Source organism: Coenobita brevimanus, chromosome 22 (genome assembly GCF_032717465.1).
Source record: "Coenobita brevimanus isolate Jiangsu-jjx chromosome 22, ASM3271746v2, whole genome shotgun sequence".
Classification (NCBI taxonomy): Eukaryota; Metazoa; Arthropoda; class Malacostraca; order Decapoda; family Coenobitidae; genus Coenobita; species Coenobita brevimanus.
The window spans coordinates 16,339,100-16,483,278 of NC_136975.1; the positions used below are offsets into that span (position 1 = coordinate 16,339,100).

At 40.8% G+C, this 144,179-nt stretch overlaps 1 non-coding gene across 1 annotated transcript; it reads left to right on the plus strand.

The window, feature by feature from the left end:
- The first annotated feature begins 58,341 nt into the window (after positions 1–58,341).
- LOC145392596 (5S ribosomal RNA) lies at positions 58,342–58,460 on the plus strand. Its single transcript, XR_013896027.1, has one exon. It is a non-coding gene; the product is annotated as a 5S ribosomal RNA (ribosomal RNA).
- Positions 58,461–144,179: the final 85,719 nt, after the last annotated feature.

The following is a 144,179-nucleotide window of genomic DNA, read 5'->3' on the forward strand; positions in this document are numbered from 1 at the left end:
AAAGATTTGGATATAAAAGGACGGTGGAAAGAGCACTTTGAATCTGTTCTAAATAGACCTATCCCAGCTGAAGAGGACATTTTGCCAGTCAAGAGAGATTTGCAGATAGAAGTAGGGGATATAACTTTGGAAGAGGTAGCAAAATCTATAAAGGAGTTAAAGAATTTTAAGGCCCCAGGAGAGGATATTCCCTGAAATGCTTAAGGTGGAAAATGACGAGTTGATGAATGCGCTTTTGAAACTTTATAATGTGGCTTGGGATAATGGTGGAATTCCAGAAGAGTGGAAAAATGGAGTGATTATAATTATACCAAAAAAGGAAGATTTAAGTGTGTGTGGAAATTGGAGGGGGATAACTTTGACACCTGTAGTTGCAAAAGTCTTTTCCAAAATCTTGTTGAACAGAATAGAGCCAGTAATTGATAAAATTTTAAGAGAAGAAGAAGCGGGATTTAGAAAGGGTCGAGGTTGTAATGATCAGATTTTTATTGTAAGGCATCTAATGCAACAAGCTAATGAGATGAAAATGCCACTTAGTATGTGTTTTGTGGATTTTGAAAAGGCGTTTGATAGTGTTTCGCGTGGAGCTATGTTGAAAATTATGAGATTCTATGGTATACCAGAAAAATTTGTAAACATTATTAGAAGCCTGCATGAAGGTACTTTTTGTAAGGTAATGGTGGGTGGTTCTTTGAGTGATCCATTTCAAGTTAGGTCAGGAGTGATTCAAGGAGTAGTTCTTTCGCCATTGTTGTTTGTTTTAGTTATGGATTATGTTATGAAAAAGGTTGTAAGGAGAACAGGTGCAGGAATTAACTGGAAGAAAATAAGAAGCTGATGGATTTGGACTATGCTGATGATATTGTACTGATTTGCGGAAGTATTTACGAGATGCAGAGGGTGCTCGATTGTCTGGTGGAGGAAGGAGAAAAAGTGGGATTGGTAATAATATTGTGGAAAGACTGAAATTATTAATATGAATGTCTCCGTTTTCATTCTCTAATTCATAAATTCATCATCCCCCCGTGACATAGTAGTAATAGTTGTTCCCAAGGCAGCCTGGCCAAACAGCCCCGAGTCTCACAGTTTATGAGATCGATGTATAAGAAAACAAAAAAAATTTAAATGCTTTTCACATTTTATTATTATACTTATAACATGCGTAATGGTGATATAATGGTTAGATTTTTCCTTTCGTTTTCAGAGTGGGTTTTCCCTTTCTTAACATTTCTCCTTTCCTGGTTAAGTGCGTTTAACTCGATATTAATATATCTCTGCGAGGACAAGCAAAATCATACCTTTTAGTATATACTGTGAACTGAAAACATTTAACGCTTATGTGGTGATGCCCACACTTGTCCGAGTGCTCTGAATACTGTTAACTAAAGATTCATATTTTTATTCTGTCTTCATCAATTACTTATGAATTGCAGAAGCTCTGAAACACCACCTATCTTCCTGTAAACCAGACCTCCTCTTCCTTACCGAGATTCAGTTGTCTGGGGCGACTGATAGCAAACCCTCTTCTGTATCCACTTACGTTCTCTATACTCAATTGAAAAGCAGAGGTGGCTGTTGTGTATATATACACAAGAACATGTCTTACTCCAATTTTCCTTAACTTGATCCTTCGGAATTCTCTGCTCTCTAGCTTCGACAATCCTGTCATTCTTTGACTAAGTGTATCTTTGCTGTGTGTTTATCCCCTGATTCTACAGAATATGAAATATTCGTATCTTACTTCTATAATGGGATAATCCTATAGATTTTCCCTCTCTTTAAACCGCTATCTTAGGTGATTCCTCTTCTTTCACTGATCCACCTGGTGAAAAGCCTTAATTTTTCCTGTCCTTAATGGCCTAGAGTAGGTTGTACAACACCCTACACACACCCCTGACCACCCTGGAGAGTTCCAACAAACCTGATCTTTTCCTTGCCACTAATCTTTCTGCTGACATTGTTAATATTTTATCTCTGTTGGGCTTCTCTGATTACAACCTTATCGCCTGAACCTGTCCTTCCCCTCCAGTAAGACCCATGGATCCTCACATGAAGCGGCAGCTGTGGCACTTTGGAGCTGCTGATTGGAAGGTCCTCAGTCAGTACTTCTTTGATTTTCCCAGGGATGATTATTGATTTCATGACCGAGAGCCATCTAAGTGTGCCTTGCTCACTACGGAGGGTATTCTCTCAAGAATGGAAGGATACATTACTCCCTCAAATTCTGTGACTAATGTCCAAAAAAAAAAAAATGGTTTAATCATCTTGTTCTGATGCTGTCCACAACAAGGAGAAGGCCTACAAAATAAACAAGATCCAACCCATCCCTGAATCACATCTCTTTTATGTTTCTATCCCGAATCATGTTAAGTCTGTTCTTCACTTTGCTAAAAATGATCTTATTCATACTAAATGCTATGAACTTCCTGATCTGACTCAAATTCTTCCCGCTCTTTCTGGTACCTTGCTAAAAAACTTTCTAATAACATAACTCCATAATTCTTCCCTCCTCTTATCCATTCTGTTGACTCTGTAGCTATTTCTTCTGCTGGTAAAGCTGAACTCTTTGCTGTTCCTCCATTTCCACCTTAGACGATTCCTGTGCCGTTCCTCTGTCACTTCCTCTAGCTGACTTCCTCATGGCCGACATTAAGATTTCTTCAATTAATGTATTTTCTGTAATCACTACCCTCTATACCAGCAAAACATAATGAGGTTCCTTCTGTTGTCCTCAAGAACTGTGCTTCTCTACATACACCCTGCCTAGGTAAACTCTTTCACCTTAGTCTGTCAACTTACCTTTCCTTTTTGCTGGAAGTTTGTTCTCATTCAACCTGTCCTAAAGAAGAGTGACCATTCCCAGCCTTGTAACTAGCGCCCAATTGCTTTAACATCGTTTACTTCTAATGTTTTTGAATCTGTTCTTAACAAAAATAAATTGCAGCACCTTTCCAATCAAAAACTTTCCGATCATCAATATGGGTTCTGCCAGGGATGCTCAACTGGCAATCTTCTCACCTTCCATGCAGACTCCTGGTCATCCTCGTATCGGGACTTTGGCAAAAACATTGTAATTGCACTTGACATTTCAAAGGCTCTCGACCTAGTCTGGTATAAAGCTTTAATTTTCAACACTCTCATTATTTTTATCCTTCTATTTGTGACTTCATTTTTAGCTTCTTTTCTGGTTGTTCTATAGCCGCTGTCGAAGATAACCACTATATTTCTCCTAGAGATATCAATAATGGTGTTCCCCATAGGGCTCTGTTCTATCAAACATTACTTCCTTCTAGTCATGTATGTCCTGCTAATCTGTAATGTAACCCTACCGACTCGTATGCTTGTGACTCCACCCTTCACCTTGCCATCCATTTCTCGCATCATCAGTCTTAGCAGTCACTTGAACGAGCAAGAGGTGAGGCCTTGGCACACCTAATATTTGACTTGGCAATTATCTCTGAGTGGGGTAAAAATAATCCCGTTGTTTTTAATTCATCAAAACTCCGTTATTACATCTTTCATGTCTTCAAATTGTACCACAGGAGTATCCTGTTTTTTTTTTTTTTTTTTTTAATATTCATCTCAGTCCTGCATCATCTTTGAACATTCTCGGGGTTTCATAATCGGGATTTATCTTGGAAATTATATATATATATATATATATATATATATATATATATATATATATATATATATATATATATATATATTTTATCAACTCAATCCTGCATCATCTTTGAACATTCTCGGGGTTTCATAATCGGGATTTATCTTGGGAAAATCATTTTACCTCTTGTAAAATATGCTTTGTGGTAGGTGGGGACGCTCACCATCCACTCACTCGATGTAGTGCTGCTCTCAGGTGTCTGTCCTTTCCTCTCCATCCTTCTTTCCTTCCATTCTCTTCTGTCTTTCTTTCCTTCATTCTTTCCTTGTCCTTCTGCCTACGGGTGACTTTACACTCCCCCTTCTGTCTTTCCTTCCTTCATTCTTTCCACTTCCTTCAGCCTGTGGGTGACTCTACACTGAGTGACAAGCCAAGTGGTTTCCTGTACATCAGGAAACCATTTACTATGCTGGGTGGTAACCATAAAACCAAAGTTTGGTGCCTGGTGGTTTAGTGGGTACTTATTGCGCTCCAATCGGATTGAGCCGGTGAAGGTTTTTATCCAAGGTGTGGTTGGGGTTGATTGCTCATGTAATGCCACTCAGGGATGAGTGAGGCTGGTCACTCCCATCTTAAATGTCGGGACCAACTGCCTTGCCCCGGGCTCCTACGCTCCTCATGGGGCAATGTAGGATTGGATGATGATGATGATGATGAAAGTATGCTTCCAAGAAATTAGTTGTGCTAAGCCGACTCTGTGTCTTCCTTGCCTCTGTACAGTTGTTGACTTCATACAGTGGTCTTATTCGCGCCTGAGTAAAATCAAACTCTCATGTATGGGGCTCCTCCTCACATACAGCCCTCCTCAACATGGTGGAGTCAAAGGCTTTTCGTCTCATTAAATTTCCTCCTCTTACTTTCTTCCTTCAATCTCTGTCTCTTTTCGGCACTGTTGCATTATTATCTCTTTTCTGTCGCTACTTCAGTGACTGTTTCTCCCAGTACTTCATGCATTCAACAGTTCAACTCTGGAATTGTCTTCCCCTATCTGGATTCCCTACTACCTATGACCTCCAGTCTGTCAAAAACAGTGCACAGTTTACCTAGGCATCTTAAAATGAAAAGACCTTGAATAAGGCTCTGCGTTATTTTTCTTTCTTGAGACAGCAGTCTTGCAGATTTCTGGCCTTTGGTACATTCTCCATCGCATAAAAAGAACTGGGGTGGTGCAGTAGAGAGTGTCTTACAGTAAAAAAAAAAAAATGCTTTATAGCATACATTAATGCGGTGGAGAAGGTTTCCTATATATTGCCACTTAATTAAGGTTTATTCTTCCACTATCTCCTTAATCTGAGTTGACTGATGAAACACAAAAAAATTCAGGGCAACATCCATCGAGGAAGGGAGGGTTAGAGATGTGGTGTATGTACAGAGTGGCGGGCCTGGGGAGACCTGGGCTCCACTTCCCTGTCAGACCTTTGGCCCCCCATTGTCCGCCCCTTTCGAAATTTCGGATATTGATGATGCAGTGTGTAGCTGTGCTCCCTCTCCCCCCCCCCCTTAGATATGTTACTACCCCTCCTTGGCATTTTCATTTGTGGAAACCTGGCTACGACACAAAGCCAAATTACACACTGCACTGGGCTTGTATACGCGTGTGTTTGTCCCCAGTTTCTATTAGTTTTAACAGTACTAGACTCCTGGATCAGTATTATAATTCCTTTGCTTATTGTTTATCTGTTATTATTTTGTTGTTGAACGTATTTCATTTTATTCGTTTTCAATTTAAAAAATAAAAAATTGGCTGTAATCTCCAATTACTTACAAGAAAGCATCATGTATGATGCAATCCAGTTAGAATGCAAATCATTTCGCAAATATGATTTTATTTCTGAATCCTAAAGAACATTTATGTACATAAGTTAGAGTATGAACCAAAATGGGTAATTATATAAAACCAGAGGAAACGAAATTTACAATGAGTTACTGTGATTGCTGGTATAATAGTATTGTAGCATTAGTTGTCGTTGTTCTCTAGGCAGTCTGGCCGAACAGTTAAGAAGGCCAAGGCCGAGACCGGGCTTTCCCACAGAGCTCTCAAGGAGTGCATGTTGTGTTGTTGGCATAGATGATTGTGTGCAATGCAGTCTTCCATAATGTGTTTAATAGTATGGGATGCTGTGTTGCATCCTGGACAAGCTTCAGCAACGGAGTCATCCAGCCTCTTCTGGTAGCTTAAGAGGGCTGGATGATGCCCACATCTCAGCCTGGCCAGGTGGACCCTGTCTTCACGAGGGAGATAGGATTCAGAAGGGTGGATATCGGGAGGCCGTGCATGCAACTGTCCGTTGTCTTTAAGTGACTGAATGGAGTGGCGAGTGATTTGAGTTTGGATATGCTTCTTGGAAGCTGGTCTGAGGCAGGCAAGGGGGGAGAAATGACAGTATTTGTGTATGATATCGCGTGCTGGGTGTTGTTTTCATGTTCCTTGGTGTGTGTGTGGATTTGCTGCCATGTAGTGTAGTGTATGTTGTGGGTTTGTGGATGCTGCAGCGAGAATTTGGGTGCATTTCATGTCTAGATGATCCTTGACTTTGAGGACTTTGGTTTCTTGATGTAGGTGGTCTGTGGGTGAAGTAGCTGTGCAGTCTGTGATTATTTTTAAGACCTTGTTCTGTATGGTCTGTAGAGTGTTGTAGTGTGTTTTAGTGAGGTTAAGAGCCCAAGCAGGGCTTGCATAAATCATCACTGAACGTATATATTCTTCGCATACTGTGGTTGTGATTTCTTTGTTGTGTCCAAATGTTGTATGGGCAAGTGATCTCAAGCCATTGAGTCTTGGTATTAATTTATCTTTAATGTTTGTGAAGTGTTTTTAAATGACACTGATGTACTGTATGTTACACCAAGGATTTTGGGTTTGTGTATGTGTGTGTTAAGGGAGTGTTGATTATGGTGAGGTGTGGAATGTGACTGTGCTCTGCTGTCCAGTTTGTGACAAGGGTCACTGTAGATTTGGCTGGTGGTATTTTGAGCCTGTTTGTGGTGAACCATTCGTGTAGTGTGCTGAGGTAAGGTTGGAGGATGTGTGTGGCTGTGTTTGCATTTTGGTGTGTATATGTAAGTGTTATGTCGTCTGCATAGGAAGCTATGTGTATCTGTGGTGTGTGGGGTGTGGGTATGTCATGCATGTATAGATTAAAGAGTGTAGGGGACAAAACAGATCCTTGGGGAACGCCATTTGTAAAGTTTCTAATGTTCAGAGACTGACCGACAGATGTTACATGAGCATATCTGCCTGCTAAGTAGTTTGCAAGCCATCTTTTTGTGTTATTGTGCATGTTTGTGTTGTATTTTTTTGTGAGGTTGTGGCAGGGGATCGCATCAAAAGTTTTGCTAATGTGTAGTGTCACTAGGAGTTACTGTGTGATGGACTAGCTGAATTCATGCCATCAAAAACTCCCTGTGTAAGGTCTGTAAGAAGAGTCTAGTGGCATAAAACCATGTTGTGATGGCACTAGGGGGGTGAGGTGTAACTAGTTGTAATACCAGTCGTTCAGTGACTTTGGAAGGGGTGCAGAGGAGTGTGATGGGTCGGTGTGAGGAAGTTAATGTCGGGTCTTTGTTGGGTTTGAGGATACTGATGATAATACCATGTTTCCAGATGTTGAGTATAATGTTGTGTGAGTAGCTGTAGTTTGATATGTTGGTGAATGCTTGTATGCCTTGTGGTCCCAGGTGTTTAATGTGTATGTTGTTTTTGTTGTGTGCTCCACAGGCGGATGAGTGCTTAAGGTTGCTAATGATGCGTTTTGTCTGGTTGTAAGTGAAAGATGCGAAGTCTGGGTCTGTGGGGAACTGTCTCTTATGTCGGATATGTTGGTCGTCGCGATGGTGGTTTAGATGGCTGGCATGTGAAAATTGATTGATGAGAGTTTTTGCTTGTTGTTTGTTTGAAGGTATAGTGTCTGTTGTGATGGCTGCGTGTGTTTGTGTAGTGTTGCTGCTGGAGAGTGTGATGCTGTTTAGTGTTTTGTAGAGTTTGCTGGGGTTTGTTTTGTGATCAAGTGTTTGGAGATAATTATTCCAGATTAGTGTTTGCTGTTCTGATTTTTATATTGTTTATTTGAGTGTTGAGGTCTTGTATTTGTTGTATGGTGTCTTGTGTATGGGGTGTTGGGGAGTGTCGTAGTGTGTCCCGTAGACTCATGAGGCCTTGAATTTCTGTCTGTGAAGTTGCGGTTGAGTCTCTTTCTGTTGCCTCTAGGGATGTGTCTTTTGTCTGCGTTTTGCATAATTGTATTGAGAATGTGCATAGTGGTGTTGATGTTTGTGATGAATGTACTGTTTAATGTTTGAAAGTGTTGTTCTATTCCAGTTGTGAAGGCCTCGCAGTTGGCTCTCTTATAATTAGTGTATGTGTGTCTGTGGCCAGCTGGGGTTATTCTGGTTTTGGTGATGATGATGACTGGGACGTGGTCAGAGCCAAGGGTTTTGAAGACTCTCCAGGATGTTGTGGGGGAGAGGTTTGGGGAGCAGGTGATGTCTGGGGATGATGGGAGGAAGAGGGCTTGGTATGGGATATGAGTATGTTGATGGAGATTATTGAGTATGAAAAGATTATCTGCTTGGGATTGTAGTACCAGCCCTCTGTCTGTGTCAGGGTTATCGACATGCCAGGCCGACCCCTCGGCGTTGAAATCACCACCCGGGGAAAGTCGCGGCTCGCGACTCTGAAGTTGTTATTATCGTTCCCTGGCAACCTACCATTCAACAGTGCTTCTGATTTCGTGTATAATATGAGACATATGTGATTCGTGTATATGTTCGTGTATAATAATATTCATATATAATATATTCGTGCATAATAATATGATTCGTGTATGATATGATACAAAATCGGATGCACTTTTGAATGGTAGGTTGCCAGGGTACGATAATGACAACCTCAGAGTCGTGCACCGCGACTATAGTGATGTGGTGTATTTGTGGAGAGTGATGGAAAGGTGAAAGGGTGAGAGAATGGGAATATGGTTTAGGTATATGTGCGGGTGTTAATGAGAATGAGAGGGCAAGAGAGGGAGTATGTCTGATGATAAACAAGAAGTGGAAGGAGAATATATGAGAGTATGGAAGAGTGGGTGCAAGGATTGTATGGGTGAGGATGAAAGTAGGTATACAAGCATGGGCGACTGTTTGTGTGTATGCTTCGACAGAGGATCGAGAGGCAAGAGTGAAAGATGAGTTTTGGGCGAGAGTAGAAGCATGTAGGGACAAATCTGAGAGGAGCAAGAGAGTGCTTTTGATTGGAGACATGAATGGCAAATTTGGGAATGTACGAGTGCTTGGAGTGGTTGGTCAGTGGGATGTGCCAGCTGAAGTAGATGGGAATGGTCAATGCTTTGGTGGACATCTGTGCTGGTAAGGGGTTGACAATAGCCAACACCTACTTCCGACATAAGATGATCCACCGGTATACATGGAGAGTAATGAGGAGGATGGATGGTGAACCTGTTGAATGAAAGGCAATGATAGACTACGTGTGTGTGGATGAGCGAATGAGACAAGTGTTGGATGCAAGAGTGTGGAGAGGGTGGGGGAATGGAGTCTCGGACCATCACTTAGTGATGGCCAAGGTAAAGCTGCAAAAAAATGGTTGAGGAGACAAAGGGGAAGACAGGAGGAAACAGCTCCTGTGAGAAGAGTGGAGAATTTGCAAGATAGTGAGAAAATGGCAGAGTATAAGAGCATAGTGGAAGAAAGATTGGGAAGGTATGAGCTAGAGCAGATGGAAGGGGTGGAAGACGTATGTAAGATATTTACGGAAGAGATAGGCACAGCGTGTGAGGTGGTTTGTGGAGTGAGGAGGAGATGCAAGGGTGTGCAAGGGACAGCATGGTGGAATGATGAGGTGAATCGAGCTGTGGAACAAAAGAAGAAGGCAAAAGTGAATGGTTAGCGAATAGAGGTAGGGGAGAAGATGAGAGAGAGAAGAGAGAGTATATGTGAGCAGGAGAAGGGAGATGAAGAGACTGGTGAAGGATAGAAAGAAGAAAGTGGATGAAGAGTTTGGGAGAAATCTGAGTGTGAAATGGAGGGAGAGTAAGAAATTGTTTTGGAAGGAGGTAAAGAAAGTAAGGCAGTGTGAAAAGGGAAATAGTAGGGGAGTGAAAGACAGGAATAATAGTTTGTTGGTGGAGAAGAGAGAAATTGAGGAGATGGAAGGAGCACTTTGAGGATTTGTTGAATGTAGAGAGTGAGAGCAGTGCGAGTATAAGTGGTTGGGGAATGGCTGAGAGAAGAAGAGATGAGAGGAGGGAGGAAGAGATCAGAAGGGCGGAGGTAGTGGAAGCAATGAAGAAAATCAAGTTGGGAAAGCCCCTAGGAATTGATGGAGTGTGTGGTGAAATGCTGAGGTAGGGAGTTGAGATTGTTGTGGAGTGGATATGGAAGTGGTGTAGCTTGCCTTGGGAAGAGGGAAGGGTTCCAGAGGACTGGAAATCAGGTATAATTGTTCCTTTATACAAAGGTAAAGGGGAGAGAGAAGAATCTGGTAACCATATGGATATTTGCCTTCTTAGTGTGACTGGTAAAATATATGGTAGAATACTGATTGATAGCGTTAGGCATATGACAGAGGAGCTAGCTGGAGAAGAACAAGGGGGATTTAGGAAGGGAAAAGGGTGTGTAGATCAGATTTTTGTTCTAAGATGTTTAGTGGAGAAGTATCTAGAGAAGGGAAAGAAAGTGTATGCTGCCTTCATGGACTTGGAGAAAGCTTATGAGAGAATAGATAGGCAAGGTATGTGGAAGGTATTAAGAATATACGGAGTGGATGGAAAATTGTTGAATGCTGTGAAGAGTATGTACGAAGGAGCTAGGGCTACGGTGCGAGTGGATGGTGAGCTGAGTGAGTTCTTTGATATCAATATGGGGCTGAAACAGGGTTGTGTGATGTCTCCATGGCTGTTTGATATATACATCGATGGGGTTGTAAACGAGGTGCAAGGTAGGGCGGTTGATGTGGGGGTGGCTCTAATGAATGAGGGTGAGATTTGGAAGATTCCGGTGTTGCTGTTTGCTGATGATACAGTATTGTTGGGTAAAGATGAATGGGAGTTACAAGGTTTGGTTAATGAATTTGGGACAGTGTGTAGGAGGAGGAAGCTGAAAGTTAATGTAAACAAAAGTAAAGTTATGGTGTTTGAGAGGAATGAAGTCACAGAATGTACAGTTAGGTTGGATGGTGAGGATATGGAGCATGTGAGTGCATTCAAGTACTTGGGTAGTGTGATGAGTAAGGATGGAACTTTGGGGGATGAAGTGCGTGAAAGGGTACAGCAGGGTAGGAAGGTTGTTGGTTCACTGAAAGCAGTGATGAGAAATAGGGAGGTGAATATGGAAGTTACGAAGTCACTGCATGATGGTATTGTGATCCCTACCCTGATGTATGGAAGCGAGGCGTGGACCTTGCAGGAGGGGAACAAGTCAAGAGTGAGAGCAGTGTAAATGAGTTACTTGAGAGGAGCATGTGGAGTGACATGGAGGGACAGGTTGACGAATGAAGAAGTGAAGGAACGTTGTGGGGTGGATGTGGATGTGGCTGAGAACATTAGGAGAAATACACTGAGGTGGTTTGGACGTGTGGAGAGAATGGAGAACGAAAGACTGACTAAGAGGGTGTATGTAGGTGAAGTGGAGGGAGGAGTAGACCGAGGATGAGGTGGAGGGATGGAGTTGAGAGGTATATGAGGGGGGGGGGAGTTGGGGGGAGGGTAGTCAAATGGTGGGTGACAGAGCGACTTGGAGGCGTTTTGTCTGCGGCCACCCTTTGCGGGATTAGGGCGACGGGCTATAGATAGATAGATAGATAGATCGTGTGGTACTGTGGGGGACGATTGGGGGGGAATGTATGTATTGACGATTGTTGTGTCATTTGTTACCAGTGCGTATTTTAATTGATTGTATTTCTGTTGTGGTGTCATTTGGGGGCAGAAGTGACCTTGTTTGTGCACTGGTATCTGAAAAGTTGATGGATTTGTGTACCAATATGATGTGTCCACCACCACTGCTGTCGGCCCGGTCTTGTTGAATGGTGGTGAAATTATGAAATGTAGATGCTTTTTGTGTTCTGTGCAGTTTTGTTTCTTGTAAGATGACAATGTGTATATTTTGTTGTTTGATGAATTGTGTGAGTTCTTGTTTTTTGGTATTTATGCCATCTATGTTTAATTGAAGGATGTTTATGTTGTGTGTGCGATGTGTGTTGGGTGCTGCAGGACGAGGGGGAGGTGGGGCTGGGGGTGGAGGGGAAGGGGTAGGAGAAGGTTGTGATGGAGGTAAGGGTTGAGGTGAATTAGATTTGGGTGGAATGGGATGGGTTGGGGGATTGGATGGCGTGTGAAGGATCGGTGGGTTAGGCAGAGGAGGTGTGTAGGAAGTAGGAGTTGGGTTGGTGGGGGGTTAGTGGGTGAGGGGAAGGAGCATAAAGAGCAGGTCCAGGTGTTCGTGTAATGTTTTCTGGATGCAAGCGTTGTGCAGGTGTAATGGGTCCAGTTCCTGCAGGAACTGCAATGAACTGAACCGTTTGTCTGTCGGCTCGAAGTGATATGTTTTGAGCATGTTTGACATGTGTATATGTTGGTGGGTCCTGGATTGCTCTCAATGTCCCCGGCTAGAAGAAGTCGTAGAGAAATGACAGCTGGGGAGTCATTTCTTGGTGAAGAAAAAACGGTGTTAATGTGTGTGTTGTGTTGAGAGATGTGGTACTTACCCACGCGACTGAAGCCAATCTCAGGTTCTCGGGCCCCTTGAGGAGCCAGGGTGGTTTGTGGTGGTAGTAGTAGTAGTAGTTGTTCCCTAGGCAGTCTGGCCGAACAGCCCCGAGCCCCTTAGGAAGGCCATGGCCGAGACCGGGCTTTCCCACAGAGCTCTCAAAGAGTGTATCTTGTGTTGTTGGCGTAGGTGATTGTGTGCAATGCAGTCTTCCATAATGTGCTTAATAGTATGGGGTGCTGTGTTGCATCCTGGACAAGCATCAGCAACGGAGTCATCCAGCCTCTTCTGGTAGCTTAACCCCTTAACCGTGGGGCATCACTTTCGTGACGCTTGGGAGCAAGTGATCATTCCGTGAGGCGTCGCTTTTGTGATTCTGTGTTATTTTGAATTCACCCGGGCTTCCAAGTGGGGGCTTGTATCATCTATCAGTACTGCCAATGTCCAACACTAGTCAGCACTCCTAATCTCATCTGTACTCCCATCCATTGTTGACAATTTAGCCATTTCTCCCTGTTCTTGACTCCCCTCCCTACCCCCCCTCCATTACCCTATCCTCTCGCCTGCCCGGCCGTGCTACGCTAAGTAAATCTTCCCTAGAATTTTTCACTGATTTCATCCATTGAAATAAGCCCTATGTCCTATTCTTATACCAAATAATATATACAAGAAAGAAATAAGGTAAGTGAGAGTGCCATACACCTGGAATTGGGGCTAATTATCACCTGACAACACCTCACGTGCACTCGTTCGCTAATTTGCGCTGTTTTTTTCCCCTTGAAATATGCCGTATAATCTATTTTCGTAATAAATATACATGTAAGGAGGGAAGGGAGAAGCCTAAGTGATATTTACATTCACCTGGAACTACCTAATTTATAATGTATTGTCTAGATTTCCTGCCAATCATTTCAGTGCTAGACAAAGCTGTTTCAAGATCTAACATTGGTAGCTCTAAATATATATCTCCTAAGTAGGCCTCTAATCTATTTTCGTAATAAATATACATGTAAGGAGGGAAGGGAGAAGCCTAAGTGATATTTACATTCACCTGGAACTACCAAATTTATAATGTATTGTCTAGATTTCCTGCCAATCATATCAGTGCTAGACTTAGCTGTTTCAAGAACTATTATTGGTAACTCTGAATAACCCCTAAGCAGGCCTCCACGCTGGCCCTCCGTTATCAGTTTACTCTCATCTTCCTAAGCGAGGGTACGTATGTTTCTTCTTGCTGACTTCAAGGCCTTTTTTCACCCCCATGCAAATGGCCCTGTGACCTTTACCCCCTACTAAACCTCGTGTGGAAAGAGGTAAAGGGCTGACAATTGATAAAAGAGTGACTATGATCTTTCTATTGAGTAAAACAGTGCAAGTGGAATTGTAAATAATGTGTAAATAATGTGTAAACAGCAAGTGAAAGTAATGAATGTAAATATACGTGAACAATGGAAAATAGTTTTATAAGTTATTTCAAGTGACAGTGCACAACACAGTGTAAATAAAATAGAAATGTAAATAACGTAAATAAAATAGAGAACGTAAATAGAAATGTAAATGAGTAGTATTATAAGAATACGAGTATATACCGTAGGAGTAATGAAAGTGAAAGTTTCACTCTAGCATGTCTGAATGCTATGAGTTATGAGAGTGAAGATGAAAGTGACATTCACTCTCAATGCCAGTATACAGGACGAGAGAGTGAATGCTACGTATTTTACTGAAAGAAATTGAATCCCTACAGTGACAATAAACTAATACTACTGAAGGAAACTTATGGATAAAGACTGTAGATATATATAAGTGTTATATAGTAATAGAAATAAAAAGTGTGAGGGGTTTTATGAATAATAAATGACAGAGTACCAAGAGCGAACTAGTGCCAGTGCGACGATCAGACGCGCTCGTAATTTCCATTGCTTTCACAGTGTTTTTTTTTTTAGTATGGATCCCAAACTACTTGAAAATTGTAGAATAGTGTTTATAGTGTTTGTATCTGGCTGTGGTAATCATATTATGGGTTGTCGGGAAGTGTAAAGTGGAGACTTCGTTACCCTACTTCAGAGGTCTCCACAAGTCCTACGGTAACGACGAAGGCTCAACAATCATTCCAGGAGAAAGCTGAAGGTATGTGCCATAAGCATATGTAATTTTATTATTCTAGGACTAATAACTGATTTTTGGCAAATATTTTTTGAGAGTCTGTCGGAGCCCAAATAACCCCACGGGACACGCAAGTCATTGGTAAACAAGCCCGCGGTGTAGGGGTTAAGAGGGCTGGATGGTGCCCACATCTCAGGCTGGCCAGGTGGACCCTGTCCTCACGAGGAAGATAGGATTCAGAAGGGTGGAAGTCAGGAGGCCGTGGATGCAGCTGTGTGTTGTTTTTAAGTGACTGAATGGAGCGGCGAGTGATCTGAGTGTGGATATGCTTTTGGAAGCTGGTCTGAGGTGGGCGAGGGGGGAGAGATGACAGTATTTGTGTATGGTATCATGTGCTGGGTGTTGTTTTGATGTTCCTTGGTGTGGGTGGATGTGCTGCTATGTACTGTAGTGGATGTTGTGGGTTTGTGGAGGCTGTAGCAAGAAACTGGGTGCCTCTCATGTCTAGGTGATCCTTGACCTTGAGGACTTTGGTTTCTTGATTCAGGTGGTCTGTGGGTGTAGTAGCTATGCAGCCTGTGATTATTTTTAGGGCCTTGTTCTGTATGGTCTGTAGAGTGTTGTAGTGTGTTTTGGTGAGGTTAGAAGCCTAGGCAGGGCTTGCATAATTCATCACTGAACGTATGTATTGTTTGTATACTGTTGTGGTGGTTTCTTTGTTGTGTCCGAATGTTGTATGGGCAAGTGACCTCAAAGCATTGGGTCTTGGTGTTATTTTATTTTTAATGTTTGTGATGTGTTGTTTAAATGACATTGATGTATTGTATGTTACACCAAGGATTTTGTGTGTGTGTGTGTGTGTGTGTGTGTGTGTGTGTGTGTGTGTGTGTGTGGTAGGGGAGTGTTGTTTATGGTGAGGTGTGGGATGTGACTGTGTTCTGCTGTCCAGTTTGTGAGAAGAGTCACTGTAGATTTGGCTGGGGCTATTTTGAGCCTGTTTGTGGTGAACCATTCGTGTAGTGTGTTGAGGTAAAGTTGAATGATGTGTGCAGCTGTGCTTGCGGTTTGGTGCATACATGTAAGTGTTATATCATCTGCATAGGAAGCTATGTGTATCTGTGGTGTGTGGGGTGTGGGTACGTCGTGCATGTATAGGTTAAAGAGTGTAGGGGACAAAACAGATCCTTGGGGGATGCCATTCGTGAAGTTTCTGATGTTAGAAGACTGACCGGCAAATGTTACGTGTGCACATCTGCCTACTAAGTAGTTTTGCCAGCCATCTTTTTGTGTTATTGTGCATGTTTGTGTTGAGTATTTTGTTTGTGAGGTTGTGGCAGGGAATGGCATCAAAAGCTTTGCTAATGTCTAGTGTGACTAGGAGTGTTCTGTGTGGTGGCCTAGCTGAATTCATGCCATCGAAAACTCTCTGTGTAAAGTCTGTAAGAAGGGTGTTTGTGGAGTGTAGAGGCCTAAAGCCATGTTGTGACTGTGCTAGGGGAATGTGAGGTGTGACTAGTTGTAGGCCAGTCGTTCAATGACTTTAGAGGGGGTGCAGAGGAGTGTGATGGGGCGATGTGAGGAGGGTAACATGGGGTCTTTGTTGGGTTTAGGGATAGTGATGATATTGCCATGCTTCCAGATGTTGGGTATTATGTTGTGTGAGTAGCTGTAGTTTCATATGTTGGTGAGTGCTTGTATGCCTTGTGGTCCTAGGTGTTTAAGGGGAATGTTGCTCATATTGTCTGGTCCACAGGCAGATGAGTGCTTGAGGTTGTTAATGATGTGCTTCGTCTGGTTGTAAGTGAAAGGTGCTAAGTCTGGGTCTGTGAGGAACTCTCTTACGTTGGATGATACGTCGGTCTTTGGGATGGGGGTTTAGATTGCTGACTTGTGAAAAGTGATTGATGAGAGTGTTTGCTTGTTGTTTGTTTGAGGGTATGGTGTCTGTTGTGATGGCAGCGTGTGATTGTGTGGTGTTGCTGTTGGAAAGTGTGATGCTGTTTAGTGTTTTGTAGAGTTTGCTGATGTTTGTGTTGTGGTCAAGTGTTTGGAGGTAATTTTTCCAGTTTAGTGTTTGCTGTTCTGATATTTTATTGTTTATCTGAGTGTTGAGTTCTTGTATTTGTTGTATGGTGTCTTGTGTATGGGGTGTTGGGGAGTGTCGCAGTGTGTCACGTTGTCTGATGAGGCCTTGAATTTCTGGTGTGAAGTTGTGGTTGTGTCTCTTTCTGTTGCCTCTAGGGGTGTGTCTTTTGTCTGCGTTTTGTATGATTGTATTGAAAGTGTGCACAGTGGTGTTGATGTTTGTGATGGATGTACTGTTTAGTGTTTCGAAATGTTGTTCTGTTTCAGTTACAAAGGCCTCCCAGTTGCCTCTCTTATAGTTAGTGTATGTGTGTTTGTGGCCAGCTGGGGTGATTCTGGTTTTGGTAGTGATGTTGATTGGGAGGTGATCAGAACCTAAGGTTTTGACCACTCTCTATGATGTAGTGGGGGCGAGGTTTGGGGAGCAGAAGGTGATGTCTGGAGATGATGGGAGGAAGAGGGCTTGGTGTGGGATATGTGTATGTTGGTCTAGACTGTTTAGTATGAAGAGATGATCCGTCTGGGATTGTAGTACCAGCCCTCTGTCTGTGTCAGGGTTGTTGACATGCCAGGCCGACGACTTGGCGTTGAAATCACCACCCAGGATGATGTTTGGTATGTTAGTGATGTGGTGTATCTGTGGAGAGTAATTGTGTGGTAATGTGGGGGACGATTGGGGGTCAATGTATGTGTTAGCGATTGTTATGTGTGATTTGTTACCAGTGCGTATTTTAATTGATTGTATTTAAGTTGTGATGTCATATGGGGGGAGAAGTGACTTTGTGTGTGCACTGGTATCTGCAAAGTTGATGGATCTGTGTACCATGGTGATGAATCCACCGCCACCGCCGTCGGCCTGGTCTTGTTGAATGGTGGTGAAGTTATGAAATGTCAGTGTTTTCTGTGCTCTGTGTAGTTTTGTTTCTTGTAAGATGGCAATGTGTATATTCTGTTGTTTGATGAATTGTGTGAGTTCATGTATTTTGTGTTTATGCCATCTATGTTTAAGTGAAGGATATTTATGTTGTGTGTGCGATGTGTGTTGGCTGCTGCAGGACGGGGGGAGGTGGTGTGGGTGAAGGGGAAGGGGTAGGAGGAGGTTGTGATGGAGGTAAGTGTAGAGGTGGATTAGGATGGGTTGGAATGGGAGAAGTTGGGGGACTGGATGGTGTGGGAAGGGTCGGTGGGTTTGGCTGTGGAGGTTTGAAGGAAGTAGGAGTAGGATTGGAATGAGGGTTGATGAGTGGGGGGAAGGAGCATAAGGAGCAGGTCCAGGTGTCTGTGTAATGTTTTCTGGATGCAAGTGTCGTGCAGGTGTAATGGGTCCAGTTCTTGCAGGAATTTAACTGAACTGAACCTTTTGTCTGTCGGCTCGACGTGATAGGTTTTGAGCATGTTAGACATATGTATTTGTTGGTGGGTCCTGGATTGCTCTCAATGTCCCCGGCTAGAAGAAGTCGTCGAGAAATGACAGCCGGGGAGTCATTTCTCTGTGTAGAAAAAACGGTGTTGTCGTGTGTGTTGTGTTGGGAGATGTGGTACTTGCCCGGGCGACCGAAGCCACTCCCAGGTACTCGAGCCCCGTGAGGTGCCGGGGGGGTTTGCGGTGGTTTGGCCCCCATGCTGTCCTCTTCTGCTTCGACAGCCTCCTGGGGGTAGACCCACTGCGAAAACGCCACCGCTCCAGGTCTTAATAGTTTTGTGATATGAGGTGGTTTGTGGTGTGGTGGTGTGACTTTTATCTGGTGGTGTGACGGTGGTGTGGCATGGTAAGTGGTGCTGTGTTAGCAGTGTTGTAGTGTATTGGAGGTGTGGTATAATATTACTTTCCAGTATTTACATGTTGATAATAATGACTTTGTATCAAATGACTGATTCTCATCATACACAAATTTTTAACTAACGTAAATCATGCCGGCATTCACGGAATTGATTAGCAATGATACGGTATGAAAGAGAAGAGAAATGAGTAAAAAAATGCCCTATAATGTTTTCCAGGATCAGATTTCTTACTCTCTCTCTCTCTCTCTCTCGCTGTGTGTGTGTGTGTGTGTGTGTGTGTGTGTGTGTGTGTGTGTGTGTGTGTGTGTGTGTGTGTGTTTGTGTTTGTGTTAACTTACCTGTTATTATACCACTACCGGATTTCAAGTAATTTGGTTTGGATTTCCAGCTTTACCAGTTTTTTTTTTTTTTCAGCTCCTTACTCCATTTTTTTTTTTTTTTTCTGATTTTCAGTTACTTATAATTTATTTCCTTTTATAGCTGCAAAATTAGAATAACTCCGTTTTCCATTTTCTTCATATTGTCAAAGGCAAAATATTTCAGTATTTCTTGTAGATTTTCTTTCATAACTCTAAAATTGGCGTCAAGTTTCCTTCATCCAAGTTTCTTTTGAGTCAAAAAGTTGACTCGGATCTGCAAAGTTGCTCTGCTTTTAAATCCACGAGTCCAGAAATACTTTTTTAAAAATTCATTATTTTCTTCATATCTCCATAACTGATATTCAGGCAGCACTGGGATTTAGGAGTTTTGGGGGCTAGTTTTTCCTCTATTTTACTGTGAATTAAAATATCTTACAAGCCTTGATCAAGGACAATAGGACAATCTGTAGGGGTACTGTAAGTATCGTAAATTGTGAATACACTGCTGCAAATGTCAACTCCGTACTGTAACACAAGAGCTCCGAGAAAAGATCTTTACGGATCAGAGGCAAGAAACGAATGATTCAGAAAAAAATATTTGTGGTGAAATTATTTACGTGTTTTTTTTTTAATTAAAACACAAAAAAATCAAAGATGTCTTGTAATTAATAACATGCATGACCAAATATTTAAATTCCAACTCCTAGTATAGAACTTCTTATTACCCATGCGGTCTACCCGATAGCAACACCCAGAAATTGGAACTCGATATACAGTCATAGGAAAGGTAATCATTTGCAGCAATTTAGTAATCATCCGGTCAAAACATTCTTTAATGTGTTTTTACACCACAATTTCTTTAACCTTCAAGGCCACGCTGTGATTTTCTGGAGTATTAACGCAGTTTCGGACATTCATGCCCCATGGTTATGTTGGCCCAGCCTAAGTTACGGTAGCATAGTTAGAAGATGACATCACAATAACTCAGGCACAAAAAGCAAAATAACTCTATTTGGGCCAGTGACAATTTGGGTTAGAATAAACGTGCCGTAAGCTACTACTTTATTCTCGTTGTAGACCGCAGGAAATCGGCAACTTCGACTGGCCATTCCCAGAAATCTTTTGTTGATGCTCTGTTAAAGGACAGCCTGTGCTGTAATAATGTGGTGCATAAGGTGAGTAAGTGTGGTGTGGTGTGGAGACTGCATTGCAGTGTTGGCAAGGTGGATTGTTTGTGTATGTTGTGTTGGTATTGTAGCAGAGATGGGTGGTGGCCGCATCAATATCTGACTAGGTGTAGGCTACTCTAGTTGCAGCGCGTCTGAAAGTATCATTATCGTGCCCTGGCAACCTCCCCGTCAACTATGCGTCCGATTCCGTGTGTAATATGGTATGTATGTGATTTGTGTATACTATGTTCATGTATAAAAATTATCGTATTTAATATATTCCTGTCTAATAATATGATTCATGTATAATATGATACAAAATCGGGCGTACTGTTGACTGGGAGGCTGCAGGCTACGATAATGACACCTTCAGACACGCGCGGTGCGACTGTTGCGTCTTTCTGGTAAGGGGACGTTTCTCAGCGATGTCTGTCTGGTAGTGGTTCTTGAAGGATGTCGTTTGGCTGGAGATTTTCAATGGCAGTTGTCGCTATGTGTTTATTTATGTGTCTGTGAATTGTAGTGTTGAGTGGAGGAGGAGGTATAATGTTGAGAAAATTCGATGTAGAATTAAGCATCTGTTCCTTACTGTGTGGACGAGGGTGACTGATTGTGAAACTGCAAGTGTGGAGTGAATCTTGACCTAAAACAATGTGTGCCTCTCATATTCATATTATCATTGACTGGATGTAGTTTTGTTTCTTCGTGTAAGTTATTTATATTTGTGGTTTTGATGCATACCATTTTTGTTTTTCAGGCTTGGTTTATGTTTTTTAAAGTTTATAAACGTTGTGCTGATTAAAATTAAAGGGTTACGGCTTATCTATGACTAGCATAGTTAATGGTTGATCTAATGAACTGATTACCTGTCCCCGCCCCGGAGGGGCTCGGGGACAAGTATTGTTTTCACTCGGTTTGTCTCTGTTTGTTTGTGTGAAAACAATTTTACACAAAAAATACCGTTGCGATTTTGACTAAAATTACAGGCATGATGGGCTACATCCTTCTGATCACCTGCTTAAATTCTGGGCCAAATTGGTCCATGGCCCAGGCTGTCGCCCCCCCCCCCCCCGAAAAAAAAAAGGACGGACAAAAATCGTTTTCTCGGCATAACTCCTCTCAAATTTGTCATATCGACATGAAACCAAAACCTGAAGGTGCATCTTTCAAATCTCCATCCTATAATATGACTAATTACATAAGGGGGGTCACCCCCCCAGTTAGCCGTAGGGGTTCAATGTCAGATGGGTCGTGCCCAGGGGCGTACCTAGAGATTTGGGGGCTCGGGGGGCTAGGATCTTTGCGAGGTCCCCCCCCGTCCTGGAGGGGGGGGCCCCGCAAAGAACCTAGCCCCCCAATTCTCAAAACTTATCTATTATCTCAGCCTGGATTGTCGGGATGATAAATATATATTTTAATTATTAATAAAAAAGCTGATAAATTTTTAAGGCTTTTTGGGAGGGGGGCCCGCGGGGCAGTTTCAAACAGCCCCCCCCTGTCCCCCCCCTCAGGTACGCCACTGGTGACTCGTGCCTAAAACTTCACCCAATTAACTCCAAATTTGATACGTGACATCTTTGAATAGACATCCTGTTGTGTTTATACGTCAGCACTAAAATGACTGTCGGGCATGGGTTCGCTGTGGCTTGCACCGGTTCTTGTTGAAAATAATTTTTCAGAGATTCATTCTGTTGTCCAAAAGTAGTCCTTGTGAGTGGCTTCAAGGCATCGAGTTTACAAAATGCTTTTGTACTGATATTACTTTTGTACTTGGACGAGGTCATGTGTACTCGTATACTCAATGTCCTAGAATTTGGGGGTGTTCCTCCAGTGACAGTTGGTAATTTAAGAGGGAAACTTGTGGGTTTCTTTGCGATTCATGTCTGTCTGGATGACTAAAGTAACGATTCATTTGGTTGGTGATGTAACCATTTTGATTTCTCTTGGCCAATATTCTAGTTTGTTTAAGTTTTAAATAAAAAGGTCAGTATGAGTGTGTAATAGAGTGGATGAGGAATTTGAAAGGAATTCGAGTGTAAAGTGGAGGGAGTGTAAGAAAATGTCCTGGGAGGAGGTAAATAGAGTTAGATTGGGCAATAAAAAGTTAATAAGGAAATGGAAAAAAAAAGTAGATTGAAGGTGGACAAGGGAGAAATAGTGGGAAGATGGAGAGAACACTTTAAGCAACTGTTAACCAAAGAATGAAAGTAATGCGAATATTAGTGGCTAGGGAATGGCTGGGAGAATGAGGGAGATGAGAAGAAAGGAAGAGATCAGTAGGATGGAAACAGTGGTAGCGACGAAGAAAGTCGATTTGGGGAAAGCCCCAGGAATTGATGGAGTGTGTGGTGAAATGCTGAAGCATGTGGGAGAGGTAGTAGTTGGACTGACATGAGAGATGTGCAGATTGGCTTGTGAGGAAGGTAGAGTTCCTGACGATTGGAAGTCAGGTATAATTATTTCCTAAATAATGCAAAAGGGGAAAAAGAAACGTGTGGTAATCATAGGGGCATTCATCTTCTGAGTACAATAAAAAGTATGTGGTGGGATACCTATTGACAGAATTAAGGAAATAACAGAGGAATTGGTTGGAGAAGAAAAAGGAGGTTTAGGAAGGAATGAGGTTACGAAGATCAGATATTTATCCCCAGGTCTTTAATGGAAATGTTTCAAGAGAAGGGAAAGAAGTTGTATGCAGCCTTCATGGATTTGGAGAAAACACAGGACAGAGTGGATATACAAGGAGTGTGGAAAATAGGAAGAATATGTGTAGTAAATGGGAAGCTGTTGAATGCCGTGAGGGATTTGTATGAGGGTGCTATGGCTGCAGTGCGTGTGGATGGTGAACTGAGTGAATTTCTCTGTTTGAATGTTGGATTGAAACAGGGATGTGCCATGTCTCAGTAGTTGTTCAGTCATATGGATGGGGTTATAAGAGAGATAAAAGGTAGGCAGCGAATGTTGGACCGGCCGTAATGAGAGAGGGCAGGGTTTGGAAACTTCCAGTTCTGTTTTTTTGCAGATGATACTGTATTATATGAAGACGAAGGGGAACTGCAAGACTTGGTGAATGAGTATGGGAGAGTGCTTAATAAACGGAATGAAAAGGTGAATGTAGGGAAAAGTAAAGTTATGGTCTCCGAGAGAAATAAAGTAAGTGAATGCACAGTGAGATTGGATGATGAAGAAATGGGAAATGTGAGTGCATTTAAGTACTTGAGTAGTGTGATGCATAAGGCTGGAAGTTTAGAGGATGAAGCGCTTGAAGGGGTGAAACAGGAAAGAGAGGTTGCTTGTTATTTGAAAGTAGTGATAAGAAATATCGAAGTGAACATGGAAGTAATAACGTCGGTGAATGATAGCATTATGAGACCAACTCTAACGTATGGAAGCGAGCTTGGAGCTAGTTCTAAGGACACAAGTCAAGAGTGGAAGTAGTGGAAATGAGTTATTTTAGAGGAGAATGTGGAGTTACATGGAGAGACACGCTGACAAATAAGGAAGTGAAGAAGAGTTGTAGTGTGGATGTGGATGTGATGGAAAGCGTTAGTCGAAATATGCTGAGGTGGTTTGGGCATGGGGAGAGAATGGAGGGTAAGAGACTAGCTAGAAGAGTGTATGTGAGGGAGATGGAGAGGGGGAGAGGGAAGGGGAGGCCGAGGATGAGGTGGAGGGATGGAGTGGAGAGGAATAATATGAGAGAGAAGGGTGTGAGCTGTGGGGAAAGCAGCGAAATGCCAGGGGACAGGGCGACATGGAGGCGACTTTTTTGTGGCCACCCTTTACTGGAATATGGTGTCTGGCAATAAACAGCTCGACAGATACATTAAGTTTAAGTGGAAGCAAGGCTGCTTCTTACTGAGCCTGAAGATATCACTAAGTCGTCGGCATAAAGCAGAATTGTTATTGAAGCGGGAGGGGCCAGAAGGTCCTGAAGGAAATAATTTAACAGTAAGGAGAAAAGACTGAACCCCGCTGGACACCGTTGGATAGTATCCTGAATTTTTGAATTTTGGTTTTGGTGGAATACATGGGCTTGTATACATGAGATGAAATTGGCCAATCATAATTTTTTCCTGTTTTACTGTGTGTGCCCAGAATTGTCTTAATTAGGATGTGTTTTGGCATTGTGCCATAAGCTTTTATTATGTTTATATTTGCGATGGTGCTTCTTAATGGCTGTTGTTTCTTTCTGAGGCCATCAGAGATAAGATGAGAAAATGTGGAGATTTTTGGTCGTGGTCGAGTGTTTAAGTCAAAAACAATTTTGGGGTGGGAATGATAATTTTTTCCATTATTTTGTATGGTATACAGGGTAGAGATATCCATATAATGTGGGATTGTTGTGTGGGTTTATTGCATTCAGTATTTATCTTTTTTATGCAAGTAAAAAGAACCAAAGGCCACGAGCCTGCATAATTGTTCCCTCTAAGGAAAAACGGATACAAGATAATAGGGAACCATATTAAAGATCGGTTCATTTCGAGATGCATGGACACGCTGCATTTGAAAGACTAGAGATAATAGGCAGTAGGAAATGCAGACAGACTGGGATAGTTCCAGAGCTGAACTGTTGCGTACATGAAGGACTAGGAGCAACGGTTAACTCTTGCATTACAGAGTTGGACAGAAAATGGATAAGAGTTTGTTGCTAGATGGGTGCTACACGCCCGTCGTAGTGGCCAATGAATGCAAGCAGGCAGTTCATTGGAGCAGTGACCATTGAAGTAGCGATAGAAAAGAGATAAAGATTCAATAGTGTGGCGAAGAGACACAGACTTAAAGAAGCCAGTAAGAGGAGGAGAGTGAATGAGACGAAAAGTCTTTGACTCCACCATGTTGAGAAGAGCTGTATGTGGGAAGCCTCCCCACAAATGAGACTTCACCGGGGTTAATAAAACCCGTGTATAAAGTCAACAACTGTGCAGGGATAAAGACAGTTGATTTCACAGGAGAGGTAATACCTGTATGTTCTTTCCAAGATAAATCCCGATAGAACGAAACCCCAAGTATGTATAAGGATGATGCAGGATTGAGCTAGATACTGTGAATATTAGAGGGTACTCCGATGGAATATTTTGTCGGGTTGACAGATGTAAGAAATGAGTCTTTGATGCATTAAAAACAAGATTACTTTTATCCGACTGAGAGATACGAGCTAAGACAGACATTAGGTGTACCATAGCCTCATCCCTTGATTGTTGAAGTAACTGAGATGGACGTTGCAGGAAGCGGATGGAAAGGTGAAGGGTAGAGTCATCAGTGAATGAGTGGATAGGGATAGATATACAGCTTAGGTAACTGATGAATAAAAGGAGGAGAGTTGGTGATAGGACAGAGCCTTGAGGAACACCACTATTGATAGCTCTAGGTGAAGAATGGTGGCCGCCTGCAACAGCAGCTTTTGAACGACCAGAATGGAAGCTAGAGATGAAGGCACAAATAGAAGGATAGAAACCGAAGGAGGGCAGTTTGGAAATTAAAGATTTATGCCAGACTCGATCGAAAGTTTTTGAGATGCCAAGTGCAACGGTAAAGCTTTCACCAAAGTCCCGAAAGGAGGAGGACCAGGAGTCGGAAAGGTTGGTCAGAAGTTCGCCAGTGGAGCGTCCCTGGTGGAACCCATACTGACGATCAGAAAGAAGGTTGTATAAGGAAAGATGCGTTAAAATCTTTTTGTTACGAATAGACTCGAAAACTTTTGAAACATAAGATATTAAAGAAACTTGGCAATAGGTTGAGGGATGGCAATGGGCACCCTTTTTGGGACAAGCTGAATGAGAGCAATCTTCCAGCAAGAAGGAAAGGTGCAAGTTGATCGTCAAAGGCAAAAGAGTTAACTCAGGCAGGGTGTAAGCACAAAAGCACAGTTCTTGAGGGCAACAGGAACGACTCCATCAGGCCAATATGCCTTAATAGTAATGGGGCCAGTAATGGCAAAAGATACATCAATTGAAGAAAATTTAATGTTAACCATGAGGAAGGTAGAGGGGGGAAGTGATGGAAGATAAACACCGGAATCGCCTAAAGTGGAAATGGAGGAGAAAGTCTGAGCGAAGAGTTTTGATTAATCAGAAACAATAGCTACAGAGCCATAATAGGGGAAAAGAGGAGGGAAGGATGGTGAGGTAAAGTTGTTAGAAAGGTTTTTGACAATGTGCCAGAACGAGTGAGAAGATTTCGAGTTGGAGAGTTCAGAGCATTTAATACGGATGATATTCTTTTTTTTGCAAGACCAAACTTAGGCTCAGCATGATTCCAGGCAGAAACATAAAAGAGATGAGATGCAGGAGTGGGTTGCTCTGGTACATTTTCCAGGCCTTCTTGTTGTGGACAGTGTTAGAACAAGCATGCTTAAACCAATTTTTTTTTTTTTTTTTTTTTTTTTTGGTTCATAGGATATGAGAAAGCAATTTATGCTTCCATGCCCAAGAGAAAACCCTCCAGAGGGATGTCTGTTGAGCAAGGAAGAGTGGCTGTGCATGACAGAAATCAATGGTAGCAATTATCATTCCGGGGAAAATCAAAGCACTGCCCTGAGGGGATATTCTCCCGCATTTGGTCTGATCAGTTAGTCAGGTCAGGTGCGGGTAAGGGGATGGGTCTATTATGATGTGGCAGGGGTAAACCAGCTCTGTGGTCAGGCCCTGCTGCGGATGTCACTGATTGCACTGCGTAGTTGACCCTTGTGCGGTGTGGTGCGGTGTGAATCTGCCCCTTCTCCCCTTTTGGGCTAAGATGCGAATGAATGTGTTTGAATGGATGAGTAAATGGGGAGTGTGTCGTCCTCTCTCGGCTACCTCCCTTTCTTTGGGGGATGCAGCCTAGGTATATAGAGTAGAATAGAATAGCTTCTCTTGTTGTGAGGTAAATGGAGAAGTTGTTTTCTGAGGTTTTCTGTGATGGCTCTCTTTTAAGCATCTGTGTTTTTGTGGCTTAATAATGTACAGTAGCTAAATGGTATTTTATTAGGATTTCTCCATGTTTATTTTTGCTGTGAATGGGTCCATCAATGTTTACTAAGACTTCGTGAGTTGGTGAGGGGGTGGTCTTGAATGTGTGGATAATTCTTAATGTTTTCCAAAATTTGTTGATGTTCGTTATATAGTTGAGGAAGTCAACAAAGTTTTTTCTAGTTTTCTTGCTTTTCATTAATGGTGTTGTTTACGTTCTACATTGTTTCACGTTCTGTATAGGTGAGGTGAATCTTTTTTTCTAACTTGTTTCTGTTCTTGAGAAGGTGTATAATTGGTGGGAAAAAGTAGGGTTAAAATTTTTGGTGTTGCGACTACTGATAAGAAAAGTGCTGGCTATTGTATTGATCCTGTTAAAAGGGGTAATTGCTTTGTCATTGTTATCGGAAGAATCAGTGGTAAATCTTTCCCAGGCTTGCTCATTGTCTTGAGTAAACTGTCACAAACTTGTTTCGTGTAATTGGTGAAGGTTTTCCTCTCTTTCTCAGGACTGGCTTTTAAAGTGAGTGACTATTATGGGGAGATGGGTTGATGAAAGATCAAGAACTATTCTTCAAGACATTTTAATGGCTAGTACAAGGGTAAATATGGTAAAACCTCATTGCATAAGTGTGGGGGTTGTGTGTGTGTGTGTGTGTGTGTGTGTGTGTGTGTGTGTGTGTGTGTGTTTTTTATGTTCAAATTTTCTTGTGGTTCTGGAGCAATGGCTTCTTGGTTGAGTTGAGTGTGTTTGTTCAGTCATGAGGGATCTTTTCCAATGAAATCTCCTGCAATTATTTCAGGAGGGATTTCGTAAATTGAACTGAGGTACGGGGTGTATTCTGAAGGGCTTGATATGGGGGTGGTGTGTACATACTGACGATGTTGTGTGTATCACTGTACACTGATATAATTACCTCGCCCAGATTGAGTCCGCGAGGTACTGTTTTTTGGCAGAGTTTGTTTGTTTGTTTGTTAGCAACATTACGGAAAAATGGCTGAAAGAAATTCCATGAAACTAACCGACTAGAGCTGGTTACCCCACGAGTTTGAATAAGTCACGAAATTCTTGGTCATCTGGACGACAAATAGATTGTTTGAGATACTGTACATCATGTGTTAAGACATTCTTGATGGTCTTCGACAACAGGATTGTGGAAATACATGTGGATTGACATTCCTAGTGAGAAGCTGTGTATGTCCCCAGCAGACACTACATACTGCATATTGTGATATGAGATATATTCTAGTGCATAATTATGTGGGCACAGGACTCACATTGTAGGTATAAGCTACTGGAGATAATTAAGTGACCTTGAAAGGTCAGAATCAAGGTCACGGATTCTCAGAGGGTTATAACTCGAAAACGGTTTAAGTTAGATATATTTAATGTAGAGACATACAGGAACTTGTAATATGGGCTTTCATTTGGCACCTTGAGTGACCCTGGAAGGTCAAATTCAAGGTCAAGGATATTCAAAGGGCTATACTCAAAAGTGATTGTAGATAGATATTTACTATTATCAACATATTGGAAGTCCCATATGGGTTTTTAATTGGCACCTTGACCATTAACCGTAAATTGACCGTAAGTGATCTTGAAAGGTCAAACTCAAGGTCATGCATATTCAGGGGGCTATAGCTCGGTACTCGTTGAAGATAGATATTTACTACTACCAAGATATGGGAAGTCTCATATGAGCTTTCGTTTGGCAGCATGATCTTTGACCCTGAGTGACCTTGAGAGGTCAAAGGCAAGATCACGGATTTTCAGAAGGTGTAACTTGAAAACATTTGCGCCATTACCATAGACTTTTATTGTGCACTGATACTAAATGGCAGAACTATTCAGTACTTAATAGCAATAAAATAACTGCTGTCGGGCGAGGTTTGTTGTACCTGGCACCACTTGTTTGTATTGATGTTATTTCTGTGGTGTATGAGGGTGTTGAGGCCAACCCTCTCCCTGTTTTTGGTTCTGTCTTGCCTACCTGTAGTTTCGTTTGTGAAATGTGGAGTGTTCAACCTGTTTGTAAGAGTAATGTTGTGTGTGTGTGTGTGTGTGTGTGTGTGTGTGTGTAGAAAACGTTCAGTAGTTTTGTTGCCTATATATTGATGCCATTAACGATTAATTGTTAGGGATTTATCGAGTTTCTTATCAGTGATCATGTGCGATCTATTATTTTGTGAGTTCTGTGTGTTGGGTGTGAATATGCTGCGCAGCCACACTCGAGATGCCATTATATGCACGTAATTTTCTTGTTTCATTTGTGGCATATATTTGTCTGTGGCCCAAAGTTGAGTTCAGTGTCTCTGGGTAGGATAAGAGGGACTGGCAGGAAGGAGTATCTGCAGACCCTCTACAAGAAAACAACTAAAACATATATCTCAGGGAGTGTGGCTTTGTGCCGAATTGCAGACCACTATCCTCTCTTTTGGAGAAGGGAAAGGGTAGGAGTGAGAACCGTTTGCAGGTCCAGCTGAAGTTTTCACCTGAGATGGGATGTCTCCTCTTCTGGTCAAGCCATTCATCCAGACCCATCGACATACCCGGCACTCTATCCAGCATAATATAGATGAAAAAGTATGTACTAGCAGCCTGTAGATATCAGTAGTGCCATTCCTGGAACAGGCACCTCTCAGAGTACGACTTCCCAGTGCCACCCCGTTATGGATTAATTAGAGAGTTTCTTACTGACCAGTCTTCTATGACAGTTTCTTCTTCAATCATCACTTTCAAAAACACAAGCTGGTAGGCGATGATGGCCAGCTCTAAGTGGACCAAGCTTTGTCTGCGACAGGAAGTAAGTTTCGGTATGAAAAGTCACTCCTGTATGGTGATACTGAAGGAAAACATCCTACTGTTGGATCCTTAGCATTTTGTGCAGGCGTCATCATGCAAAGCACACTTCCAGTTCCCATTAACGTCTATAAGCATGCAGAGTTTCACTCGATTCCATCCACCCAGTGTGGAGCTAGGGGACTTGAAATCTGCGGAACCCACCCGAGTTAATTATAGGTGGCTCTGCCAGTGACCAAAAGTGAATTTCGACACTAGAAGACATTTCTATATGGAGGTAAGCCAGTGCAACATACCACCCAGGAATCATGGCCCTGGCTTAATAATCTTCGGAACCTTAGCATTTTGCGCAAACAAGGTAGTAATTTTAGCAATTTTCGTGTTTTCTGCTCTTGATAACCTTTGACCTCTGACCTTGCAGATATAGGTCATGGATGTACGAAGCACACTTGTAGTACTCATGAACGTCTACAAGCATGCAAAGTTTCATTTTATCCCTGCAGGGCAATCCTAAGCAATGAACCGATGTTCCCTTACAGTAGACAGCACCATGTCACTGGGAGGTGCATGGAAGTGCATATCCTTAATAAACAAATGAAAGAGAAAAAGGATTATAATGATTACTGTATATGTTGCATCTGTAGCTCTTATATTAATATATTTAACCCGCCCCGTACCGACCAATTTATTACAAAACCCACCACAAAACTGGAAAAATTTTCGATTATTATTTTTTTTTTTTTTGCTCAAACCTCCACTTTTGGTGAGAAACAACGGAAAATCACCAAAAAGGTGCTTTCCTATGCTTACAAGTGGTCGGGACAGGTAAGCCTCCGTGTACTTGGGGCTCATACTCTGTGGAGACGTGGTGCAGCTGCCGTGTTTTCTGTGGTGGGGCAACTATTCAAAACCACCCAGGATATATAAATATATATTAATTTGGTCAAAATTTACATGTGCTACAAGAATATATTGATTTTCAAACAAAAATATAGGCGATATAATAGGTTCATTATCGGAACACCTGAAAATCGCTGATTTTTTGCACAATTGACTGCCTCAGACTGTTGTTTCAACTTACATTCTATTTCTCAACTTACATTATACTTTTGTACAATCATTATACCATTTTCAACTTTCTATAATAGTTATCACGTGCTGACAGGCCGTACTATTATAGTGAGCGTAATATTATTGCATATTGACTCTTTACTATTATAGTGAGCGTGATATTCTCTCAAGCGCACAGTATTACATTTTTATTTTCAACTTCGAGTATGGTTTCCACAAAGATTATACCAATTTTCAACTTCTGTAACTGTTATACTGACAGGCCTTACTATTATAGTGAGTGTAATGTTATCGCATATTTACATGCCGAGCGTGATATTCTCGCAAGCACATAGTATTACAATACTTCCATTATACTTTTCCACAAAGATTAGTACCATTTTTCAACCTTCTATATTTCTTATCATATATATATATATATATATATATATATATATATATATATATATATATATATATATATATATATATATATATATATATACATGACTTAGCATTATAGTGAGTGTAATATTTTTGCAAGCACACAGTATCACATATTGACTGGTCTTATTAGAGTGTACGTACATACACACATTATCAAGGTCTGGAGGAGAGGGTGGTGGGGGTGCTTGGGGAGGTGGAGAGCAGTGCCCTTCCTCACTCGTGCTCCTTTTTCCTTTCCTGCTTCCTTTCCTCCTCTCCTTCCCTTTCGTCCCTTTCCTCACATCACGGGGCTGTGGGGAGGGAGCATGGGAGCTCCTTGCCTGCCGCCACCACTTTCATTTTCCACACCAGTCACTCCCGCCCCTACACTACCTTCTTCCCCAGACAAAACAACATGCTCATATCTTACAGACTTCCTCGCCCCTTCTGTTCCACACGGTGCGATCCGTTCCGACCCCAACTACATGGGAACACCACGTCCACCTGCTCCATCCTTCCTCGTCCTCGTCCGCGTCCTCGTCCGACTTTTCATGTACAGGATGGAGAGAGGTGTGTGCACGTCCTTGTGGTCTAGCCTGGCCTTCCCCTGCATGATGATATGCAACATACAGCCGCTTCATTGGTGACGGTATCTTCTCGTCACTACTGCTCATCTCCTTGTCAGGTAGCATGTAGTCTTTGTCGAGGACATCGTCGTCAGTTGGCGAATCATTGTCGCCACTGAAGGCCTTGGCTGGGTAGACATCCAGGTTGGCTTGGATTTCCTCAACAGAGAGACCTCGGTGTGCCATGTCTGTCCTGGGTCACTGCTAACAGGTGAGTGGCCAAGTCACACGTGAGCGTGGGTCACACGGGGTCAGGGAGTGTCCTCATCTGGCAGCAGGTAGAGGAGGGTGTCACGTGTCTACATACCAAAAATTATGCACAAAATATGAAAAATGTGCAAACGGAGGATATTGAAATTGCGAAACATACACCGTACGTTGTGGGGACTCACCCTGAAAAAAAGTTGCAACGTGCATCATATGTTGTGGGTACAGGGCTGGTTAACTGTGTTCCGTGTTAATTGTTTATATTATAATGCTTTCTCGATGTGATGTGATTCTCCAGCAACCACTTCTTAGTCAAACTCAGATTTTTAAAAACACAGGTTAAAAAGAGAAAGGAACACAAATTAAATATTTTAAAAAATCATACATCACACTACAGGTGTCCTTGATTGATCAAAAATCTGTCACAGTTACATATGAACTGGTGTGGATTGAAGTTCGTGGGGAAATTTATCTGGGGAAGAGTGAGCTGAAGCGGAGGTATTGATCAATTTACTATCGGTCCCACAACGATTTTTTCATCCAATCTGGGTACTTCCAATGGTTTTTGGTGTGATTCGTTCGATTTTGACCTTCATTTCTATCGGAAATCAACAGTTTCTGAGATGTAACCCATTTTCTGTTAACACAGAAACTACTGATTTTTGACAAATGTAAGCCAAAATCATCAATAATCACACCAAAATCCATTCGAGACACGCATGTTGGATGTCATTTCCATACTGAAGCCCTGGAAAGAGGGCAGGGTTTGGAGTAAAATAATCCTAACCTAAGCTAACCTAACCTAGCCTAGCCAACCTAATCTAACCTAACCAACCTAACCTAACCTAACTAACCCACCCAACCTGACCTGGCCTAACCTAACCTAACCTAACCAACCTAACCTAACCTAACCCCCCCCCCACCAACAAGGCCTAACTCTGGAGATGGTGGATCAGACTCCAATGCCGGCACACCCAGAGATGCTTTTCTTGTCGCAGCTGAAGTCGTACGGGACAGTGAGGACACTCCACCTGACTTGGAAGGACGCCGTGCCGATGCAGAACACCAACTGAAGCCTCAGGTTCTTGGTAAAAAGCCTTGAAAATCTCCCAATGCTTCAGCAGACGCCCCCTACGCGGGAGAGACATGGCGAGACTGACTTTTGAATCTGGTGGAGTGCAGGAAACTTTGCTCATTGGTTGATGAAGAGGGAGGGATAGCTGTGATTGGCTATCATAAGTCACGTGGTTCCAACGCTGTCAAGTCGGTGTTAAACATCATCAAATGCATATAAAACAGTTTAAAATGGATATAAAAAACTTGCAACAATGTAAGAGGGACTGCTGATGCTGATGCTGGTGGTAAGCATGGCTGCATGATGGCATGGCCCAGGCTCTTGCTGTACTGAAAGAAAAAATCAGTAATCTTATAAACTGTTCATTTCCGAGAGCAATGACACATCCTGGTGAGTACAGCAACATGAGGTGCATAGGCTGATAGAAAGAATAAGTTCGAGTTTTCTGTGGGACCGATACTATAGTTTGATCGAGGTAATTTGTGTGGTCAGAGAACGCGGGTCTCCAGGGTGGGCACCAGGCAGAGTTGTTACTGGCTTCCACACCATATGTAGGAAGAGGTTTGGGAGGTAACTCCCTTACCCTGTAATACTGGGAAAATTATATTTACTATATTTCACTTATAAAGAAACTTTCTGTACTGTGGTAAGGACGTAACCTGTGAAAGCAAAATAACAGCCTCTAAATTTAATGCTAAAATGGCATGTGAGCGTAGTAGTAACTGAGGTAACAACACAAAGTTTCCATTATAAGTTTTGCATTTTCTGACAAAATATATCAATTATTAGCGTGACTGATTACTATGATATCAATTACAAGGTACTGAAGTAACATAATTATGCTGAGTTGTCCCATGAAGGAAAAATGTAGCACTTTACCTCACGAAAAGTACTGACTTATTTTATTTTTCTAACACCTATTATGAGTTATGTACTTACAGTGTAAGTTTCTGTCTCTTTAACTAGTTATCTCTGGTTATGTGGATATAGCAACCCAAAATAATTTTACAGTGAGCATCACTTTCACTCACTATGCCAAATGTGTAGTATACTCCAACGTCACTCACCTTTGTCTTTATACTCACTATTAAGCTAATAATATATTTTCTTGCAAACTTAACAGGGTATTTACACATATGAACATTATTTCCCAAAGCGTTCAGAGGTGTGTTACGCTCGGACGCTGTCTCAGGAAATCACTTTCACCTTCGCAATATCTTTCATCAATGTATCCGTATTCGATATTATGCATTTTATTTATTTTTTTGTTTTAGAGTACAGAGGGCGCTCATCATCTTCTCACCCAGCGTAGGGCTACTCCTAGGTGACTGTGTTGACTGACAAGCCAAATGTTTTCCAGTAAGCCAGGAAATCAAAATAATAAGCTGGGTGATAACCATACAACAAATCCATACTTGTTTCTTACATGTCAACAAGTGGGTTGGTGCGGATTAGTGCCCTCCATCATAAAACGACTCGCTAAAAGGACAAATAAAATGCCTCGCATGTGGACGGACCTACAAGGGACACGATGAGGATGGCAATAAGAATTGTGAGGTGTGCAAAATGTTAAGGTGAAAGAGAGATTGGTCAGGAAGTACCAGTGCATATGTGTGGATTGACTGGGACCAAATGGGTAGGTGAGAGTGTGGGAGTATGGACTTGGTGTATGTATCTGAGTAGGTGAGAATGAGTGGACAAAGGAGGGTGTATGCATTACTGCATGCAAGAGATGGAGAGAAAAGATAAAAGAGTATGGATCAGTTGGTACACGGATTGTGTGGGTAAGATTGGAAGTAGGAATACAAGCGACTGTGCGTGACAAAACATCATGTAAGCTGAGAAGCAAAGTGAAAGATGAGTTCTGGACAAATGTGGAAGCATGCATGGAAAAATTTGAGATGAATGAAGGTGTGTTTTTGATTGGAGATATGATTGGAAAAGTAGGGAAGGCAAAGATGGATGGGGGAGTTAGTGAGGGGGATGTGCCTGCAGAAGTGGATGGGAATGGTAGTGCTCTGGTGGACATTTGTGTGGGGAGGGGACTGATGATAGCCAATACTCTTTTTACGTACAAAATGATCCACAGGCATACATAGCAAGTGACGAGAGTGTGGGTGGTGAGCTGGATGAGTAGAAAGTAATGGCTGATTATGTGTGTGTGGATTAGAGAATAAGATATGTGCTGACTGTGACTACATACGGAGGTATGCACTCACAGGCAGCTAAGACGGTCATAAAGAGAAACAAACACACACAAAAAAGGTATAATATGCACTGCAGCAACCTATGACACTTTTTTCATTTATACTCTTGGCTGAATGTATCATATAATAGACGAGTTTTGGGTCAAAATTTTCTTTAAAGCAATATACTTGTATAGATAAAAAATATGCGGAATATTACTGTCAACTCTCGGCCCCCCCCCCCAAAAAAAAAAAGATGTGCAGACACATGAAAAAATAATAAAGTAGCTGAAAAATCATGTGACTCTGAAACGGCCTCTGATTGGCACTACTCACACTGAGGCAGCATAGTCTACTTTATTTATGTTTAGCCGCATATATTGCTTATTTCTGACCTCCAAGAATGCCCAGTGACAAGAGGAATAATTGCTATTGTTTTGTTCCGATATGAAAGTGCAAAGACAAAAGTATACCAGGGAACTTATCCCTGTGTACCAGCCAATAACAATAAACGAAAGCAGTGGTGGCTGGCTGCTCGTCGGAAGTTCCCAGTGCTGGAATGCACTCTTTACTGTTGTGAAAATATTATTTTCTTCACCATATAGGTTCATATACACCTAATTATCTGAAATTTGGTTTACAAAAAAAAAAAAAAAACTGTGCTTAAATTAACTATCAATAAAAAATTAGGATTCAGAGCAAAAACGCGCTAAGGTTAGCGAGTATTTTATTTTAGATCACCAATTTGCCTTGACAGACTTCTGTTTTGCACAAATACTGATTAAAAGTGCAAATAAATTCATTTGTATGTTAAATTAATATTTATACGAAATAGAAGTCTGCCAAGGCAAGTTATTAACCTAAGGTAGAAACACTTCCGCTAATTTTAGCGCATTTTTGCTGTTAATCCGGATTTTTAAAAGTTAAATTAAAAAAAATTACCTGATTCAGGTAATTAGATGTGTATGAACCTATATGGGGATAATATCTGACACCAATTAAAAGTGCCAATCGGTAAATGACCGCCGATAAGGGATTTTGTCGCACTCCCCTGGAGGTACAGTCAGAGAAAGTTCCTCATTACCCACTGTTCGGAGCATTGGTGGTCAACGAATAGTCACAGAGCAAGCAGCCAAACCCCACTTGTCTGGAAACTGTGAGTGGGAGGGAGGGTGGCTGGCCGTGGGAGGGTTTGGAGAGTTGCTCACGTCGCAGTATCAATATCCAATGATAATGCGTTTGACGTATTCTTAAGGTGCAAAAGCAATGCAGATAACTAGGTGTCCATGATCCAAGAATGATCATCAGCAACGGCACGTATCACTCAGGGGGCGAATAGTCGGTCTACAACAAGCTGGGCACTTCATACGAGTGACTGCCCACGAGGTAGGGGTTACGAATCCCATAGTGAGGAAGTGGACCAGGAGTTGGGACAAGATTCGCAACCTCCACGACTTGGGTGTGTGTTGATGAATAGTAGCTGTTTGATATAATTGAGATATCATATATATATATATATATATATATATATATATATATATATATATATATATATATATATATATATAATATAGTGGCTTTGTTCTCGAGTTAAGAAAAATAATAAATATGTCGTTACAAATATCTCCTGGGGAAACGTCTCATGTTAAAGTGGAGAGGGAATGAAATCATTCAAACCTCTGTCCGAACCCAGGAAACTTCTGCAACATTCCTGACAACGCTAACTCTGCAGACATCTACGTATTCCTCCCCCCCCCCCCATAAAAAGCTAGGATCATATTGTCATCTATTCCAACTAAATTAACTCAAACACACACTCCAAACCATACATTGCAGACTTCCACGCGATTCCCAATCTATCACCAAACCCTCCTCTGCCCCCAATCCCCACGCCTTCCCCTCCATCACACTCACAGTTACCAGACACATGAGGACTGGCTGCCGCTTCACATTCACCCGTCTCACACCAGTGCTTCGGGAAATGGGTTCCCTCACACCCCTACACCTTCCATCACATCCCCAAACCTTCCCTCACACCCCACACCTTACATCACACCGCACCTTCCCTCACACCCCCATATCCTCCCTCACACCCCCACACCTTCCCTCACACATTTCAGTCCCTTCCCTCACACCCCCACACCTTCCTTCACACCCTCATATCTTCCCTCACACCCCCACACCTTCCTTCACACCCTCATATCCTCCCTCACACCCCCACACCGTCATATCCTCCCTCACACCCCCACACCTTCATATCCTCCCTTACACCCCTACACCTTCATATCCTCCCTTACACCCCCACACCTTCATATCCTCCCTTACACCCCCACACCTTCATATCATCCCTCACACCCCCACACCTTCATATCCTCCCTCACACCCCCACACCTTCATATCATCCATCACACCTCCATACCTTCATATCCTCCCTCACACCCCCACACCTTCATATCATCCATCACACCTCCATACCTTCATATCCTCTCTCACACCCCCACACCTTCATATCCTCCCTCACACCCCCACACCTTCATATCCTCCCTCACACCCCCACACCTTCATATCCTCCCTCACACCCCCACACCTTCATATCCTCCCTCACACCCCCACACCTTCATATCCTCCCTCACACCCCCACACCTTCCCTCATACATTTCAGTCCCTTCTCTCACTTCTCTGGACTGAAAATGTGTCATGATCTGATGAATGGAGCAAACATCCACTCACCACCATGGTCAGGAGTCAACTGACCTAGGGTTTACTGCCAGTCGACGTCACTACTATGTTCTGCCCCCTGCGCCAACTTGGAGCCGTTTTAGAAGGAAGTGATCCGACTTGGTATTAGTAGACTTAGCACTGAAAACTTTCCACCTCATGTAGCACGAGCACCGTTCGGCAGTGGTGTAGCTGTAAGCTACTTTTAGTCAATTTCATCGTAATTTACCTACCTAACAGGTACTACCCATTACACCAAGAGAAGTATTCCTTCACAGCAAACCTGAAGGAGATAGTGTGGATCTACGGTGGCCATGTCAGTAAATATCGTAACTATTATCGCTGTTACTGGTAGTCTTCTGTGGTACATTGGAGCGTCGTCTGTAGTATGAAAATTGAAGTCATCGCCGATTTGGAGGCTGCTTCCCTCCAGCCGGAAAGAATTAAAGTTATCACGTCTTGATCAGTGCAACTGAAAATTTAAATGTTATATATACCGTAAGCTTCTAAGTACATGGCAGAGTGCACTTGCCATGTTTATCCAGAACCGGCAACACGTCTATTCGTAGAGCTAGGCAGGGAAAAAAAAAATCTGTATACATATTTTTATGAATTGATACACATGTATTCATAGAAGGAGCAGGGAACCAGAGAGAGCAAACAAAGAACAGTGTTTCAATTGCAATACAATGGTGGTGGAGAAGAGTGCTGGTGTTTCAATATGGCGGCCGGAAGTCATACGATCGTTGCGGAGATAGCCTCTCCATAATAGCTCAGTGATGTAATCGCGCCATCATAGTAAAATTTCTAGCGAGACTTGATTTGGGGTTTATGTGGCATATTGTAATTCCTGGTTCTCTCTCTCTCTCTCTCTCTCTCTCAGCTACCAAATCCACAGTGTATAACAGAAGAAAGACCTATTAAAGTTCCGTTGCTCCCTCTAGTGTAAACTTTTACCAGAACTTCGGGTACGTTACCAGTTGAATGGAAAAACAGTAAAATACTCTGAATTATCTCCATGACTGACGACTGTTTTGCGTTTACTTTATTAATCTGGTGTAATTTTAAGTAATTGATCAATTTATTGCTGATATTGATGTCACACGTGTCATGTAGGAAATTATTACCATGTACAGGAGTAAACCATTGGAACAGAGGTGTTTGTGAAACGCCTAAACGAACGCGTAACCGTTGTAAATGCTTCCGAGAAAAATATTATCAAGTCTTATATTAAAACGATAATTGGGAGCTTGAGAGTGCAACATCCGTGCCCTACATTACTTTTTCTTTAACGTTTCCAACTCTGGGCGAAGACCGGCAAAGGCTTCAGGGCCTATTCCAGGGCCCAGTAGTCTTCCTACAGACCTCCACATGTCACTTCTTCGGCGCTAACATCCACCGTCCATATTGAATACATGCTAGTGCTGTCTCATACAGGACTGGTGTATTGGTATTAGCGGGGGTATTTTTACGACATGTCGGCGGGTCATCTGGTAGTTCAGGAAAGTCTGCTTTTTATAAAATTCAAATCCTTAAACTGTTCCCTGCCTCAGCCGGGATTCGAACCTGGGTCCATCAGGACTGCAGGCCGCTTCTCTACCGATGTGACAGTCATATTTTTATCCATTGCTCAGAAAAATGGTAAATAAACCCATTGTATACCCCTCAACCCTTCCACTATGTTTGTTAAATATCATATCAAAACTTGCTGAGATATTTTATTCACAGGCAGACAGATTCACGACGAGAAAATCATTACAATGACCGGTTTATTGCTTGCGCATGTGAAATAAACCAGTAAAAAAAGAAGTTAATCTTTCCTCCATCCATTTTCGCCCTTTTGCCCCATCAGGGACGTAGGTACCAGGGCCTAAGCAACTCACTTCCGACATACAAGGCGAGACGACTAGCCTCACTCACTTTGTCATTATGTGAGCAATAAACCTCAACCATTCCTGGGATATAAACTCTTACAGGCTCATGCGGCTGGAGAGCTTTAGCCCACTAAACCTCAAGGCGTAATATGGTAGCCTAGTATGATTCCCGCCCAGCATATCAAGTGGTTTCCTGGTGAACAAGAAATCGCTTGGCTTGTTACTCAGTGTGGCGCCACTTGAAGGCAACACTTCATCCAGAGAGTGGATGATGGGCTTTCCACCTCAGATGTATTAACAAGTAAATCAATTAATTTTTAAAAAATCGAATACTGAAACATTCTTCACGAAGAGAATCCATGCAAATTTGCATCTCAACAGAATGCAAACAGTGATATTTAGGTTAGCGTGTTTTTCATACTGAGTGATATTTAATCGACACTCACAAGGAGGTGTGTCATTAGCGCGGCCAATAACTGGTGCTTCCTAAGAAAGTAAATGTTAGATGGTCACGTAACCTTTTGGGCCAAGCTTTTTTTTTTAATGGCTGACTACAAATTAGTTAACGCAAAATACTTTTAGATTACTATAGCCCAGTATTGCCTTGATGGAGTCATCAGTCAAACAGTTCTTGCGATATGGACATAGAAAAATCTGAGGATATTGTCCATGTTGCCTGGACATTTTTTTTTTTCACACTGAGATTCGTGTACATTACATATAGAGAATGCGCTACTATATTCATTGCTGTCATTTGTATATCTGAAACCCATCCCTGGTTGACAAAATTCAGACTCCACGTCCCTTTTTACAGCTTGCCGGTCTCTTTTCAGTGGTTTTGAAATATACATGACAGCTGGCTGCGAATAAATGGGTGCCGAAAACTCATTAGTTTCGAAAGTGATATGGGCAACACACCAGAAATATTCCTATATCTGCATCTGTACGATGACGAAACTTTGGCAGTGAGAGGACTTGTACAACTTTGAATGTAAAGAAATGAGGATGGAAATATAGTATGCTCAACGTTTCCTTGAATGACTCAACTGCAAATGGTACCGCTGAAAATGCGTAGCTGAGAAATCGGCTGGGAATGGATGACATTAGTAATGTGATGTGTAGGGAAAGTTTGAAGTGATTTGGAAATGTGGACAGAATGAAAGACAGTAATTTGGTCAAAAGATCTGTCAGTCTGAATATGGAGGGAAGAGCACAAAGATGTAGACTTAAGAGGACTTGTGATCAGGTTCTACAAAAAGATCTCACGGATAAAGTGTTGAAAAAGATGCTGCCAAAGATGGCGCAACGTGGAGAGCCGCCATTAAGCGAACAAGGCTGACGTGATGATATGATCGTATAACTTAGTGCCATCGACGAAAGTAGGCGGGTCATCTACTCTTAAATGTACCGACTAGCCTCGGGTCCCAACACCTCGTAGCCAGTAGTGTGTGTGTGTGTGTGTGTGTGTGTGTGTGTTATTTTGTTCAGTACTGCAGTTCTTTCAGCGAGTCGGGTATTTTTTTTTTTTGCTAGCGACTGTTATTGATGAAACATGGTCGGCTTTTATTTCGTGATATTTAAGCGTCATATAGTAGTGCCAAACGAGTCTTTGTCGTATCTTTTCATTATCATTTTGTTTCTCGTCATACACTTTAACTTCTCTTGTATGCTATTTATATCGTTTTAAAGATATACATAACCTGCATAAATAATATGCAGTTTGATACTGAAGTGTTATGTTCAAAGTTAATCGCTTAGGAGAAGGTGTTATGAATGCTCTAGAGCCTCTTCAAATACGACTTTGTGTCTGATATTATAGCAAATACATCTTCTGGTTGCATTGGTTAATTGTGAGAGAGTAATTAATGTAGGTTATGCTGTTATTCTCAGCCTATGTGTTGTAAGCTCACGGTCCAAGATTATATGATACTCGTGAACCTGCAAGGCGTTCAGAACTGGATGACACAGGACTTCAATAAAAGAGGGTGACCTTACTGCAGACTAACATGTGAGGACGGTACCGTATTCAAAGTGGAATGAGAAATTTCGCAGCACCTCTTCCTTAGCGATTTATTCTGCACATAAAACTGTAATCCCTTCAGTCAAGTGACGTATTTTTCACTTTATTCTTGCTACCTTTGGATGATCTCGCTCGGTGCAGGACAGACTTTTTAAATTGGATGGGTTACATATTATATAACCCATCCAGTTCATAAAGTGAATGGGTTAGCATGAACCCATTCGCTGTTATGCTTTCGTAAGTTGAGTATAATCCGTCTAGTACAACGCGTTGCTCAAGACTGGTGTATATCCTTAACCACTGTGGTAATGGTCAAGTGCAGTCAGACAAGAGGGTTGATTTGGATAGGAATCAAGGAGACGTTCCGAACTCGACACCTCTGCTCCTTAAATTTCATGTAACTACGATTTTGTATGGAGATTGTGAGAATGGGCCAGTTACATCAGATACAAGGGTCATATTGTAAAACCCGCGCTTCCGTCAGCTTTGTAGCTGCACATGGCACGGTCTTACAGTCTGTTGTGACATTCATGCTGTGTAGAGAAAATGCAGAAGGAGAAGATTGGCTAGTAGTGAATGTGGGTGAATGGAGGGAGGGAAGGGAAGGGGGAGATCGATGATGAGATGGAGGATTGCAGTATAGGAGTATAGAAATGAGGGTGGCGTGAGCTGGAGGAAGGACAGTGTAACATGGAGGCAGTTTGAGGCCACCCCATCAGGGATGACGGCAACTGGCTATAGATGGATAACTAGATTTTTTTTTTTTCTAATAACAGAACAAAGGAGGGAAAAACTAAATGAATAAAAAAAATAATCCATGCATTAGATTACTGGTGTCCTCCATTCAGAAAAAATCTGTAACAGTTGGACTCAAGCAGCCGTAAGTTGAAGTCTGGGGGGAAACAATTCTGGGGAAGCGAGTTCCGAAGAGATGATGTTCGGGGAATAAAAGATTTCTGATAGGAGGAAGTTCTGCAATAAGGCAGTGTGACATTCCCGTCATGAGCGCTACCAGATGCCCGTGTAAAACAGAGGAAGGCATGAAAATGGCATAATGGATGCAAATTCGTCTGAGCAGTTGCTATAAAAGTATCTGTAAATTAATGCAAGGGAGGCAACATGCCTTCTTACCTCTAGGGGAGGTAGTTATTTGTAATAGCAGGATTGTTCGTTCTGAATTTTGTCTATTTATCTACCTATTGCCAGACGCCTCAATCCCGTAAGTGGTAGCCACAAACAAATCACCTTCAGGTCACCCTGTCCAATGCCACTTCACTGTCCCACTCTCATTTCACACACCCCACTCTCATATACCTCTCCACTCCAACCCTCCAGCTCATCCTTGTCCTCCCCCTCCCTCTCCCCCCTTCCACCCCACTCTCATCCACTCTCCTCGTTAGTCTTTCGCTCTCCATCTTTTCCACATGGCCAAACCACCTCAAGGTATTTCTGATAACGCTTTCTATCACATCCACATCCATACCACGGCGATACTTCACTTCCACATTTGTCAGTCTGTCCCTCCATGTATCTCTACAAGCACCTCTCAGATAATTCATTTACACTACTCTCAATCTTGACTTGTGTTCTTCCAACAATGTCTAAGCTTCACTTCCATACGTTAGAATTGGTATCACAATAGCCTACTGTCATGCAGTGACTTTTTACCTTCCATTCTCTCTTCCCTGTTCCTTTTCACTGCTTTCAAAGAACCAGCAACCTTTCCTTCCTGATATACCCTTTCAAGCATTTCACGCTTTTAACTTCCATCCTTACTCATCACACTACCCAAATACTTAAACGCTCTCACATATTCCATTTCCTCCTCATCCAGTTTCACTGTGCGTTCAGTGACTTCATTTCTCTCAAAGACCATAACTTTACTCTTCCCTACATTCATCTATAGTCTCCGTTTCTTACACACACTCCCAAACTCATCCACCAAGCCTTGCAACTCCCCTTTGTCTTCACTTAACAATACTGTATCATCTGCAAACAACAGTCCAGGGAGTTTCCAAACACTGTCCTCTCTTATTAGGGTCGCTCCAACATCCACTGCCCTTCTTGTATCTCTTTCATAACCCCATTCATGTACAGATTGAACAACCATGGGGATATGGCACATCTCTGTTTCAGTCCAACAATAAGATAGAAATATTCACTCAGTTTACTGTCCACATGCACTGCAGCCTTAGCACCCTCACACTTACTTTTCACAGCATTCAGCAACTCCCCATTTACTCCATATATCCTTAATACTTTAGATATTCTTTGTCTATCCACCCTGTCATATGCTTTCTCCAAATCCCTGAACGCCTCATACAACTTTCCCTTCTCTAAAACTTTTTCCACTAAAGACCTAAGAATGAATGTCTAATCTACACAACGTCTGCCCTTCCCAAAACCTCCCTGTTCTTCTCCAACTAATTTCTCTGTTACATCCATAACTCAGTCACTAAATATTCTACCATATAATTTTCCTGTTACACTAAGAAGACAAATGACACTATGATTACCACACACTTCTTTTTCCCCTTTCCCTTTGTACAGGGGAATAATTAAACCTGAATACCAATCTTCCGGGACTCTACCTTGCTCCCAGGCAAATCTGCACATTTTCCATATCCATTCTACTAAAATCGCTCCTCCATTCTTCAGCATTTCACCACACACTCCATCATTTCCTGGGGCATTTCCCATTTTGACTTTCTTCATTGCTTCCACTACTTCCATCTTATTGATTCCTTCTCCTCATCTCACCTCCCTCCTCCTCCCAGGCATTCCCCAGCCATTTATACTCGCCTTATTTTCATTCTCTATGTTCAACAATTCCTTATAATGTTCTCTCCGTCTGCTCACTATTTCTCCCTTCTCCAATAGCAGTGTACCATTTATATCTTTCATTCCCAGACATAATTCTTTATCACCCTGTCTAACTCTCTTCACCTCTTTCGACAACATTTTCTTACATTCCCTCCATTTTACACTCCAATTCCTTCCAAATTCCTCATCTACTCTCGTCCTACTCTCCCCTACAAGTCTTTTCACCTCTCTTTTCGTCTCTACATATAACCCTCTCTTCTGTCTCACAACATTCTCCACGCCCCTGTTTCTCATCCACTCACCATATGCTTTCTTCTTTTGCGCCACACTCTGTCTCACCTCTTCGTTCCACCATGGTTTTCCTTGCACTCCCTTTCATCTTTTCTTCACCCCACACACCACCTCACTTGCTGCATAGATTTCTGGGAATATCTTGCACATACCTTCCACGTCCCCCTTCTGCTCCAAATCATATTTACCCAATCGCTCCTCCACTTCTGTCATACACTCTGCCATTTATTCCATCCTCTTGCAAACTTTTTACCCTCGTTGTATGGACTACTTCCTCCTGTCCTTCCCTTCTCCTCCTTTATTTCATTTCAACCTTGACTTTCGCCACCAATAAGTGGTGGTCAGAAGTACACTCCCCTAAAATCTGTATGCTCTTACATCCAGTAACACCTCATTCTGTCATCCACACACCCATAATCAATCACTCCCTTCTGTTCATTCAGTTCACCACCCTCCATTCTTATTACTCGCCACATATACCAGTAGATCATTTTGTGTCTAAGGAGTGTATTGGCTATCACCAATCATCCCCCTGCTACACTAGAGCACTGCCATTCTCATTCACTTCTGCATGCACACCCCACTCACCAACTACTCCATTCACCTTCACATTCCTTAATTTTCCATTCATATCTCCACCCAAAAACACTTTCTCATTCCTTTCAAACTTTCTTTGCACGCTTCCACATTTGTCCAGAACTCTTCTTTCACTATACATGCACGATCTTGCGTGGGCGCGCGCGCGCACATGCACGCACGCACACACACACACACACACACACACACACACACACACACACACACACACACACACACACACACACACACACACACACACACACATTCTTTGTCCAACTTTCAATATTACCCACACAATCCTTGAGCCAACAGATCCATACTCTCTTATAGTCTCCATTACATTTCTTGCACACAACTATACAAACTCCTTCTTTTGCCCTCTCATTTTCACCTACTCCTGCGCATATACCCCATCCATACTCCAATTCTCTCAGTCTCACCTCCCCATATTCTCTCAGATATTCCACATTCATCCACTTTTGCATCCTCAAGCACCCAGACAGTTTCACTCTCTTTCACCCTACCATGCTCACCCCATACTTTCCATATCGCAATCCATACCATCTCCTTTGTTCGGACCTTTTTTGTCACCTGTTGGTCAGTCATGGTCCGGGGCAACTTGTTCGTATTTTTAGTTCGTTGTTTTCCGGGGAGGTGCACTAACCCTCCCCCAACCCATTTGCTGTCACGTACGGAACACGTGTTGGTTAGGTATATGGTTACCACCCAGCACTGTAAATAGTTTCCTAGTTTACAGGAAATCATTTGGCTTGCCAGTCAGTGTAGAGCTACTCTAAAATAGAGAACCGCTACATTAAGTCAGTGCATGCTGCAACCTCTCCACATCTATTCCACAAGGGTGGGCAGTACTCCAGCTGAGAGCACACATGACTCTACTGTACAGCTAACTGCTAGTCAGTGAAGGAGCTACAAACTCTGTACAAGAATCCAAGTTTCTTTGAGGCGGTTCCAGCAAGAGGTCTGACATAAGAGGTCCAGCAGAGGGCATTGTTAAGTGAAACACCCAGAATATTTCAATACTTTTGGAGATAGGAAAATTAGTAACACTGAAGGTAATACATGAGTCTGGCAATAGGTGTCTACTAGTAAATAGTGTATATTTTGCTTTACTGGCATTCAGTGAGACAAGGTTATTTGTCCTAGATAAGACTTGATTTATGGAGATGGCTGTACTGAGTTATCAGTTAGAGAGATTAAATTTTGTGAATGGCTATTTAAGTGTGAATGAACTATGAAGTGTTGATTTATCTGCATATGAATGGATGGAATTGTGGGTGAAAAATAAGAGATCATTAAAATGAATTAGGAATTGGGTTTGAGCCAGAACTAATCCTTGTAGCATGCCAGTATTGAGTGGAAATTGGAATATACATCATCTTCTTTTACTCTTCTTTTTCTGTTGCTGAGATATGAGGAGATCAGGGGAACAAAAGACATCAGCCCATAGCAAGGGATTTGGGAAAGCAGGGAACGGTGCCACACTCTGTCAAGAGCTTTAGAAATGTCAAGGGCTACTGCATGAGTTTCTCCATATTGGTCAATTGATTAATGGATGGTGTGAGTCAGGAGATTAAGCATATCAGTGGTGGATCTTTCGTGGCGAAATCCATACTGCCTATCACTAATTAATTTGTTGGATTCATGTCGTTTAACAATGTAATTATTCATTACAGTTTCAAATACTTTACCAAGAGAAGACGTGATAACTACTGGCCTGTAATCAGATGGGTTAGAATAACATCTTTTCTTCATATTTGGGTGGATAATGGCTTCTTTCCAAGAATCAGGGAATGAGGAAGTACGTATGCATAGTCTGAATTATTTAGCAAGTTCTGGGGAGCACTTTTTCAAGAAAGCTGGAGGAGTTCCACCTGGGTCTGAGGCTTTATTGGTTGGTAAATTGCCTAGGATGGTCTTTACGTATCTGGTCTGAATTTTAAGTGGAGTAGCTTCGGGAGAGTCAAGTTTTAGTACTGGAATGTTCTGGCTGACTTCCTCTAACATAGAATTTCTGGCAAATTTACTGGCAAAGATATTCACTTTACCACGCGGGTCATTTGTAATGTTATCGTCTGAAGATTCTAGAGGGGGTATGGATGATGACTTGTTAAAGTTATTATTGAAAGAATTGAAAGTAGTCCAGATTATTCTGTTGTCATTATGATTAGTTAGTACTCCCATACCCCGTGATTCAACGCATTGATAACTGGCACTTCACTAGGCCAAACACTAAATACAGGGGAACATGCCTATAATCCGAAAAGTTTGAATGTCCGTTGCATGGCTAGTTCAACACCCTGCTGCTGCCACTCTGGGTGCTCCCTAGGTTTGAAACACGCACGTCCAAACCAGCAGGCTGCTGCCAGGCGTATCTCCCTCCCAATCCCTCCACATCCCCCTGCCATTTCCCTCCCCTCCGCACGCTGGCGGCATTACCTTCTTTGCTTGTTCACTCTCATTGAACCTGTCAGTGAACGCAGTAGCTCTCTGCACCTCCTGACACTCTACCTTCCTGCATCACCACATGCTGCACTGCCACCATCACCACTATACCTAAGCATCCAGCTTCAGCTTCCACCTCTGACCAGCTTGCCACCAAGAGGCCTCACAAGACAACCACACTGGCAGTGAAGCTGGATGTGATTTGGTGCCATGAGGCAGGAGCTGGCCCCTCCAAGATCAAGAAAGCCCTTGGTCTTCCCCACTCCATCATATGCACCATCATCAAGGGGAAGGCCAAGCACCTGGCTGCGGGGACATCGATCATCAACCTCAAGTTGCTCAAAGTCATCAGGACAAGAGACCCCCGGATTGAGAAGATGGAGTCCCTACTTTCTGCCTGGATCAAGGACAAGTGTTAGAAGAGGCAGCCCATCAGCCAGGACATCTGCCAGGAAAAGGCCAGGGACCTTTGGGGGTCTATGGGGGCCAAACATGGGCCCTCATCATCTGGGAGTGACTTCAAGGCCAGCTGGGGCAGGTTTGGCCGTTTCCTGAAGAGGGCCTGTCTAACAACGTGCAGCTGAAATGAGAATCTGCAAGTGCAGATGCTGATGCAGCAGCGGCGTTCCCCGAGTTGTTAACCCACCGCGTGCCAGTGCCGTTTTAAAACGGTCTGACAAAATGCTTTGGCCAGTGCCAGTGCCATTATAAAACAGTCTAAAATAAAAAACTTCACTGTGACTGCATTTTTCAAGGTTCGTGGGTAAAAATTGGCAGGCATGTAAGGTAACTGTTCCTCTACCATCCCCCAGGCTGTCAAGGCCATACACTCACTCGCTCCTCTCCTCACGCTCGCTCTGTCTCACTCTGCCTGTGTGCCTCACCCAGTGGTGTACATAGTGAAGGCATTTTGTAAAAATATTTTCATGTAAGTGTAAGTTGTAAATATTTTCTTGTAAGTGTAAGGACTATATAGTGAAGTCAAGTTGTATATGCCTCCTTGTAAGAGCCAGGACTGTACGTAATGAAGTCAGGTTGTATCTATCTTCAAGTAAGTGTAAGATAATACATTCACAGTGAGAAAGACACGCAAATTGTGATAGATGCTGAAGTAATAAGTGATCAGAAAAGTGCACTGAACATTGCTATGCCTTCCCAGCATAAATACCTGAGTATACCTTACATAGAAAACGGCATTCTTTCACGTTTGTGGTGAACGTGAGAGAGCGGCTATACCTGTACACAAGTATGCAGGACTCAATAACACTGATTTCCGAGCCTCGATGAGCATTTTAATGGTGAAATTCGTTGTTTCTACATCAAAATCTATCATTTTTAGCCAAAAAAAAAAAAAAAAGTCAAACAATGGCTGGCTCTGGGGTGACCCAGAGGGCTAAAAATAACCGGCACACGGTGGAGAAACTCGTCGAGGAAGGTTGCTATACCTCGAGGCAGGTCTTGAACATCTATGTGACAGGTCTTTGTTGGAAGAAAATGCTTTCCAGTTGAGTGGTTTCATGGTTATTTCTATGATTATAATGTAAGGTAGAAAGTTGTGAATGTGGACTCAGTAGCCATGCGCACGGTGATATTCATAGTGATTGCCCCGGAAGGTGATTTATTTATCTATAATATATAGTCCCTGTAGAATAAAAAGCATAGTACTAATGGCATACAACTAAGAATATGGAAAAAATAACTTCCAACATGTGGGACACAGCAAAGTCAACAGGGAAATATTCCAGTGATGACTCATGTTTCAGTGTCATTCAGTATCATAATATTTATGCACCTAAATAGTATCACTTTTGAAAAGTGTTAGGTTTAATTTACTGCTATTTTCCTATATGTAAACATTGGACGTAAAAAACTTCCAGGTTAGTGTTTTCATGTTTTGTTCTGTGTGCATTCGACCGAAAAAGTGGTGAATGCTGATTCGATAGCCATTGAAAATATATGCACGTGGTGAATTCCATTGTGATTTGGCCTGAAGGCGATATACTGAACCATAATTAATCGTCCACCTAGAACAAAATGCATGTTAGTCATAGCATAAAGTGAACTGTAAAAGCGTGCATCCGAGCGAAGAAATGATGAATGCTGACTCGATAGCTGGTCAAAATATATGCAAGTGATGAATGGGGGACTTATGGAAATCGTCTGCCTCCAGATGCCTTTCACTGTTAACAACTTGTCCATCCGGATTATGTGTTCAATTACCGTGATTTTTCTCTGTTGATGATAGAACCTGTGTGGCAAAATACCGTCATACACTATTGAAGTATTGAAAATGCTTCATAACAAAAATATAGCAGAGGAGAATACATTGTTCTCGTTGTTTTATTTCCCTGAAAGCGAAGCCCGAATTTCTTTTCATATTTAAAGTTGCTACAAAGGTGAATTAAATCATGTTTCCTGAAATGTTCTATTTATGCTGTACGTTTAGCCAAGCACTTTCTTATTGTTTTATGTCAGTCTCTTTTTTGGCGGGAATTTAATGTATGATGTATCAAATTATTCTGCATCAGCCATTCGAGCTAGAGAGAAAGTCCCTGTTCTAAGATTTGAAAGTGGTGGTAGGGCCTTTTCCTAGGGGAATAAGTAATGATCAAATTTTGGAAAGGGGACTCTCTGAGCTCGGATGGCTGATGTAAAATAATTTCAAACATAATCATTAAATTCCTGCAAAAAGAGAGACTGACACAAACAAAACAAGTGCTTGGCTAAAACTTCAGTATATATCGAACATTTCAGTAGGCAAGAATTCACTCAGCTTTGTAGCAACTTCGTTAAAACGACGAAAAAAAATACATAAGTGCCAAGGTTTCAGAATTTGGGCTTCGTTTTCGGGGAAATAAAACAACGAGAACAATGTATTCTCCTCTGCTCTATTTTCGATACGAAGCACTGTCAATACTTTAATAGTGTATTATGGTATTTTGCCACACAGTTTCTCACAATAAGAGAGGAAAATCACGGTAATTTAGCACGTTCTCGCAGCGGACAAACTGTTGACGGTTGTGGCCTCTAGCTGTAGGCTGCTTCACAGGTCTCCCATTCGGTTGTGATTTGGCCTGAAGGTGATATACTGAACCATGATGAATCGTACACGTGGAACAGAATACATGTTAGTCAAAGCATAAAGCGAATAAGAGTGTGCGTTCGAGCGGGAAAAGGGTGAAAGTTGCATATGAGTATATATTCACATGGTGAATTCCTTTATGATTTGAAAGGTCATATACTGTACTATAATGAATCGTCCGTGTGGAATAAAATGCATGCTAGTCATGGCATACAACGAACAAAATGGAAAAGGCATCCTTCTTTGGCTAAACATAGCAAAGTCAACAGAGAAATATTCCAGAGACAGCATATGTCTCTGTGTTATTCAGCATCAAAATATTTAAGGACCTAAACTGTACTGCTTTTGTGTTAGATTTAATTTATTTTTCTGTTGCTTTGCGATGTGTAAGCATTCGATATGAAAATCTTTCAAAGTCAGTCCTTTTATGTTTTGTTGTGTGTGTGTTCGAGCGGAAAGATGGTGAATATTGACTTGATAGCCTGTGAAAATATATGGACGTGGTGAATTCCGTAGTGATTTGCCCCGAAAGTGATATATTTTACCATGTATAACCATAATAAATCGCCCACGCAGAATAACATGCATGCCAGTCGTAGCATAAAGCGATTAAAATGGGCAAAATTGCCTCCTTTGGCTGAACATAGAGGAAATTGTGTAATATTTTGTCCATTTAGCACCTACTGTATATTTTTTTTAATTGTGTTAAGGAAACATGGTCAGAATAAACTGGAAAGATTGCTGCAGTTTTCCTAATAATTTCGTTATAGGTTGACAAATGTACTTCCCTTACCTGTTTATTTACAGGTTGGGTGAATGCCCATTCCTTACCTGTTTGGTTTTTCTTTATTAATTATTTCATCTTGTTTTCAAAGTTTACAATGCAAAGGATGGTAAAGAAAATCAAAAGTAACTGGTTTCAAGGAGTTTTTGACAATCTGTTTTATTTCTTTCGCAAGGACCTACGTGTCTCGTGAGGAGAAGGCTTCTCTGGGGTTTAAGGGTCTCAGAATAGGCTCACGTTGGCATTACGAAGTAACGCAGAGGGTGACTTGAAACTTAAACCCTTGTCAGTTTATTCTTCCGACAACCTGAGGGCAATGAAAAACACCCGGAAATCATCACTTCCTGTGATTTGAAAGTCTAACAAACATGCCTGGGTCACCTCTTCAATTACTTATGCCTACACCTGTCGTTACTTTTCTCCTCTCGTCACCTGCAACATGGCAGCTAATTACCTGGCGAGCAAAGCTCTCCTAGTCTTGACAATGCACCAGGTCAGTCTCACGAAATGTTCGGCTGGTGTGATAATATTAATGTATTTTTACCACCCAGCACCACATCACTGTTGCAGCCTTGAGATCAGGGGCTTATTGCCACCTTCAAGGCTCATTACACCAGACGAGTCCCGATAGACCTGTTGACTGTCACGGAAGGGGAGAACATGGACGTCAGGGGATATCGGAAGGCATTTTCTATAAGGAAATGCCTTGAGAATATTGCTGCTGCCCGCGCACAAATATCTCCCAGGACCGTCAATGCTGTTTAGCAGAAACTCTGGCTTGAGGTAGTGCACAATTTTTAGGGATTTCCAGTGCCTTACTGGTCCACACTTTGTTGTGAAATTGCCAAACTTGGCAACGAGGCTAAATTAGTCGAGGATGAGGAACAGATGAGGGAAGATGAAGTCATGGAGCTCCTAACTACAGTATCGTGACAATGAAATGACCACAAAGGAACTACTGGAACTTGAAGACCAGAAGAAGGAGAATGAAGATGATGAGCCCCAGTCTCCTGACACTAAACCTAGCCTAACCCTTAAAAGGCTTGAGTCTATCATGAAAAGCGTCAACGAGGCTAGTGACATCCTTTTCAAGCTTGACCCGGATGCTGAGAGAAGCTTCAGGATGCGGAATAAGCTCCTTAGCACAGTCTCTTATTATAAGGAGCTCTATTGCCAAGAGAAGTCTGTCTCGAAGCAGACGAAGATGTCAGAATTTTTCAGTCTTCATCCCTCAGCCTCATTTCCTGACACTTCTTCTGCCACACTGCAGACTCTCTTTTGTCCTAGGCAGCCTGAGTCACCACAAACACAGCCAGAGAACCCTGCCCAGCTGCAAGTGCTAGGCATTCCCTACTCCCCGCCTCACCCCATGTGAAGACCACACTTACCTGTCAAACTAGTGGTGATGACCACCCCCAGACATTCTGCCACACGCAGGTGGTAACCACAGCATAACTCACAGCCACATCCCAGGTGGTAACCACAGCATAACTCACAGCCACATCCCAGGTGGTAACCACAGCATAACTCACAGCCACACCCCAGGTGGTAACCACAGAGTGACTCACTGCCACTCCTCTAGGTGGTCCCCAGGTGATGACTGCAGTCCTTACCTTCCACCCACCAGCTGAATCTGCCGTCAGGTCCAACACCAGGTAGCAACTGAGGCAGGCCAACATTCTCAAGGAACAGCTGAGCAAGTTCCACACTCCCTGGCAATAGCATAGTAGGGAAATGTGTTTTTTTGTACATAGACTTTTGTTTGTCATCAATAAATTCCCATAACATGTTTGTAAGTGATGTTTGATGTCCCATATTTTTGTAACTCTTTGGTCTTGTAACATGTAAGTCTTGAGATTTGGTTAAATTTATTGTGTTAGTCGAAGGCAGGAGGAGTTAAAGATCAACACAGGGAGTTGATCTTGATTTATTATCTTCAAGGAAAGTCTAAGTTGAGCAGTGTATGTATTACACAGGAACGTAATTTACTAGATCTTGTCGGACCCCTCATCTTATTTCCTCTCTCCACGACCTGTCGGTTCTATGGCTAGCCCCTTTCTGATCTCTGATTCCTACATTCTCGTTTGGCAGGGCTCGTGTCACGTGAGCCACACTGTCGTGGAAGCTTCTAGAACCCTGTATGTATGTGTATGTAGTGCTTTCTTTGCCCACTAGCATACTGCTCGTTAAGTATTTGCTGAACTCATTTCCTTTTGGTCGATTCTTGCTGACACACTTCCTATCTCACACCCTGGCTGGTGCTTCTATCCATCTATCTATCTATCTATCTATGAGTAGTATTATTATAATATGGAGTCCTGACATCGCTCGGTCACGCGAGCTGGAGGTCTTCCGACAGCAATCATCATTGACATATGCTAATCTATTAATACATAACATTGATTATAATATTGTATAGACGTAATATTCATGTTAATATTGCAGTGATCCAGTAATATTACATTTTAAACAAGTTGTATATATGACTGAATGCAGTATAGTTAAATTGGTTATTGTATGTATAACAGTCATATGCATATATGCAAAAAAAAAAAAAGTTCAGAGTTAAGATTATGGTAAGAGCTATTAATGTTTTACTGGTATACTTCTGTCATGTGTCATTCATTTTTTTTTAATTAAAATTAATACTATATACAAAATATGTACACTTCATTCTGTGGAGTTTACTTGAATTCGCACTTTACCCCCACTAAATACTGACTCCAAGTTTGCAATTCTTGCATGCATTCTGTGCATTGCAAACAGCACTACTGCAAATACAATACAGAAGATTATAAAGACAGTAGGTGCTGGGCTATACACATAATATGGGATGAACATACTCAGACTCAAATCTTTCCAGGGCTTCATTGTTTCATTGATTAGTTGCATAGTTTCAAACTTAGGTGAAGTCAACTTAATACCTGTGCTCATGTTTAAGTCCATATTAGGTAGTGGGTGGAAATGTCTGTGTGTATGATTGAGGATGGCGTAGTGACTGATGGTGGAGAAAGTAGACATGGATGGTATAAGTATCACACAGTAGTCTGGTGCTGTTTATAATCCTGATGCTGAGGTATGGGATAGTGGTATATCTTGACAGGCTATGTAAACTGATGTGTTATGAGTGAAATAAAAAAACTGTGAGTGTCCGATACTTTAATGGTGTACAAGCTTATCTGGAGCAAAAGTGAAGTTGTAGTGAATATGAATGTCGTGATTTCTTATGATAGCCATTTCACAAAGTACTGTTTCAGTAGGCTGAAACGTGAAAATGTATGCAGGACAAAGATGAACAGCATGTAAGGATGTACGGCACTTTCGTTCAATCGTTGATTCACTTGCGAAAGTGACAGTGTTCCGTCTCTTGGAGACCATGACGAGTTCGGTGTCTGTGCTGATGTTGATGATCAAAGTGTTATTATCCTTAGAAGGTAAGGAGTGTATTTGGTATACTGTCAACAGGTCGTCAGTTATGAATGGTACATGAACTACTACTGATGCTGGTGTTAGTGTTGCTTCCAAATATGGATATTATTGCATAAAATCCCTACTTCGGAACAAAGGCTTCAATTTATGTTTATGTAGGCTATGCTTGACTAATTATGTGACGTAGCTTATGAACTGGAAGTAAGTCAGTTGTGATCTTGCCATTACCGGCATTCGAAATTCCTTGCATAAGTGCCATGTAACGAACTCTAGTGTTGTCTAATTGGAGCAGAATTGTGTCAATGTGTTCCATGATGATGGAGAAGTGTTCCATGGCATTTATTTTATCTACACTTTGGAGAGCTATGTTTTCCGCCTTTTTTAGATTTTTCACGATTCTCTTCATTGCTGAGTTATGTCCGGCAATGAATTTATCTTGGTATGCTAGTACCTGAGCTATTTCATTAAATTTGTTGTTTATTTCTTGAAGTTCTTCCTCTGTAGCCAATCCAAAGATGTTCCCGAGAAGTGCACCACCCAGGTCAAACAAACCGTGCTTTTGGCGAGTACGTGTTAATGTTGTCCGTGGCGCTCAATACCTCCGTTCCATGAGATGAGAGATCTTGGATCATGATGAGCATAGTTGACTTCGCCTGTTCTATCTTCCATTTTGCTAACTTCTCTATTTCATCCACTTCCTTTGTGTTATGTGCTTGTGAAACCTAGCCTCTTATCATGAAGTACAGGGTCCTCATGGGTTTGGTGATGTTTTCTAGATAAGAAGATAATTCGTATAAGTAATCCAAGCTTATTTCAGTACTCATGACATCTTTTACCATTGAAGTCATGGCCGTTGGAGCTATGAGGCATCCTTGCCGTACCATGTGTTGGGGGTCTAAGTGAGCATATCCTCTTGTTACGTAGAGGAGAATCCATAGTATAAGTTCCTTCATCGTTACCTACTGACAAAAAAAAAAAAATCTTGATTTTCTGATATGGTCGATGAAACTGATGATGTGCGTTACTCTTGACTAATGTAGAACAATAACTTGCTTGTTATTTCATTTATAGAAGGAGTTTAAATTGATATTTAACCTGTCACGTCCCGACCACTTTCGCACCTCTGAAACCCTCCAGTCCCGACCATTTTTGGATTTTTTTTTTTTTTTTTTTGGCTAAAACCTCCGCTTTTGGTGAGAAACATCGAAAATTCATAGAGAAATTGCTCACCTGAGGTTTAAAATACTCGATACATGTAGGAGTACCTTCTTACCTTGCAGGGTTTTCTATCAGGCTGGCTTCAAAAAAACGAGTTCTGTGAGAGGATAACTATTCCACACCACTTCTAAACGGTATTTATTTATTTATTTGGTACGAATTTATATGTAGTATGAGAGTAAATTGGTTTTCAAACAGTAATATAGGCATTATAGCATTGTTTCAGTCACTAACTCATCACCATTCCTGACCTTCTTTTGCCACATTACCTGATCATCATTTCTGACTGTTTCTTCCTCTAATGCTATGTAAACTTTGTCCTCCACATTGTCATCGATTGGGGAATCACTCTGGCCCTGAATGTCTTTATTGGCCAGGTCACTGGTAACAGATGAATTGCTGAGACAATGGCGTGCAGGGGGGGGGGAGGTTATGCAGTGTAAGGCAGTGTCCCTGCTTGGCATCTTGTAGAGAAATAGAGGAAGGTGTCCCGTGTATACGTGCGAAAAATCACTCGAGAAAATTGAAAATTGTGCAAATTAGGGACCTTGGAATTGCAAAACTTACCAGTATGTCGATGGGACTGACAAATGCAAAATGTTGCAACGTACCCATACGTCGACGGGACATCTTGGGTTAAAGCGTGTAAATGATGTAATGTATATTTTTTTGGAACAGTTGCACCTATGTTTGATTGTTTGGTATATGACCTTAATTTATTTTTGTAATTATTGTTGTTTTCTTGATTGTATTCATAAGTTATGTTCGGTTGCTCGGTGGTATCCGAGGCTGTATAATTATTGGATAGTTCCCTTGAAACTCGTTTTAAATGATATGTACTTGTTTCTCTTCACCACTTGACAGTGGCCTAATTAAAACATTGTTTGCTTTTATGTTAATTTCTCCGTATGGGCCCTCAAATTTCGGGGATAATTTATTGTTTCTCGTATGAATGATACCATAGACAAAATCTCCTAAGCTGATAGGCGAGAATATGTCGTAGAACATCTAATACTTTTTTGTTTTGTCTCTCTGCTAACCCATTGAATGCTGGGTGATAGGCTAAAACGTTAACCTTTTTGATATTGTATTGTTTACATATTACTTGTAAGATATCAGAATTAAAATCATCTCCATTATCGCTTATTAGTACCTTTGGGGTAGTAAAGCGACATATTACATTATCTGTTATTGCCTTTGCTACTGTCTCTGCTGTTTTATCCTTAATTGGAGCTAAAATTACATAACGGGAGAAATGATCCGTTGCTACGAATAGGTATTGGTTATTATTGCATGATAATGGCATCTTGAGTAAATCAACTGCGACAACGTCCCATGGTTGATGTGGTACAGGGTAATTACCAATAGGTGCAGGTGTGACTGGGTATCCTTTGTGTTTTACACATGATTTGCATCTGTCTATATGATTTTTTATATCTTTTCGCAAGGATTGCCAGTAATATAACAACTGGGCTTGTTTGAATGTTGTATCTTTCCCAGGATGTCCTGCATGTTGGCTATTGTGTATCGTTCGTAATGCCTGGGATATCATGTCATTAGGTACTACCAATTGTTTATTATTTCTTCGGCATTTTGGTTGTCCTGGGTTGATCCTGTATAAGTCATTATTGATTATTGTGAATTGTTCTAATGGTACATGTAGTTTGGGTAATTGTATGTCATCTCCACTTTCTAACTTGTAAATAACTTCAGACCATGTTGGATCAAGTCTTTGTGCTTTCACGATTTCATCGTGGTTTGGGATGTTTTGTTTGAGATCCAATGCCGCGACCTGAATTGTTTTCGGGTTCCTGGATAATGCATCAACTACTAGATTCATTTTGCCTTGTATGTAATGCCAACAGCCATACCACGTTGAGTACACCGCTTCCCGTCCGATCAGCGAAGTTAAGCAACGTTGGGTCTGGTTAGTACTTGGATGGGTGACCGCCTGGGAACACCAGATGCTGTTGGCATCCCTATGTGTCAAGTGGGGTTGGTGGAGGATTAGTGCCCCTCCCTGTAAAACAATTAACTCTAAGCCGTTGGCCACCCCGTTTGGGATACATGGCGTCTGGCAATGAATGAATGAATGAATGTAATGCATGTGTACACTGTAGTTTTCGACTGTACATTTCCATCTTGCTCTCCTCCCAGAGTTTAAACATACCCACTAGCGATTTATGGTCGGTGAATAAGTGTATTTCGTAACCATATACCAAATCTCGAAATTTTTGTAATGCAAAAACCACTGCAAGTGCCTATAAGTCTGTAGTGCAAAAATTTTTCTCTGCACTTTTTATTTGTCTGCTGGCAAATGCAGTTGGTTGATTCTGTCCTCTTTTATCATCTTGCATCAATACAGCCCCTAATCCTTTAACTGATGGATCTGTACAAATAATAAATGGTTTTGTGAAATCCGGATATGCCAAATATGTGCATTTGTAAGTTTATTTTTTAATTTGTTAAATTCTTGATTTTGTTCTTCTCCCCATTGGAATAGAGCATCATTTTTTTAGTTGAAATAGAGGAAAAGCTATTTGAGAGAACTGTTGTATGAATGACCTTTAGTACCCTGCTAGACCAAAATATTGTCTAACATCGTCAATTGTAGTGGGTTCAGGGAAGTCTCACACTGCCTGTATTTTGTCATCGGAGGTGTGAATACCTTCAGCATTTAATTTGTGGCCTAAGAATTTTGTTTCCCCCCTAAAATGCGGGTCGTCGCGTTTGCGATGCTCGCCAAAAAGGACATAATGGCGGATCGTCGCGTTTGCGATTCGAGTTAATTTTGAATAAACGCGGGCAAGGATATTCCAGCTGGTATTATCTATCAGTACCACCACCCTTTAGCTACTATTAGCATACTTTACCTTTGTACTATTGACCTCCATTGTTGCCAAGTATCGCGTTTTTCCCCCCTCCCCCCCCCCACGGCCCGGCCAGCCTGGCTGTGATACATGGCAGCGCTCTGACTGCTCAGAACTGTAAATCTGCGCTCTCCTCTCACAAGCAGTTTATGCTAATAGGAAACGCTTGTTTCCCCAGTTGTCACACTAGCTTTTTTTCGCACGGTTTGCCCCTGTTTAGCGTCAGTTTACCGCAGGCTTCCAAAGTGACATTATGGGGCGTTCTAGCTCTTCCGAGTCAGTGCGAGCGGCCGACAGGAACGAGAACAAAGTGATGGGCGTAAGGGAGAATAAAAAGCGCGCTGCAGTGATCTTTTGGGGAGTAATATGATTGAAAATAATGTAGTATACGTGTTTTTAGCTGTGAAAATGGAAATGTTTGTTGAGTGACGGGAAGACCGCCGCCGCGCTGCATGTCGGCCGTATGCTTCGTTGATTTCAGCCTTATTTCCAGTGCTTATTGTACAAATACGAATCCCAAACTATTTGTACATTGTAGTATAAAGTTTACTGTGACAGAATGAGGCTGTGGTAGAGGGGAAACTGGGTTGCTGGAGGTGTGAAAGTGAAGATTTTGTTACCCAACTTTGCAAGTCTCCACAAGTCCTTGGGTAGTCCAAGAAGGCTCAACACCTGTCTCTGGAGAAAGCTGAATGTAAGTACTATCTGCCATAAAAATTACTGTATAATGTTCTAGGATTAATCTCTGATTTTTGGCAAATATTTTCCTACAAATACTCAGACCGCGATCGAACCCCGCCACCCTGGGGGTGTCGGCTGTCCATTGGCCGCACATTAGAGGTTAAAGCAAAATTTGCAATTAGCCTAAATTTTAAATCAGCATCACCAAGCTTTTGTAAGAGTAGGTCTAATTTCTGGAGATGTTCTGTGATATCTTTTGTTTCAATGATATCATCATCAAGATAAACAAATATTCCTTGTCCTAAAATTCCGGACAATACGTAATTCATAAGATGCTGGAATGTGCCCGCGGCTGTCTTCAGTCCCATTGACATTCTCCCATACTGATAACGTCCTGTATTTGTGGAAAAGGCAGTGTATTTACGAGACTCCTGATGTACTGGAATTTGATAGTATCCATTGAGCAAATCTATAGTGGAAAATACATTATTTTCTGGTCCAATATTCTGTAGGATGTCACTTAGCAATGGCATGGGAAATCGGTCTGGAATTGTGTGATTGTTTAGTTTAAGGTAATCTACTACCGCACACATTTCTTCATTTCGTTTGAGCACGAAGAATAATGGGGCATTCCACGGGGAGACTGATGGCTCAATAATTCCAAGTTTTAACATTTCATCGACATACTGGTTTGCGAGTTTACGTTGAGATTGTGGGACTCGATAGGCATGTACGAAAATTGGTGGTGTATCTGGGTGCACGTTAATCTTAAGCATTCTCTATCCGTAGATTTTATCTCACTTGTCACTCCAGCTAAAACTATTACCTTCACGGGGGTGGGACATTTTTCAGTATTAACTATACAAGTCCCCTTTTTCAACACTACTTCCCCATTCATAAGATTAATTAGGAATATCTGAGTTTGCCCATCGTCGTTCATCTGACATAAGGCATTTTCTACTGACAATCCTTTTACTTTACATAATTCCTCTAAGACAAGAACAGTACTATCCTGTAATTTGCTCTTTATGGTAACTTTCATGTAGGAGTTAGGTGGTATAACTAAATCATTGGTGAGATGGGCGGGAAAAACTGATGAGACAGTACCATTACCTGGGTTTCAAGTCCTGGAGGCTGGAGGGGGTGATGTGAGTGTATCTATACACTCATCTGTTTGTGTATGTTTGTTTAAGCTTTTAATATTATCATTTCTTTTTGGTTCTGTTTTACTAAGCAGTGAGGACTCTGATGGTATTTCTTCTATGAATTCATTATCAGTCTATTTCATTCGTTTGTGGGAGTAAAGTTATTTTCTCTGTTCTCATGAATCTTAAGCCCAGTAACATATGAGCTTTAACTGCTAAGTTTTCAACGATATAAAAAAATGCAGAGATTGGTCCTGTAGTCTCTGTGAAACTGATGTTTAACCGTATCATACCTTTTACTGCAATTTGTTTGCCATCTACCGTATATAAGTCTAAATCAGATTCTTCCAGAAAATTTACTTTCTCCTTATTTCTAAAAATTCTTTATATTTCTTCTTGTGTTATTAAGTTCACTGGGAAACCTGTGTTTAAAAATAAGGAAACGTTTTGATCCTCACATACAGCTGGTATCAAGATACACTCACTTCCCAATATGCCTCCTATGTGAATTTTAGACTTGCTTTTCTTTACATTTGTTCGTTTTTTGTCGTGACTTGGCATTCCCCCGATTTGATAATGGAAACTAAATTCTTTACTGTCTGGCAGTTAATGGTCCAATGCCCTTGGCACCGATGATGGCGACATTATGGATCAAATCCTTGTGTCTTTTGTTTGTCTTCTTTTGTTTTGATGAAGCATTCATTTTTTGTGTGTCCTGGTTTTGCACAATAATAACATAGAATGGATCTATCTCCTGACTGTGATCTGCGAGATGACTTACCATATTAAGTGGTGTCTGTGGCGCGAGATCTGTTCAGACTGCACAGAAACTTATAAGACTTCTGCGTCCTGGTGTTTGAGATCATTGCCTCAATGTGTCTGGTTGTTTGCTCTGTCTGCTTTCGGGTCGCGATCGATTATGTTCTCTGTTTGGGGTAGTTGTAGCTGTTTTCACAGCTGATACTTTCTCAGGCACTCTCATTCTACCAGAATGTGATTGTGTTTCAATCACCCCCGCTTTGCCACACTTCATCTCTACCTCCTTCATTAAGTCTAATAAGCAAATTCCTGGGGTGTACGCGATCGTCATGGCGATTTTGAGTCCTATCAGGTTATTTAAACAAGGCAGCTACATAACCAAGGATGTCTACGACAAGATCTAGTGACATCTTTCCATCTCCTGTTATCCAGTTTGAGTTTTCTAAGGTAGCTAACAATGTTCTTTTAACCCCTAGGGTACGCAATTCTCCAGCCTCGACTGCCCCCCAGGACGCAAAAACAGGCCTATTTTTCGACTTTCTCAAAGGTTAAAAGTTTTATGCCCGATTTATAGAGCTTTAATTTACACACCTGAAAACGCAAACCCCACCCTGCTAGACACAACAGTTACCGATCTATGGCCCGTCAAAGTTGATAATAGTTACCTGTCATGGCCCCAGCGAGAAAGAATATACGCCACTCGCACCTGTTTTCTTCACAAAAATGCGTACAAAAATCACCAAAGTCAATTTTTTTTGGTGTGTATTGATGTTATAAACCATTGTAATGTGATTAGAAAAAAAAAAATGGTGACAAACCCCCCCCTCAATAAATATAAATACTAAAAATTATCCTCCCCTCCACTCCCCTCCCCATACCTCCAGTCCCCTCCCTCCCCTTCCCTTCCCTCTCCTCCCCTCGCCTAACTTTCCCTCCCCCCTCCCCTCCCTGCCGAGCTGTCAAATCTAGCAAGGGAAAATGGTCATGAACCCCCTAATAAAAATATGATAAATGGTATAAATTATCCTCCCCTCCCCTTCCCTTCCCACCCCTCCTTTTTCCTCCCTTCCCTTCCCTCCCCTCGCCTGATCTCCCCTCCCCCCTTTCCCTTCCCTCCTCCCCTCCCCTTCGAGCTGTCAAGTCTAGCTAGTTTTCGCTTCGTTTCTTTTCGTTTTTGAAGGCTCCAACATGTTTGCATGCATCGGCATAAAATAAAATGTCTTTTTCGAGTAGGTTGTGAAGAAAGACAACTAAAATAATGGTGGTGTGCATATCTGTATGCAAAGACATGAATAAATTACAGATAATGATTCAAGAACACGCGCCATAAAGCTTAAAAAATACGCAGTATTCGAGCCTGGGGTGGTAAAGATACTGCGTGTTAAGGGGTGAGGGTGAAGGTAGGGGGTTGGGGTGGGGGATTGGGGAAGGTAGGGGGTTGGGGTGGGGGATTGGGGGTGGTGGTGGGAGGTGGTAAGGCCAGAAGGGGGAGTATGGGGATGGAGGGATGGGAGGAGACCACCACAAGACACAAAGGAAGGGCCCCAGTGGAGTACAGGGACATGGAGGGAGAATAGGGGGGAAATACCCTCCCCCAGTCATGGGGGGATCCACATGGGAGGGGGGGGGATGCATGAGGAGGGTGTGGGAGTGGTGGTGGTAAGAGCAGTGGGAGGTAGGGTAGGGTAGCAACAAGGTAGTGAGGTAGAGGGACGTGGCGAGAGGGAGGTGGGGGTACACCCTCCAGCACCTGGATACGGGCCTGGATCCCCTCCCCTTGGTGTGTGCAACACTTAACGGCCATACAAGTCAGATCCGATCACCTTCGGGAGGGAAGGTTATGGTGTGGTTGAATTACTAGTCATCGTTTTCCCGATGAATTGTTGGAACCTTCGTGTGCGTATCGTCGGGAGACCCCCCCCCCCCCTCCCGAAGGTGACTTCCCGATGTAAAAAAGTAGTGTTATTTTTATCTGTTATGTAGACAAGACGAAATTGTTGCAATCCCATTGATTAGGAAAAATAATGATTAATCACAAAATCAACAAATAACCATCGGAAAGGAAGTATTATTGTATTAGAAAATGTTTTTGGTACCCGTGAAAATGTACGATCATTACAACAACTGCTGCACATGAATGGATTGCATATTTCGAGAGGACAACCTTCTGAGCATAATTTGAAGGTATGTTGTAACATCTGCTGAATATTTATATCATTTTTGTATAACAATACATCAGTTAACAGTACACTGTCAATATTAATACCATCGTGAAACTGACATGATGGGTAGTCGAGTGTGTTATCCCTGTCGATTTTGCCTCAGTGTATGCAACCAATATGTAATCTAAGCAGAGCTTGATCCCCCAGATAATTAGCTGTTAGTTAAGAAAATATGCTTCTCTCCAACAACAAGCTATCCTTATCTGTTGTACTTTTGTAATGTGCAGTTTTTACTGGTGCCCAAATTGGCACCAAAAAAAAGAAAAAGAAAAAGACCTGTACATTAAATGCAATATAAATTAGTATGTTATTGAGACAGGCTTGTTCTGAGGGAACCGCAACTTATACAGGAAAAGCAATACCAGTGTTGCAACGAACAGCATATATATTATGTCCAGACGTTTCGACATATTCATCTATGTCATCTTCAGTGGATCTAAAAAGATGAAAAAAAGACCTGTAAGGTATTTAAAATCCTAAAAGAACTATATGAGCATGGGCTCATCGTACCTACGTAAAAGAGAAAACGTAGTGTTAAATATATAGGGGGGACTTAACTGCACAATATATTCAGAGGGACAGCAGACAGACAATTGTTTAGGGCGGGTTTTCGTTTATAAATATGAATGGATTCTAGTATTCTTAGATTCATACTGGTACATGTGTCTATTATACAGAAATTCTTGGGATCAACAGAAGTATTACAAATATATGAATGTTCCCTTACCGCTGAGTGAGGAGGGTCGCTCACAGGGAGACCTGACCTGCTCGACTGACCTCTATGCTCGTCAACCCTTAGCTTGAAAGCTCGTATTGTGCTTCCAATATACCCTGTATGGCAACTAGGGCACTTGTATTCATAAACGACTGACGAGCGGAGGGCAGTCGGTAGTCGGTCTTTGTAATTAAAAAATGATTGAATCTTAAGATCATTCTTATGAACAAATCGGAACTTTATTTGAGGATAGAAAATAGAAAAGTTATATTTCAGTGCCCTCTTTATCTTTTCTGATACAGTACCAAGAAAAGGTAGAGAAAGATACATTTCCTCCTTACTCACTGTACATACGGGTTGCTTTGGACTGTAAATTTTGGCTAAGAATTTTCTAACACAATTATCAAAAAGAGCAGTACTGAAACCATTGTTAGCAAAAAAAATCCTCAAAAATGAAATCTCCTGATGGAATAGGTTGTAGGTGGAAGTTAGGTTATAAGCTCTATACAAAAGTGTTCTAATTGCATTCAACATAAAAATAAATGGACAGTAACTAAAAAAGCTAGTACCCAAACCCGAGAAAGTAGGCTTACGATATACAGACATAACCAGAGTGCCATTTAACCTCTGAATTAATAAATTAAGAAAAGGGAGTTTACCGTTAACTTCACATTCCATGGTAAATTTTATGTTCTTATGTTGTTTATTTAGATAGTTTAAAAAAAGTGGAGCATGGCTTTCATCTTGAAATATAAGTAGAGTGTCATCCACATATCTACGATAAAGGATGGGTTTAAAGTATACAGGACAATTATCCAGCCATTTTTTCTCCCATAAACAGAGAAAAACATTAGCCATAGTCGGACCCAGAGGCGAGCCCATAGCTACACCGTCTACCTGTTTATATACCTCGTTATTAAATATAAAATGGCAGTCCTTAACACAAACAGAAATCAGGTTTTTAAAGAATTTTTTACTCATACCCATGACTTTATCCCTATCATTAAATACTGAATTTACACGTAACTCAATAGTTTCATCCAAGGGAACATTTGTAAACAATGAGGTGACATCAAAACTACACATGTAGCAGGAGGTTGGTAGTCCGAATCCAGAGAGAAAGTTAAAGAGCTCATATGAATTTTTAACCGTATATTCATTGGTTGTTAAACCCGAAAGGATGGGAACTAAAAATTTGGCTAATTTAAAGGAGGCAGTTTTAAATGCAGTATTTTGTTAAAAGAAAAGTAAATAGAGTACATACAAATATTGTCAAGGTTCATGGAAAGAAGTTATTTCGGCTTGGGGCTAAATCTGAGCTAAAATCATGTAATCCTCAAAAAGTTATATTCAATTACTCCAATGTAGAATTACCCAGTCGTGAGTCTTTTTTGTTATCTTTCGGTTTAGAATTTTACCTACCAGTGTTTTGGCCTAACTTTTATAAGTATTTCACTGCTTTTGAGAGTATGATACAAACACTTAAAGGATGTAAGCTCACTGAAGGGCATAGCTTCAATTCAGTTATTCAATGTGTTCGCAATATAGCGTGTAAAGAATACTATGGGTTTAAAAGTTCTAAAGTACATTCACCTATTTTCACAAAGAAAGATTTTAACATTTTGAAAGACTTGGGTAAGAATGAGGGGTTGGTTGTCTGTCGTCCAGATAAAGGAAGAGGGGTTGTGCTGCTCAATAAGGTTGATTACATAACGAAAATGCACGATATTTTGAAGGACTCCACTAAATTCATTAAAGTCATTCATGCCGATTTAATAAAACTGAACATGAAAATAGAGGATAAAGTAAACAGGTTATTAAAATCTATGGTTTTAAAAGGAACTGTTTTAAAGGAATATTCACAGTCTTTAAAACCTAGTGGCTCATCACCAGCTATTCTGTATGGATTACCTAAAGTTCACAAACAATCAATACCTCTTAGACCAATCATGGCTGCATTTAAAACTGCCTCCTTTATATTAGCCAAATTTTTAGTTCCCATCCTTTCGGGTTTAACAACCAATGAATATACGGTTAAAAATTCATATGAGCTCTTTAACTTTCTCTCTGGATTCGGACTACCAACCTCCTGCTACATGTGTAGTTTTGATGTCACCTCATTGTTTACAAATGTTCCCTTGGATGAAACTATTGAGTTACGTGTAAATTCAGTATTTAATGATAGGGATAAAGTCATGGGTATGAGTAAAAAATTCTTTAAAAACCTGATTTCTGTTTGTGTTAAGGACTGCCATTTTATATTTAATAACGAGGTATATAAACAGGTAGACGGTGTAGCTATGGGCTCGCCTCTGGGTCCGACTATGGCTAATGTTTTTCTCTGTTTTTGGGAGAAAAAATGGCTGGATAATTGTCCTATATACTTTAAACCCATCCTTTATCGTAGATATGTGGATGACTACTTATATTTCAAGATGAAAGCCATGCTCCACTTTTTTTAAACTACCTAATTAAACAACATAAGAACATAAAATTTACCATGGAATGTGAAGTTAACGGTAAACTCCCTTTTCTTGATTTATTAATTCAGAGGTTAAATGGCACTCTGGTTATGTCTGTATATCGTAAGCCTACTTTCTCGGGTTTGGGTACTAGCTTTTTTAGTTACTGTCCATTTATTTTTATGTTGAATGCAATTAGAACACTTTTGTATAGAGCTTACAACCTAACTTCCACCTACAACCTATTCCATCAGGAGATTTCATTTTTGAGGATTTTTTTTGCTAACAATGGTTTCAGTACTGCTCTTTTTGATAATTGTGTTAGAAAATTCTTAGCCAAAATTTACAGTCCAAAGCAACCCGTATGTACAGTGAGTAAGGAGGAAATGTATCTTTCTCTACCTTTTCTTGGTACTGTATCAGAAAAGATAAAGAGGGCACTGAAATATAACTTTTCTATTTTCTATCCTCAAATAAAGTTCCGATTTGTTCATAAGAATGATCTTAAGATTCAATCATTTTTTAATTACAAAGACCGACTACCGACTGCCCTCCGCTCGTCAGTCGTTTATGAATACAAGTGCCCTAGTTGCCATACAGGGTATATTGGAAGCACAATACGAGCTTTCAAGCTAAGGGTTGACGAGCATAAAGGTCAGTCGAGCAGGTCAGGTCTCCCTGTGAGCGACCCTCCTCACTCAGCGGTAAGGGAACATTCATATATTTGTAATACTTCTGTTGATCCCAAGAATTTCTGTATAATAGACACATGTACCAGTATGAATCTAAGAATACTAGAATCCATTCATATTTATAAACGAAAACCCGCCCTAAACAATTGTCTGTCTGCTGTCCCTCTGAATATATTGTGCAGTTAAGTCCCCCCTATAATTTAACACTACGTTTTCTCTTTTATGTAGGTACGATGAGCCCATGCTCATATAGTTCTTTTAGGATTTTAAATACCTTACAGGTCTTTTTTTCATCTTTTTAGATCCACTGAAGATGACATAGATGAATATGTCGAAACGTCTGGACATAATTAATATGCTGTTCGTTGCAACACTGGTATTGCTTTTCCTGTATAAATCAGTATGTGTTATGGAAGCCAGTTTATATTTGCAAGTTTGTTGTAGAAAGATTTATATTTCAAAAATTGTTTGGTTTTTAAATCTGTAAAAGCCAATTTATATTTTCAGTTTTGTGGTAGAAAGATATTTTTTTTGCTCAGTAATCATTCATTCATTCATTCATTGCCAGACGCCATGTATCCCAAATAGGGTGGCCAAGGGCTTAGAGTTAATTGTTTTACAGGGAGGGGCACTAATCCTCCACCAACCCCAATTGACACGTAGGGATGCCAACAGCATCTGGTGTTCCCAGGCGGTCACCCATCCAAGTACTAACCAGACCCAACGTTGCTCAGTAATCATTGCGTAAATAAATCAGTATGTGGTGTAGAAGCCAATTTATAGTTTCAGGTTTGTGGTTGAAAGATTACCATATTATTCTACTCAAAATTAATTTTGTAAATAAATCAGTTTGTGGTATAGAAGGCAATGTATATTTTCAAGTTTGTTGTTGAAAGATTAATATTCTACTCAAAATTACTGTGGTTAATAAATCAGTATATTGTTTTGAATCCAATTTATTTCATCAAGTTTGTGGTAGACAGATTAATACTCTACTCAGAATTTCATTTGGTTAATAAGTCAGTACCGTATGTAGTTTAGAAGCCAATTTATATTTTGAAGTTTATGGTAGAATGATTAATATTCTCCTCAAAATACATTTGATTAATGGTTAGATTTTTGAAAATACAGTATTGTAATATGAATAACAACGGTAGCTGCTGGCTACATCACTGCAAATACATTTTATTAAGAAGTCATAACTATATATGCTATTATTAATATATTTAGTGTTAGGAAATTCTACAAAACTGAAGTATGTACTATAATGGTTAGGCCTAAAATTTATTCATGCACCCTTGGTTCATTCTGTAAGGTTTCTTCAGCATAGTTTAACCTGTGAACAATGGTCCATATATGTACTAATCTTTTCCTGTAAAAGAACTGTTTTAGGCAAATGAACAGTTCCCTGGGATAAGTACTGCAGCAGAAATTTTGGCATAGCTGTACGGGAGAATAGAGATGTCAGTGACAGACTTGTAGTGTCAGTCGAGCCATGCTCGGCCTTCTGTACTCATTGTTATGCTTTCCACGATGCTCTGTAGCATAGTTAATTTTGTTCAATTTATTGACCTGTACTGTAATTTAACATTTGTTTCTTATTTTCCCAATTCTGACCATAAACATACACCTATATAAGTCACAAGTAGGTTTGCCCATCATAAATACAGAAACATGCATTTGAGAACATGCATGTTGCCATAAATTTATGTGCATCATCCGTCCTCAGTATGGCTGACTACGACTATCAACAACAGTTTGATGAATTGGAGGAGATTGCGGACTGGGGTCGTCTTGAAGAGAGACGAAGGCGCAGGTTCACTAGACGAAAGGACCCTTTTCATTACTACTCCGATGAAGAGTTTGTGCAGCGATACAGACTCTCTAAAGAATGTGTAACTGACCTGTTGACAAGGATACGTCTCCAGTTGCCAACTTCAGTCAACAGAAGAGGTAAAAAAAGCATTAATAGAGCATACCATTTGATTTTTAAAAAAACAAAAAAAAAGGTACTGTTGAGCATTCAGTTACTATATTATTTTCTTGTGAAGGTTGCTTTCAAGGTGATGGCATCGTCACATGACTATCCCATGGAAGCAAAAGAGATTGATGGCTCTGGCTTTTGGTTCACTGAGATATTGCATTCACTGTTATAACGGCTGTGTACTGGGTGCATATCAGTGAATGTTCAAAATTTTTGTCATCTGCCAGTGACTCATGTGCTCTACCAATCGATTCATTCACAATAACCGTCTATGTGATTGCATCGATAAAAGGAAAAAAAAACGGTTATTATGGTTGTAGGTATTCTTGCTTGGAGTTATTTGTCATTGCAGTTTTCATGCATGCAGTTTTTCATTGTGTTCAAAAATCCCCCTACGACAATACTCATTGCAATTCATTTCCTGTATTCATTTCTACAGTGGTACCTATAGATGTTAAAAAACAGGAAGATCTAGTTATTTCAGTATAGCTTGACTGTTACTGAATGCAAATTTTTTACTAGCTATAGTATAACCCTTTCATATATTTAGCCAAATCTGGCAGGTGTACATTCTTCAAATGCAGCACTCAAAGCCATTACTATAATCCATGTTAAATGACTGACTCAACTTGTGCAGGCTTATCTCAGCAGTAAACTCCAGGGCTTGTGGCTAATTTTTGCCATATCTCCCACTTTTAAACATCTCTGTACTGGTAACTGTTTTAAAGCAATTTAACAGTAGATCAACCATAGAAAAGAAAACAGGAAAAAACACTGAGACATAACTTAGAGAGAGAGAGAGAAAGAAAAAAATGTTTAGAAAGTGCCCCCACCAGATAGGGTGAGGGATGTAACAAAAGAAATGAAGAGAAAAATTCCCCCCCGCTAGGTTTGTTGTGTTAAGCATCTCTAATGTCTATCTTATGTTGTGCCAGCTTACCTCTGAAAGGTATTGCATGACTTTTGAATGCATATCAGTAAGCAAGTTGCAGCCAAGCTCATTTTTTCAGGCTTGAGGTGTGAGTTAAATGCACCATATAATGGTCTGAAGGGACCAAGCTAATTGCATTCCACGCCCGCCGGATGGCTCTTAAACATGTTTTGATTGTACTGGGTCCACTATATTTATTCATTCTTGCATCACAAGCAGATCACACTAACAGAGTATAGCTGAAATCTGCTATTATTGCGATATCATTTATTGTATATTATTGCTACAAGAAACACCAACAATAAGTTACAGTGGTGATTCCAGTAATGTTTGAAGCAAGTTCGTTTCAACTTCATTTTCCTACTTCTTATCACTGCTGTTATTGGGCCGGTAGCCCTTCATTTCTGTTGCTGCCTCTGCACTTCATCCTATAAACTTCCTTCATTGTTCATCAGACTACTTCATATTTCTTTTTATTATAATTATTATTTTTTTTATGTGTCTGACTCTGGACAAAGGCATCAATGCCTATCCTGAAGTCCCAGTTGTCCCCCTGCATACCACCTCCACATGTCATCACTTTGGCACTAACACCCACCATCCATATTGATTTCATGCTAAGACTGTCTCATGCAGGACTGGTGTACTGATAGTAGCAGGGGTACCTTTACAACATGTCGGCGGGACATCTTGTAGATCAATGAAGTCTACTTTATGAAATTCAAAGCAGTAGGAAGACACTTATACACTCCACTTCCAAACCGTTAAGCCTCATCAGCTTATATGCACTCTTTGACTTCATTTCCCTCAACCACCAAATGACCCTTACCTACAATGTCATTTTGATTTCATGTTTTACATACATTACCAAATGAAACTGCCAAACCTTTCAGCTCTCATTCATCTTTATTTTAAATAGGCCAACAGTGTCAACAGCAAACTAGAGTACAGGAAATTTCACACACACACACACACACACACACACACACACACACACGCATACAAATGAAAAAATTTATACGCAGAAAGACATGGCACATCCATAAGGTTAAATAAAACTTTTCCCACACGGGGCTACGGATCACACCGAAACTCCAACTACTTGTGGCTCTCAGGTACATGGCAACGGGTGATTTCCAGCTCACTGTAAGTGACTGCACAGCCATGGCTCAGCTCAGTGTGTCCATATGCCTTAAGAGAGTGTCAGCAGCCATTGCCCTCCTTGCACCTGAATCTATCGAATTTCCACAACCAGCAGATGAGCAAGAAACAATGCAACAGTTCTCAGGAGTGGCAGGAATGCCTGGGGTCATTGGCTGTATTGATGGAACATATTCCAATCAAAAGTCCAGGGGGAAATAATCCAGAGCTGTATAGGTGTAGAATTTTTTTTTTTTCCGTTAATGTAATGGGTGTGTGTGATGCCAATTTAAAATTTACAAATTTAGTGGTGAATTGGGCAGGCAGTGCACATGATTCAAGGATTTTTTTCTGAAAGCAGGCTAGCTACCATACTGGAGACTGGAAATTACAGAGGGTTTCTCATAGGTGACAGTGGCTATGCTTGCCACTCTTTTCTTTTAACTCCATTTTTGGCTCCTACAACTGATAAAGAAAGACGTTACAATCCCTCCCATGCACGGACAAGAAACTTAATAGAGCTTACTTTTGGGATCTTAAAGAGAAGGTTTGCTGTATTATCAAAGCCAGTCCGTACCAAATTAGCCACCACCCAAAATATCATTCTAGCCTGTTCAGTTCTACAGTACATAATATAGCAATAAGAACCGCCTTCCTCTTGATGAGCCAGAGGACGTTGCTGTATTGCCTCTTGAACATCCTGAATTAGTAGCAGAACATAACCAGGCAGGTCAGCGACGAAGGGCAGAGATTGTTGAGCGTTTCTTATAGAAGTACGTTTTATTTATATATATATATATATATATATATATATATATATATATAGACCACAGTACCTTCGCATCCAAGACAGTAATATTGTCGCCTGAGGGTCCCGTCTGGGATGAAAAACTTCTTGGACCAACACAGGACCTTATGGAAAAAAATATTGTCACTTAAATCTTCGAAAACTGATCCTAGAAACATCAATCTAGACCTGTTTTGGCACCAAAACAAATTTCCTCACCTTGAAAGTGTGTGTTTCTGAGCTTATCGCCAGCTTAGTAGCTTAATTATCTCTAGCTTAGTATCCTGAGGTAGATGGCAGCGCTTCAAGGGGTTAGCAGACGGTTTCCTAGGCATGGTTATGTAAGAAGAGGCAATAACCTAGGAGCAAACGCTGAGTGAAACACTCGTTAAGTGTGTCCACGATGCTCTGGCGGGAGACAAAAACAAGCCCTGCTCGCTCATCACATGACCAGATGCCAATATTTTATTGGACAACATCACAACCTGGGCACAGGAACCATGTTGGACCGGGTGAGACCGTCATAGCTGTATTTTCTGATTTGGGCCGTTATGAACCGTTGGTTCCATATTGGACAAATGCAACCGTATTACAGAAATATTTTGGATTATTATTTATGGTCTCTGTCTTGGATGCGAAATGTCTGGACAAACCCGTCTTGGATGTGAGTGCATTGTGTATATACACTCAAACCTCGATTTAAGGGACTTCCATTTAAGGGATTTCGGATTTAAGAGACTCCATATTCTGCCAGAAAAATGGACAAGACCATTCAAAAATTAAATATAATGTCTACGTTATACACATTAACCCGCCCCATCCCGACCACTTTTCCACTACTGACCCCCCAATCCCGACCATTTTTGGAATTTTTTTTTTTTTTTTGGCCAAAACCTCCACTTTTGTTGAGAAACATCAAAAATTCATAGAGAAATTGCTCACCTGAGGTTTAAAATACTCGATCCAGGTACCAGTACCTCCTTACCTGACTGGGTTTTCTAACAGGCTGGCACCAAAGAAAACGAGTTCTATGGGAGGATAACTATTTCACACCACTTATAAACTTATTTATTTATTTAATTGGTATGAATTTATATGTGGTACGAGAGTATATTGGTTTTCAAGCAGTAATATATGCATTATAAGCATTGTTTCACTCAATAACTCATCACCATACCTGACCTTTTTTTGCCACATTACCTGATCATCATTTCTGACTGTTTCTTCCTCTAATGCTATGTAAAGTTTGTCCTCCACATTGTCAATGATGAGGGAATCACTCAGGCCTTGAATTTCGTACCGTGGCATGACATTGCTTTACTGGCCAGGTCACTGATAACAGGTGAATTGCTGAGACAATGGCGTGCAGGGGGGGGGGAGGAGGTCATGCTGGGTAAGGCATTGTCCCTGCCTGGCATCTTGTAAAGCAAGGTGTCACGTGTATACGTACCAAAAATCACTCGCGAAAATTGAAAATTATGCAAATTAGGGACCTTGCAATTGATTCGCGTTTATGTACGTCGACGGGATTGGCAGTGACAAAATGTGTGGACGTAAAAGAACGTCGACGGAACGCCGCGGGTTAATTTGTTTCTTTATACATTACCCATAAATTAATATTCATAATCATATAAATAAGTGAAAGCCGCTGCATTTCACAATAAGATTGTCTTTATTATGTGGTAAAACAACTGACATTTTCAAGTAAGGGACAAGTTGATTCCCCTTTTAGTCCCTTTAATCCAGCTTTCAATATAGATATAGATATATATATATATATATATATATATATATATATATAATATATATATATATATATATATGTAAAGTTATAGAGGCATAAAGGTTTTAGACCAGATAATGAAGGTAATGGAGAGAGTTCTAGAAAGAATGAATATTGATGAGATGCAGTTTAGGTTTATGACAAGCAAAGAGACTACTGATGCCATATTCATTGTTCAGCAGCTTCAGGAAATATATATTGGAAAGAAAAGGGAACTTCACTTTGTTTTTGTTGATTTGGAAAGGGCCTTTGACAGTCCCTAGAGAGGTGGCAAGGTGGACTAAGAGAAAGTTTGGGATCATGGAGTGGCTGGTTAGGGTCATTATAGGCATGTATGTGGGTGCTCAAACTCAGGTAAGGGTGAATGGTGATTTGAATGATGAGTTTTCCTTGAATGTTGATGTGCATCAGGGGTTAGTCTTGTGTGGTGTGTTGGGGAGAGCATGTGGATATTACCAGGCGTGAAAGGATTGAACTTGCTGGTGAGCCTCCTGAGTGTGTGGCAGAGATTTTTTTATTTAGGAGACATGTTATATGCTGGAGGTGGAGCTGAAGCAGCTCTGTGGCTGAGTGAGGAGTGCTTGCAAAAAGTTTAGGGAGCTGTTGCCTCTCCTGACATTGAGAGGGCTTTCCCTCCATGCTAAGGGATCTTTGTATGCGCCATGTATTAGGAATGTAATACTATATTGGGGTGAGACCTGGACAGTAAATGAGGAGGATAATTGCAGGCTCAAATGTACAGAAGTGGCAGTGATTAGGTGGATATGCAGTGCATCCTTGGGTGCAAGGCCAGGCTAGGTTTACGATGGAGGAGTTGAGAGGTAGGATGGGGCTGGAGTGTATTGGTGTTGTGACGAGGAGAGATTGAGATGGTTTGGACATGTGGAGAGGATGTGGTGTGATAATTGGGTGCAGAAAATGAGAAGTGTTAATGTTGGGTAATGAGAGGTAGGCTGAAAAAGACCTGTGACGAGGTCACTGTGTGTGACCTCAGGGTTATGGGACTCTTGTAAATTGGGGAACTACCAGAGATTGAGCAGCATTGAGAGCCGCCATTAAGTGACAAAGGCTGACACATGCAAGCATGTTAGAGCCTTCAAAAACAAAACAAAAGAAAATGAATGTGTGATTGTAATCATATTAATAAAAAATAAAAATAAAGTGCTTTTTTTTTTTTTTTTTTTCTCAACATTAACCCATCACATCTGGTGGTTGTTTTCACCACCCAAACCACCAGAAGATGTTTTTCTTAAAAATCACCTTTATTTAAATCATAATTTCTCAGCTGAAACTATAATATAATATTACAGGATATTGTAATATAATGCTATAATCGTAATAATAATAATACAATAACAGTAATACTACAAAGCACCAGATCCTTTATACATGACCCCCGGACGGCCCCGGAAAGACATATATACATATCACCCTGACGGGATGGGTAAGCCGATAGCCATGGGTTACCTCAATCCAGACACCCAATTCTCACAGTTTCATGGAAAGAAAATGACTGATTGCAAAAATAACTGTGATGTTTATTCCAGGATAAAATAATATAATAATAATGCTGATACATTTATACATAACCTAATGAACATTTGAAACCATTACTATAAAATTCAACATGTAAAAATGGAAAGTAACAGTTGAACAATGAAACAAGAGTATAAGGAAAATAAATAATTGATATACAGTGTGTATATATATATATATATATATATATATATATATATATATATATATATACACTGTACTTTTAAAAAAAATCTTCCAATCCAGAGGCACCTAATAAACAAAATAACAGTGAGGAGAAATAAAATGCTTAGTTATGCTGTTTGTATAATGTTAAGATATAATGCAGATGTACAGATATTTTATGAACAGAGGACACCAATAATCTGGTGCATGGATTAGATTTTTTTTATTCATTTGTTTTTCCTTCCTCTGTTCCTTAAAAAAAAAAAAAAAAAAAAAAAAAAATCGCCGAATGTTTTAATTAACACAATAAGCAAGTACAACTATTTGAGATTACATGAATAAAATATCAGGCGGATAAAGGCATAAATAATGGTAGGGGAAAAAATAATTTAGCAACAACTTTGGCCGTGCTAAACACCACTCCTGCACTGCAGCGCAACCATAAGATAATTTCCTTTTGCGGTACGTTTAACTGACCCAAATTGTCCTACAGTAAATGTTTATATACAAAAATGTAGCTAATGAAATATCCTAAAACTCTTTCTCAGTAACAATTACCATAAAACATATATTTCTATGAGAAAACATGAAGGAAGGTAAAAACGTCAATTTATATTTGTCGAACTTTTTCATCAACACCTTAAGCAATGCAACTATTCAAGATTACATGACTTAAAAGATCAGGCAGACAGAGGCATAAATAAAGGCAGGGGAAAAATAATTTAGCAACAGCTTTTGCCTTGCGAAACGCCGCTCCCGCACTCCATCGCGACCATAAGATAAATTTCCTTTTGCAGTCGTAAAACTGACCCAAATTGTCCTTCAGTAATTGTTTATATACCAAAATGTTGCAAATGAAACATCCTAAAACTCTTTCTCAGTAATAATTACCATGAAACATATATCTCTATAGTGGTAGGTGGTGGTGACCATCATCCACTCACTTGATTTAGTGCTGCCTACTTCTTCCTTAGCCTTTATCTTTTTTTTTTTTTTTTTTTTTTTTTTTTTTTTTTTTCTGTGCCTGCCCTCCTCTCTTTCTATTTCTACCATCTTTCCTCTCACTTCTTATTGCTTTTCTTTCCTTTACAGGTGGCTTTACATTGAGTGACAAGCCAAATGGTTTCCTGTAAGCCAAGAAACCATTTAGGCTACAAGGCTGGGTGGTAACCATATAACAAAACCATATGTGCTCCCTAAGTGTCAGCAAGTGGGTTGGTGAAGGGTTAGTGCCCCTCCCCGTAAAACAAATAACTCAAAGTCAATGGCCACCCCTTATGGGATTGTAGTATCTGGTAATAAATATATATATATATATATATATATATATAAATATACAGTAGAACCTCTCTCATTCGAACTATATGGGGGGAAGGGTTGTCCGAATTAGCAGATTGTCTGGACCATCAGGGTAATCTCCAGTTCATACCAAACTCTATCTACATATGGTATGTTTGTTAATTATTAACATATGTGGCATATGTCAACCCTACGTAACTGCAAAAGATGAAAGGATACCGGTACTAAAATAACAAAACTAATCATGTAAGATAGTTTTGTATTGCAAAATTTACAGGTAAGGCCATGACAAGAAACTAGCCTACACTTTAAATTGTAGTAAGTGACTAAGGCCCATGTAGGCAAAAAAATAAATTAATTAATTGTAATATTTGGAATAAAAATAAAACTTATGTAGGCAAAAAATACATTGTCATCTTTGGCATATTGATAACACCCATATGGGCAAGAAGCTAATGTTTGATGTACAAGTAAAGCACATTTAAGTACAAAAAATAACCTACAGTAATCACCAAACACTGCAGAATATTCTGACCCATTTTTGTGTAAGCAAACTCCTCCTTTTAACACCTTTATTCATTACAGAAGCTACACTTGCATTAAGGGGCATGGTAAGGATTAACTTTTGAAATACAGTGTAAAAATATAAATGGTTGGTGAACTAGTTGATGGAACGAATGCTAGCGTGTGTTTAAACAGGTGCCCATGTAGCGACCTAGCGTGATCCGAGACTAAACGAATGACGATCGCTTTCCGCGCTGATACTGAAAATGACTTTAGAATTACTTTCAACATATTTTTGGAGCTTATTATTTTTGAATTTTGTCCGGATTAACAGAAATCCGGATTAAAGGGGTCCGGACCAAAGAGGTTCTACTGCATATATATATATCTATCTATCTATCTATTGCCAGACGCCTCAATCCCGTTTGGGGTGGCCACAAACAAATCGCCTCCAAGTCGCCCTGTCCCCCGCCATTTCACTCCCCTGCTCCCAACTCACACCCCCCTCTCTCATATACCTCTCCACCCCATCTCTCCATCTCATCCTCGGCCTCCCCCTCCCTCTTTCCCCCTCCACCTCACACACATATATAAATATATATATATATATATATATATATATATATATATATATATATATATATACACATATATGTATGTATGAGAAAACGCAAACAGAAAATAAAACATCGTAAATTAGCGCATAATTTATATTCCTCGAACATTTTTTCAGCACCATAAGCATGTACGACTATTTCAGATTACGAGAAATAAAAAATAGTGGAGATAGAGGCAAAACTTAGGGTGTGAGGATAAAAGGTTTAAGAAATACCACAAGAGCAGAAATGAGGGGTACTCCCAGCACCCTTCCAAGGCCATGCCGGCCCACATCCTGGGTACTTGCCCGCGGTTGGATGCACCCTGCATCCTCCAGTAACAAGAGGGTTAATGGAGCATCCACTCACTGCATGGGTAGGTCCTGCATGGGCAACTGCTTACCTGCAGTACATGGGTATGCTTGTCCAGACAAACCATAGACTTAACAAATCCCTCCCTATCCCCTGATGAGGATGGTGAACTGCAGTAGGAGGGCAACTTCAGCCTACAGTCCATCAGGTACACATTCAGATGAGCCTGGGGTTGCAACTACTACAACAAAAACTACTACTATCCTGGCACTTGATCCTTGAGACAGGTTATTTGGAGAATGAGAGTTATTCTTCATAAAAATCATTCATAACTGAACAACCAAAATGTACATGTAAAAAGAAAAATATTTGGCCCAATGAAATCTAAATTCCCTAAAATCTGCAGTAAACTTACTTTTCATCAAAAGAAATATACTCAAGTGTACTTATAACATAGATATGAATTCTTTTTTGGAATGAAACCATAAATCTGAATGGAAAAAAAAAAATGCTCTTGAAATGGAAAATAAAAACAGTTACTCAAACGAATCTCTCATGGCATTATATGCAGTAGAAGCGCTTTCCAAATATGAATCCAATTTATGAAATTATTCCAGCATCCTTTCTCTGCCTGTTTCCAATAATTCCCTCTGTTTTTCTAAAATCAACATTTTTTGTTGATGTTCTAACATCTTGGCCTCATGTTCTTTCCTTTGTCATTCATGGGCCTCCTTCATTAGGGCAGTCCTCAGTTCATGATGTTGCTCCTGCCTTTCATTACAAGAAGCATATTCTTCATTCAGTCTTCTTGACCCACTGGACCGTTGGGCACTTGTCCGAGGAGCGGTGAAAGTGAAGAAAGGCAGGGAAGGTGATGCTGGGGGAACAGTAAAAGGACTATTAGAGGAAGTACAAGGAGTTACATGGGAAGTGTCTGTTAGGGCAGGTTTGGGAATACTGTATGGAGCACATAAAATGGGGGTTGTAATGGTGCTCCCAAAGTGTTCATAGGGATGACTGACAGAAGGTACAAATGAAGTGGATGGCATGGTAAAGAGGGTGGGCTGTGAGAAAGTAGAAGAACTAGAAACAGGGGTACTTGCCTGGGGGTAAAGAGTGAAGGGAGGTACAAATGAAGTGGAAGGAAAGTTTGACTGAATGTTCACAGAGCTGGAGGATGGAAGGGCAGAGGAGGAAGGCTGCTGGACATTTGCCACACCTGCAATATGAGGAATGAAATCTCACATATTGTTGTTCATCTTCCTGTGACCCAGTTTCATTTTTATAAAAGCTGCAGGACATGTGTGCAAGAGAAGGAACAAAGTAATATATCCAAAATGTTTATAGTGTGCAAGATTATGGACAATGAAATACATGATTATTGTTTACACATGGTGCTGAATAAGTTATGGTATCTTTATATCGTATGCATACAATTGATAAGCTTTATCACTGTTAGTCTGTGGTTAATAAAAAAAGGTGGGGGGGAGGGGGTTTTCTTGTGCCATGTTTTGCTTTAATTTCTATAGGCAATCTGGGTGCTGAAGAGAAATATTCAGATGTTAGCACCAACATAACCCAGCAGCAGTTATACAAACATCCTTCAACTCCACTCTAATCCCTCAAAGAATGTTGGATTAATGCAAGAGATGGGTAACTTCAGCATATATTCCACCCTGGTCACAATTCCAATGATGCCAGTCTGAAGCCTACTCAGTTAACAGTCCATCTTACCACATCCAATTATGCCTGAATTTGAAGCCTACTCATATAACATTTCAGATGAATCCTGACTTTGAAGCAAACTCATTTAACCGGATATATTTTAGGACACAACAATGTCAAACATTTATTTTCTTTCAGATGTCAGAGTAGTTCCAGCAGCATGCCAATTTGTCATTCAGTCACTTAAGTGTTTTCAGAAATAAGAGTACTTCATTCAGGTAGACTTGAGCACAGCCTATTGTTTTCAGAGGTATCTTACCTTTGTACTAAACAATAACTGCAAGTCACTGAAATAAAGGAAATGGACCATGAAATTCCAGTTGCCCACTTTATCAGCGACAGTAGTACAGTACAGTTGTTACATGCCAAAAAATTGGCATATAACTGAAACCAAGCATGAAAATGCACATTACAGTACTATGTACAGTACCAGTAAAAAACAACCATTAATTTATAACCACAGGGTGAATACTAGCTATATTCAGAAGTGGAGCGGTCTTCAGGATATGCATTCATATGAAATGATGTTACAATAATAAAGCATTAAATTTTACCAACACCCTATTACTAATGGAAATGTGAGATACTTACTGATTGTGACATTAGATATCGTATCCCCAGCCATGTCCACTGGGTGAATAACCATTGTGTCTACGACATTGTCTCCCATCGTGAGTTCTTCAGATATAAGTGATGCAGCTAATGCCATCTCCTCACTGGGCTGTGCAGGTTTGGGGGGAGGGCCACCGCCTGTAGTTTTGATTTTTTTCTTTAACTCCCTCTCTTCTTGTTTAACTCTGGAAAGAGAGTGTTACAATTTGTTCATCAATATAATTCATTTGAATAACCACAGATTAATGGCATAATAGTTAAGTTTCAAATATAATTCAGAGAAAATGATTATGCCTCAAATCAATGTAATGGACCCTCTACATAGAAAGTTAAATAAGTGAAGGTTTGGTAGAAGTACCATATAATATCCAACACGAGGCATATATTGTCTGTTCTAAACTTTCTTGCTTTGTTAAAGATGAAACGTTAACTATCTATGTTATATACTGTACAGTATAGTACTAATAATACTTTCCGTAAGAATCTGCCAATGGAAAGGAACAATTAGAATCTCTGCATACTAGTCCTCATATTTTATATTATATCAAGACTTGTTTTCAGTAACTTGAGTCCTTCAAAAATCTCTGGAAATCAGTTATTTTATGAAAGTTAGAACTTGAACTTTTGGAAAAGCACTGTACTTCAGTACAGTATGACCATAAATAAAAACTAGGTAAGTGGCTGAGTGGCAGAATTACTGATAATGACAGAGTGAGCTAGACTGACACCTTTTGTCAACTGGCCAGCAGCATCGACCATACAGGCTTTGACATGAATAAAAAATTTTGGGTTCAGTTGACTCAAAGGGTTTCATCAAGCAGAAATTTAGTAAATGGAGGTCTGTCAGAATCAGTTGACTGTATACTTTACAAGACTATCTGGGCCAGATGTTTGATGAATGCTTAAGTTCAGTTTGCACAGAACTGCCATAACCCTGACCTATTCCATTATGATTACTGTCACAGACCTAACTAAACCAAAATAATACAATGTTTTTGATATACTTGGATCAACAGTTGATTAAGCCATGTCATGAACCAGGCTAATCATACAACATAAAATAAATGGTAAATGTCCAGTTTATTGCTGCAGTCGTTTTCACCATTTTTTTCTGATTTTTGTTCATATAGAGTTAATGTATAATGAACACAGACCGTCGGAAATGAGTGTATAATTCCCAATTTGCCAAGTCTTAAAACATGGCTTCCAATACTGGGGAGGGCTATGAAGATAGGGAAAATTGTTGGGTTAAAGATGTTAATATGCATAATTAACATTAATCTAACCAACCTAACCTAGCCTAGCCTTGATTAACCTACTTGCGATGGTAATGACATATAAACAATAACAAGTATATGATGTTAGCAACCCAAGACACATAAGAATTGAGGTATTAATTGGCGGCAATAAAGTGGACCTTTACAGAATAAATTTTGTCCAACATATGGATTGAATAATGTATGATTGGATGTGTCCAACTGAACAATTCTGGGTAACACACACACACACACACACACACACACACACATATATATATATATATATATATATATGTATATATATATATATATATATATATATATATATATATATACAGGGTGTAACGCGACGTATGACAAAAACTTACACCAATGATCTACCATGTAATTTTGAGTATATTTTGTTCTATAAACATACGCTCTTTGAGACCCCAATTCAGTACCCAGCATTCGGCTGTTTTGTGTAAAAGCTTCGTCTCTTGCATGTGCCATTGGGTGAGAGCTTGGCAGGGCGACGGGAAACGAGTATTATTAGCTTACACTGCACTATTCATGAAAATCCAATATCCTATCAGTACACACGAGTTTTAAGAAGAAACTTTACGTAGTCCATTGATTCTTTAACATCGTCCATGCATTCATGTAATTCTTTTGCACAAATCGACTGTAATTAAGGATTAAATTCGAATTTTATGATTTGCAAGGGAGTTGGGAGGGAGGGAGGACAGGCTGGTGTGTTGTTGCCAGTTATGTAATATTTGGTTTGTAGGATGTTGCTACCAGCAGTATCATAACACCCATAGCTCATTCAGTGAAAAAACGTTATTCTAAAGGGAAATTAGCCTCACTTTAAGTCAGAAAGAGTATTATTTATCACAATTTTTCTGCTGCAAGTAAACGTGGCGCCCTTGGGTATATCCACCTGTGTTCGTCTCTGCAGACTGGCATTCCCATCGGAGAATCCGTAAAACAAAATACACGATATCTGCACATTCTTCATTGCTGTACGTACGTAGCATGCTGTTTCATGAACATGTGAAGCTGAACCCGGTGAACAACAGAACGCAGAGAACAGTATTTGAAGTGTGTGCCTCCCCTACAAACGTTCCCGTTCAAATAACAGTGGGTAGGTGCAGGGTTGCCAAGTCCTTATCAATCTCGCTAGTTTAGTCCTGAAAACTTGCTAGAATGTTGCTAGATAATAAACACTTCAAAACATCGCTAGACAATACAAAAAAATATTTAGAATATCACCTAAAAATGGCAAAAGTATCCAGGATGTAGCTAGATATCATGTTGACAGATGTTAGTGCTGCAAGTAGAAGACAAAAATAAGTCTAGCTGCATAGTCGTTATATTGGCAATCCTGTATCACTGTTCTCACGTCAACATCATATGAAAATAATGGTGCCGCGTTTACTTGCAGCAGAAAAATTGTAATAAATAATAATATTACTGATGATTTAAAGTGATCCTAGTCACTCAGTAATGTTCTTTCACTAAATGAGCTGTGGGTGTTATGATAATGCTGGTAGCAACATCCTACAAACCAAAGATTACATACAGTAACTGGCAACAAGACACCAGCCTGTCCTCCCTCCATCCCTACACCCTTGCAAGCCATCAAATTTGAATTTAATCCTTAATTACAGTCGATTTGTGCAAAAGAATTGCATGAATGCATGACTTGATGTTAAAGAATCAATAGACTACGTAAAGTTTCTTCTTAAAACTCGTGTGGACTGATAGGATATGGGATTTTCATGTATAGTGCAGTATAAGCTAATAATACTCGTCTCCCGTCGCCCTGCCAAGCCTCGCCCAATGGCACATGCAAGAGACGAAGCTTTTACACAAAACAGCCGAATGCTGGGTACTGAACTGGGGTCACAGAGAGCGTATGTTTATAGAACAAAATATACTCAAAATTACATGATAGATCATTGGTATAAGTTTTTATCATACGTCGCGTTACACCCTACATATATATATATATATATATATATATATATATATATATATATATATATATATATATATATATATATATATATATAAAAAGAAAAATAAGGTGTGTTGTAAAAGATGTCAAGTTTTGTGAAGCAACTTACCAACAACTATGAAAATGATTAATATGGAAAATTCTCCAGTTTCAGTTAGACAACCATTGACAATCCTTCGTAAGTATAACTATCACATATGTATTAAATTTTGCCATAATGTTAAACAGGTAACTGACCTTAATTCAATAATCATGATGTGCCCTCAATAAAAAATCCTGGTAGGCCTAGGCTACCCCTATTTCAATAACACTTCCAGCAAATACTGAGCATGGTTATAGGAACGAAAACTATCTGTGAAACAGTTCCTCACAGCAATAGCTTATTATCATGCAGATAAATTAAAGCAGCTCTTACTTGCGTTTGACATGTTCAAAGCTTCGTCGAAGCTGTTTCGACGTCCTAGGTTGCTGATCGGGATTTGAGGCGTTGAATGCTGATGTAATATCTTCCCACGCCTGCTTCTTCTTCTCAAAAACAGCAGCTCCTGTCGACCTGTCTTGGATCACTTTTTCCTTTCCCTTTATCAGATTTAATAGTTGCATTCTCTGAGCAGCTGACAGCGGAACATCTCTGTCACTTTCCATCTTGGCGTCCTGTTTCTATGGTGACGCGCACTGCCAACCGTACACATGAAGCCGTCACTGCTGTAACAACTTTCTGCTATATATAAAAACATTATTGGGATTGATAATGAAGTGACAAGATGTACTGGGAAGTATATAAAAATATAAAGGCAAAGAAAACTCCTTCCAAAACTTTTTATTTATTTTCTATCTATCTATTGCCAGACGCCTCAATCCCGTTTGGGGTGGCCACAAACAAATCGCCTCCAAGTCGCCCTGTCCCCCGCCATTTCACTGCCCTGCTCCCAACTCACACCCCCCTCTCTCATATAACTCTCCACCCCATCCCTCCATCTCATCCTCGGCCTCCCCCTCCCTCTTCCCCCCTCCACCTCACTCACATACACTCTCTTCGTCAGTCTTTCACCCTCCATCCTCTCCACATGGCCAAACCACCTCAGTGTGTTCCTCATAACGCTCCCTATCACATCCACATCAACACCACAACGTTCCTTTATATCCTCATTCGTCAGCCTATCTCTCCACGTGACTCCACAGGCTCCTCTTAAATAACCCATTTCCACTGCTCTCACTCTTGACTTGTGTCCTTCCAACAACGTCCAAGCTTCACTTCCGTACGTTAGAGTTGGTATCACAATACTGTCATGTAGTAACTTTTTCACTTCCATACTCACTTCCCTGTTTCTTATCACTGCTTTCAACGAACCAGCAACCTTTCTTCCCTGCTGTACCCTTTCAAGCACTTCACCCTCCAAACCTCCATCCTTACTCATCACACTACCCAAGTACTTAAACGTACTCACATTTTCCAATTCCTCACCATCCAACCTCGCTGTACTTTCACTGACTTCACCTCTCTCAAAGACCATCACTTTACTCTTCCCTACATTCACCTTCAGTTTCCGTTTCTTACACACTCTCCCAAACTCATCCACCAAGCCTTGCAGCTCCCCTTCGTCTTCACTCAACAACACAGTATCATCTGCAAACAACAGTACAGGGAGTTTCCAAACATTATCCTCTCTCACCAGGGCCACTCCAACATCTACTACCCTACATTGTACCTCTTTTATTACTCCATCCATGTACAGATTGAATAACCACGGAGACATGACACATCCCTGTTTCAACCCAACTTTCAAAGAGAAAAATTCACTTAGTTCGCCATCCACACGCACTGCAGCCCTCGCACCATCGTACATACTCTTCACAGCATTCAACAACTTCCCATCTACTCCATATATTCTTAACACTTTCCACAATCCTTGTCTATCCATCCTGTCATATGCTTTCTCCAAATCCATGAAAGCCGCATACAACTTCTTTCCCTTCTCTAAAAACTTTTCCACTAAAGATCTAAGAATGAATATCTGATCTACACAGCCTCTTCCCTTCCTGAAGCCTCCCTGTTCTTCTCCAACTAATTTCTCTGTTCTTTCTCTAACTCTGTCAATAAGTATCCTGCCATACACTTTTCCTATTATACTAAGAAGACAAATGCCCCTATGATTACCACACACTTCTTTTTCCCCTTTTCCTTTGTACAAGGGAATAATTATACCTGAATTCCAATACTCCGGGACTCTACCTTCCTCCCAGGCTAATCTGCACATCTTCCACATCCATTCTACTACTATCTCTCCCCCATGCTTCAGCATTTCACCACACACTCCATCAATTATTTATTTTATTAATTATTAACTTGCATAGGTTGGTACACGACAAGGGATCGTCGGGAGGGCGCGTGTTTTGATGTGCGTCGGGATGACTTGTAATACCAGTTTCACTATCCCGATCAACAATCACGATAGCGATCGCCTTCGGGTCTGATGATGATCGGGTCTGACTTGTTATACGACGGTTAGTTCTGTTTGGTTAGAAGCTATCTGCATCAACGTTGGTGTGGAGCCAGCTGCCACCAGTTTTTTGTGGATATTGCAAGAACCGTGTTGCTCGTCCTTTTAAGAAATTGCGCAAAAATCCCGATCGATGAGATTAGTACTTTAGGGGTTAATGGTGGAGACATCAGCAGTTATTTCGCTGAGCTCATGATTTGTGGTGTGTTCCCTTAAAAAGATCTACAAACTTATGTAATTCTGAGATTATACCTGGCAAAAAGTTCGTACCTCCAGAAAATTTCTTCAAATTTTCAGTTTTAAACTCATCATATGTCTTAGCTTGGAGAGGCTTATCAGACTTAACTCGCCGCATGCCAGTGCCTTTTTAAAACAGTCTGACATAATTCTGTGGCCAGTGCCAGTGCCATTTTAAAACGGTTTAAAATAACAACATTCACTGTGACCGCATTTTTCAAGATTTGTGGGTAAAAATTGGCAGGCATGTTTGGTAACTGTTCCCCTACCATCCCCCAGGCTGTCAAGACCATACACTCATTCGCTCCCCCCCGCCCTCATGCTCGCTCTGCCTCACTCTGCCTGTGTGCCTCACCCAGTGCTGTACAGAGTGAAGGCATTTTGTAAATATTTTTATGTAAGTGTAAGTTGTAAATATTTTCTTGTAAGTATAAGGATTATATAGTGAAGTCGAGTTGTAAATACCTTCTCATAAGTGCCAGGATTGTACGTAATGAAGCAAGGTTGTATCTGTCTTCAAGTAAGTGTAAGGTAATGCATTCACAGAGAGAAAGACACGCAAATTGTGATAAACGTTGAAGTAATAAGTAATCAAAATCTATCATATTAGCCAAAAAAAAAGGTCAAAAAAGGGCCAGCACTGGGGCAACCCATAGGGCTAAAAATAGCTGGCACATGGCGGGTTAAGCAAGTCTCCTGCCGGGCATCTTTCCTGATTAATCCAAAAGGAAAAAATAGCAATTTTCTCTTGTTCATCTGTTATGTGCCTTTTTATGAAGATCTGTTTGCACTGATTGATCAGTGGAATAACATCAATACGATCTTTTTTTGTGCCTGAGAATTTTGGGGAGGTTTTATCCTCATGATAAACATTAACATGAGGTGGGGATGTTTGATCTGTGGTATTGCTTGCGTTATTCTTTTTCACTGTTGCTTTGTTATTGTAACTTGGACTTGTTTATCGTTGTGTGAGGGAACAGTGGAATAGGTTTTCCATGAACGATGAACTCTGTTAAGCATATTTTCATAGGCATGCAAGTCAGAGACAAAGTTCTCACTTGCTACATCAGAGGGAGTTCCCAAGAATCATCATTATCATCTAGAAATGATGTATTTGTTTCTTTATCTTTAGTTTGCGGTGAGTTTTGTAGGGTGGGTGTGTTACCCTGATGCTCTCCTAACTGTGTATCTGCAGTGGCCGCTGTGTATCATCTGTTACTAACATGGGTGGAGGTGAAAATATTCCCGTCATATCACTCAGCTAGAAAGAACTGACATTGCTAGGGTATGGTGTTATGAAATACGTCTTTTATTTATGTCCTTACGGAATATATGAGTGAATGAGTTGTAATAAATGAAAGATAATAAGTGTATAAATGTAAATACAAAAATAAGTAAAGGAGGTGATTGTACCTAATTTAAAGCACTGAGAAGAAATGAGTAATTACAATTACACCTACTTGATACAGATGATGTCACTCGGAGAGGCATGGTGATAACAGATTTAAATCTTGGAAGATAAATGCAGAGTTGATGGAAAATCTCCCTCTTGATAATTCGAGGGCTGTGTTGATGGACTTACTCCGGAAATTCCATGGCCTGGTGATTTCAGTGTTGATTGTAGTGCTTAACAGCCGTAGTTATAGGCGAACCTCACCATAGAACGTTGAATTCCCACTCAATATTGTTGGAAAGAAATGAGTATGAGTAAGAGCTATGTGAATAAGGATGGGTAACGAGCAGTGGGTGAGAAGTGCCTGATGTCAGTCACACGTTGATTGGCGTGGCGTCGTCTCAGCAAACACACATGGTGACGTCGTCTCAGCAGATACACATGGTGACGTCTGCTTCCCACACTGGTCGCTGTGGTGAGTAAATGAGTAGCGATGAGTAACCTGAGTTAGGAAAGTGAGTAAGATGCGTAATAAATGTGGCTCTGGTATCTGCCGCATCGTCTTGACCTCTGTGAACCTGCGTCAGCGGTGGAGGTAGGGGGGTGGTAGGAGAGAGCGTTGGGGATTAAGTGCTTGTTGTTTTGTTCTTGCTTTTCGTTTACTTGTTTTGTTTTTATTCTCCTTGCTGATACTTGAAGAAGCGTGAAGAAGATTATGGAGTTGTCTTGTAAACTTGTTATTTGTAGTTAATTGTAGAGCTTGTTTACCCTCACTCGTAACTCGTCATTGCTATTGTATGCTCGATTGTGTTTCATTGATTGTAGAAATGATGGTTCGCATAGAGCCGATCTTTACTGCCACCAACTATATATATGTGACTCTTTGGTCTTGTAACATGTAAGTCTTGAGTTTTGGTTCAAGTTATTGTGCTAGTCGAAGGCAGGAGGAGTTAAAGACGAATGCAGGGAGGTGATCTTGATTTATTATCTTCAAGGAAAGTCTAAGTTGAGTAGTGTATATATTACACAGGAACGTAATTTACTAAGTCTCGTCGGACCCCTCTTCTTATTTCCTATCTCCACGACCTGTCGGTTCTATGGCAAGCCCCTTTCTAATCTCTGATTCCTATATTCTCGTTTGGCAGGGCTCGTGTCACTTGGGCTACACTGTCGTAGAAGCTTCTAGAACCCTGTATGTCTGTGTGTATGTAGTGCTTCCGGTGCCCACTGGCATACTGTTCATTAAGTATTTGTTGAACTCATTTCCTTATGGTCGATTCTCGCTGACACACTTCCTATCTCACACCCTGGCTGGTGCTTCTATCTGTCTACCTATTTATCTGTCTATCTATGAGTTGTATTATTTTAATATGGAGTCCTGACATTTTTAGCAATAGTATTGTTTATGAAGAAAATAACATTGCTAATGGTGTTCCTCTGTCAATCTTTATTGATTAAGGTATATGAGAGTTTAGGATCGGGCTTGGAATGCATCTCTGGCTCTTCTTCACCATCTTATGGAGAAAATTGCTTCGATATCCGACGTACTCACTGACAGAACACTCATAGTGGTACACAACCTTGTTGGATAATGGGGTACGAGTTTAGGTTCGATGCTTAGTTGTGGAGAAAGTTTGATTTAACGAGATTTATTATTGCTTTCCATAATTTCTAGCAGTTTTAAATTGACTGAGTGATTCAGATTATTTTTATTTTAAGTAAGAGTTACATGATAATGACTTTTGGACCCTTCCTCTGGCACAGTTGCTATCAAACCATTTTCGGGGAGTCCGATCTTTTAGTGAACAGTTGACTGGGTATGAACAATTCCATAACAGCTTGTATTTAGTAATTAATGTGGGACTGGGTAGGTCTGATGTCACTAGAGAAGAAACACTGCCATGGAATGTCAGCAAGTAAATTCTAAATCCATCCCAGTCTGCCCTAACAAAGTGCACAGGTTCAGAATGGGAACGTTTCAGGGAGCTGACCAATGATGCGTTGATGAGACTGGTCAGAGGATCCCAGTGGTGAAAGTACTTCTATCCTGTATTGATCTGGATTATTTGTCAGGAATAGATCCAAGAGATAGGTGTTATGGTTAGGATTATTTGGAATTCTGGTTGGTTGCTTTACCAACTGTATGAGATTAAACGATTCTGCAAACAGCTCGCATTCTGGACCAGTATTATCAGTCCTGGCAGAATGCAATATTCATTCTACATTATGAACTGTTAAAATTACCCCAAACGGCAATTTCAGTGGTAAGGATGAGGTTAAGGGTAGTCAACTGTGTGAGTATGGAGTCAAATACACTGGGTTCTGAAGAAGTATTGGGGGAGCGGTAGACTACACTGATATATTTGGTAATATTTAGATAATTTATTTTATACAGTGAATAATCAAAACAGTGCCAAGTGCAAACTCAGATTTGATAAAACTACACGTGCTACCCTTGTTACGGAAGTTTGTGAGGAGTTTGTAACCATGGAAGCAAACTGGGGATATATCAGTGGAGGTAGTGATTTAGGATTCTGTGAGGAACAGGGCTAGAGGGGATACCGACTAAAGAAAAAAGTGAACTGAATTCAAATTGGTAGTAAGACCACGGAAATTGGTGAAGTATACTGTAGGTCCGAACCAGCACTTCTTCACTGACGAGCAATAGTCGCTGTCTGCACAGTCGCTTGATAGCGACTGGGAGCACCCTGTGCCACCAGCCATACTCTGCCGGTGGTGGTAATCCGAGCTACCACAGTTTTTGATGAAGTTAATGCAGAGGCCAATGCTAAAGAGGAATGTAAACAGAATGTGTGATATGTAACGTGCATGCAGCGTAGTGTAGACAGTTTAAGGTAGAGGTATTATGAGAGTATGCTGGCCTACTCTCTGTGGAAGTGAAAGCACTGAATATGTTCAGCAAATGGAGATGGTCAGGTCCAGGTCCTGAGGGCTGGTGAAGCAGGAGCTCCAGCTCTCCTTTTTACTAGCTTCACCTCGGGAGTATGTACCGCCCCGTTCGACTAGTGTTACAGTCTACTCCCTTAAAAAAGGATGGATGAAAAGAATATAAATAACCTTAAAGATAATATTGAGCTGCAACATACAGTTTAGCTCCTTAAGGATGAGGTGCAAGGAAGCTGATGAAAGATCGGCTTGACAAATTTTTTATCGTAACACCTCTTTTTTTAGCATTATTTAATTGTTTATTATTATTATTATTATTATTATTATTATTATTATTATTACTACTACTACTACTACTATTAGTTGCCTACTAAACCTCATTATCTTTTTGTATATTAGTGACGTAAACGGCCTCGGCACTAAAATGGTTCGTATAGCATACGAGTACAAGAAAATTCAAAGTCGATGTGAGAGAGGTTTTGTCAGTGGCTTTTGAGATTTCGCAACAATCATTCTTTATCGATATATTGTGTTTATTACTTCTGGATACTTTTTTATGTCACTGATGGAAACTACTTAGAAAATAATTCAATGTAAGCAGCATATAACAGAATGTTATGATGCAATATTTCGCGATGGAAGATATATCTCGAAGCTCCTCATGCCATTTAGAGCTATGTATTCAGCACAGTACACCTCAGGATCCTATTATCTGGCTCTGTCGATAATGAACCGGTATAAACAGCTCTGTCGATAATGAACCGGTATAAACAGCTCTGTCGATAATGAACCGGTATAAACAGCGTACTAGAAAATGATGAAATGTACTATGCAACATCTATCTCTAAGGCATATGTGATAAGAAGCCTCCTGCCACCTACTGTGGAATGCGTCCTTGAATCCCAAAATATGGTTAACGAAGAGTGGAGACCCTAATTACCTGCCAGGTGTATCATAGTTCATGGGGTAATGAGTTTCTAAGCTAGTAATTTAGTCGTGATTGTTGCATATCTGAACCAAACGTGCAAAAGAGAGTGGTAATGCTTGAAAATTATGAGTATTGGATCCAACACCTTTGTTACGTATATGAACCATTTTAAGGTAGTAAGTCAGTCTTGACTGGTGCTAATCATAACCAAGCTTGCAATGGAGAGTGTTAAAGCTAGCAACATTGTGAGTATAGGAATCACCGTAATCGCTGCGTATCTGAACCAGTTGCTTCTAGAAGGCAGCAATTTAGCTTGCTGAAAGATTAGGTGAGGCCAATTTTTATGAGTCGTGTTAATAAAGTACTCAGTGGATTTATTGAGAATAACTTCGATGAAATATAACTTTGTGTTCAGAGTATTACGTATAGAATTAGTTGTGTATCTGAGCTAGTTTGTATAAAAGGCAGTATATGTACACTTGTTAGGTTTCTAAAGGAAGTGTGCAGAGAAAAATCTTAATGACGTTATTTTTAAGAGCAAAATGTTGAACGATACTGTTGTGCACCAGAGTCCTTTACTCGTAAAATTTAGCAGTTTAGCCTTGTGAAAGACAGCGGAAGACGAATTTTACTTTGTTTACAGACGCTACACATTTTGGGAGAAGTACTGTACCTTGCATGATGAAGTGTCTGAGCGTTTGGAAATATGTGATATAGAACTGGCTGAACCGTTTGTTTATAAATGGGCGAATTTCCATGAGATTTACAGTGATAGAGAGCACGTTACTGTACCACCAGCAAATTTATGAGAATGGCTCTGCATATTTTTCCATGTCCGAGCCAATTTATTCGCCAAGGTATTAATTTTATTCTTCTGTAAGAATTTTTTTTTTATTTATTTATTTCCATTTGCGCAAAATGGAAATCTCAATGCTTAGAAATTACTTACTTTAATGAACAACCTCCTGCTAGTCCACACTGGCCTGCAGTCCACCAGGCCCAGGTCCAGATGAGCCTGGGGCAACAAGAAGAAAAACAATGTATGAAAACTACAGAAGTGTGTGCGAATAAGTAATTTCTAAATTACTCTGGTAGTTCAAGAGAAAAAGGTGGTCTTATAACGTATCCTATTATGATAATTTGTGCAAAATTAAGACATACGAAGGAACACTCAGAGTGCAACATCAGCTGGATATTTGACTTTGGCGTGCGATCTTAACCTTCATCACATCACTCTAATAATCGTATTGTATATTTTTTGCCTAAACATTTCCCTTCTACCAGTTCTGGTTCAAATCACATCAAAATTGTCCGAGTTGACTTTGCCTGGTTACCTTTACCTTTGAGTGACTGTTCAAATAATCAAATTTCTTTACCCGCGTTTTGATGTGAACCATTATACAAATATTATTGTTTATCGGACAAAAACTATGAAAGTTCGCCTTGCTGTGTCACTTTGACCTGTGACTTGTTGTTAAAAAAATAAGTAAATAAAAATCAATCACTTTAATGGTTCTCAACTTATTCCACAAGCTTGATCCAAATCGTATGAGAGTTTTAGTTTTTTCTTTCTTTTCCTCACAGACGCAAGTATCGATTTTTGACCTTGTCCTATGGCCTGACTTTTTACTGATTGTTGTAAAAAAAAAAAAAAAAAAAAAAGAATCCCATCGTTCTATCGCGACCCTTAACCCTTCCACCACGTTTGGTTCAAAATAAGTAAAAACTGAGATGACCTTTCCTGAAACCTAGCGATAAGAGATAATTCTGTCACAATATATTCGTCACTGAACATTCACAGACATTAATATCGATACACTTCGTTTCAGTTAGTTACAAGATAGTAATTACGTTCAAACCGAAGTGATGTGCTATTCATATTTCAACAAAGCTTTCAGAATTTTATGCAAGACTTTCATTGATGTTCATAGATTTTGCACTATTTTTTGTTGCTATGTTATTGTTCGCCACTGGACCTTTTACGGTACGTCATGTAAGGTGTTTCCTGTTTAAAAACTTAATTGGGGACCGAGAGATTGATTAGCAGATTATATGTGATGGAGTGGGAGACCGAGGATGTGGTGGAGCAGGAGGCCGAGGATGTGGTGGAGGGATTTTTTTTTTTTTTTTTTTTTTTTTATGCGAGGAAGAAGGAACCAAAGGCCATGAGCCCGCAGTAACAGTTCCCTCCAAGAGAAAAACAAAATACAATATAGAGCCAGATTCAAGATCCGATCATTTTGAGATGCCTGGACACACTGCGTTTGAAAGACTGGAGATCATAGGCAGCAGGAAATACAGACAGAGGGAGACAGTTCCAGAGTTGACATGTTGCATAAATGAAAGACTGGGAGTAACGGTTAATTCTTGCATTAGAGAGTTGGACAGAAAAAGGATGAGAGTCTGCTGCCAGACGGGTGCTACGCGCCCGTCGTAGAGGTGGAGGAATGCAAGCAGACAGTTCAGAGGAGCAGTGACCATTAAAGTAGCGATAGAAAAGAGATAAAGATGCAACAGTGCGGCGAAGAGACAGAGGTTGAAGGGAGTCAGTAAGAGGAGGAGAGTTAATGAGACGAAAAGCCTTTGACTCCACCCTATTGAGAAGAGCTGTATGAGGGGAGCCTCCCCACACATGAGAGTTGTACTCCACACAGGGGCGGATAAAACCCCTGTATAGAGTCAACAATTGCGCAGGGAGTAAAGAAAGAGCGGAGTCGGCTTAGCACACCCAATCTCTTGGAAGCAGATTTTACAAGGGATGTAATATGATCTTTCCAAGATAAGTCCCGAGTAAATGAAACCCCAAGCATGTTCAAGGATGATGTAGGATTAAGCTGAATATTATTAAACATTAGTGGGTATACCTGTGGAAGATTTTGTCGGGTTGAAAGGTGTAAGAACTGAGTCTTAGATGCATTAAAGACAACCATATTATTTTTACCCCAGTCAGAGATACGAGCCAAGTCAGACATTAGGTGTGCCATAGCCTCATCCCTTGTTTGTTGAAGTAACTGTTGAGATGGGCGTTGCGGGAACCGGATGGAAAGGTGAAGGGTGGAGTCATCAGCATATGAGTGGATAGGGTTAGATGTACAGCTTAGAAGATCATTGATGAATAAAAGGAAGAGAGTTGGTGATAGGACAGAGCCCTGAGGAACACCACTGTTGATAGATCTAGGAGAAGAACGATGGCCGTCTATAACAGCGGCTATAGAACGACCAGAAAGGAAGCTAGCGATGAAGGGACAGATAGAAGGATAGAAACCGTAGGAGGGCAGTTTGGAAATTAAAGATTTATGCCAGACTCGATCGAAAGCCTTTGAGATGTCAAGTGCAATGGCAAAGCTTTCGCCAAAGTCCCGAAAGGAGGATGACCAGGAGTCTGAAAGGTAGGTGAGAAGATCGCCAGTGGAGCGTCCCTGACGGAACCCATACTGACGATCGGAAAGAAGGTTGTGATAGGAAAGATGCCTTAAAATTTTTCTATTAAGAATTGACTCGAAAACTTTTGAAATACAGGACGTTAAAGCAATTGGACGATAGTTGGAGGGTTGGGAGTGGTCACCCTTCTTTGGGACTGGCTGAATGAGAGCAAACTTCCAGCAAGAAGGAAAGGTACAAGTTGACAGACAAAGACGAAAGAGTTTGCCTAGGCAGGGTGTGAGCACAGAAGCACAGTTCTTGAGAACAACAGGAGGGACCCCATCAGGCCCATAAGCCTTGTTAGTACTGAGGCCAGTGATGGCAGAAAATACATCAACTGAAGAAATTTTAATGTCAGCCATGAGGAAGTCAGAGGGGGGAAGTGATGGAGGAACAGCACCGGAATCGTCTAAGGTAGAATTGGAGGAGAAAGTCTGTGCGAAGAGATCTGCTTTATCAGTAGAAGAAATAGCTACAGAACCATCAGAGTAGAAAAGAGGAGGGAAGGATGATGAGGTAAAGTTGTTAGAAAGATTTTTGGCAAGATGCCAGAAGGAGCGGGAAGAATTCGAGTTGGAGAGTTGAGAGCATTTAGTATGGATGAAATTATTTTTAGTAGAGCGAAGAACAGACTTAGCACGATTCCGGGCAGAAACGTAAAGATGATGTGATTCAGGGGTGGGTTGGCTCCGGTACCTTTTGTAGGCCCTCTCCTTGTTGCGGACAGCATTAGAACAAGCGTGATTAAACCAAGGCTTTCTTGCATTAGTCAAAGGATATGAGAAAGGAATGTATGCGTCCATGCCCGAGAGAATAACCTCCGTAATGCGCAAGGCACACTCAGATGGCTCACGGCCATGGAAGCAATAATCATTCCAGGGAAAATCAAAGAAGTACTGCCTGAGGGCCTCCCAGTCTGCGGCTCCAAAATGCCACAGATGACGTTTCTCTGGAGGGTCCACAGGCCGTACCGGAGTGATAGGACAGGTTAAGGTAATAAGGTTGTGATCGGAGGAGCCCAACGGAGAGAAAAGATTAACAGAGTAAGCAGAAGGATTAGTTGTGAGGAAGAGGTCAAGTATGTTGGAGCTCTCTCCAAGGCGGTCAGGGATACGGGTAGGGTGCTGTACAAGCTGCTCTAGGTCATTAAGGATAGAAAAGATGTAGGCTTGTTCACCAGGTGGATCCGTGAAAGGAGAGGAGAGCCAAAGGTGGTGGTGAACATTGAAATCTCCAAGAATGGAGATTTCAGAGAAAGGAGAAATGGATAGAATGTGTTCCATCGTAGAAGTAAGATAGTCGAAGAATTTTTGATAGTCAGTAGAATTAGGGGATAAGTAAATAGCACAGATATATTTAGTCAGAGAATGACAGGAAAGCCGAAGCCAGAGTGTGGAGAATTCAGAAGAATCAAGTTCAGGAACACGAGAGCAAGATAAGTCTTTGCGTATATATACACAACAGCCACCTTTGGCTTTGAAATGAGTATAGAGAAAGTAGGAGGATACAGAAAAGGGTTTGCTGTCAGTTGCCTCAGACAGCTGAGTCTCCGTTAGAAAAAGAAGGTGAGGTTTAGAGGAGGAGAGGTGGTGCTCAACAGAGCGAAAGTTAGAGGAAAGGCCGCGAATGTTGCAGAAATGAAGAAGAAGAGAGTCAGACAGTGGTTCCAGGCATCTTGAGTCGTCACCGGGACAGGGGCAGATGGTGTGGGCATTTATGGTCCCCCCCCTGGGGACTCCGAGGCTTGGTAAAACGACGCCATTCTGGGTAAATTTTGAATAGGAAGTGTAGTGTGTACTGTGCATGTAGTTTGGTGAAGATAGTTAGAGAAATTTGTACTGGAGAGCATGCTGGCCTACTCTCTGTGTAATTGAGACACTGAAAAAGTTCAGCAAAGGTGGATGGTCAGGAACTAGTCCTGAGGGCTGATGAAACGGGAGCTCCAGCACTCCCTGTCATCAGCTTTCCATCCACCTCGGGAGTACTGCCCTGCTCGACTGGTGCTACAGTCGAGGGACACCAGTATGTGGATGAGGGTTGTGTTAGGACAACCTGATGACGGAGAACGGGGCGAGATTTCATTATGGTTAGTCTCTCCCGGATTACCGTTTCAGGGTATGGATAGATTGATGAATAGACACGTAGATTAGACAGATAGATAATGAGATAGATACTTATAGAAGGTAGACTGAAGAACGAAAATTATCGACCATTATGATAGAGTCTGTGTATGTGGCACGTCCAGAAGTGAATAAACCAGAAATTACGCCATGTAAGTAAAACACTACGTCTTGTGTACTAACTGGGTGTTTGGGCCCATTAATTTTAGAAGGGTATAATTTGATGCGAGTGACTGATGGTTCATGCCACCTTGTTCTGAACTGCGATACGAGCTTTGTAGTTTATAAATTCCGTAGCGTTTAACATTTAATCTCTTATACTTATGCCGATAGTTGGATGATAATGTTCACAAGCGTAGCATCAGACAAATGGTTTTCGAATTGCCATATCAACTAAAACGAGTTAATAAATAACCAAATGTATATATCGCCCTGTCTATACCTTGCCAGGTGCAGTGAAGGTGGCACTGATATGACCTAGAGCTTAGCTGCTCCTCTGAACCTCCTCCATATCCCCTAAAAAGAGAGCGGTGGACTGGATGAAAGGGCAGTTTTAGCCTGAGGTCCACTGGGTTCACGTTGAGATGTGCCTGAGGCAACGACAACAGCATCTTCCTAAAATAATCAATGGACTTATATTCACACAGATTGAAAGAGTTATAATTTCACTTCCTAAAAGAATTATTAACTTAAACTGTTGTTTGCTTTGTGGCCTCTGCACATCTGAAAGTGGACCCCTTAGGCTGCATGCTGATGCTGTCCATATCGCAGAGTCCACATATTCCATTTAGAGACAGGAAGGGACTTGAGGCAAATTTGTATAATGGGACTGTCAAGTACGCCACCCTGTGAAGTCGTTCCTATCCAGTACCGACTGCAACAATACAACCAAGATCATTTGGGCCGGGGAACAGAAAATGGTACCACAAGTCATACATAATCAGTATTGGTCGCTGGGCAGAGTCTACTGTATGTTCGAGAATTATTAGAGAGAGAATGTATGGCTGTCAAGTACATACTGTTAACCTTTCTCTCTGATGACATATTATGTATTATATTCCTGCTGCCTCTAGACAGTTAAACTCAGTTTAGAAGAGACTTTTCGAACATATAGGGGTGGAGGAGATTAGACTCGACCTTCACTAACCCCTTCCTTATTAGCGTGTCCTTGCTTGAGTAGAGTTGTTTGGTGACTGCAGGAATATCTGCAGTAAGACGTCACAGAACTGATGGGTATAAATGCGATATAAATGCTTCACTTTGGATCGTTTGGAAGGAGAAGATCAACGACTTTTTAAAAGGCTTTGTCCTTATCTCTTCTCAAAAGACTGAGTATTCGGGCCCTCTGTTCTTCCCGCCTGCCATGTAACGTTTAATATTTTGATATATTTTTAAAATACTGAACCAAAAATGATCTCTGAATATGGATGCAAAACCTGTAGTTTGTCAGCCAATGATGCGTTGCATCATAATTGTGCACAAGAAAAAAAAAAAACATCGTAACCAGGAAAAGACTTAATCTCTATATAAATATACTTTTGTGAACTAGTGCGAAAATATTTGATGCGTCGTCATCAGGACCCTTCGGCTTATGTCCTTGGTGTGGTGTGATGTGGGAGAGTGGTTGTGTGTGGTGTGGTGTGAGAGGGTGGTGGTATGTGAGGCGGGAGGGTAGTTGTCTGGTGTGGTGTGATGTAGTGTGGAAGGGTAGTTCTGTGTGGTGTGGCTTCCCCAAAGTTACTAAAGTCTATGGAAGTGAAGCACTTCACATTTAGATATAATTACTGCAATGAGAGCAGAAGGACAGAACCGCTCCTAGATGGACTTTCGCATCTAAAGACTAAGGTTGTCAGACATACAGCCAGACAGTGTTTGAGGGTTACCTGTGCCACTAAAAGCTTCTGGTGGTGTAATGAGTGTGGGTGGTTTTAGAGTCTTCTCGAGTCTGGTTATGGAGCTTGATAATGGGGTGTCCGCGCTGTTAGCTGGGATAGCACTGGCATAAAGGCTGGTGGGTTTATAATGTTAATGAAGGTAGTGTCCATAGCCGTAGTTTCACTGGGAGTAGTGCTTAAGCTTGTAGTATTGATGGGTGTAATGTTAGTGGTTGCTGTATTAATGGGTGTAGTGCTATTGGTTGCAGTTTGACCTAGAGACCCCCCAAATGGGGAATCACACCAGCCGCGAGCCGATACATACCTGGCTCGGCTCGGAATATGACCTTGACCTTGACCTACTTTCAACAATTTCGAAGTCGTAAGGGATTTTCATCCCTACTACGAACCTGTAAAATTTTGTGATGATATCTTGAGCCGTTGCAAAGTTATTTTAGCAACAAACACACAGACCTTGACCTACTTTCACTAATTTCGAACTCGTAGGAGATTTTCATCCCTACTACACACCTGTAAAACTTTGTGATGATATCTTGAACGATTGCGAAGTTAGCGTGCTAACAGACACATAAACATAACAAAGTGAAAACAATACTTGTAGGAGATTTTCATCCCTACTAGACACTTGTAAAATTTTGTGATGACATCTTGAGTGGTTGCGAAGTTGTCATGGTAACAGACACACAGACCTTGACCTACTTCACCAATTTCGAACTCGTGATTGATTTTTTTCTCTACTACACACCTGTAAAATTGTGTGATGATATTTTGAGCCGTTGCGAAGTTATCGTCCTAACAGACACACAGACACACACAAACAGACTAATTGAAAACAATACCAGCTTCGCTATCGCGGCTGGTAATGACTGCACTCATAATGCTTGAAGTGTTAATAAGCGTAGCGTTACTGGGTATAGTGCTAATGGGTGTAATGTTAATGAGTTCATTATTAATGAGTGTAGTGTGAATGACTGATTTGTTAATCGGTGCAGTGTTAAAGGGTGTAATGTTAATGGGTATAGTGCTTATGCATGTAATGTTAATGGGTGCATTGGTAATGGGTGTAGTCTTAAAGAATAGGATTAGAGTGTAGGGTTAATGAATGGAGATTCATTTGTTGCAGTGTAAAGTTAAGTGGGTTAGTGTTAATGAGTGTAGTGTTCATGGATATAGTGTTTGGATGTACAGCTAGTTACTGAAGTGTTCATGAGTGCAGTGTTAATAGTTTTTAGTGCTAATGATTGTAGTGGTCATGGATGTACTGTTATGTAAGGAGTGTTAATATTGGTGATGTGATTGGTGAGCTTGGTTGGAAATAATGGGATGGTTATTGATTAGTTTAATGGCATAGAAAACATCTTAGCACAATTTCTCTTGCGATTACTTTTTCTCCTTGTATTTCCGCTTAATTTTTCGATTGTTTGGTACAGTTTGATTTAGTAATCTCTGAGAGGGGTACAGATGTAATAATGTAAATAAATTGCAGAGAAAGAGGCATTCTGAAACCTCTAAAATAAATGAGAGTACAGTACTGAATGTCTGATGTCATTCCGGGAGTCGGAGGGGATCCTTAATCCTCTTTATTCAGATGACGTACGTGGTCGTAATTCTCCTACTTTAGCGAGCATTTAAGAAACTTACAGGAGACTTTTCGAGATGAAGGGTTCTCCTTTTATTAATCTCATCAGTACGAGAGGTCACTCCTGAGGCTTTTTTTTTTAATAAAGCAATTATCCATACACCTGATATCCACTTGATTACAGGTGTCCTTCATTCTTAAAAAAAAAAAAAAATGTAACAGTTGGTCCTGAACTGCTGTAGGTTGAAGTTTGGAGGGAAACACTTCTGGGGAAGCGAATTCCAAAGAGATGCAGTATGAGGAACAATAGAACTCTGATAGGCAGAAGTTCTGCATTATGGCATTACCAGATGCTCGTGTACCTCGGGGAAAGGTGTGGGGAGGTGGCACAATGGATTCAAATTCGGTTGAAAATTTGTAGGGGAGGTAGTTTACTTGTAATTGCTGGGTCATTAATAGTTGTTATATCTTAGTTCTGAATTTTGTCCAGTTGTTTTAGTGCAACGTCTCCACATCCACTCCACAAGGATGGGCAATATTCGAGTTGAGAGTGCAAATGTAAACTATAGCTAATTGCTCGTCAGTGAAGAAGTTACGGATCCAGTACCGTAATCCAAGTTTCTGAAATATATTGTCGGCAAATAGCGAGAATGTGGATCAAAATGATCGTATTCATTTTTTTTTTTTTTCCAAGGCTCATCTAAGATGGTATTCTGATGGACTACACCATTGCGTTGTCCTCTTGTAGTTCACCACCCTCGTTTGGGGGATACGGAAGTAGTTGATGGACGTTTGTATAACTAGGCAGTTCAGCTGGCTACTATATCAGTTCCATCACTTAAATGCGTCCCTTTCCAGTGCCACTGAAGGAATTCATCCCTAAAATGAGGCTGACGACTGATATATTATATTCCGGCAAATGCTTGGCCATTGTGCTAACCACTGAGAAACCCTCCGTTGTTCAAGAACTAAATTACAATACTGTAATCATTGTTATTTTCTCGTCTGCCGATAAGTGTGGACACTGAATGAGGCTGTGCACAGGAGATAACACCTCTAGCTTTAATTACAACCACAACATGTTGATCGTATGCTGAGAAGATTCTACACCTTACATATCCTTATTACTCTATTTTATATTACAGATTCACTCTGTACTGGTATTAAAACATCACGAAGATTAAAAAAATAAAGCTTGGTGTAATATGCAATATATATATATAAGGAAGAAGTACGACAAAGCTGTCAATACTACCTAAAATACTGCATTTTTATCGCACATACCTTCAACAGAAAATAGTCGTGCCTCCCCCTTACTCCATTCGCTCAACTCACTTTTTTGGAGAAGTTGAGATCTGGCATAATGTGAGCATATATATATAAATAAATAAATAAATAAACATATAAATATATATTTATATATATTAAAGATTCACTCTGTACTGGTATTAAAACATCACGAAGATTTAAAAAAAAAAAAAGCTTGGTGTAATATGCAATATAAATATTGAAAGAAGAAGTACGACAAAGCTGTCAGTACTACCTATAATACTGTATTTTTATAGTATACTGTATACCTTCAAAAAAAAAAAAAAATAGTCGTGCCTTACCCTTACTCCATTCGCTCAACTCACTTTTTTGGAGAAGTTGAGAGCTGGCATAATGTGAGCGATTTTATATATATAGAAATATATATATATATATAAATATATATATATATATATATATATATATATATATATATATATATAGACAGATAGATAAATAAATACTGTATATATATACTGTATACAGGGTGTTCAGCAAATATGTAGCAAAAATCAGGGGGTGTATTCCGCAGACGATAATGAATCCAAAATCATAAATGAGTATATTGCGAAATCTCAATAGTTTGGAAGTTACAGTATTTCACATATCTGCTATGGATGTGTTCAGGTCAGGGGATTGTAAATGAGACGTCCATCATTTACAGTGAGATTTATTAATAATATTATACAATATGCTAGTCACTGGTATGTCATTCACATTTACAGCAAATGTTCACAACTCTGGCCTCCTTGCTTAATGCATGCTGCAGGCCGTTGCAGAAGTGACTGTAGCACACGTTCCAAAGCCCCGGAACTGTTGCTGCTACGTGCCATACTGTCCTGCACACGACGCCACAATTCCTCACGGTTTGGAGCCTCTGTAGCATACACCTCGCTTTTAATGTCCCCCTGTAGGTAAAAATCAAGGCGAGTGATGTCAGGTGACCGAGGTGGCCACGGCACTGGGCCACCTCGCCCGATCCCTTGTCCAGGAAACACAGCATTTAGGTAATCCCTTGTTATTCTAGCATAATGACACAGAGCACCTATGGAGACACATTAAAAGCGAAGTGTGTGCCACAGAGGTTCCAAACCCCGAGGAAGTATGGTGTCGTGCGCAGGACAGTGAGTCACGTATCAGCAACAGAGGTGTATCGGATGTCTAAAAATGCGGATGTGCTGATGCGGATGCGGATGAGGATATAAACTTTTTAAAAATGCAGATGCCGATGCTGATGCAGATATTCAAAAATATTTTTTGCGGCTACAGCTGCGGATGTCTGATGACTATATCCTCGTGGATGCGGATGCGGATTATTTTAAAAATCTTTTAAGATTATGCATTTTAAATTGTTAACGACGACTTTAAGCCACATAAGTCAAATTTATGTGTTGCCAGGATGCGGGACGTGGACCTAAGTCGTCATGCATCCCACCAGCCACTCTCGCCAACCTCCTCCCTTTGGAAAGTGGTAAAGTTACATTGAATTTAGACAAGTGCAAACTTAAATTGAAGTTAATATATGTATTATCTATGGTTTATCAGAATCATTTGAACCTCACATTGCACATTATTTCATTCTTTGAATTTCAGAAAGTGCAAATAACTCTTCAAAAACAAAAGTTTCTCTGCTTTAACTGCATGAAGACTCTTGCGTTTTTCATCATAGATTAATCCAGCACCACTGAACAGTTGTTCACTGGGGACACTGCCTGGGGGATAACAGAGATATATGTGTACCAGTTTCACTAAATCAGGGTAGTCTTTTCTGTTTTCACTCCACCATTTCAGAGTATCTTCTATCTATCTATCTATTGCCAGACGCCTCAATCCCGTTTGGGGTGGCCACAAACAAATCGCCTCCAAGTCGCCCTGTCCCCCGCCATTTCACTGCCCTGCTCCCAACTCACACCCCCCTCTCTCATATACCTCTCCACCCCATCCCTCCATCTCATCCTCGTCCTCCCCCTCCCTCGTCCCCCCTCCACCTCACTCACATACACTTTCTTCGTCAGTCTTTCACCCTCCATCCTTTCCACATGGCCAAACCACCTCAGTGTGTTCCTCATAACGCTTCCTATCACATCCACATCTTCATTTGTTTATTTAATTCTCTTATGTGTGTGATACTTCTTTATTACTTCCATTGAGCTGGTAACTGGTGGCTCATCATTTTTATCATCACTGCTTGATGCGAGCATTATATTCATGGCATCTGATAGCATGGGCATGTGGAGGGGGGGCAAGGGGGAGCACTTGCCCCCCTTGGAATTCCAAAGTGTATTTGGAACTTTCCCGGTCATCACGTATATTTTCGTTCCTTTGAGTTATAACATATCAGCATATGAATATTTTTCGACTGCAAATTAAGTACATCTTGATATTATTCTTTATAGTGAACTATATGACCATTAAATTCATCATTTCGAAGTTGAAAGAATAAATTTTCCAGGAAATATATATATATATATATATATATATATATATGTGTGTGTGTGTGTGTGTGTGTGTGTGTGTATGTGTGTGTGTGTGTGTGTGTGTGTGTGTGTGTGTGTGTGTGTGTGTGTGTGTATTATGCTAGGTTTTTAACGGGCGGCTTCCCGTCCCTAGAACGCCTAGAGTGCAGCTGGGTTCTCTTTCTAGACCGGAGCTTAGACAAACAAGAGAGGGCCAGGGCAGAAAAACACAGGGCAACAACCTTACACGTATATTGACAAATTCAACTGATGTGGAACAAGTAGGCAATCTTACACAATCTCATAGACAGAAATCAATACATTGGCTGGCATTAATGGGTCTAGTATCACACAGGATACTGTATGCACAGGAGGCAATTTCCTGGTTCAGGAGGGCAAAGGCACTATCACACTGTTCGTGGTGGTGAGGCACTGTCGTGAGGTGTTCACTGCTCTGACACTGAGTTCATAGGCTGAATACTGGGGAGGGTGTTACTGACTTGCACAGGAGAGGGGAATAGTTACAGGTGTCGTTACAAGGGGCGAGGGTAATATCACTGCTCATAATATTCACTGTCTACGCTTTTGTATTCTAGAGTCTTACTTGGCCCCACTGTACACTGGAATTCACTAAGGCGCCTGTTCTTCTATATTCACTTGTCTCGATCTTTTCTGGCCTCACTGCATTCACTGTGAACTCACTTTTGTGCCTTAAGTGCCACTCTCACTGTTCACTATAAATTCACTGTCTTTTCTTGTACACTTGGTTTCACTGGGGGAAGGGAAGGGGAATAGTTACAGGTGTCGTTACAAGGGGCGAGGGTAATATCACTGCTCATAATATTCACTGTCTACGCTTTTGTATTCTAGAGTCTTACTTGGCCCCACTGTACACTGGAATTCACTAAGGCGCCTGTTCTTCTATATTCACTTGTCTCGATCTTTTCTGGCCTCACTGCATTCACTGTGAACTCACTTTTGTGCCACTCTCACTGTTCACTATAAATTCACTGTCTTTTCTTGTACACTTGGTTTCACTGGGGGAAGGGAAGGTCCAGGGCTCACAACTCTCGGCTCAGGGTGGGCGGAGGCCAGGTGGGAGTCTCTTCATCCTGCGGCCACGGGACCAATCTCAGGGGCGTTGTCTCTCTGCTGGGGCTCGGGCTGTGTGTGACGAAAGGCCCCTCACTGTCGGGGCTGGGGCCTGGGGTCTGGCCCTTGGGATGGGGGCTGAACAGGCATTGGAGGCACTCACTCAAGCGCCTGCTGGAGGACGGGCGTCACCCTTGTCGGGGTGGGGAGTGGGCCCGCCCGGGGGTCTGGGGGACATTCTTGAAGGGGCGCCGGCTGCCGTCTTCTGCTGGGGGTGCCGCCGTCAGGGCTGGGCTGCTGCGTCATTCTTGGCCGGAGTCTGTCAGGTGGGCGTCCTCTTCCTCCAGATGGAGGGAGAACAACCACGGGGGACAGTATTGGACCGCTCCACCAATCCTCAGAGCAGTGGTTCTCCTCCTGGAGGTTGCCTCGGTCTGGGTGGACTTGTGCTCCTGCAGGAGGGCTGGACTGAGCACAGCTCACCGTTACGTTGCAGAGTCAGGGGCGAGAGACTCTGGCGACTCTCCCCGGCGTGGCTACATTCAGTCACTAGGTTCCCTTGGGCAACAGACGGAGGGCGGCTACAGGCTGTCTCCTCCCTACAGGCACAGCTACAGGCCATCGTTGGTGGCGTGCCCTCTGAGGCAACTACAGAAAGAGAGGGGACATACTGGTCTCTCCCCAGCATGGCTACAGGCCGTCACTGGTTTCTGTAGGGGATGTGAGCAGCACATGGTGGAGTGGCTACAGGCTGTCTCCTAATTAGTGGTCGGGCTACAGGCCGTGACCTTTTTTGTGAGCGGCTACAGGCCATGGCCCTTTCTTTTTGTGAGCAGCTACAGGCCATCTCTGGTGCCTGGCTATAGGCCATGGCCCTTTCTTTTTGTGAGCGACTACAGGCCGTGGCTGGGGTACTGCTCGGAACTGTTAGGCCAGTTCCATCCCGATCCTGTCAGTGGTCAGCTCGCCCAGAAGGTAGTGCACTTTGACTAAGGTGGTGGCAGCAGGCGAGTCCGGGGTATAGGGGCGTGTGGCCTGGGTGATCTTATGGCCCTGTTGCCCGAACGCAATCCGTGCGCCATCCAGTCTTCCGTGTCCTCCTTCTGGGGGTGTGGTGGTGGCTTGTGTTGTCACAGCCGGGATTTTAATATATATATATATATATATATATATATATATATATATATATATATATACTGTATACTAATTTTATGCACTGATATGCTTTATAATATCCTCATACCCTTATTCTCAAAGTGCGGATGCAGACGTGGATGTGGATGTTAAATTTACCATTACTGCGAATACGGATGCAGATGCAGATGTTACTTGCATTGCAAATGTGGATACGGATGCAGAGTTTTTAAAAAGGCAGATAATTTACTGATGCAGATGCGGATGCGGATATCCGATACACCTCTAATCAGCAAGAATACCGGGGCTTTGGAACGTGTGCTGTCCCTTTTGCGATGGGCTGCAGCATGCATTGAGCAAAGAGTCCTGAGTTGTGAACATTTGCTGTAAAGCATGTTTTATAATACTATTAATAATTCTCACTGTCAATGGTGGACGTCTCATTTACAATTCCTGACTCCAAAAAATCCATAACAGATCTGAGAAGTGCTGTACTCCAAAACTGTTGAGATTTCGCAATATGCACATTTAGTAATTTGCATTCAGTAACATCTCCGGAATACACCCTCTAGTTTTTGCTACATAATTACTGAACACCCTATATATATATATATATATATATATATATATATATATATATATATATATATATATATATATATATATATATATATATATATATATATATATATATAATCATCATCATCCAGACCTCCTTTCCCACCCAAGGGCAGGGTGAGGAGTAGCAATGTCAAGACAGCCCTATTTTGCCCAATCCAATGTGCCACGCTTCCATTCACTCATCATTCAAGCCCCCAGAATCCTAGCTCCATCGGATACCTGTACGCCAAAAAACATTCATCACGTTCTGTAGCTTCACATAAATGTATCTGACTGAGTCAATGCGGATGCTGCCACGTTAAAAGAGGGTGCCAAAATCCCTGATCATGCACTTCTCCTCACCTCATTCATCAAGCCAGCGCAATCTCTTGTCAGTTTCTTAGCCTCACGGACTTCCAAACCTCTCTTCCTCACACACTCATCCACCATATCTCTCCACCTTCTCCTTGGCCTACCTCACCTTCTCCCTCCTTCAAATTCGCTCAGATATACCTTTTTCACTAATCTATTGTCATCCATTCTCACCACATGAGCATATCATCTCAGTACACTCACTTCGATTCTGGTGTCCACTGACTTTGACACTCCACACCTTTCATGAATCATATTATTTCATATCTTATCCACCCTCTGTACTCCACATACATTCCTCAGCAGTCTCATCTCCACTCCTCTCACTCTTGACTTTTCATTTTCATGCCACACCATAGTCTCACATCCCTGTGTTAAAACTGGCACTGACACTCCCTCATGTAAGCCTCATGCAGCTGCAACGCTCAAGCCTCTGTTGGACCAGATACTTTTCTTCCTTGTGTCACGCCACTTTCAACTTCTTTTGCACATTTCCCTCTCTTTTCTATCACTGTACCCAGGTATTTGAACTCTCTCACCAAATCCAGTCTCTCTCCATTCACTGTAACATCGCACTGGGAGTCATCTCCTCAATAACCATCACTTTACTCTTTTCTATATTTACTCTCAAGGCACGACGTTCACAGACATCATCAAAACTCTGCACTAGCCTACCAAGTTCTTGTCCGGTACTTGCAAGCAGTACTGCATCATCAGCATACAACAAATTTGAGATATTCCATCCATCACCATTCATTATCAATGCCATCCCTATCTCCATTGCTCGTCTTTTTACTTCTCTCATCACCCCATCCATATATATATTGAACAACCATGTTGACATCACACAACCTTGTCACATGCCCACACCGATCGTGAACCATTCACTTAGATGTCCATTAATCCTTACACATGCTTCGCTACCATCATAAAAACTGTTGACAGCACCTAGCAGCTTACCATCTACACTGTACTTGCGCAAAACTTTCCACAATCCCTCTCTGTCTCCTTTGTTGTATGCTTATTCAAGATCCATGAATGCCATAAACACCTTATGGGCCTTCTCACAAGCCTTCTTTGCTATCTGTCTCAGTGCAAATATTTGATCCACACATCCTCTGCCACTCCTAAAGCCACCCTGTTCATCACTCACTAGGACCTCTGATATCTCTCTTTACTTTCTGTATAATAATTCTTCCATATACCTTCCCTGCCACACTCAATAAACTTATGCCACGATAATTCTTGCATTCACTTTGGTTACCTTTATTTTTGTACAGGGGTACAATAACAGCCTTTTTCCACTCTGCAGGGACAGTTTCACCCATCCATGCCTCCTTACATATCTCCAGCAAGCACTTCATTCCATTCTTTCCACTACACTTAAGCATTTCTGCTTTCCCATTTCTCAGCCGCTTCACAGCACTCTTCACCTGTGCGAGTGTCACGTCTCCTGGCACTGCATTTCTTCTCTACACACCCCAAAAACCAATCATGTTTGCAGCCGCTCTGCTCATTCTATTCCCATTCATCAGGCTTTCAAAATATTCCATCTTGTCCTTACTTCATCTCCACCTTCATCCTTCACACCGTCACATTTCTTTCCGCTTTCACTTCTACATATTCGCACCTCTTTCCAGAATAACTTCATATTTTCAGAATAGTTCGCATTCATTTTTCTTCCTACATCATTATTTACCTCTTGCTCTCAGTATACTCAGTTCTTATTTCAACTGAACCCCTATCCTGTAACCACTTTAGCCACTTCCTTTTTTCCTCCACCACTTTCTTAACCTTCTCATCCCACCAGGCCGTACCCGGTACCTTTCTTCTTTGTTGTTACTCTTGCCACAACACACACCACTTTATCATTCCTAACTATGCAAGCCCTACATGCATTCCACAGGCTGTCCAGATCCATCTCATTCCAGCACACTGATTCTAACTCGTCCTTTACTTTGGTCCTGTAATCATCTGCCATTTCTTTGATCCTCAGCTTCTCAAATTTCAGTATTTCTCCCTGACTGCTCCTCTCTCTCTTGATCCACCTCACTCCTCTCAGCTGGATCTTGCATACCACAATCATATGATCTGACAGACCTCCACATTGTCCTCTCACGGCCCTCGTATCAGCAGCCATTCCCATCATCGACCTCTCTACGACCACGTAATCAATCAGGCTTCTTTCAGCACGATCCCCGTCTCCCCTATACCATATATATCTAAGTGTATCTTTGGGTTTGAAATTGGAGTTGCAAATGCACAACGTCCTCTCCTGACACATATCCTTTAGTCGCTTCCCATTATTATTTTCTCCTCGTACTCCTTAACAGCCCATTATGTCATCCTCAGGACCAGTGCCTACTCTTCCATTCATATCCCCCATTAAGATCACTTTATAGCTCTTGGGCATTTCTCCCACTATTTCATCCAGTTCATCCCAAAATCTGTCTTTCTATCTCTCACTCCTGTCCTCACACAGTGCATATGCTACAATGACTGCCACTGTCACCTTCTCAAACTTGAACTTGACATATATACACCTCGAGCTGACACATTTGTAGTCTCTCATTCCACTCTGCCACACCTCATCCATCAACAAAGCAACTCCTTCCTTGCATCTTCCTCGCCCATTCATTCCCGATCTTACGCTTTTCACACCCTCCCACTCCTCCACTTCGCACCCTTTCATCTTTGTTTCACACAGTGCGATCACAGCATATCCCTCACTCTTGAACACATTCACCACTTCCACCCTCTTGCTCTCCTCATTCACACCTCTCACATTCCACATGGCCATGCGAATCTGCTCATTTAGTTGAGGCCCTGGGCAGGTATTAGGCCCTCCGAGGCTCTCTGAAACGACTGCCTTGATTGATTGTGGATAGGGGAATCTGGGGGACACTTAACCCTGCCAGAAACCCCGGTTATATGGTTACCACCCGGCACAGTAAATGGTTTACCAGGTACAGGAAACCATTTGGCTTGTCACTCAGTTTAAAGATCATATGGCACATCTAAATTAGGTGAGTAGATGATGGGTGCCCCATATATATATATATATATATATATATATATATATATATATATATATATATAGATAGATAGATAGATCTTATTTTGCGTTACACGGCACTACGACATCTTGGTCAAGGTGGATGATGGGGCCAGGGATATTGCCACCACATGCAGCACAGGTTGTCTTTGTTTATATATTCTGGTTGTTTTCCATGTGCCAAGTTATACCCCATCGGTCCTACACACAGAATGTATTAGTTTCCACAAAAATACATTAGTTTCCACAGTAAGGCAAGACAGCTGTAACAGTTATGATTATGTGCTTAAAATATACACTTAAATAAGGCAACATTGCCGCCTTTATTTTTTTTTTTCAATCACGACCACACATTATCTTATGAAGCCCATGATTGCTATGCTTTGATCTCCACATGTGGATTGAGCCTGTGGGCATGGCTAGTCAGTCACTCTGGCTGTGGCGCTCTAACGACCAGACCACAAGGATGGTCATGGGCAATTTGCATGCATTGGTGGGAAGGGAGGAGTGGGAGATGAATTGGATGGGGGCAGGGTGAGTCGATGATTGGGGAATGATAAATCAAAGCCCCTGTCACACATACGTGACTCAAGGGCTGACCGCGGCACGACTCAAGGTATTAACGCATATTTTATCAATCGTCCCTTGATGTGCCGACAAAGCCCAGACTCTTTAGGGCTCTCTTGAGTGCTGGGACAACTTGTCGCACCTCACGATTTTTTAACGTGCGTGTTAAAAATCGAGGTCGCCTCACGACTTGCCAAAAGTCGTGTCACTGTTGCATCACCGTCTGGAGTGTCGTAGGTTGGTCATGAAGTAGTCTTAGCTCAATTGGATGCATCATGATGCAGTCGTAGCATGATGTGATGCAGTTGCTGACATAAAAAACTGTTATGACTGCATCATGACTGCATGACGAGTCGCCAACCATGACCAGACCATGCCAAGACCCTGAGACGACCATGCCACGTATTTTGACAATCCATTCGGTGAATCGGAATCATGGCTTATGACCAGGTGACAACTGCAACAAGACCACAAGACGACTGGACTACACCCAAGTGAAGACCGCGTAAAGAGCCCGCCAAGAGTCTTGGAAGGAAACCTGGCATGGGTGGCGAGATGGCAACACTGGTCACACATGGCAACTGCAAGTCCTCGAATGCATGGCGTATAAACCATGACATGGCCGCGTCTACCATCAGTTCACGCTTGGCCTCCTGCCTCCACGCGTCACACCAGCCATCTCCCACACCTTCCATGCCTCCACAGGGGGTCATGGTGCAATCCTCAAACGCACCACGCAGTCGTGTTGTGTTCGTGGGCGGTCGTGTCACCGTCGTGGCAGACGAAAATCCATTAAATTTCAAATTTGAAGACTCGTAGCTCTATCGCCTCGTGGTTGCCTTACGATCTTGTTGCATTCTTGAGGACATCACGACCGGTCATGAGGCAGTCGTGATGCAGTCGTGAGCTGAGCAGACTCGGGGCCAGTCGAGAGGCGTGGGAGCCAGCTAGAACACGACCTTGAGTCCCCCCACGTTCGGCCCTCGAGTAGCTTGTGTGTGACAGGGGCTTAAAGGAGATAGATCGTAGTAGTAGTGGTCGTGGCGGTGGTGGTGGTGGTGATGTTGGTAGTAGTGGGTGGGGTAGGGGTAAGAGAAGATGAAGTGGGTGATTTGAGGATAGCTGAAAAGACAGCTGAAGGAGATGGGTAAATACTAGGACTTGCATGGGACGGAGTCTTGGTTTTTGACTTACAGTGGAACCATTGTCTTTACAGACACTAAGCTGCTTGGGGAAAGTTAGATAGGGTTGGGGTGAGGATGGGATGAGGACGGAAAGAGGTTTGTGGGCGAGGATATGCAGTGGTATGCGAGGCAATCTCTCTCTCTCTCTCTTATGCAAAGCTCTTTTTTCTTTCTACATTTTTCCGAGGTAGCAATATTCACACTCTTCCTACCAGTAATAGTTCCCTAGACCAATTATTTTCAAATACTTTCAGCATACAGTCTCTCAGTCCAAATAACATTTTTTTTATGCTCTTCGTGTAGTCTCAACAGTTTCATTTTGGGATGGGAGAAGGGGCAGCATTTTGAGGACGTAAATCAATAAATAACATGCCACAAAAAATTCAAGTTGATTTAACCGATTAATTCACATATTTTTTTCGTCTGATCCTATGTTGCCCCACAACGAACGAAGGGACCCGGAACTAGGCTAATGTCCCGATGTTTAAGATGAAAATGACCAGTCTCCCTTCTCTGAGTGACAATAAAGGAGCAATATTCCATCCATTGCTAATGGAGTGCATGTGTTTGGTGCGTCTCATCTCATCAGGCAAACATGCGTCTGTTAGTCTCTGTGGTTACCACCTAACACAGTTAATGATTTCTGCAGTGTCAATCATCTGTTCAGTGTATAACTAATTTTATGTTTCTTGAAAATGAGTGACAAGCCAAAAACTTACTGAAAAGGTACATAAAAAAATGGGTATTGTGAGAAAAACAGAAATTTTTCGTTTACAACCTGCCAGACCCATCCCGACCATCATACTTTTCAGAGACTAATAACATTTTACTTAATAAAGCTAGAGCAGCATTTTTCCCTAGATGCTAGGATAACAAATTCTGTTTACTAGTTTATGATTTAAAAATCATTATTGCACCATAACACAGTGCCAAAGGGAAACAACTGCAAAAGCTGGTTTACTCGTTTTGTGCGATAACGTGCATCATACTTGTTTCGTATTTATGTGATTTTTAAAAGTCTAGCTGTCTGCATCATAATCGCTCTATCTGTCTGCGGAGATTTATACACGCATTGGTTCACTCCTGTTATGATTGTTTCAATCTTCATAGCTCTGCATCTTCTGTTATAATGCTAATCTTAATTTTCCACAGTATCCTCTCTTGTTTCCCTCTCTCCAATTTCTTTCTCTCTACCATTACCTAACTCCCTGTGATTGTCTGTGATCCACATTCTGCAGGCACCATATAATTACTATTGAATTCACAGCTGTGGTAATGCCATCAGTTAAATACATTCCATTTAAGTTATTTAAGTTTAAAATAATATAACTAAATCCGACCAGATTTAGTATGTTATCAGAATCTCATTTAACCATACGAAACCTAACCTAACCAGTCTTACTAGCCTAACCTTACCTAACCTACTGTACACACACTCAAAAAAGTATCGTTGCACCTACTGCACGATACAAACTGACACCACGAATGAAACGTTTGATAACTGCATTCCTCCAACCCTACCGAGACAGCTGGATTGTTCAGTACAAAACTCATCGGACCTCCCTGAAACGGTACTTTTTTGAGTGTGTGTACAACCATGTTTTAGAGGACGAGATGATGCTGATGATAGTCATGACAACTAGGATGCGTACTATTACCACCATTACCACAAAAGTCCTTAAACCCCACAAGTTAAAAAAAAAAAAAAAGTGAATAAAACATTGTTACGAATATTACACAGCATCTTTACGAATATATACTATTCACCTTCTTCCAAACCAGGTTAATTACCTTGCTGTTGGACGCTCATTTCAGCACAAGGCCGGGATAACGAATGAATCCATTAGAGCAGCACTTCGCTGTTGCTCTGTGGATAGGTTAGCTCTCCCTTTGTACTACTGTTACTCTCTCCCGCCACTTCAAACCATCCTGCTTCATGTATTCCCACGCCACTCCAAGCCATCCTGCCTCAAACCCTTCATTCTCATCTACTTATATTGAAATGAATAATAACTGTCCGCAGATGGCAAAAATAAGCCAAAAATACGTCATCAGATGAAAACGGTTAAATTCGTGTGTGTGTGTATATATATATATATATATGTAACGTACTATCGTCATGTGATTCTCGAGCTGATTTTGAGCAAAATATGACATACCGTTATAAACATCTGATCATTTCTTAACCGTCACGGAGATAAATTGATGGCTTCATGGGTGAAATTTAATTTACTGCAGCCCCATAACGGTGGCGAATTTTAGCACTTGCTGATAAAGCACATATGGCTCAAAATCTTGTGATCACCTCTTGAAATTAATCCATTATGTCCCGTGGTACCCTGTATATAGTATACCGAAGGGCGAGTCACTTACTAGGAAGCCTGAGAATATATATATATATATATATATATATATATATATATATATATATATATATATATATATATATATATGACCTAATTTGGAGGTGTGGGTGTGTTGGTTGCTGAGAAACGGGTGGAATATGTTATGAATGTTATGAGATAGGCCTATAGGATATTGGTAGTGAAAATTTTGTTTGGTGGAATGATGACTGCAATTATATCGGCATATGCTCTACAGGCAGGCTTGGATGAGGTGGAGAAGGATAGATTTTGGGATGACTTAATACGTGTAGTAGGTTGTAGTGGGGGTGATGAGATAGTGGTTTTGCGAGGGGACTTAAATGATCATGTGGGTGAAGCAGCTCAAAGTTCTGAAGGAGTACATGGGGGATGTGCATATGGTATAAGAAATGCGGAAGGGGAAAGGATACTCGAGTTTGGGGAGGCAATGAACATGAATGTGTGCAACACACATTTTAGGAAAAAAGAGAGTAGGATGATTATGTACGAGTCTGGGGGAAATAGCAGTCAGATGGATTATTTTATGGTCAGGAAGGCTGATTGGAGGTTAGTGAGGGATGTTAAAATTAATAGGAAGTGAGGAATGTGTGCAGCAGCACATACTATTGAGTTGTGACATAGTGTTTAAAGAACGAGTGACAAAAAAAGAGGACTTATGTACCTAGGAGGAAAATATGGAAGCTGGAAAACCAAGTAGTAAGGGATGCCTTCTATAGTGAGATGAGGAGAATGTTGGTTGAATAGGGAGCCGTAGACAGAGGTGTTAATGAACAGTACAGAGCCCTCAAGAACAACTTCTTGAGAGTTACTGATGCAATATGCGGTTGGACAAGAGGCCCACCAAGACATTAAGTAACTTGGTGGTGGTATGAGGGTGTAGAAGCTACAGTTAATGAGAAAAGAAGGCTTTTCCGGGAATGGAAGAAGGGTGGTAACAAGGAGGAATACGTGGCTGCCAAGCGTAAGGATAGAAGAGAGGTATATAGGGCGAAGTCTGAGTCACAGAGACTTTTACTTGGTAACCTACATGTTGTGGAAAGGAAAAATATGGTATTTAAGGTGGCAAATCAGATGAATAGGGATAGTCGGGATATTATAGGTGAGCAGTGTATGATGAAGGAAGGGTAGTGGTGAACAGTGGGGATATTAAAGATGCATGGAGAGAGCATTATAACCGGTTGTTGAATGAGGCGTTTGACTGTGACATGGAAGGTTTGGAGCCAGCAGATCCAGTGTTTGGCCCTTGGCCTTTGATTGACGCTGCTACTGTGAGGGAGGCAATAGGCAGGATGCAGGTGAGGAAGGCAGCAGATGTATGTGGGTTAAACACCGAAATGTTGAAGGCCTCAGGAGATATAGGGGTGAGGTTGGTCACTGACCCGATCAATAGGATTATATATGAGTGTGTTGTCCCAGATGATTTGCTGAAGAGTGTAAACGTACATGTGTACAAAGGGAAGGGTGATGCCCTGAAAAGAGGAAATTATAGAGGTATAAAGCTTTTAGATCAGATAATGAAGATAATGGAGAAAGTTCTAGAAGCTATGATTAGAGAAAGAGTGAATATTGATGAGATGCAATTTGGGTTTATGCCAGGCAGGGGGACCACTGATGCCATATTCATTGTTCAACAGCTTCAGGAAAATTATATTGGAAAGAAAAGGGATCTGTATTTTGTTTTTGCTGATTTGGAAAACTCCTTGGACAAAGTCACTAGAGAGGTGGTGAGGTGGGCAATGAAAAAGCTTGGGTTGGAGGAGTGGCTGGTTAGGGTGGTTATGGCCATGTATGTGGGTGCTTGCACCCAGGTAAGAGTGAATGGAGATTTGAGTGATGAGTTTTCCGTGAATGTTGGTGTGCATCAGGGGTCAGTTTTGAGTCCCATGATGTTTATCATGGTACTTGAAGCCCTCTCATGTGACTTCAGAAATGGACTCCCATGGGAGATGTTGTATGTTGATGATTTGGTGTTGATTGCAGAGAATGAAAAGGGGGCGGAGGAAGGCTTTAGGAAGTGGAGAGATGGTGTGGGGCACAAAGACTTAAGGGTAAATGCAGATAAAACAAAAGTGATGATATCTAGGGTTGGTGGCGGTACAGTCAAAGAAGAGGGAGAGTGACCATGTGCAATTTGCCAGTGTTTGTGATTAATGGGTGCACAAGAGATGCTGTGGTATAAGAGCTAGACTGCAAGATAATGCTGATTTTATGTGTGCAGCATGTCGGGGAGAGGAGGTGGAGATTGTCAGGCGTGAAATTATTGAACTTGCTGGTGAGTCTCTTGAGTGTGTGGAAGAGTTTTGTTTTTTGGGAGGCATGTTATGTGCTGGAGGTGGCGCTGGAGCTAGCTCTGTGGCTAAGGTAAGAAGTGGTTGGAAAAAGTTCAGGGAGCTGTTGCCTTTCCTGACAATGAGAGGACTCTCCCTACGTGCTAAGGGATCTTTGTATGCAGCATGTGTTAGGAGTGTGATGCTGTATAGTAGTGAGACCTGGGTAGTAAAGGAAGAGGATATTCGCAGGCTCAAACGTACAGAAATGACAATGATTAGGTGGATGTGCAGTGCGTCCCTGCATGCAAGGCCTGGAGGGGCTGGGTTTACGATGGAAGAGTTGAGAGGTAGGATGGGACTGGAGTGTGTTGGTGTTGTGATGAGACGATTTCTTTTCTCTCTGTCTTTTTGACTGGGAGTTGGGGGTTTGTATGGAGGTTCACCAAACCTCTTCCTTGCGAGAGCCCTATTCTAGGTTGAATAAATCGTTTGGTAGCGGTAAGAATAATTATGACAGATATCATGGTATAGAAGGACAAAATTCCCACCCTGTGAAAAGTTATATCCATAATTTTAGATTCCTCCATCACGTTTCCTAAAATCCAATGCAGTTAGCAGGATAATGGGAGATCCTCACCATTATAGCTCATTAGCAGGAAAAGAAGTATTTATCGTCGTCAGTCTAAATATCCCTTACAACTTGCAATTCGTGACGTAGAAGTCATGAAACACCGCAGTTGTTAGGATTAAATTTTTCAATGCGATAACGCTTTTTTGTGTATGTTGTTCCTTTCAACAGATGATTTTGACTGAAGCTACAGCACCATATTAGTGACGATATTAGTGATTCTAACATCTAACTCCACCTATTGGTAACTCTCACTTTATTTTTATTATGCTAAGTAGAATAGTCCAGTGGAAGTAAAACTAAATTACAGAAGACATCATTGTATACCGCCGCCAGTGAAAACATGTTATGTATTAATGCATGTCTGTCCATTTGTCGCTGTGTACAAGAGCTAAAAAAATGTGGTGTCGGATTTCAGTGAAATCTGGTGGCCAGGTGGGCAGTCGGCGAGGGAATAGCAGAGGTGTATCAGGATGCGGCTGCAGGATCCAGAATTGTATTAGTGCTGATGGAGCTATAGCATCTGAGATGTGTAACAGGGCAGACTGAGACTGCAAAATTAATATGATATGTGTGACTGGAAAAGCATTCATCTGGTAGGAAAGAGGAATGACAGCAGTGTATCCTAAATTTTATTGGCAATGGAGAGGCTTGCATTCTCTGAGGGCTCTCTAGTAAATGCCCACCTAGCGAGGCAATAATGAAATCAACTACATCTGTGTGTGTGTTTCTGTTTGTCTGCCTGAGTATTTGTCTGATTGTCTGTCTGAGTGTGTCTGTCAGTTCCCAAAGTATCTAAAAAAAATAAAAACAAGGGGGAGGGGGCAAATCGCATCCAAACTTTGTGGGCAGTATTCCTGAATATATGGTTTATTTGTTAATGACTTTGGCGAAGCTGTGATGGTATTCCTCCGATTACCAGAAGATTTTATAAGAAAAAAAGAACACCCTCTTACTTTATTTTAAATTGCCACTATTAACAATTTTCTGTGGTACCATCAATGAAAGGTTAACTATTGGATATTCTTCATAAGGCCTGTTATGTTCAGTGACTTTCACCAACAAAATACCTCTGACTTCAGGTTTCTGAATGCTAGCATGATATTTAACTTACTAGGAGTAAACATCGAAATCCTAAGATTATTATTATTTTTTTTCTTTCAATTTTCGTGAAGCTGCAATGATATGCTTCCAATTACCAGAGATTCACTGATCTATCAGTTAGTGACGACAGGCGATACGCATCCGTTGGCGAAAGCTTTGGCTTTTAATGTTTTTGCTTCACCAGGTTCATCAAGATGTGAGCACAATGGAATCAAGGTATCTGGCCACTTCAAGTGGCCGTTCACAGTGTCCTTTTTTTGTGGCCATGTTAAAGGAATACCTGTACTGCGATGGTGTCGTGCATGTTTGTTGTATTGTAGCGAAAGGGATAACGGTCACAAAGAATGATATTAATCGTTATTTTACTTCTACAAATCTCAGCAAGTTGCTGTTTAGGATGTTACTATTTCCATTACCGCATTTCGTACTGAAGTACTATACTACAAAGTCAATCTACCCTCTCAGTCTACACCCGTGCTTGTCGAGTGAGAGTGGGTGTTTTGATTCAAGTGTGTGTGTGTGTGTGTGTGTGTGTGTGTGTGTGTGTGTGTGTGTGTGAATAAACTAGTTTTCTTTTTTTCCAGTTTTAAGAAGACTTGCTAGAAAGATTAACTTCCATGAGGAAACCTATTGTTTCTAAAACAATATGTCGTAGTTCGTGGTCAAAGAACTTGATCAAACGTTGACCTAGCAAAATCAGCTTAAAAAGATTTTATATGGTTTGACCTAAACTTGGCTGTTGATGGTCAGGTAAAAATGAAATGACTGAGTTATGAGAACGTCACTCAAAGGTCAAGGGCACAGGATAAGGTCAAAGTTTGACTCGTGTTTTTTATTGTTAACAAAATATCTCGGACAGGCTTGAACTTATTTTAACCAGTTTGCCGGATGAATTGTGGATAAGTTAAGGAATCAGCATCTTGTTTTAGAAGGTAATAGATCACATGACCGAGTCAGCTAAAGTAATTTTTGTCGTATTAAGGCCAAATATGTGAAACGATTGAGGACAGAGCAAAAATTAAAGGCTTTGAGATTAAATCAGTCTGTCAAAACAACGTCAACTCGAACAGTTTGGCTCCTGTTTCAGGCAAACTTGACGGAAGGGTTAAGAGTCAGGCAAGAAAGAAGAGATTCAAATTTTAGAAAAGTTAGGGTAAGGTCAAGGTCACAAGGTATGATGAAATTCGACCCGTGTGTCTGCGTGTGAGGAAAATAACCAAAACAACAGTGATCTGGTTTGGATCAGACTTCATGGACTGGATGGGGAATCATTCAAGGAGTTAATTTATGTATTTTTCTAAACAGCAGATCAAGAATTAGCGTCAGATGGCAAGGTTAACTTAAGCACTGTTCGTCTGATTTTGTATAAAGTCTCAGCTTAAAAAAAAAAAATGGATAAGCGATTCAACCTTCAGAACAATCAGGGAAAGTCTATCTGGTAAATTACCAATATGCTGGGAATCGAACCAGGGACTCTCAGATGAGAGCCAGGCAGCATACCACTACACCACGACCAGGTAATTAAGTCACGTTGTCACAATCTTGTAACCAACGTCCCTCCCACTGTGGGCATCAAGAGGATGAGATTGTGACAACGTGAGTTAACTTTTACCTGGTCGTGGTGTAGTGGTATGCTGCCTGGCTCTCATCTGAGAGTCCCTGATTCGATTCCCAGCATATTGGTAATTTACCAGATGATTTTTCCTGTGTACAGTACAGGTTTCTCCCTGCATTCTGACTTGCCGTAAGTGCTTGGGATAGATTAAAAGCATCTACTTGCCCGAGTGCCAGGGGGTTAACTCATCCTCTTGATGCCCACAGTGGGGGCGGAGGGACGTTGGTTACAAGATTGTGACAACGTGAGTTAACTTTTACCTGGTCGTGGTGTAGTGGTATGCTGCCTGGCACTCATCTGAGAGTCCCTGGTTCGATTCCCAGCATATTGGTAATTTACCAGATGATTTTTCCTGTGTACAGTACAGGTTTCTCCCTGCATTCTGACTTGCCGTAAGTGCTTGGGATAGATTAAAAGCATCTACTTGCCCGAGTGCCAGGGGGTTAACTCATCCTCTTGATGCCCACAGTGGGGGCGGAGGGACGTTGGTTACAAGATTGTGACAACGTGAGTTAACTTTTACCTGGTCGTTGTGTAGTGGTATGCTGCCTGGCTCTCATCTGAGAGTCCCTGGTTCGATTCCCAGCATATCGGTAATTTACCAGATGATTTTTCCTGTGTACAGTACAGGTTTCTCCCTGCAATCAGGGAAAGGTCATCGTAAGGAATAAAACTTCAGTGTTACTGGCAAAGTCATTTTTTTTTTTAATTAGAACCAGACTTGGTGGAGGTGCAGAGGAGTACGCAAGAATGTCGTAAATCTGATTTTGACTATGTCAGAGGTTAAGGTCGCATGTCATAGACAAATACTGACTTCACAGGCATTGCTGTTGGATCACTGTGTACCAAAGGTCCAGCTGCAATGCCTTCAGTGCTAAAGGGCAGTGTGCCACTGAAAGTGAGTAGGGATTGTCTCGGTAAGCAGAGATCAGGACATTAAACAAACCATGAAGATCTTGATACGCTAATGACTGAATTAGAAAACATTAGTTGGGATAGTGTAAGTCTGAGTGAGATCCACAGAAAAGAAGAAAAATTAATTCAGCTCCAAGACAACATTCACCTATTTTTCTACAGAGGAAGGGAAAATGAAAGAGCTAGTGGTGAGAGATTTCTGGTTAACAGAATTCTTGCAGAGAACATTGTAAAATTCAACAGTGTATCTGACAAAGTACCATGGATTGTAATTAGATAAGGTAAAAGATAGACCGTGAATGTAATACAAGGATATATACCGACTTTTCAGAGCTCAGTTGAAGAAATTGAAACATTCTATGATGACATCTCCCAGATTATGGAAGAAGAAAAGATCACATATACTATACTGATGGGAGACTTCAGTGCAAAAGTTGGGAAATCAAAAAATGCAGAAGCATGTTTGGGGAAAATTGGAGTGAGAGAAAGGAAAAAATAGGGAAAAAAGCTGGTACACTTTGCTGGAAGGTATAACATTTGAATACTGAACACATTCTTTCACAAACGAAGAGGGAGAAAGTGAACCTGGAGAAGCCCACATGGAGAAAGAAAGAATGAAATCGACTTCATTATAGCAGATAAAAATAACATGATCACAAATGTCACAGTTATCAACAAAGTAAATATCGGAAGTGACCATACAGTGGTGGGTTGCACATCCAGATTTAATTTCAAAGGTGAAAGAAAAAGATATGCCCAATAAAAGTAAACGAAAACAAAGCAGCCGTTCAGTTGGAAATAAGGAACAGATTTCAGGCTCTAAGTAGCGCTGGATGTGACATTAATCAGCTGAATGACAGACAAACAAAATGATAAGAGAATCAGCGGAGGTAGCAGGAAAACCTAATACAACCAAAGCCAAGAAGTATTCAGAAAAGACACTCAAACCTGTGAAAAAAAGAAAGGAAATGAAAGTAAAAACAAAGAAAGATGAAAGAAAATGAGCGGAACTAAATAAGCTTATCAACAAAAGACAAAGAGAAGAAAAAAGAAAGAGAAACATGGATCAGAACAAAGAAACCATTAAAAAAAAAAGAAAAAGTCTGAAACAGGTCTGAAGTAAAATGGCACTAGGAAAGCAACAAATTACATTATTGAAAGACAAAAACGGTGAAGTCAATAAATGCAGAGATAAGATGTTGAAGAGAGTTGAAGAACTTTACAAAGAACCGTATGCATCAAAGACCGTAGTACGAGTAGCTAACTTTTCAGCTGACACAAGTGAAATACCTGAAGTAACACCAGACGAAGTAAATTTTTCTCTTAAATATACGAAAAGAGGGAAAGCTCTGGGAGAAGATGGAATAATAGCAGATTTACTGTTGGATGCAGGGGTAGAAGTATAAAATAGGCTTGCTCACTTATTTACTCAATGTATAAAAAACAAGAAAATTCCCAAAACATCGTGTAATGTAATAGTTATTTTAGATTACAAAAAAGGTGACTCAAAAGATCTTAGTAACTATCGACCCATTAGCTAATTATCAGTCATTTACAAACTCTTCACTAAAGTCCTTATGAACAGAATAACTACAAATTTGGAGGAAAACCAACCTCGTGAACAGGCAGGATTCGGAAGCGGGCATTCGACTACTGATCATCTACACACAATGAATCAGCTAACTGAGAAAACTATCTATCTATCTATTCCCAGACGGCTCAATCCCGTTTGGGGTGGCCACAAACAAAACGCCTCCACGTCACCCTGTCCCCCGCCATTTCACTGCCCTGCTCCCAACTCACACCCCCCTCTCTCATATACCTCTCCACCCCATCCCTCCATCTCATCCTCGGCCTCCCCCTTCCTCTTCCCTCCTCCACCTCACTCACATACACTCTCTTCGTCAGTCTTTCAAACTACAGAATATAATAAACCACTGTGCTTAGGTTTTGTTGATTACGAAAAGGCTTTCGACTCAGTGGAGCACATAGCATTTATAAATTCATTGCGAGAACAAGGAGTGAATGAGAACATTGTAATACTGCTCGAAAACATATATAAAGAGGGAACTGCTGCAGTTAAATTACATGAGGACTAAGAGAAAATTAAGATTGAGAAGGGCGAACATCAGGGAGATATAGTTTCACCAAAATTATTTACATCATGCCTAGAAAGTATTTCCAGAAAGCCTGACTGGGAAAACAAAGGAGTGAACAGAGATGGATAAAAGCTAAACCATTTAAGATATGCAGATGACATTGTCCTAATCTCAGATACAGCAGAGACATTGCAAGAACTGTTAAATGACCTGAACAGAGAAAGTCTCAAAATAGGGCTAAAGATGAACCGGAGTAAAAGTAATGTTTAATCTACAAACACCAAAGAGCGTTATCAAAATAAGCGGAGAAATTTTTGAAGAAGTCGAGGAGTACAGTTACTTCGGACAAATACTAAAATTAACGAAAGATAATGATAGCGAAATAAAAAGACGCATTACAACTGGATGGAAAGCATTCGGTAAACACAGAGACATTATGAAAAGTAGCTTGCCAGTTTGTATGAAAAGAAAAGTATATAATGAATGTATAATTCCAATTATGACATATGGTTGTGAGACCTGGAAGCCGACAAAATTGATGAAAATAAATTAATCCATTCTCAAAGAACAATGGACAGGTCAGTGTTGGGAATATCTTTAAAGGACAGGAAATGATCAACTTGGGTGAGAAAGCAGACTAAAGTCAAAGATATTATAGAAGTTATAAAAGAACAGAAATGGAGGTGGGCAGGCCATGTACTGTAACAAGAATAAGGGATAACAGATGAAGCAAGACGATGACTGACTGGACACCAAGAGATTGTAAGCATGTCAGAAAAAGAACAGAGAGGCTGTGGAGAGATGAGATAAAGAAATTTGCAGGGAAAACATGGCAAAGATTGGCTTAGTCAAAGAATTCGTGAAGAAGGTTGGGGAAGGCCTTTGTTCAGCAGTGGACTTGTAATGGCTGGTGATATATATATATATATATATATATATATATATATATATATATATATGAAGCCTCTGTGGTACAGAGCTAAAGTGTGCTTTTTCGTACACTGGAGAGCGAGGGTTCGCGCCCCACCAGGATACTAAACTTTGGAAGCGTTCTGCCGCCCATTTACTGCATTGGCGGACACCAGGGTTGCTGTGGTTGAACCAGTGTCGCATACTGTAAAGTATGTTTGCACCCAGTGGGCTTGCTCGGGCCGATTACACTTGGTTCACAGACTACACACACATCCAAAGTCACTACAACTCTACAATCACACTTACAAGCACTTCTCACCCTATATACAATCTCTACTAGACAGCCTAAGCCACTTGGTAGAGATACAGTGGCTGTATCGTCCCTACTTCGGTCAGGATAGGCCGGTCCTGCAGTGGATACTCAAACGGCTCATGATGATGATGATGATATATATATAGGAGGTGCTACTCAAAAGTTCCAGTAATTTTGACAGAGGGATCCAACTGCTTGCAGTTTTGCCTTTTGTCACTTGGAGGAGTCAGCAGCACCCTTTGTGCATCAGTGTGGCCCCGGCAGTGTCTGTGAGCAGACGTGTTGTTGAGCTATGTTTACTATTGTAATGTGGTTTGTAGGCGGTTTGGTGGTTTTGCGATGGCGGACCAATGGCGCAGCAATGTCAAGTCGATGTTGATCATTTCCTTCTATATCCAAGGGATTGTTCACAAGGAATTCGTCCCACCCGATCAATCTGTCAGCAGACAGTTTTACTGTGAAGTTTTGCAGCATCTGAGGGAGAGCATCCGCCACAAACATCCAGAACAGTGGAAAAACGAGGACTGGGTACTGCATCATGACAACACCCCCGCCCACACATTAATTGTTGTCCCACAGTTCCTGGCTTCCACTAACACGGTAGTTATTCCTCATCCACACTATTCGCCTGACCTTGCCCACTGCGGCATTTTCCTGTTTCCCAAGTTGAAATTACGACTGAAAGGGCGTCAATTTCACTCGATTGAGGAGATCCAGACAGAATCGCAGGAGGTGCTCAAGACCATCACGCCTGAAGGCTTCCAGGGATGTATGGAGTCGTGGGAAAAATGCTGGGACCACTGTATACATGCCCAAGGGGACTACTTCGAAGGTGACATTGAGAACTAGGAGGTAAGGTAACTTATTTTCCTGCAATATTCAAATTATTGAAACTTTTGGATAGCACCTCGTGTATATATATATATATATATATATATATATATATATATATATATATATATATATATATCATCATCAGCCGCTGAGGTCCACTGCAGGACCGGCCTATCCCTAACGAAGCAGGGATGATACAGCCGATGTATCTTTACCCAGTGGCTTAGGTTGCTGGTAGAGACTGTATGTAGGGTGAGAATTGCCTGCAAGTGTAAATGTAGTGTTGTAGTGGCTTTGGATGTGTGTGTGTGTAGTCTGTGAACCAAGTTTAATCGGCCCGCCTTAAGCCGATTGGGTGCAAGCATACTAGTATGCGACACTGGTTCAACCATAGCACCCCTTATGTTCGCCAAAGTAGCAAGTGGCTCGGTGAACGATTCCCAAAGTTTTTACAACTCTGGTGTGAGGCGAACCTTCGTCCACAAGCGTGAGTTCGCACGCACGCTCTACCACTGTACCACAGAGGCTCCATATATATATATATATATATATATATATATATATATATTAAAAGGAAGCGGAAACAAAGCAGACTTTCAGTTAGGAACAAAGAACAGATTTCAAGTTCTAAGTTGAGTGTGACATTGATGAGTTAAATGATAGGCTAACAAGAGCGTTAAGAGAATCCGCGGAGGTAGTAAGGAAAGTTAATACAGCCAGTGCCAACAAATATTCAAAAATTATCCTCGGGCTCATGAAAAGACGGAAGGAGATGGAATTAAAAAAAAGAAAAGAAAAGATGAAATAAAAAGAGCAGAAATGAAAAGTTTATCAACAAGGGACAGAGAGAAGAAATAAGAAATAGTAACAGTGAAATCAAAGAAGCCATCATAAAAGGAAAAAGTTTGAAATAGAACCGATGTAAAATGGCACTAGGAAAGCAGCAATATATCACTGAAAAACAAAAGGGTGAAGTCATTATATCAAAGATAGGATTTTTTTTTTTTTATGCAGGGAATAAGGAACCAAAGGCCAGGAGCCCGCAAATCATTCCTTCCAAGAAAAAACAAAAACTATACATGATGGTTTCTTTGATTTCCATGTTTCTCTTTCATATTTCTTCTCTCTGTCTCTTGTTGATAAGTTTTTAATTTCTGGTCTTTCTATTTCATCTTTCTTTTCTTTTACCTTCATCTCCTTCCGTCTTTTCTTGAGCTCGAGGATAATTTTTGAACACTTCTTGGCTTTGGCTTAATGGACTTTTCCTACTACCTCCACTGATTCTCTTAGTGCTTTAGTTAGTCGATCATTTAACATATCAAAGGATAACTTATCAAAGGATGGTGAAGAGAGTTGATGAATATTTCAAAGAAATGTATGCGTCAAGGACAACAGTAACAATATTTGACATAAATGAAATACCAGAGGTAACAGCAGACGAAGTAAAATTTCTTCTAAAAGTATGAAGACAAGAAGGGCCCAAAGCGAAGATGGAATAGTATCAGCTTTACTGTTGGATGCAGGAGTAGAAATATAAAACAGGCTCGTGCAGTTTTTTACTCATTGTTCCATGACGAAGAAATTTCTCAAAACATGGTGTAATACTAGAGTTATTTTGCTTTATAAGAAAGGCGACTCAGATGTATAAACCCATTAGCATATAATTATCAGTTATTTACAGACTCTTCACTAAAGTCCTAATGAACAGAAAAACCATAGATTTGGATGAAAACCAACCTCGTGAGCTGTCAAGATTCCGAGGCGGGTATTCAACTACTGATAATCTGCACACAATGAAACAGCTAATTGAGAAACCCACACAATAAGAATAGCCACTGTCCTTAGGTTTTGTTGATTACCAAAAGGCTTTTGACTCAGTAGAACACATAGCAATTATAAATTCTTTGCAGGAACAAAAAGTAAATGAGAACATTGTACAACGGATTGAAAACATATATAAAGAGGGAACTGCCACAGTTAAATTACAAAAAGACTCAGAAAAAAATAAGATTGAGAAGGATGTGCGTCAAGGAGAAACAGTTTCACAAATTTTTCTTACAGCATGCCTAGAAAGTATTGTCAGAAAGCTAGACTGGGAAAACAAAGAATAAACATAGATAGAGCAAGCCCGAACCATTTAAGATTTGCAGATGACATTGTCCTAAACTCAAGAACCAGCAGAAGTATTGCGAGAAATGTTAAATAACCTAAACAGAGAAAGTTTAAATGTAGGACTAAAGATGAACTGGAGTCAGACTAATGTATAATCCAAATACACCAAGGAGTGTCATCAGAGTAAGTGAATAAATTCTTGAAGAAGTTATGGAATACATTTACTTGGAGCAAATACTAAAACTAACAAAAGAACACGATAGCGAAAAAAAAATGCATTAAAATTGGATGGAAAGCCTTCGGTAAACACGGAGATATGAAAAGTAGCTGCCCAGTATATATGAACTGGTAAGTATATAACGAATGCATGCGTATACCCCGAGCTATGACGTACGAGTGTGAGAGCTGGAAACTAACAAAATCGATTGGAAATAATCTAATTCATTATCAAAGAGCAATAAAAAAAAGGTCAGTGATGGGAACATCTTTAAGAGACAGGAAAAGATCAACTTAGGTGAGGGACCAGACTGAAGTCAGACATTATGGAAGTTATAAATGAACAGAAAGAAGGTTGGAAGGTCATGTAGCCAGAATAAGGGATAACAAATGGAGCCAGAGACTGAACTGACAGGACTCCATGATACTGTAAACATAGCAGAAAAAGGCAAGACGGAAGGTGGAGAGATGAAATGTAGAAGTTTGCAGGCAAAACCTGGCACAGGTTGCCTCAGTCAAAAAATTCGCAGAGAAGGTTAGGGGAGGCCCTTATTCAACAGTGGACTCGCAATGGCTGATAATGATGATGAGGATAGTGGACAAGGATGTTGCACTCTGTCAGTACTGTTTTATATATATATATATATATATATATATATATATATATATATATATATATATATATATATATACTCCAGCTCACTGTATTTAGTTTCAATCTGACTGACTTTGAACTGGAGACCTGTGGTCGTATGCCTAGACAAAAATGTAGATACCTCGAATCGCACTCGATGCTAGTCAATGTGCCTAAAAAATGTGGAATCCTAATTTGTGAGATGCCACATTTGTGCTACTTTGAATGCCAGATTTTCTGGGAATTAAAACAAGCTCAATAAGGTGTGTTTATAATCGTTCTTAACTACATATACTATAATGGTAGACTGTAAAACCACTTTCCGTTACCATCATATTTTTCACTTCCACCCCATTCCATAATTGTGAATGAGCATCTGGACAAATTGTTGAATCCACTTGGGGAAAGCGTTGATTGCACAAATGGTGCAATCAACTTCACCACGGGTCGGTTCTCCTATGTTGAATATTATCAACTGTCGATATCAGTTGGAAGTGTGAGGGAGTTAATTACATTTAATCAGTTACGAACTTTTACTTTCATCAGACTCCATCAATGTCATCGGTAGCAAGAATTCCTTATAGCTACTCGTACTCCTCGTTAATTCCATTATCTTAGTTTCTTTTCCAACAAATTAAGACGTGCATTATCTCTCCACGTTATAGCCTACATCCTCAGATTAATTACCGAAACATGGAGCACACTAACTTGTCTATTTGGAAAAAAAAAAAAAAGATTATCTCAGTGACGTTAATATAATTACCAGTATATTGTTCTTCCTTATCCCAACATACTGTAAGATCACACCCAGTCGGCTCTACAGATATCACAGTACACACAGTACAAACAAAGGCATTATAACATATGTGACTTTTACATGTATTTCTTCCTGCAGACGCCTCTTCCCCATGAGAACTTTGCACTTATAAGGAAGAGTTAAATTCTGGCTTTCAATCTTATTTCGAGATGGAAGGGACTTGATTTTGACTGATATAAATGTACATAAATACAAACATTATATAGGTATAAGCGCTCGCACACACACACACACACACACACACACACACACACACACACACACACACACACACACACACACACACACACACACACACACACACACACACACAATTATAAACATTTCAAAGACACAAATACATCAATAATGATACTCTTACTGACACCGGACGATATTATTGGGTTGAGAGTGGACCTTTGTCGTTCAGGAATAAAACCTGACCCTCGGTTCCCGTACTTATTTCATTCCAGATGCTCCTATACCTTGCAAACCGTTAAAGCTATTAAAATCGGTTGTCTCATCCGATAACGGCCTTCTTGAAATCGGCTAATTGTTTTCCATGGAAGGGATAACGTTTCGAAGGACTTAACTTTCAGAGAGAGAGAGAGAGAGAGAGAGGGGGGGGGGGGATTATCAGCCTAAGGTAGATTATGTAAGTGGGTGGTGGGAGCGAGGTAGTTGTGTCAGGTGGTTGAGGAGGGGGCTTAAGTGATTTGTTGTTGTTGCTATTGCAGTAGTAGTAGTAATTGTTGTGTTGTTGTTGTGGCTCTTGGCTCATCATAAACGTGAACCCCGTGAACTGGAGGTTTATGCCGCCATTTTACTGCAGTTCACCATCCTCATATAGGGGACAGGGAAGCAGCCAAGAGACATTTGTGTAACTAGACGGTGAAGCCGCCTGAATCGGTGCCGTCATATAAAGGAGTCCCTCTCCACGGCAAACTGGCTTGACGTATTGGTGGCAGATTGAAGGTTGGGGCTGTTTCAGGTGGAAGAGTAAGCTTCTTTTTCCCTGCAGCATTCAGACGATATTTTTCATCTTAAGATTCTTGTACTGATGACAAACAGATGGAGGTGATACAGAGACTCCTAAGGTACAAGATCAGGGGGGGGGGGGCAGAGAGAGAGAGAGAGAGAGAGAGAGAGAGAGAGAGAGAGGCCCGTATGCAAATGAGCGGAGATGAGGGAGAGCGACAACACCAGGTGGGCTCGTGGGCTCTGCAAAGGCTTAAGGCCGAATTCCATTACTGTGTCGTAACATAACTCCATTAGATTTGCGCCAGGTATGAGGGACAGCAGTTGAAGTAGCTGGTCGGGAGAGATTAGTATATTTTGTTTTTTGTTTTTTTCATGTCGAATGCATAATTTATTGTATACAGGATGTCCACAAAATCTCACTCGGTCTATAAACATTTATTGATTATAAATAGATTAATATACTGAGATGCAAGTATTTAAGTTAACCTTTTACAAGATACAGAAAAAGAGACACGCATGTGAAAATGGTACATCTTATAACACAAAACCGATTATCTGCAATGTGTTATTTGTTTATGTATATCCCACTGGATCCCAGAGCTGCTGGGCGAGGCACCGCGCTGGGAGGGTACTAGGCTTACCGCCCTCCTCCTATCGGCTCATAGTCGCGAAGCTCATAGGAAACCCAGGGGTTTCCTACTTTATTAACATTTGAAAATTCCCAGTTCTGTCCGAAACTGTGGACACTAGCCTCCAATGGGATATATATAGTTGGCAAACTCAACAGGCCATTCCCGACATCTTGTATTCTTGCTGCTACCAGATGCTTTTATTTAGTTACAAAGAGACTTTTCGAACAGGTGGGATAAATTTTGATTTTCATTCACCGCTTCCGTACAACACCTCCTCCCTAATCTGTAAAAATTATCTGTTTGATAAACCACCTGGTCCTGAAAGACGCGAATAAACATACTTCAAGCATTACACTGTTAAGGCTGATTTCTGGCACGCACGCATCCATAGACATCACCTGAAACATTCTAGTTTCATCTGATCACCATCTCAGTCCATCCTTTCACTGTTTTATGCTTTACTAGTACTGAAGCAGGGTGAGAGGGATGTGGCAAGAGGGAGAGCGGTGTGGCAGGGTGAGGCAGGATGGGGAGAGCTGAGAGAAGCTAAGTCTGGATGGGGAGAGCTCAGGCAAGATGAAGCAGGTTGATGCAGAGTGAAGTTAGATGAGTGAGGCGGAATTGAGAAAGATGTTAAGAAGAATTGAACTAGCTTCGGGGTAATTAGATATAAATTATACTGTATATAAAAAATCGAAATGAGAACTTTCAAATTACTGTCTAAATTAACGACCATAATTAGTAAACTGAATGCTGGTAACTTGATTAAAAGGCATGATTACGTCTGGACCATAAATCCGCATTAAGCTGCTGATTAGCTCGGCTATAATTTTTGCGTTATTAAAGGAAATAAATTGTTCATAATCCGTACAATCCATATATGTGTGTGTGTGTAATTCACCGGGTCGGTCAGGATCACTTTGATGGTCGTGATCGTCAGCTTTTATCCTCCCGGAAGGGAGCTGAGAGCTCATATAGTCCGATCTAAGGGCAAGGCTGTGACCTTAACACACGCACACACCCGTCCCCTTGCTCAAGGGGGACAGTAACCACCCACTTCGTCAGTGAAACTTTTCGTAACCTGAGCGAGGCGCGAACTCCCGTCCACTAGTTGGCAAGCGAGAGCGTTACCACTGCACCAGCAAGCGGTGTGTGTGTGTGTGTGTGTGTGTGTGTGTGTGTGTGTGTGTGTGTGTGTGTGTGTGTGTGTGTGTGTGTGTGTGTGTGTGTGTGTGTGTGTGTGTGTGTGTGTGTGTGTGTGTGTGTGTGTGTGTGTTTAGCTAAATTGAATGAACTCCGTGTGTAACGCACATGTGGTTTGAGAGAGAGAGAGAGAGAGAGAGAGAGAGAGAGAGAGAGAGAGAGAGAGAGAGAGAGAGAGAGAGAGAGAGAGAGAGGATTCAGCGTCAAGTTGTGCTATAAATAATAAATGCTGCTGCCGCCACTTTTGATAAATACTAATAGTTTAATTAATATGTGATGTGTATAAACCCATTTAGTATGATGACACATTTTTATTAGGATACCTGTCCCTGTGATCATCCCTATTGTAATAATCCTTATTCTCTGTTGACTAGTATCGTTCATCGGAAAACGCGCCTTTTCTTTCATCATTGCAATTGCAGTATGATGCATTTCTCCTTATGAGAGGATTGTCGTGGCTGGACGGGACAGAAGTAGTTTTCTGCACTACTTGACTGCGGGAGTTCCCCCTTGGCTGAATAAAATTAGCAGTGTATGTAAAATGAATGAAGTAACTTAGTACGTCATCGGAATGAAGAATGAAGTAACTAAATACGTCATCGGAATGAAGAATGAAGTAAATTAATAAGTCATCGGAATGAAGAATGAAGTACATTAACACGCCATCGGAATGAAAGAATTAAACTATCCTTTGACGTTGCAGAAATGCCTTTGGTATGCAGCCTAACTTTACTGAAGTGTGCCGGTGCCTGCACTGACTTGGTTCCGTGCTTGTTTTAAAGTCTAGACAGTTTGAGTTGGTTGGAGAACCGCATACAGATGGCTGCTTAGTGATTGCAATACACTGTTTTAATTGGTTCATCCCAGTTAGATGAATCGACTCTGTCATTTGCCAGCCCTTCACATAGAGCCAATCTTCATCTGTGTATACAACGTTATGCAATACGTTATCACAGTAAGGTGCTTCATAATAACTATTAAATAACTGTTACGTAGTATGTTAACCTGGTGGAGCGATTCATAAGAACTCTCAAATATAATGAGAATCTGTAAGAGTGATTCTGAAATGGCTCTATCCCATTGGTGTATATGAAATGCATCTGTGAAGAAAAGAATGAAGAAAACAAATACAGATAATATATTTCTGTGGTGGAGCCAGGATTCCAGAGGCACGAACGATGTGTGACTGATTGTGTAGTTCATTTTACATGGCATGTTGTTGCTAGTTCTCAAATTGCTTTGTATTCTTCTTAATTATTTTTAGGATCCTACCTCACCCGTTTCATTTATGTGGCATAGATGCTTGGGATAATGATGATGAGTGATAATTTAAAGTGATTGATGATGTTCAATAATGATTTATGATGATGATGATGATGATAATGATGATGGTGAATGATGGTCATGGTGATGATGACTGATGATGACTGATGAGGATTGATGATGATGAATGATGATGATTCTTTTCCCTGTGGTAAGGGGGATTAAAAAACAAACATTCTATTAATTCTTTGTAGAAACATATATAGATAGATAGATAGATAGATAGATAGAGAGATAGATAGAGATAGGAATAGATAGAGATAGAGAGATAGATAGAGATAGAGAGATAGATAGAGAGATAGAGATAGATAGAGAAATAGAGATAGATAGAGAGATAGAGATAGAGATAGAGAGAGCTAAAGAGAGATAGAGAGAGAGAGATATATAATATAGAGAGAGATCGAGATATATAGAGAGAGATCGAGAGATAGAGAGAGAGAGAGAGAGATAGAGATAGAGATCGAGAGATAGAGAGAGAGAGAGAGAGAGAGAGAGAGAGAGAGAGAGAGAGAGAGAGAGAGAGATAGAGATAGATAGATAGAGATATAGAGAGATAGATAGATAGATAGAGATATTGAGTGATAGATAGATAGATAGAGATATAGAGAGATAGATAGATAGAGATAGAGACATTGAGTGATAGATAGATAGATAGAGATAGAGATATAGAGAGATAGATAGATAGATAGAGATAGATAGATAGATAGATAGATAGAGATAGAGATATAGATAGATAGATAGATAGAGATAGAGATATAGAGAGATAGATAGATAGATAGAGATAGAGATATAGAGACAGACAGATAGATAGAGATAGAGATATAGATAGATAGATAGATAGATAGATAGAAATAGAGATATAGAGAGATAGATAGATAGATAGAGATAGAGATATAGAGAGATAGACAGATAGATAGAGATAGAGATATAGATAGATAGATAGATAGAGATATAGAGAGATAGATAGAGATAGAGATATAGAGAGAGAGATATAGCTAGATAGAGATATAGAGAGAGAGATATAGCTAGATAGAGATATAGAGAGAGAGATATAGCTAGATAGAGATATAGAGAGAGAGATATAGCTAGATAGAGATATAGAGAGAGAGATATAGCTAGATAGAGATAGAGATATAGAGATAGATAGAGATAGAGATAGAGATAGATATAGAGATAGATAGATAGATAGATAGAGATAAATAGATAGATAGATAGAGATAGAGATAGAGATAGATAGATAGATAGAGATAGAGATAGATAGATAGATATAGAGATAGATAGATAGATAGGGAGATAGAGATAGATAGATAGATAGATAGATAGAGCTAGATAGATAGATAGAGATAGAGATAGATAGATAGATAGATAGATAGAGATAGAGATAGATAGATAGATAGAGATATAGAGATAGAGATAGATAGATAGATAGAGACATAGAGATAGAGATAGATAGATAGATAGAGATATAGAGAGAGAGATATAGATAGATAGAGATATAGAGAGAGAGATATAGATAGATAGAGATATAGAGAGAGAGATATAGATAGATAGAGATATAGAGAGAGAGATATAGATAGATAGAGATATAGAGAGAGAGATAGGTAGATAGATAGATAGAGATATAGAGATAGAGATAGATAGATAGATAGAGATATAGAGATAGAGATGGATAGATAGATAGATAGAGATATAGAGATAGAGATAGATAGATAGATAGAGATATAGAGATAGAGATAGGTAGATAGATAGATAGAGATATAGAGATAGAGATAGATAGATAGATAGAGATATAGAGATAGAGATAGATAGATAGATAGAGATATAGAGATAGAGATAGGTAGATAGATAGATAGAGATATAGAGATAGAGATGGATAGATAGATAGAGATATAGAGATTGAGATGGATAGAGATATAGAGAGAGAGATATAGATAGATAGAGATATAGAGAGAGAGATATAGATAGATAGAGATATAGAGAGAGAGATATAGATAGATAGAGATATAGAGAGAGAGATATAGATAGATAGAGATATAGAGAGAGAGATATAGATAGATAGAGATATAGAGAGAGAGATAGATAGAGTTATATATATATATATATATATATATATATATATATATATATATATATATATATATATATATATATATATATATATATATATATATATATATATATATATATATATATATATAAATATATATATAAATATATATCTCTAAATATATATCTATAAATATATATATATATATATATATATATATATATATATATCTATATATATAAATATATATCTATAAATATATATCTATAAATATATATATATATATATATATATATATATATGTGTGTAGTATATATTCTGTATATATATATATAAAAATATATATATATATATATATATATATATATATATATATATATATATATATATATATATATATATATATATATATATATATATATATATATATATATATATATAGGAAAGACGAGAGGCATGGGAAGATTGTAAGCATCCATTCCCTCTCCTGCCTTTGAAACGAAAACTTAAAAGAGCTGATGGTTGGTTTGTTTATGAATTAAACCTTTGCCTCAGGGTAATGTTAAATTTATTTTTACTCTCTTCGGACGAATTGGTTCAGCTTAGGATAGACTCCTCCTACAGGCCGGATCAGCTATGCATTTTACTAACCCTTTCAGCACCAGGGAGCTCGCCTTAGCTGAATAAAATCATATGGTAGCAGAAAAAATATACCGCTTCATCAAAATGGCGTTGCCTTATTGAAAAAGATGGCGGATGAGGCATCGAATTGTCTCTACTATAACGAGCTAGTCTGAGTACTGAACCCTAAAATTCTCCTGAATGTTATTTATATTGCTTTTGTTATCGAAACGTTTGCATCAGTAACATACAAGGGGATATTAAAGCAAGAAATGTGGAATAAATCGCAAAGGAAGTGGTGTTACCAAACTGCAAAATCACATACAGTAGAATATAATTCTCTCTCTCTCTCTCTCTCTCTGCATATATCGGGAACATTTACCGTATACATCTGTCAGTGTAAGCCATCAGTTATATATTTTGTGCATCTTTCAGCCATAATCTTGGGAAACAGGCACGCACTTCAGTCACTCTCTACATGACTAGCAGTCCGTATAATTATTATCTGTCGATTTACTTATCTGTCAATCCATACATCTCTCTCTCTCTCTCTCTCTCTCTCTCTCTACTTAATAATACTTGCCTGCAAATAATTGCGGGACTAACTAATAGCCTTTCCACGATTTTTTTTTTTTCAAATATCATCACCTTTGTTCCATATCGTTATTCAGTCCACAATGACCATTTCTGACCAAAAAGCCGAATAATTGATTTTCGCATATTTTCGCGTGTCGCGATTTCAAACAATTTCACATCTTAGGGTCGCGCGCGATCGCCATTATATTGGCTTGGTATTTTTCTGACTCTCCCTGGACTTACCCCGACCAAATTCACAAAGAATTTGGTCCATATCTATTACCGTTCTCGTGAAAGAAATGAACACACACACACACACACACACACACACACACACACACACACACACACACACACACACACACACACACACACACACACACACACACACACACACACACACACACACACACACATAGCCTGACTTTATTAAGAGATATACATATAGGTACATAAACGTATTAACACGAGTACATCTGTCCATCTATCTCCATATCTATCCGTCTTAGTATATATATTTATCTATCTGTCAATCTGCCTATCAGTATATCCGTCTATCATTCTATTTCTTGACATCTTTTATGCATCTATCTGTGTAGTCCACGCAGGGAATCACACACCCCAGTCTCTCTGATAGGCAAGTTATATATCACTACACTGGGGGGATAACTGTTGCCTCCTTCATGCCTCTTGAACATTTATCATTTACCGAGGCATTTTTATTACTTGTTAAACTCTACTGAAAAGCGAATGGAGAAATAGTTTATTTTCACTTATTTTGTAGCTGCTTTTCGTCTGTCGGGGGATTTTGGTGCCGTGTTGAGTGTTATTGAAAACTGGATGAATCTGTTCACTTTTCTCTATTATTTCCACTCATAGATCAATGCTTTCTCGTTCATAGATGCGAATTTAATATCTAGACGTGACAGCATCTCTAGAAGCATATCTGTCCATCACGAAATCTCTTAGGATTTATGGAAACGTGGCGTTCCACTTCGTAGTAGTTAGTCATCTGCACTAAGGCAGTGAATTTCCACAGGAATCTGGTACTTTTGTATGGATTCGTTAATGGATGGGAATTTTATCTTTTATTTAAAGATTTTAGTAGTCTGTTCGTTATTGAAAACTTCATGGAGGTATTGATTATTAAAGTTTACGGTGGTGCATTTTTTTAAACTTCCACTCACTTTGATGTTGGTTTTCATTCACGGATACAGAAGCTATATTTCAGTGAACAATATTTATATCCTTTTGAAATTCTGTCTGTCTGTCTGTCTGTCTGTCTGTCTGTCTGTCTCTCTCTCTCTCTCTCTCTCTCTCTCTCTCAGTAGCGTAATGCTCCTTCTCCCTCGGTTTACCTCGGCCGCTTCTCAGTCTTACCTTTACCGAGACGTTTAGTTATCGGCATCTGTAATATACGGAACCTTAACTTATTGGAACTCAGCAGCAGCAGCGGCAACAGCAGCAGAGAGAGAGAGAGAGAGAGAGAGAGAGAGAGAGAGAGGTGCTGCCTTAAAAATAAAATTAAACTAGAATTCCCGCTTCAGTGAACTTTCTTTTAAAAAGCACTCCACTGTGAAGTTACATAAGTGCATTTAGCTTTTTAATGCATATTTTTATTTCGTTCGTGCATGTAATTCTTAAATGTATACCCTGCGTATTTTATCTTTCATTTGTTGCGAGAATAACGGAATGCATTTTAGCTTAAAATTTTCGTAGGAGGAATGTGTGTGTGTGTGTGTGTGTGTGTGTGTGTGTGTGTGTGTGTGTGTGTGTGCTTGAGAGAGAGAGAGAGAGAGAGAGAGAGAGAGAGAGAGAGAGAGGAACATAAACATCATGACGAAAGGGAGTGCGGCGAAAGACGGAGAGTGAAAATCAGATACAGAAGTAATAGATATTTATGATTTAGGGCCCTTCGGTTAATGCCCAGGGGAAGTGTTGTAGGTGATTTTGTGCTGTTGCTGTGGTGTGGTGTGGTGTGCCTTTGGTGGAGTTGCTAAGTTCTGTGGGAATGAAGCAATTCGAATCCGCAATTCTTTAGTGTATGACAGGACACAGCCTCTAGTGGAGATGGTCCCACACCGAAGAAATTAGATCGAGTGAGAAAAGTGGTGGGTAGGTGGGGAGGTATGTGGGTTGGACGGGGAGGGTATGTGTTCCCCTGAACGCCGTCAACATTGGTTACCGATACTAGGCAGGAGGTGGCCTTGCCGGGCCGCAGTCACAAAGTTTCTGGAGCTGAAGTTGTGTGCAAGACTGTTTGTTAAACTTTAGCCTCCACTGAGGGCGTTACTAAGTTTGTCACCACCAAATTGGAGGAAAATGCGTGAAATAATTACCAGACATAATGACTTTCGTAAATTACTAGTATTTTCCACTAAGGGTATACTTGAATGACATTCTTTATGAATTCTGCCCGTTTGCTGACATGCCTTATATCTCCTTTTTCTTTTCCACAGCAGTCAATTGCCGCAAAAAAATGGCTAGTCTTTTATGCAAAAGTGTTTTTATTGCCCAATTTTCGTTCATTATTGAAATTATACTTACGTAATTCTGTAATCTTTCGTAAGCTAAATAAAATCGTCCACAGTTTGTAAAAAATTCCTAAAAAGTACGAAATCGTATCGGAGGGGTTCACCAGTTTTACTGACGACAGAAAATTGAGTCTTTCATAGCTTAATCTCTCTCTCTCTCTCTCTCTCTCTCTCTCTCTCTCAGAATTTTATTCCGTTTACAGAGAAGATTCTAGCTGTGAGTTGCGTTGAGAGACTAGGAGGATTACTGGTTGTGGCTGGTAAGAATGAACTCTGGGACAGATACAGGTTGTCCTATCGGAGATTTTTCCTAACCAGCTACTTCTAATCACGATTGAATACATGTTTTCAACCTTCTTAGGTCTCATAAGCACGATAATTTTGAGGAAGATTTGTAAGAATTATCAAAAGAAACCTTTTATATTATTAGGATATACCAGATGGATTATGATAGGAAAAAAATGCAGTTCACATCTGGCGATTTATAGAGCCTCTTGGGGCTGATTGTATTGTAGATATAGATTTAAGATACCTCAGTTTAACTAGAAAGAATTGATCCATCCATCCATCCATCATCCAATCCTATGTTGCCCCATGAGGAGCGTAGGAGCCAGGGGCTAAGCAAGTTGATCCTGATATTTAAGACCAGAGTGAAATACTGTAGCTTTATCTCCTTATATCCAAACATTATCTCAAGAAAAGAGGGACGAATGATACAGAACGGTATCCTGCGCTAATGCCAGGATTCTCCTTCAACCACAACTAAACCTGTGGTCAAACACTGCTTGTGAATTATGAGCAGGTGTTCTCATGCTTCAACCATAATTTTCTCTTATTATCTGAGCCATTACTCTTATCTAACTATTTGACGGCTATTCATGGTGTTCAGATATAGAACTATATATCAAGTGTTATACTTGTTTCGGCAAGTATTTGCTAAAGATGATGAAAAATGTGATACCATAATCGGGTGGTTACAAAGACTTAGACGGTTCATAACATGTGTTCGTTTTTGCGGTGCTCTTGATTTTTCGCCTGAGCCTCCGAGCAGAAAGGACTCGGGCCAAGTCTACAGGTTGTCAGGGGAGAGATAGATTACAGGGTTCTCATGTGTGCCAGAGATGTGGTAAAACTCGGTTCTGTCCTTTCCTTGTTATTCTTGAGAAAACATATCATAGTTACCGGCATTGCAGGGCTTTGATCGAAAGTGACTCTGAATCCAAGCCATGGAACGTGAATATGGGAAGTAGCTAATACTGTTTGACTACTGAGATGTCATAGCAGTTGTTCCCCTCTACTTCTGCTTTAGAACTAGGTAAAAGGCCTAATGGAAGTTGAATAAACATTTGCACTCAAACAGGCATACTATTTCAAACCTGAGTAATTAGAAACTCCATCTTTGTACACCTGCTGAAAGAAAATTTGAATCATAATAAGTAATCATCCTTCGTGAATGGATGATTTTTTATTTTTTGTAGTTTAATTAACTTAATCCTGAGTTCAGTGCTCGTGTTCACATGATCATCATCACCATCATCCAATCCTACTTTGCCCCATGAGGAGCGTAGGAACCCTGGGCTGGGCAAGTTGGTCCTGACATTTAAGATGAGAGTGACCAGCCTTACTCATCCCTGAGTGGCATTACATGAGCAATAGGCCCCAACCACCCCTTGAATATAAACCTTCACCTACTCAATCCGACTGGAGCGCCATAATTACCCACTAAACCACCAGGCGCCAAAATTTAGTTATATGGTTACCACCCAGTGTAGTAAATGGTTTTCTGGTGTACAGGAAACCATTTGGTTTGTCACTCAGTTTTGAGTCACCCACAGGCAGAAGGAAGAGGAAAGAATGAAGGAAAGAAAAACGGAAGAGGAAGTGTAAAGTCACCCGTAGGGAGAAGGACGAGGAAAGAATGAAGAAAAGAAAGACAGAAGAGAATGGCAAGAAAGAAGGATGGAGGAGAGGAAAGGGCAGACACCCGAGAGCAGCACTCCACCCACTCAATGTAGTGCTGCTCTCGGGTGTCTGCTCATTCCTCTCCTCCATCCTTCTTTCTTGCCACTCTCTTCTGTGTTTCTTTCCATCATTCTTTCCTCGTCCTGCTGCCTACAGGTGACTTCACACTCCCTCCTCTGTTTTTCTTTCCTTCATTCTTTCCTCATCCTTCTGCCTGTGGGTGACTCTGCACTGAGTGACAAGCCAAAAGGTTTCCTGTACACAGGGAAATAATTTACTACGTTGGGTGGTAACCATATTACCAAATTTTGGCGACTTGTGGATTCGTGGGCAGTTACGGCGCTCCAATCGGATTGAGCCGGTGAAGGTTTATATCCAACGGGTTGGGGTTTACTGCTCACGTAATGCCACTCAGGGATGGGTGAGACTGTTCATTCTCATGTTAAATGTCAGGACCAACTTGCCTAACCCAGGGCTCCTACGCTGCTAGTGGGGCCACGTAGAATTGGATGATGGTGATAATTATGATGTGAACACGAGCATAGAACTCAGGATTAGGTTAAACTGGAAAAAAAAAAAAAACATTCACGAAGGATGATTGCTTAATGTATAAAAACCGTGAATTAAAAAAAAAAAATATTTTGACAGAAATCTTTAACGTGCATGATTAAAATTCTAGATACGAATCTGTCCCTTGCACTGATAACCTTACATTACGATAACATCAGTCTAAATTATTCTTAATACCACATGACGAATGGGAGTCTATTGGGTTAAGGCGCTCTAACCGCATACCGTTCATGATGGGGTACCTAGCTCCTGATGGGCCAGTAAAGGCCTGGGTGATATATAGACAGATCCACAGTAGACAGACAGAAAGATAGCTAGAGAGGCAGATAAATACAGACTGACAGAGACATAGATGGATAGAAAGAAATAACTAGATCCAACAAGACGTTTAATGAAATTCTGTTGGAAATGTCTGTACATTAAGTATTGCATATGGCCTTCATTAACCTTTTCACTTCTAAGTTCATTATCTGATAGCCAGTTGGGGTTGTCAAAAAAAAATTATGAAAAGGTGTCGTGGTAGTGAAATAATTAACAATGATAATCCAAATTAAAATCATACGATTATTAATGAAAACTGAGGGTTCAGAAAAAAAATCCTCCACAGGCTGTAGTGAAACTCACATAGCTACCCATATCAGCAATGCTCATTACTTAATGTTTATATGCAACCAAAGTCCGAACTATAAAAAGACATTTTTAAGCAGTTAGTCAATTCCTGTAACTCTGCACACACAACTATTGAGGGTCCATCGGCTGACATTCTGAACTTGGTCCTGACTTGTGTCACATAAAGGGGTGTTTAGGACGCCACCTGCTATGGCTTCGCTGTTCATATGTAGGTGAAAGAAAATTGTACATAGTTTTTTTTTTTTTTCTTTACCATACACTTTGCCGCCACCCCACCGTCTAGAAAGGACACGGACCTCCTCTCTGGATCGGCGGGCCTCCTCTCTGGACTGGGGGGAATGATTAATTCTGGGGGGGGTTCCTGAATAAACCTCCTTCAAAAACAAATCTTGGAGATATTTATATACGGGGGAGGTGGATGAGCGAACCCCTGGGGGTCTCCTTATCTATAAACTCCAGTTTGGATGGTCTGTTACCATGAATAATTTCGTGTGTCTACTAAATACTACGGCGTTGCCCCACTGAAAGCAGACCCACCGTGGAGGTGGTTACCTAAAATGTGGCCTAGGTGAACATCTACCAGTATGCTAAATTTCGTGTTCCTTGGGTTAAAATATGCTGCAGTGCAAAGAGGCTTTGGCCAGGACTCCCAGGGCTGCCCCTCCCCCTGCCCCATTGGGATATCCTTTGGGGATCACACCTTGTCTATAATGTGGCAAGATTTCAGTTTCTTAGGTAAAAAACTATGGCACTGATCCTCCTGGGGGATGCCACTCTCACATGTACGAGGTGGTCTTTGTGGGTCCTGCCATGACTAAAACGTGGCCAGGGTTAACATTAACTTGTCGATAT